Source organism: Mesoplodon mirus (genome assembly GCF_964341445.2).
Source record: "Mesoplodon mirus genome assembly, chromosome: 7".
Classification (NCBI taxonomy): Eukaryota; Metazoa; Chordata; class Mammalia; order Artiodactyla; family Ziphiidae; genus Mesoplodon; species Mesoplodon mirus.
The window spans coordinates 89,242,932-89,387,110 of record NC_138983.1 but is presented as its reverse complement, the minus strand read 5'-3'; the positions used below and the strand labels follow the sequence as shown (position 1 = coordinate 89,387,110).

General features: G+C 41.8%; 2 protein-coding genes, 1 long non-coding RNA gene and 1 pseudogene across 5 annotated transcripts; 3 read left to right on the top strand and 1 right to left on the bottom strand.

The window, feature by feature from the left end:
- Window positions 1-3,914: 3,914 nt before the first annotated feature.
- Window positions 3,915-8,264, top strand: LOC309807647 (UDP-N-acetylglucosamine--peptide N-acetylglucosaminyltransferase 110 kDa subunit-like). Its single transcript, XM_082627478.1, has 2 exons — window positions 3,915-7,488; window positions 8,219-8,264. The coding sequence occupies exon 1, from the start codon at window positions 4,107-4,109 to the stop codon at window positions 7,245-7,247; it is 3,141 nt and encodes a 1,046-aa protein (XP_082483604.1). The 5' UTR covers window positions 3,915-4,106; the 3' UTR covers window positions 7,248-7,488; window positions 8,219-8,264.
- Window positions 8,265-64,757: 56,493 nt separating this feature from the next.
- Window positions 64,758-121,488, top strand: LOC309807706. 2 transcript variants are annotated; one of them, XR_014294644.1, is made up of 3 exons: window positions 64,758-65,238; window positions 105,261-105,325; window positions 120,823-121,488. It is a non-coding gene; the product is annotated as an uncharacterized lncRNA (long non-coding RNA). The 2 variants fall into 2 exon arrangements; XR_014294645.1 differs by lacking the exon at window positions 120,823-121,488 and adding an exon at window positions 110,678-111,545.
- On the top strand, window positions 92,984-97,887 carry LOC309808041 (3-hydroxyisobutyrate dehydrogenase, mitochondrial-like; annotated as a pseudogene). The gene is made up of 2 exons: window positions 92,984-92,995; window positions 95,811-97,887. The product of its transcript is annotated as a 3-hydroxyisobutyrate dehydrogenase, mitochondrial-like (transcript).
- Window positions 121,489-122,504: 1,016 nt separating the features above from the next.
- On the bottom strand, window positions 122,505-127,156 carry LOC309808865 (speedy protein E4-like; the record flags this gene model as incomplete). Its single annotated transcript, XM_082629442.1, has 6 exons — window positions 122,505-122,924; window positions 123,085-123,253; window positions 124,782-124,867; window positions 125,352-125,410; window positions 126,306-126,527; window positions 127,048-127,156. The coding sequence occupies 6 exons, from the start codon at window positions 127,154-127,156 to the stop codon at window positions 122,664-122,666; spliced, it is 906 nt and encodes a 301-aa protein (XP_082485568.1). The 3' UTR covers window positions 122,505-122,663.
- Between the last annotated feature and the right edge of the window lie 17,023 nt (window positions 127,157-144,179).

Genomic DNA, 144,179 nt, shown 5'->3' with positions numbered 1-144,179 from the left:
CTTCTCAATATTGTTCCATCCTGAGTCTAAATTCCTGGCCTCAAGGTAATGTTAGATTTCTAGCTCCAGCCCCTATTTACATAAGGCCTATACTAAGGAACGGAACCCATAGACATCAGTCTGCTCTTATTTCTCTGGATTGAATTTCTCTGTTACTTTCTGAAACATGCAGGTGTTCCTTTCTTTCTTTTAATCTCAGCTATGTGCTTTTAACTTTTTCAAAATTGACCCAGAATTTACATGTGTCTCCAGTAAGAGTACATTAAATTGAGCTTAGTCTGCTCTTCTACTGGCATATTTGAGATCCAAATAATTTGCTACTTAAGTGGATTCAGTTACCTGTATATTTCAGGCACCTAAAACTCACCATGTTCCAAATTTCCCCCTTTATTGTTAGTAATTTTCTTGGGAATCTGGATAACATTAGATGGAATAAAGTTAGTGAGTGGCCCAGGATTGCCTGAAATTTTGTTTGTCAGAGTGGCCAGGGAAAGTTAAGCAAAGAAGACAACCAAATGAAAAGCAGAATCACATTATTATGGCTGAGACAAGATTCCACGCAGAGCTCTCTGTAGAACTGGGTTGGGTCATAACTTATGCCAGAGCTCTAGGTGGGGTTGACACCATCTCATGCCAAGCCCTCAGTTCTGGGCTAACGTCATCTCTGGTCCACTCTATGGAGTGGAAACTTTGGAGGAATGGCCAATGTGTTCTGCGGTGTAGGAAGAGGGAAATTGTGAACGTTCCTTTCTAAATTGTGGAGGAACTAACCACTGTAAATGTGCCTTGAACTATGGTGTTTAATTTGACCAGTCAGATCAATGACTTTCCCCTTGAATGAAATGCTGCTACGTATATGAGCAGAAAAACAAAACTGGTATAAGGAATAGATAGCTAGTGGGAAGCAGCCGCATAGCACAGGGAGATCAGCTCTGTGCTTTGTGACCACCTAGAGGGGTGAGATAGGGAGGGTGGGAGGGAGGGAGATGCAAGAGGGAAGAGATATGGGGACATATGTATATGTATCACTGATTTACTTTGTTATAAAGCAGAAACTAACACACCATTGTAAAGCAATTATACTCCAATAAAGATGTTAAAAAAAAAAACTAGTTTAAGGAGATGGAGAGACTGGGAGTCTTATTTTCCCAGCAATGAACTTTTCCTCGACCATGACCTTCCCTTTGAGTCTCCTAGACCTTGGGGATGATCGCAACCCCTTGGGTTGGGTGTTTGCAACCCCATCTTCACTAGAACCTCTATAGTTAACTTTGATTTTTCCCACTCCGTCTATCCATCCCATGTATGCAGTCAGACATTTGATCTTGGACTTTTACTGACAAAATATCCTTGAATATAACCATTTCTTTTCACTCCCACTGCTACTGCTTTTGTCACTGCCTTAACTAGGGCTTTATCTTTAAGTCCTTTATATAGATATAGAAATAAAATATACAAATAAATAAAATATAATATTAATTCTGATGATTTTAAAGTCTTTTCTTGATAAAGACTTTTCCTGATAAAGATACACAATATCTTATATAACTATTTTTGTATTATCTGTTCCTTTCTTAGAATTTTAGTCATATGATTCTATCTCTTGGTATGTCTAGAACTTTTTGATTGAATGCTGACTATTTTATTTGGCTTTTTAAATTTTTCTCAGTGGAAATGTTGTTTTACTTCAAAATATGTTACTCTACCTGGAAGTAGCAAATCTTCAAATTACAATTTTTTTAAATGCTTTCAAATATCAATACTATAGGTGTCACAAAATCTAGAAAAATGACATTTGAAAATTAACTACTGCCAGATGTGTCTCTATAAAACTTTTTCCCCACTCTTGTAGCTATATATTCTTTAACTGCCTCCTCATATGACAGTTTATGTGTTTTAGAAATAAAATTTTCAGAAATAAACTTTGTAGTTTATAGACATAGATTTCTTTTAACATGGTTGATTAGAGTTTGCTTTTAGTTATTAATAGTTTAGAAAAGTTTATTTCAGCGTCACAATTTATTATTGATAATGTCACATTAATTTTCATTGTTAACTTTGAGAAAACCTCTATGGATTACTTCCTCATAAATATTTACTATTATAAATGCATTACTGATTTCAGTACTGCTATAGGATTGTGCATTACAGGAATTCTGATAAAATACTCATTCACACCATTCCATTACACACATTATTGATGGGGTATATCCTTTTATTTATTTATTTATTTATTTATTTATTTTTGACTGTGTTGTGTCTTCGTCGCTGTGCGCAGGCTTTCTCTAGTTGCAGCGACTGGGGGATACTCTTTGTTGTGGTGTGCAGGCTTCTTATTGCGGTGGCTTCTCTTGTTGCAAAGCACGGGCTCTAGGCACGTGAGCTTCAGTAGTTGTGGCTCGCAGGCTCAGTAGTTGTGGCTCACGGGCTCTAGAGCGCAGGCTCCAGAGTTGTGGCACACGGTCTTAGTTGCTCCGCAGCATGTGGGATCTTCCCGGACCAGGGCTCGAACCCGTGTCCCCTGCATTGGCAGGTGGCTTCCTAACCACTGTGCCATCAGGGAAGCCCCTGGAGTATTTTTTTTGTTTGTTTTTTTGTTTTTGCAGTATGCTGGCCTCTCACTGTTGTGGCCTCTCCCCGTTGCGGGGCACAGGCTCCGGACATGCAGGATCAGTGGCCATGGCTCACGGGCCTAGCTGCTATGCGGCATTTGGGATCTTCCCGGACCGAGGCACAAACCCGTGTCCCCTGCATCGGCAGGTGGACTCTCAACCACTGCACCACCAGGGAAGCCCTGGAGTATATTCTTGACAGCAGGAAATTTCCGTTTTGACTAAGCATTGAAGAAAACTGAATCTTTGACTTATCTTTCACATGCCTGGTGATTCAAATAATTTTCCACAGAATAACTTCTGGTTTTATATTTTTCAGTTCTTTTTTTCTTCTTCAAATGCACATGCTTTGAGAGCTGTGAAGTGCAAGACATGGCTATACTGTAAGGTGGTTTTTGTCCTTACGCTTCTGTGTCTTGTGCTAGTTAAGTCAGTAGAGTAGTCAGTAAGAGTACTGGAAGTTATTCCTGTAATGGGATATTATACAGTCAGTTACATATGGTGGTGTCTGAAAATCACATAATAGCCTCACTTAAAACATGTCCTTAGCCAGATTTCAAAAAAGCCTGTGACCAATCCAATATGATCCAACATAGCGGACTATGATAGAAGGAAAATTGGCAAAGAAATAGACGCTGGTCTTACCTGATGGAAGTTAAAATATCTCACTTTTGACAATTTTGCAAAAACCTATAATTACATGAACTAATTTCTAGGGTTCTTCGTAGGACCTAAAAAGGAACCCATAGAGTTGTGGAACAACAATAGAAGCTACTGTGATGAGAAGCCCCGGCACCACAACAAAGAGTAGCCCCCACTCGCCGCAACTAGAGAAAGGCTGCACGCAGCACTGAAGACCCAATGCAGCCAAAATAAAAATAAATAAATAAAAATAAATAGATTTATCTTTTAAAAAGTAATACTCAGGTTTGAGTCATGAGAAATTTGATGAGGAGAAATTAGCTAATGTTTTCAGAACTTTTAAAATATCAAACTCAGTCTCTAAGATCTTAGCATTATATACAACATCGGTTACTTATTAGTGGTTTGGGAAGGCCAATTTAAAATTTTCTCATCTTACTGTATTGAAATTCATGGCCCTAATGTTTTCCACGTTGACTATATGAATGATGAAGAAAAGTCAATCATGTATTTCATTTCCAACTGGACAGAAAACAATATTTTAAAAAGTGTTTGGACTACTGACTTTTGATTTCTTCTAAGGCAAATGGATAGGTAATTTTTATTCCCTGATTAGGAGAAAAATGGTGGAAGAGGGCAGGGTTAAGAATTAAGATTTCAAGAGCATGAGAGGTAGATGGCCAACCAGAGTTCCTAAGGTTCGGTGCCTGTAACTGTTGCCGCCGCTTAAGCCTGCCAAAGCAGTGGTACGGCTGCTGCGCTCGTGTTTGCTCCCTCTAGAAACGTTCTTGCCAGTAGTGGCGGCAGCGGGACTCAATTACCCCCTTTTTTCACTCTCTCCAGAAGCTCCAGATGGCGTCTTCCGTGGGCAACGTGGCCGACAGCACAGAACCAACGAAACGTATGCTTTCCTTCCAAGGGTTAGCTGAGTTGGCACATCGAGAATATCAGGCAGGAGATTTTGAGACAGCTGAGAGACACTGCATGCAGCTCTGGAGACAAGAGCCAGGCAATACTGGTGTACTTTTATTACTTTCATCTATACACTTCCAGTGTCGAAGGCTGGACAGATCTGCCCACTTTAGTACTCTGGCAATTAAACAGAACCCTCTTCTGGCAGAAGCCTATTCGAATTTGGGGAATGTGTACAAGGAAAGAGGGCAGTTGCAGGAAGCAACTGAGCATTACCGGCATGCATTGCGTCTCAAACCAGATTTCATCGATGGTTATATTAACCTGGCAGCCGCATTGGTAGCAGCAGGCGACATGGAAGGGGCAGTACAAGCTTACGTGTCTGCTCTTCAGTACAATCCTTATTTGTACTGTGTTCGCAATGACCTGGGGAACCTGCTCAAAGCCCTGGGTGGCTTAGAAGAAGCCAAGGCATGTTATTTGAAAGCAATTGAGACGCAACCGAACTTTGCAGTAGCTTGGAGTAATCTTGGCTGTGTTTTCAATGCGCAAGGGGAGATTTGGCTTGCAATTCATCACTTTGAAAAGGCTGTCACCCTTGACCCCAATTTTCTGGATGCTTATATCAATTTAGGAAATGTCTTCAATGAGGCACGGATTTTTGACAGAGCTGTGGCAGCTTACCTTCGTGCCCTAAGCTTGAGTCCAAATCATGCAGTGGTACATGGCAACCTGGCTTGTGTATACCATGAGCAAGGCCTGATGGATCTGGCAATAGACACCTACAGGCGAGCTATTGACTTGCAACCACATTTCCCTGATGCTTACTGCAACCTAGGAAACGCTCTCAAAGAGAAGGGCAGTGTTGCTGAAGCAGAAGATTGTTATCATACAGCTCTCCGGCTGTGTCCCACCCATGCAGACTCTCTGAATAACCTAGCCAATATCAAAGGAGAACAGGGAAACAGTGAAGAGGCAGTTCGCTTGTATCGTAAAGCATTAGAGCTCTGCCCAGACTTTGCTGATGCCCATTCAAATTTAGCAAGTGTATTGAAGCAGCAGGGAAAACTGCATGAAGCTCTGATGCATTATAAGGAGGCTATTCGAATCAGTCCTACCTTTGCTGATGCCTACTGCAATATGGGAAACACCCTACGGGAGATGCAGGATGTTCAGGGAGCCTTGCAGTGTTATACTCATGCCGTTCAGATCAGCCCTGCATTTGCGGATGCCCACAGCAATCTGGCTTCCATTCACCACGATTCAGGGAATATTCCAGAAGCAATTGCTTCTTATCGCACTGTTCTGAAGCTTCAACCTGACTTTCCTGACGCTTATTGTAATTTGGCTCATTGCCTGCAGGTTGTCTGTGATTGGACAGACTATGATGAGCGAATGAAGAAGTTGGTCAGCATTGTGGCTGACCAGTTGGAGAAGAATAGGTTGCCTTCTGTGCAGCCTCATCATAGTATGCTCTATCCTCTTTCTCATGGCTTCAGGAAGGCTATTGCTGAGAGGCATGGGAACCTCTGCTTGGCTAATATAAGTGTCCTTCATAAACCACCGTATGAACATCCAAAAGACTTGAAGCTCAGTGATGGTCGACTGCGTGTAGGATACGTGAGTTCTGACTTTGGGAATCATCCTACTTCTCATCTTATGCAGTCTATTCCAGGCATGCACAATCCTGATACATTTGAGATATTCTGTTATGCCCTGAGCCCACATGATGGCACAAACTTCCGAGCGAAGGTGATGGCAGAAGCCAATCATTTCATTGATCTTTCTCAGATTCCATGCAATGGGAAAGCAGCTGATTGCATCCATCAAGATGGTATACACATCCTTGTAAATCTGAATGGTTATACCAGGGGTGCTCGAAATGAACTCTTTGCTCTCAGGCCAGCTCCTATTCAGGCAATGTGGCTGGGGTACCCTGGGACTAGTGGCGCGCTTTTCATGGATTATATCATCACTGATCAGGAAACTTCACCTGCTGAAGTTGCTGAGCAGTATTCTGAGAAACTGGCTTATATGCCCCATACTTTCTTTATTGGTGACCATGCTAATATGTTCCCTCACCTGAAGAAAAAAGCCGTCATCGATTTTAAGTCCAATGGGCACATTTATGACAATCGGATTGTGCTGAATGGCATCGACCTCCAAGCATTTCTTGATAGTCTATCAGATGTGCAAATAGTCAAGATGAAATGTCCTGATGGAGAAGACAACGCAGACAGCAGTAATACAACTCTTAATATGCCTGTCATTCCTATGAATACTGTTGCAGAAGCAGTTATTGAAATGATTAACAGAGGACAAATTCAGATTACAATGAATGGATTCAATATTAGCAATGGACTGGCAACTACCCTGATCAACACTAAGGCTGCCACTGGAGAGGAGGTTCCCCGTACCATTATTGTAACCACACGTTCTCAGTACGGGTTACCGGAAGATGCCATTGTGTACTGTAACTTTAATCAGTTATACAAAATTGACCCATCTACCTTGCAGGTGTGGGCAAATATTCTGAAGCGTGTTCCCAATAGTGTACTGTGGCTGTTGCGTTTTCCAGCAGCAGGAGAAGCTAATATTCAACAGTACGCACAAAATATGGGCCTTCGCCCGAACCGTCTCATTTTTTCCCCTGTTGCTCCTAAAGAGGAACATGTTCGGAGAGGCCAGCTGGCTGATGTCTGCTTGGACACTCCACTCTGTAATGGACACACCACAGGGATGGACGTCCTTTGGGCAGGGACCCCCATGGTGACTATGCCAGGAGAGACTCTTGCTTCCCGAGTTGCAGCTTCCCAGCTCACTTGTTTAGGCTGTCTTGAGCTGATTGCTAAAAATAGACAAGAATATGAAGAGATAGCTGTGAAACTGGGAACTGATGTAGAATACCTGAAGAAAATTCGTGGCAAAGTCTGGAAGCAGAGAACATCTAGCCCTCTGTTCAACACCAAACAATACACGATGGAACTAGAGTGGCTCTATCTACAGATGTGGGAGCATTATGCAGCTGGCAACAAGCCTGATCACATGATTAAGCCTGTTGAAGTCACTGAGTCGGCCTAAATAATGACTGTGTGCCCAGGAGAATTACCCCTGTAGCTGAGCCTCAGCCTTCTGGGGGCAAGGGAACTACTTTTTCAATATCATGTTGCAGATGGGTGACACACAATGATAAGAAATAGCACAGCCAGACTTGCTTCCTGCATGATCATGACAGGGAGAGACACAAGAGATGGGAAACTGCTGTTCCACAAGGAGATTCCATCGAATTTTGCCGCAGCCAGGTGTCTGGAAGGTCTGGAAGGTAAGTCTGGAAGGTCTGATCTCCCTTGGTCTTCCAGGGGATGGATGGTTAGTGTGGAAGGGAGATAGAGATTGCCCAGCCGTTTTGTGATTATCATGGATGGATTGAGTCTTCTGAATTAATTTTTTTCTTTCTATTTTGGGTATTGGAGCTTTTAAAAATGTTTGGTTTCAGGTATTTTTATTCATGTGAAGTGTATATGATTCTCTTGAGATCAGGTGTTAAGCTGAAATATTCCTTGTTTTAGTTTCTGAACTCTACAGATAAATGGGGACTTTGCTGGTGTAGTCTTTTTCTAGGTTTTATAAACCGCTTGAGCCTGTGTCAGTCATTTTAGTGTCTGACATAACGTTTGGAACTCTCAGTGCTTTGTTGGTTTGTAGATGATGGCTTCAATTCTTTTTCTGGTCCGTTTCCTTCTTCCCTTCCCCCCACTTTAAAAATTCTCCTGTAACTTGGCTAACAAAAACCAAGTCTGATTCAAAACCTCCCAGAGTGTTTCTCTTAAACACATCATCTGGTGCCAGATGAAGATTCTTAGGAGTGCTTATTAATTATGAAGGGCACAGTTGTGGTACTGTGACTGATGATAATAATAATGGATTTTTGGCCTAGAGTTTTGTCCTATTTCACCAGTGTTTTCCTGTTGACTGCCCCTCTATGCTGCTTCCAAAAGTGATAGTGTGTGATAAGATGTTTACTTTCATTTCTAAAGTTTGTTTTGTTTTAGGTGAGTCCTGTTCTTCCTTTTTCTTTCAGCAGAAATGAAATTCCAGGTAAGTATAAGTATTCAAATATTTGATCAGTAGTTCACAGTTATCTCCAGTACATTAAATAACTTTCATCAAAAAACATGTTATAGGGCCTCCCTGGTGGCGCAGTGGTTGAGAGTCCGCCTGCCGATGCAGGGGATACGGGTTCGTGCCCCGGTCTGGGAGGATCCCATATGCCGCGGAGCGGCTGGGCCCGTGAGCCATGGCCGCTGGGCCTGCGCATCCGGAGCCTGTGCTCCGCAATGGGGGAGGCCACAACAGTGAGAGGCCCGCATACCGCCAAAAGAAAAAAAAAAAAAAAAAAAAACAAAACATGTTATAGGTAAAAAGCTCTGAAGGACCAGCTATGTATATGATAATTATGTTTCAGGCCTTCTAGGGTATTATATATAATAACTTGTCTTCTGGTCGTGGTCTTGAAGTCTTTATGGATTCAGCCTCAGTAGTAGCGAACTGCACTGCTACTTGGTTTGGAGTACAAATTAGACTTTAACCCTCCTGGAGGTAGAGTTTTTGGTATTGAAAACCATAGGAATGAAATTATTGTATTTCAACAAAGGATCGAGGGCTTGAGGCTTAAACAAGCCAATATATGTGTGGGAAGCAGTCAGCCTTGAGAGCACCTTCGGACATGCCAGGCATGCCGCTGCTGCTTGAAGGGACTGTCCCTACTTGTTCCCCTCCTTGTTCCATTCCATGGGAGATAAATCACCAGGGCCCAGAAATCAGAAAGAAAGTAAAATGAGACAAGCAAAGCTGTCTCCCCCTGCACATGCAGGTTATTTTGGATGATTCTGGGTTTATGGGTTTTCTCCCAGGGAAGTTAACCTTGAGCCGAGACAGTCATTAGATAATGTAAACCACCGTCTGGCAACCTTCCCTTTTCTAGTCTATATAATCTGTACCTGTAGCATAATAAAACTTACCTTGCAACCATCAGTTGTCTTGGTCCTTCTGACCCCATTCGTTGGTGCTACTTCAGTTCCTTACCCCGTCCCTTCTGACCCTGGGCGGTGAAATCCTCTTTCTGAGGCTGGTCCATGGCAAGTGGCGCCCGAACAGGGACCTGAAGCGTGAAGGCAATTAAAAGGAAAAGAAAGTGCAGGTAAGAGAACCCTTATGCAAAATATGTGTGGCCACGAGTAAAAGTGAAACTAATAGAGGCATAAGGCAACAGTCAGAAGTAAAAGAAGATGGGGCAAAAGGGCTCAAAGGAGCGTGAATTATTTGCTCAGGTTTTACTTTCCATGCTTATAGCTCGGGGTAATAAAGTTTCTACCTCACAGTTGACTGAATTTTGGCAGCATATCCATGATGTATCTCCCTGGTTTCCTGATGGCGGCTCTGTGACACAGAAATCTGGCAGAAAGTTGGAGAAGATTTTAAAAATTATTATGAGTCTCGAGGGCCTACTCATACTGCTGTTGTTACATTTAGTTTGTGGAATCTGATAAAAATATGTTTAGGTTCTTCTCATGATAGTGTTGATTTGAATGTAAAGTCAGAAAAACATAAGCCTCTGACAGAAGACAAGACTGTATTATCAGCTACTGTGTCGCCACTTCCTAAACCAAAAGAGCTAATTAATTTAAATATTTCAGATGAAGAGGAACATTTTGACTTAACCGACGAGGCTTTTAAACATAAAAGAGAGAGAAAAAAAAAACATAAAAGAGAGAATCACCCTGAGGATGATTTTCTAATGGCTATGATAGATAAGTCAGTGAAAAAGCTGCAAATTAGTAAGGACTGTCTTCCTCAAAAATCTAAATCTGTAAAAATGCTCAGTCTCTTGCAACGTGCTGTATAAGCAGCAATAAAATGAGGAGAAGATCCTATTTTCTGTTGTCCTGTCATAGAAAGACCTGATCCTAATAATCCTCAACAGGCTATTAGGGAGCATCAGGCTCTTCTTTTTAAAGTTTTGAAAGATTTAAAATCTGCTTGTGCTCAGTATGGGCCCACTGCTCCTTTTACTACTGCTATGGTTGACACTATTGCAGGAGAAGCTCTTTCCCCCGCTGATTGGAAGTCTATTGCACGAGCTTGTTTAAATGGTGGAGATTATTTAATATGGAAGTTTGATTTTTATGAACGGGCTGCTGAACAAGCAGAAAAGAATGCTACCCATGATATTCCAGTGGATTATCATACGCTGATTGGGGAAGGACCATATATTTCTTTACAAGATCAATTAACTTATACCTTTGTTGCTTATCCTCAAATAAATCATTTGGCATTACAAGCCTGGAGGAAATTACCTTCTACACACAAAACTGAGGATCTTTCAAAAATGAGACAGGGACCTGATGAACCATATGCTGATTTTGTAGATAGATTGTTACAGGCGGTGGGGAGACTCATTGTGGAGATAGATTGTTACAGGCGGTGGGGAGACTCATTGTGGATGGACTCTCTGGTACAATTGTAGTTAAGCAACTTGCTTTTGAAAATGCTAATAATGCATGTCAGGCTGCGATTCGACCTTGGAGAAAACGGGGAACACTGGAGGATTATATTCGCCTTTGTGCAGACCTTGGGCCTGCTTATATACAGGGTGCTGCTAGGGCTGCAGCATTAACTAAAGTGGGGTTTAAAAACAATCAAAAGAGAACAAAGACTAGTTTTCAATGCGGAAAGGCAGGTCATTTTGCTGGAGAATGTGGATCTTTTCATTGTAACCCTGCTCCTTCCTTCCCTACTCAAAAACCTCCAGATGGTCCGAAAATCCCTGGTTTATGCCCTAAATGCAATAGGGGAAAACGTTGGGCACGAGATTGTCGCTCAGTGGCCCACAGGGATGGGACACCACTGTCGGGAAACTCCTCCCGGGGCCTTCCCCGGCCCCAACAAATAGTAGGGGCAACGTCTGTGTATCCTCCTCAAACTATCAATCAGACATTAACCAAAAACAAAAACATACAATATCTTCGCTCTCCAGAGCAACAGCAGGAAGCACAGGACTGGACCTCAGTACCTCCGCCCGATATGTATTAACTCCTGCAATGGGTCCTCAGGCCCTCTCTATGGGCATCTATGGACCTTTACCCAAGGGTTTGATTGGACTATTATTGGGAAGAAGTAGTGTCGCCATGAAAGGTTTAACTATTATGCCAGGACTCATAGACTCTGAGTACGAAGGAGAAATAAAAATCATGGCACAAACTATTAAAAATATAATAACGATTTCTCCTGGTGATAAAATTGCACAATTGCTACTTTTGCCCTTTGTACCTCATGGACAAATTTTACAACATCAAAAGAGAGAAACAAAGGCTTTTGGATCATCTAGTGCTGCCTACTGGATTCAGAAGATAGGGAAAGAATGTCCAGAAATGAAATGAGCCATGAATGGAAAGGTTTTTTCAGGTTGTTAGACACTGGAGCTGATGTCTCTGTTATGACGCAGATGCACTGGCCTAAACATTGGCCCGTTAGTCCTATTATTACAGAACTTCAAGGAATAGGACAGAGTTCTCCTATGCAAAGTAGTCAGTTATTATTATGGCAAGATAGTGAAGGCCATTCAGGATACTTCCAGCCTTATGTTTTGCCTGGGCTGCCTTTAAACCTCTTGGGCCAAGATATATTAAAGGAAATGGGAGTATTACTTTATAGTCCAAATTCTCATGTCTCTAATATGGTGTTGGATCAAGGATTTCTTCCCACAAAAGGGCTGGGAACAAATCAAAAAGGAACTGTCTATCCTATTGATGTGAAAATAAAAAGTGATAGACAAGGTTTGGGTTTTTCTTAGGGGCCTTGGATTCTCCTCCACTCACTGCTGGTCCAATTACTTGGCTGAGTGATGACCCTGTATGGGTGGACCAATGGCCCCTCACAAAGGAGAAATTAGAAGCTGCAGAACAATTAGTACTGGAACAATTAGGGCATTTAGAAATTTGCAATAGTCCTTGGAATACTCCTATTTTTATTATCAAGAAAAAGTCTGGAAAATAGAGGTTATTACAGGGTCTAAGAGCTGTTAATAAAACTATGCTAATAATGGGAGCTCTTCAACTAGGCCTACCCTCTCCAACAGCCATACCACACAATTATCATCTTTTAGTTATAGATTTAAAGAGTGTTTTTTCACTATTCCTTTGTTTCCTGAAGATAGAAAACATTTTGCTTTTAGCTTGCCTTCCTTAAATTTTAAGGAACCCATGAGGAGATTTCAATGGAAAGTATTGCCTCAGGGCATGGCAAATAGTCCTACATTATGACAAATATATGTGGCTCAGGCCTTAACTCCTGTGAGAAAAAGGTTTCCAACGTTATATCTCATACATTATATGGATGATATACTTTTAGCCACTGATAATATTTCTTGATTAGAGACTGCTTCCCAAGTTTTACAACAATCCTTACAATCATTTGGCCTGGTCATTGCCTCAGAAAAAATTCAAAGACAATCTCCATTTTTCTATTTGGGAAAATATATTGATAACTCTACCATTAGGCCTCAAAAACTGCAAATTCGAGTTGATAATTTAAAAACATTAAATGATTTTCAAAAATTACTTGGAGATATTAATTGGCTAAGGCCTTCCTTAGAACTTACTACTGCTCAGTTAGAGCCTTTATTTGATATTCTTAAAGGTGACTCAGATCCTTCTACTTCACGATCTATGACTCCAGAGGATTTCAAGCTTTCCAAATAGTTAATAGAGCTATCAGCTCTGCACAATTAACTCGAATACATACTCACCTGCCCATGTCTTTAGTTGTTTGTCCAACACCTCATGTGCCTACTGCCATCTTATGGCAAACTGTTGGAATTATTGAATGGATTCGTATGAAAACTACATCCTCTAAAGTTATTAACCCTTATTATGAACTTATTATTAAGTTAATAATGCAAGGTAGAACTAGATGCTTACAACTTATAGGTATAGAACCTTCTCAAATTATTATCCCTTATTCAGTTAGTCAACAAAATTGGCTTTTTCAACATAGTAATGAATGGGGTCTTGTTCTTGCAGGATTTTCAGGTACCTTGGAATGCCATTAGCCTGCTGATAAATTGATCCAATTCAGCAAACTTAACTCTTATATCTTTCCTTCTATAATTAGGCAACAGCCTATTCCTCATGTACCTTTGGTTTTTACAGACGGTTCTTCTTCAGGAGTGGCTACTGTAATCATTGACGACGGAACAAAACTCATTAAACAAACTTCCTTGACTTCAGCTCCACGTGTTGAACTGTATGCTGTCATTATGGCTTTTAAACATTTGCCTTCTATATCTTTTCATTTGTTTTCTGATAGTAAATATCTTATTAGCTTATTATTTCTTCTGGAGACTGCGACCAGAGGATATACTAATGACCCTGAATTATCATCATCTTTTCGTTTGCTTCAACAGCTTATTCGTTCCCACGATGGTCCTGTTGCAGCTCTGCATATCCGTGCTCATTCTAACTTGTCTGGTCCATTGTCTAAAATGAATGCGACTGCAGATGTTTTAACTCGATCTAAACGTGATCTTTATCCTGTGCATTTTCCTCCCAAAAATAAAGTTAAAGTTACTCTTCCTCCTCAATCTCTTTTCCCTAAAGCAGGACATATCCCAATTTACCGTCCTCCTCCTTTCCGTTCGTCATGCTGTCAAGAATGGCTAAGGTATTGCATTCATTATCTTCATACTGTTGATACTCATGGTCCATGTCCTGGACACCCTCATATTATGGTAAGTTATGATCAAACTGCTTCACGAGCAGCACAACAGTCACATGCTTTACACCATCAGTCGGCGGCTACATTACGCAAACAATTTTCCCTTCCTCGTGGAGCCGCCCGACAAATTGTTAAGCAATGCCCACAGTGCTTACCTCACCTTCCTGTTCCACATTATGGTGTTAATCCTCGTGGATTATTACCTAGTCATTTATGGCAAATGGATGTTACTCATATCCCGTCTTTTGGGAAATTACAGTTTGTTCATGTCACTATTGATACTTATTCTGGTTTCCTCTGTGCTACAGCACAGACCCGAGAAGCTACTAAACATGTTATCACTCATTTATTACACTGTTTTGCTTTCATGAACCTTCCCAAAATTATTAAAACAGATAATGGGCCCACTCACGCTAGTGTTGCTTTTGCAACATTTTGTAATTCATTACAAATTACCAATATTACAGGCATTCCATGTAACCCTCAAGGACAAGGTATTATACAATGCGCAAATAGACCTTTAAAGCTAACTATTGAAAAAATAAAAATGGGGGAATTATATAGAACAACACTACATAACCTTATAAATCATGCTCTGTTTATTTTAAATTTTCTCACTGTTGACAGGGGAAAGGTTGGTGGCTGAGCCAAGACTGGCCTTTCAATCTCTGGAGGTCCTCGGGAAAGATCCGCTAACCAGCACTTGGCGTGGTCCTGATCCTGTGTTGATTTGGGGACGTGGTCACGTGTGTATATTTCCCAGATCAGCTCCTGGACCTCTCTGGCTTCCTGAGCGCTTGCTTAGTCAAGCAAACAGATGGCTTGCCACAGCTCACAACTAGTTCAGAAGATGAAGAAGCTCTGCATCTCTCCTGAAAATTTGACAGTGTTGATTCAGCAAAAGAAGAAGAAGAGGAGACCACTTGCCAGGACGACTCAAAGGAGTGATGTTCCAACTTGGGGACAAATTAAACAATTGGTTTCACGAGCTCAAGAGTTAGTGAAACAACAGAATAATCCTGTTACACCTGTGACTTTATTTTTGGCTATGTTGGCAACCATTTCATGTGTTCCCTCTGTTAATGCAGCAACTTACTGGGCCTATGTACCTGATCCTCCACTATTAAAACCCATATCTTGGTCTGAAGCAGAGTTTCCTGTATTTTACAATGATACTGTTTATGGGCCTCTTATTGGGAATATAAAACAAATCAATATGTCTGTAAATTATACTAACTGGTTTAGTACCTATCCTGTCCGTCTTAGCCCATTGAATCTGGAAACTGGATGTGTAAAGGCTATTAGTTATGAGCATACAGATGTTTATGAGGGAACGGATCAATCAATTAGTTTTTCAGGCTCTCCAGGCATCCTTCGTTTTACAGGAACCAACATTACTCTTACATGCCCGGCTACCAGCCGACGAGAGGATCTTAAGGGTACCATCATTTGCTATAAAAATGGGCAACCTATTAATATTAGAGGTCGAATCTCATACACCTCACCGCTTAGGGATTCCGCTATTACTGTAGCCAAGGTTACAGGTGAAGATTCAGGAAATTATTTGTGTATGAAGCGTTTACTTGGAGGACAAGGGATACTTATGGCTGGACATATGGTTACTATTCTTAAGAGAAAATAAAAAGATCAATTTCCTCCTTTTATGACCATTAACTTTCCTGGATCCAATTTTGAATGTTGCAATGCATCTTGGAATAATAACCAAATATGGTGTACTATAGATTATACCAAGGGGTAAATTCTTATCTCTTCTATTCCCGTCATAGATAGGTTTATCGCATTTCAAAAGAACTGGGATATATGGAAACTAGCTCTAACTTATTCCAATACACCTGTTATAACTTGTGTTGCTCCTCCATATACATTTTTTTTTTTTTTTTTTTTGTGGTACGCAGGCCTCTCACTGCCGCGGCCTCTCCCGCTGCGGAGCACAGGCTCCGGACGTGCAGGCTCAGTGGCTATGGCTCACGGGCCCAGCCGCTCCGCGGCACGCGGGATCCTCCCAGACCGGGGCACGAACCCATGTCCCCTACATCGGCAGATGGACTCCCAACCACTGCGCCACCAGGGAAGCCCCATATACACTTTTGATTGGTTCTATTAACATTGGTAATTCTTCCAAAGGAGGATATACTATTAGCTGTGTTCATTGTATTTTTACAGTTGTATGTTCCCTTCTGCAGGGACACAATCTGTGCTTATACTAAAGCAACCCATATATGTTATGGCGCCTGTACATCGGAGAGAACCTTGGTATGAAGATACTGGAGTGCAGGCATGGGTGGAACTCTCTAAAGCCTTGCAGAGAAGGAGACGCTTTATTGAGTGGCTAATAGTAAGTTGACTTGCCTTGGCTGCTCTGTCTGCTACCGTGGCTACTGCCCGTCTTGCTCTTTCACAGAGTATTAATCATGCTCACTTTGCTGATCAATTATCTCAAAATACCAGTCTTGCTTTATCTTTACAAAGTCACATAGATTTACAGATGAATAACAAGTTAGATGAATTTAAAAACTCAATTTGGGGGATTGGAGATCAGATGGCAGCATTAAAATTGAGGATGCGTTTAGCTTGTCATGAAAAGTATACATGGATTTGTGTTACTCCTTACAAGTACAATGACTGTATTTGGGAATGGGAAAAAGTAAAAATGCATCTGCTGAGTGTTTGGTCAGATAATAATATTAGTCTTGATCTTAAGAAATTAAATGCTGAAATTCAGGATATACAAAATGCACATCTTGATGATATTTGGCAAGAAGATGTAATTAAAACTTTACTGGACCATTTAAAGTGGTTAAACCCTCAGTCGTGGATCACTGGAGGGTTGTCAGGATTTATTACCCTGGCCATAATTTGCCTATTATTGATAATAATCTTCTCATGTCTGTTTCGTATCCTCATGCAACAATATACTACTCTCGGCACTACGCTTCATGGAATTATTTTGCAGCAAAAATTAAAAAATAGAAAAGGGGGAACTGAGGGAAACAGTCAGCCTTGAGATCAGGCTACGGACATTCCAGGCATGCCGCCGCTGCTCGAAGGGACTGTCCCTACTTGTTCCCCTCCTTGTTCCATTCCATGGGAGATAAATCACCAGGGCCCAGAAATCAGAAAGAATGTAAAATGAGACAAGCAAAGCTGTCTCCCCCTGCACATGCAGGTTATTTTGGATGATTCTGGGCTTATGGGTTTTCTCCCAGGGAAGTTAACCTTGAGCCGAGACAGTCTATAGATAATGTAAACCACCATCTGGCAACCTTCCATTTCTAGTCTATATAATCTGCAACCGGAGCATAATAAAACTTGCCTTGCAACCATCAGTTGTCTTGGTCCTTCTGACCGCATTCGTCGGTGCTGCTTCGGTTCCTTACCCCGTCCCTCCTGACCCTGGGCGGTGAAGTCCTCTTTCTCCGGCTGCTCCGCGGCACACATGAATAGACGTTTGTGTCTTGCTGTCCTGCACACGTGCCGTCTAGTGACAGGTATTGTGTCTGCTGGTGGTGGTGTACATTCTGTCTTTCCGAAGCGCTGAGGCTGGGCACCTGTTCTGTAGTTGCAGCTGATGCCTGAAGGTATCCTAGCTGACAAATTATTGATGAATGAGAACTTGAATTTCTAAAGATTAGTACTGTTAACCAGAATCTGAGCAAGGAGTCTCAAATGTAATTCTTAGCCAGAATTACATGTTAATGAACCATTTAACAGTGTAAATCGAGGAACATCAGTGTAGGGATTTCTTTTCATTTATTTTTTACCTGTTTGAAATATCAGTTAAAGGTTGGCAGCTTGGTTGCAGACGAACGGTCGTTTGACGTTCACCAAACTACTTAATGTGGAATAGGATAACAGACTTCCAATGCCCTCAAGGCTGTGACCTTGCAGCCATTTTACACAGCACATCATCATCCTATAGGGATGAACATTTCCCTGGCCCGAAAAGTAGCCGCTCTGTTGAAGCTTTGCTTATTGGAACAGGCTTTTGTTTCCAGGTTACATGTCTGTGGAAGACTTAATTCTGAATAGAGATATAGATATTACTGGAAACTAATTGTTTTTCTATTATACTCTGCTTTATCAAAAAAGTAAAACATTTAAATTGTGCTACAAAAATTCAGATGTTGTCTTGCGATCTTTAAACAATAAATGAATGATTTGCCCTTAAAAAAAAGAATTAAGCAGTTAAGCTGTTGGTCCCACATCAGACAAATCATCCTTATACCTCCTGTCAATATTGTTAACAGAGACTGTTTTTTTATGAATCCTTATGATCCCGTGATTCTTTCTTTCACGTTTCAGGGCACAGCAGGTGAGAGAGTGGATTTGTTAAACTGGGTGGGTTTATCCTTCTTTTATGCGTTCATTCAATTTTATGTTCATTTACTTACTATACACATATGGCAATAGAAGCTGCTAAAGCAATCATTGCTATTGTGCAAAACAACAAGGCACAGAAGCAGATGTCTTATTTCCGAGATTTCTCCTCCCTGGATTATTGTGATTAAAGATACCTTCCCGCAGTTGCCTGGAGAGGACAAGGGGCTACTCGCTGGAGGTTTTTTAATGACTTGGAGAAAGGCTCAAATATGCCCCCATTATGGTAATCCACCCCAGGGGCAAACCACACAAGAATATTATGAAGTTATTTTATTTTTCTATCCTTGCAAAGGTAATACTCAGCTCATTAGAATATGAAAACCATACTGTCAAATTTCAAAATGACATGGATGAAGAAAAGCACCAAAGTGGCATCATATCATGTGTGTTATAGTTGTATTGACTCTATTAACTATGTTGTGTTAACAATGTATTGTATAACTATATATTGAAAAGGCAAAATGCTGTACCTTAGTTCAGAGAAAATAATTATGTTGGCAAACCCCAAACTGTACATTGTAGACGGGTCCTAGGAAAAGAAGATTTAATTCATAGTGGACAAGAGGTTAGCTTCTGTTTTCAGCCATGTGCTATTTCAAGAATTAAACATCATGAATAATACAGGATATAAGAGGAATAGTCTAAAGACGGAAAAGCACATTTTGATTAGGAAAGAGAATTTAAGGCTTAAGTCTTTATTTTTTTTAAGGAAAACTGCCTTATTACTATGAGATAAGAAAATTGTTTCCTTCTTTTCTTCCTTGCTTTCTTCTTCTTCTTCTTTTCTTTAACCTTTTTTACTTTGGATATTTGGATATTTGACCTCTAAGCTGAGATGACTGGAAATGCCTCCTCTGGGCACTACATGCTGACATCTCCTGATAAGAGGGAAGCTGCAAAGTGGAAGAATTGAAGGTCAGTTTGTTGATATTGGTCTCAAGCACATTGATGTACATTTGTGTATTGGGGAAGGGGAGTGAAGCTTGAGAGTGGGCCAGTGGGGAGGGGTAAATATTTTGTGATGCTGTCTACCTATGGGCTGATAAAGTTTACAGCTGCATTAGGAGGACAAGCATTACCATTCGCATGAAAAGTAGGGCAGACGTCAGTTGCAAAAGCTTCTAGCCATACACATATGTATAGGGAAATACATAAATGATACACCTTATTGCATTCACCCATTCACCCTCCCCTGTTCACGCTAATTGGAAATTTCTATCCATTTCAGAGAAGTAACACAACTATCAATCATTTTCCCTGGCACGAATCTTCCAGGAGGAAGAAAATGGAACACGCCTAGCAGCAGAGCTCACGCACTAGCCCATGTGTCTTAGATTTAATATCTGATCACTAGCTGGATTGAAACCAAGAGGTGGTTCACAAAGTTGCTGCATATTAGAATCACCTGGGGAACTCTGAGACCTCCCCGTGCCCAGGCTCCTCCCTAGACCTACTGAATCAAAATCTCTGGGGCTGGGACCCAGACACCCAAGTTTCTCTTAAAAGCTCTTTAGGGGAAGGGATATGGGAACAGATGTATATGTATAACTGATTCAGTTTGTTATAAAGCAGAAACTAATTTAAAAATATATTTAATACTAAAAAAAAAAAAAAAAAAAAGCTCTTTAGGTAATTCATACGAGCAGCAAAGCTTGAGAACCAGCCCAATAACGGGAACAAACGTATTTCACACAGATAAAGTGGGGCAATTCATATGTTAAAAGAACATGAATATATATATATATTTCTTTTTTTCTCTTTATTCTGTTTGTGTTTCAAATAGGCATTTTTTTTCCTTCTGCAAAAAGTGTTATTGTTTCCATTTGGTCCAAGGCTTGGGAGAAGGCTCCAGGGCGGTTACAAAGCTGCCTAGTGGCTGCAGAGCTGGGCTTCAGGCAGAAGCTCTGACGCCAGAGGGGCTCCTCAGAGGCCGCTGGACTTCAGAGACTCCTGTTTGTGCTCGAGCATGAGCCTTTCGAAAAGATACTCGCCCAGCACAGCCTGCGGACCAGCCAGCCTGCGGAGGTTGCTCAGGTGGTTGCCCATCTTCTTGATGAGTTTCAGCTGCTCGTCCAGGAAGCGGCTCTCCAGGAAGTCACAGAGGTGGGAGTCTGCGCGGGCAGGACCCGGGGCGCGCAGATCCGATAGTGCCTGGTTCAGGTTCTTCTCCCTAAGAATGGCGGCTTGCACAGTGTCCTGGGTTTTACCCCACTCATCTTGAGAAGGCTTCCGCGCATCCTGGAAGAGGGCGCGGCCGCAGCACTTGTTTTGCATTTTCAAGAGTCGCTGGGCGCCCTCACACTTCTCTTCAGCCAGTTGGCGAAAACTGTGGCCCCCATTGTCCAGAGTCCCACTGTTGCTGTGGAAATAGAAGCTTAGAGAGAGGTAAGTGTCCACAGATGCATGTTGAACAGGCGGTGGATGGCGGCCTCCACCTCGATGGAATAATTCTGACGAACCTGGGAACTCGTGGTTGATCAGTGATAAGGAGCTAAGCTCCAAAAACGGTGCTGGCCTGTCCTGGAGGCTGAGGATAGCTGAGTGGCTGATTCCAAAGGTTGCGGCAGGAAGAAATGTTGGAGGGTGGTCGGGGGCTGGAGCAAGGAGCGTCCCTGGGTCTGTTCATTCCAAACACCGTTGAAGCCAAAGACAGATCTGCAGGACTGCCGAGTGCACTGCCTCAAATAGGCTTTGATATAAATGAACAAGAAGTCCAAGCAAGGACAGAACTTACCCTTCCCCCCACCAAAATAGCTGGTGATACTAGAATCTAGATCTGGGAAGGGATTCTTCCATTACTTTAACATTCCAAGCCACTAGAGCAGTGGTTCTCAAAGTATGGTCACCTTGTAAGCAAGCAGTACCCTATGGGGCCTTCCTAGGACAGACCCATCCCCCATAGCCTCTGCTGTAGTTCCTCTCTGAAGTCCTCAGATAATAGTATCTCAGGCATATTTCTTGAGTTTTCAGATGCTAAAAACCACCACCCAATGGAAGAAATTAACTCTTTGATGATCATGAGCACACAGCCCCCAGACCTTCTGGCACCTAAGGATGGATAAAGTTACCTGCCCTGTGGCCTCAACATCAGCCAGTCAGATGATTGTGCACGAGCTGATCATATTCCCTGGGACGTCCCTCCCTCACGTGGCCTTTAAAAATGCTTTGCTGAAATCCTTTGGAGATTTCAGGGTTTTTGGAACACGAGCCACCCCTCTCCTTGCTCGATCCTGCAATAAACCTTTCTCTGCTCCAGACTGCAACCTTTCAGTTTGTTTGGCCCCACTGTGCTTCAGACACACGAACGTGCATTCGGTAACAACCTGACCAGCTTTACCAGCGTCCCCTGATAATGTGTCAGATATTCAAGTTTTAGGGCCCTGTCCCAGCCCTATGGAATGAGCAACTCTAGTGGGGCTCAGTGATCTCTGTTATAACTGGCCCTCCAGATGATTTTTATTCACCTTAAAGTTTGAAAATATCTGCATTGGCAGCTGCCAAAGCGTCCACCAGCAGGTGAAGGGGAGAGACGCCTGGAAAAGATAGGGAGTAGCCAAGGCAAGTACAGCAGCATTTGCCGTGGTGGTAATGGAGAATGCCTTTTCTCCACTGGTTGGCACAGACGAGTATCTGGGGGCAGTGGCAGGGTTATTTAGGATGCTTTACATTTCAATGTAGAGTGACCTCTGTCCTGGTTTGCCAGGGACTTGCCCTGTGTGAGCACTTAAAATCTCATCCTGGCATACCCCTTAGCCCTGGATTTGAAAAACTTAGGAAATCACATGAAATTTAGGGGAAACATGATCTAGGTTTTGGGCAAGTCACAAGTGCTCATTAAAGCTAAGCAAGTATGGACAACATCTAGCCTTCTTTACCCCTTTGCAGGAAGGTAAATCTGATTGGGTGAAAGAACTTATTGTTAAGAAATCTTTGTAGAAACATCCCCTTCTGCTTAGTCCGCTGGTTCTCACTTCTGGCTAGACAATGGCATCGTCTGAGGAGATTTTAAATGATTTTATTGGTTTAGGATGACCAACTGTTGGTGTGAGGGTTTTTAAAAAGTGCTTCAGATGATTCTAATGTGCAGCCAAATTTAGGTGCCACTGCTTAAGCTTTTGAACCGCTGCTACATATTTTCACCTCATCTTCCTATGAGAATATCCAACTGCCGTTGGTTTGTTTTTTTTTTTCTTTTTCTTTTTTTAACTGTCTTATTATAAGATTTACTGTCTTAAATAAGATTGAATGTACAGAAAATCCTGCTAGTCCATCTGGTATAGCTGGATCCTTAGAATAATATCGTTAAGATATATACCATTTAAGTATTGTGATTGGCCTTTTAAAAATTAACATATGCATTGAATTAGTACCATCTGTTTTGAAGCTGTCATGTTGGGTAGCTATACCTGTAATCTGCTGCCATTGCTAAATATCTGGACACCTCTTATTAGGAATTGCTTTTAAACATCTTTCGGGGTTAAAACCAAGATTGCTGTATTATTTGTACTGGGACCACAAAAACCTCACAAAGATCCCCCGCTGTACTTTCTACCCCCATGTCTAACCCTTGGCAACTTCTAATCTGTTCTCCATCTCCACAGTTTTGTTATTTTAAGAATAATATGTAAATATCATCATGAATTACTTCATCTTCGGAGATTAGCTTTTTAAAATTTTTCCCTCGGCATCATTCCCTTGAAGTTCATTTCAATTTTTGCACATATTAATAATTTGTTCCTTTTTGTTGCTCGGTAGTATTCTATCATAAGATTTTATCACAATTTGTTTCAACATTCATCCATTGAAAGACATTTGGGTAGTGGCCAGTTTTGGGCTGTTATAAATAAAACTGCTATGAACATTTATGTGTAAGTTTCTGTGGGAACTTAATGAAGTTTTTGTTTCTTTTGGATAAATGCTCAAGAGTACAATTACTGTGTTGTAGGGTGAATCTACTTTTAGGATTAAAAGAGACTGTCAAGCTGTTTCTCAGAGTGGCTAAACCATTTTATTTTCCCACCAGTGATGTGATATCATTTTTCTATGTACTCACCAGCATTTGATGTTGTCACTATACTTTAATTTTCGTTATTCTCTGATATCTCATTATGGTCTTAATTTGCATTTCCCTAATGGCTAATGATGTTGAGCATCTTTTCATGTGCTTCTTTGCCATGTGTATATTCTCTTCCATGAAATGTCTGTTCCTGTCTTCTGCCTATTTTCTAGTTGGGTTTTTTTAAGTTGTTTGGAGAGTTCTTTGTATATTATAGATACAAGTCATTTGTCTCATGTGGGATTTTCAAATATGTTTTCCCACTGTGTAATTTGAGTTTTCATCCACTTAAAATGATCTTCTATGAAGCATTTTTAACTCATTTTGATGAGATCCAATTTATCAATGTTTGCTTTTATTGATCATACTTTCGGTGTCAAGTCTAAGAATTATTCACGTAGTTCTAGATGCCAAAGATTTTCTCCTATTTTTTTTTTCTAAAAGTGTCCTGCTTTTACATTGAAGATTATGATCCACTTTGATTTAATTTTTGTGTAAGGTGTGGAGGTTTAGGTTAAGGTTCATTTTTTGTTTGTTTGTTTTTGTGGAGGGATGTCCAACTGTTTCAGTACCATTTTCTGAAAAGTCTGTTCTTCCTTGATAGCTTTCACACTGCTGTCAAAAACAAGTTAAATGTATTTATGTCAGTCTATTTCTGGGTTCTCTATTCCATTCCATTGATCTGTGTATCTAACCTCCATCATTACTGCAAAATCTTGAAATTGGGTAGATGAATTCCTCCCATTTTAATCTTCCTTTACAAATTGTTTTAGCTATTCTTCAGCCTCTTCTTACCATATAAATCTTAGAATAAGCTTGTCTATATCCACAAAAACCTTGAGGGCCTTTTAAGAGTAACTCTGTTAAGCCTCTTAACTTGGGGAGAATTGACATCTTTATTATGTTGTGTTTTCTAATCCATGAACAAGGTATGTCTCACTGTTTGGGACTTTTACATTTTTCTTCATCAGCATTTTGTAATTTTCAGTATAGAGGACCTATAAATGTCTTATTGGGCTTATATTTAAGTATTTATTTAGGTCAGTTGTAAATGGCATCACATATTTTTATTTAAGCTTCTACACATTTGTTATTAATATATAATTTGATAAAACTGTGTTGATTTGTACTCTAAAACATTTACAAACTAATATTATTTCTCAAGCTTTTTGTGGATTCCTTGGTATTTTCTCCATTTAGATTATCATCTCCCCTTCAGATACCTTTTTACTTTTCCTTATTTAATATAATAGTATATATTACTATTCAACATTCAGTAGGATATATTCCTTCCTATTCAACGTAGTAGGAATAGTCTTTTTATCTTTTAAATAAATGTTTTAAAAATTTAACTTTAAAATTTATGTATTTATTTATTTTTGCTTTATTTTCTTACTAGAACCTCCATTAATATATTTAATAAAAGTGGTGAGGGCAGATATCGGTGCCTTGTTTCTGATCTTACAGAGAAAGCATTCAGTCTTTCACAGTTAAATATAATGTCGGTATAGGTTGTTTATAGATCCTCTTGATGAGTTTCAGTATGTTCCTTTTCTATTCCTAGTTTGCTTGGGGGTTTTTTTCTTCTTTTTTAAAATTTTTTAATTTTATTATTATTTTTTACAACTTTATTGGAGTATAATTGCTTCACAATGGTGTGTTAGTTTCTGTTTTATAACAAAGTGAATCAGTTATACATATACATATGTTCCCATATCTCTTCCCTCTTGCGTCTCCCTCCCTCCCACCCTCCCTATCCCACCCCTCCAGGCAGTCACAAAGCACCGATCTGATCTCCCTGTGCTATGCGGCTGCTTCCCACTAGCTATCTACCTTATGTTTGGTAGTGTATATATGTCCATGCCTCTCTCGCGCTTTGTCACAGCTTACCCTTTCCCCTCCCCATATTCTCAAGTCCATTCTCAAGTAGGTCTGTGTCTTTATTCCTGTTTTACCCCTAGGTTCTTCATGACATATTTTTTCTTAGATTCCATATATATGTGTTAGCATACGGTATTTGTCTTTCTCTTTCTGACTTACTTCACTCTGTATGACAGACTCTAGGTCTATCCACCTCATTACAAATAGCTCAATTTTGTTTCTTTTTATGGCTGAGTAATATGTCATTGTATGTATGTGCCAAATCATGAATGGGATTGGATTTTGTCAAATGCTTTCTCTGCATTAATGGATAGGATCACATGACTTTTCCCCCTTAATCTATTGGATATGGTAGATTACAGTGTTTGATTTTCAAATATTTAACCAACTTTGCATAACTGGAATAAATACCACTTGGTCATGATATATTATTCTTTTTATATATTTCTGGATTTAATTTGCTAATATCTGGCTGAAGATCTTTACAGGCAATTTCATAAAACATATTGGTCTATAGTCTTCTTCTTTTTATACTATTCCTGTCTGGTTTTGGTATCAAGGTAATACTGGCTTCATAAAATTAATTAGGAACGGTTCCCTCTACTTCTATTTCTTATCAAATCATGTAAAATTGGTTTTCATTCTTTAAGTCTTGGGTAAAAGTGAAACATCTAAGCCTGCATATTTCTTTTGGGAGTTTTTATATGAAAAATCAGTGTTTCTAATGGTTACAGGAAAATTGAGATTATCTATTTCATCTTGGCTGAGTTTGGGTAGTTTTGGGTGTAGAAGAATTGGCCCATTTCATCTACATTTTTGAATTTAGAGTGTAGACTTGTTCATAATAACTTGTCCCTTATTAACCTGCAGGATATGTCATGGTATCCCTGGTTGCATATGTGATATCTGTGATTTATGCCATCTCTGTTTTTACCTTTATCAGTCTTGCTAGATCTTTATTGATTAAATTGTTTATTTCCAAGAACCAGCCTTTTGTTTCATTGATTCCTCCTTCCATTTTCCTGTTTTCAGTTTCATGGATTTTTGTTTCATCTTTATTATTTCCTTCTTTCTGCTTGTTTAGTGTTTTTTCCTCTTCCTTTTTTACTATTGTAATATAGAAAATGAGATTATTGCTTTGAAATATTTTATTTCCCAATTTAGTTCTATAAGCTTCCCTTTTAGCATTACTTTCACTTCATTCCACAAACTTTGATCTGTTATATCTCCATTTTCTTTTATTCTATGCATTAAAAATTTTTTCCTTGACGCTGTCTTTTTTACCCATGAGTTCTCTGGAGTTGTGATGTTTAGTTTTCATGTGATTGAAGATTCCCCTGTTGTCTTTCTGTTATTGATTTCTAGTCTGATTCCATTATGGCTAGAGAACATACTCTCTATGATTTTAATTCTTTTAAATCTGCTAATGTTTTTTTATCACCCAGTATATGGTATATGAGTGAATGTTCCACGGACACTTGAATATGTATTCTGCTCTTATTGAGTGTGTTCTTTAAATGTCAGTTATGTCCTGTTGATTGATGATGTTTTCAGCTCTTCCATATCCTTGCTGATTTTTCTGTCTGGTAGTTCTATAAATTACTGTGTTGACATCTCCAATAATAATTGTGGATTTAAAATTTTCTCCTTTTACTACCTTTTTCAGTGTTTGCTTCATGTATTTTGAAGTTCTGTTGTTTGGTGCACACACATTTCGTATCACTAGGTCATCTAGGTGGATTATTCCTGTTATCTTTATGTAATGACCCTGTTTGCCCCTAATAATTTCCTTTGCTCTGAAATCTACTTTATCTGATATTAATTTATCCATTCCTGCTTTTTCTGATTAATGTTCACATGATATATCATTTTCATCCTTTTACTCTGAACTACCTATATCATGATGTTTAAAGTAAGCTTCTTATAGACAGTATATACTTGGATCATGCTTGTGAGTTTTTTGTTTTTTTTTTTTTTTTGCGGTATTCGGGCCTCTCACTGCTGTGGCCTCCCCCGCTGCGGAGCACAGGCTCCGGACGCGCAGGCCCAGCGGCCATGGCTCACGGGCCCAGCCGCTCCGCGGCACACAGGATCCTCCCAGACCGGGGCACGAACCCGCATCCCCTGCATCGGCAGGCGGACTCCCAACCACTGCGCCACCAGGGAGGCCCTGCTTGTGAGTTTTTAATCTACTCTTCCAATCTCTGTCTTTGACTTGGTTACTTAGATCATTTACAGTGAATGTAATTATTGCTATGTTAAAGATTAGGTCTACCATTTTATTTTTTGTTTTGTCTTTTACCTTAGTTTCTCAATCTTGTGTTTCTCTTATTTTGCCTTCTTGTGGGTTACTTAAACATTTTTTAATAAGCCCATTTAAATTTATTTATTTATAATCATGTGTGTATACTGTGTGTATAGTTTTCTTAGTGGTTGCTTTTGGCATTACAGTATACATATGTAACTTATCATAGTCTACTGGAATCAGTGTTTTATGACTTCAAGTGAAGTTTCAAAATTTTACTTCCATTTAGGTTTCTTAATATTCCCCAGTTTTAAAGTATGATTTTCTGTAGTATTTCCTTTCTCTACATTGAGAACCACATCAGATGGTGTCCTAATTTTTGCTTTGACCATCATATAGTATTTAAGAAACTCATGAGACTAATGATAGTCTCTTCTATTTACCCCATTTGTTTTCACCCATTCCATTGTTCCCCTTTTCTTTCTGAAGTTCCCAGTGTTCTGTTTTTGTTTTTTTATGTTTTCATAAGTGTAGGTGATATCTGGTCTTTCCAGTGCCATTGGATATGAGTTTCAGGAAACCCTGAGCCTGGCTCACTTAATGCTGCTGAGTTGGAGGGTTTGTATATGTGGGGCCTGTTGGCTCAGCAGATGCTAGCCGATTACACTAATGTTGATGGGACTAGTGCCACAGGAGGATGGGTTCCCACTCAGGCTATGCTGCTGCTACAGTAGAGCAAGGGCCCCTCTACTCCAAGTGTGGGGCAATGACCTGCTGCTGTCACTGCTTTGTATTAGGCTGCTTTTCCTCAGGTGTGTGATGGGATCCCATGGAAGCTGCTGCTGTTGCTGTCAGTCACAATGTTAAATTCATTTCAGAAATACTGAAGTATAAATATATAGCCTGGCTCTTGTAGAACCTCTGTATTTGTTTTTTATTGCTTTCATACAAATTACCAAAAACTTAGTGACTCAAAACAAGGTAAATTTATTACCTTACAAGTCTGACATTGGTCTCAATTGAGTAAAGTAAAAGTGTTGGCAGGATCAACAGACGAATGGATAAAGATGTGGCACAGGGATTCCCTGGTGGCTCAGTGGTTGGGAGTCCGCCTGCTGATGCAGGGGACACGGGTCATGCCCCGCTGCAGGAAGATACCACATGCTGCGGAGTGGATGAGCCCATAATCCACGGCTGCTGAGCCGGCGCGTCCAGAGCCTGTGCTCCACAATGGGAGAGGCCGCAACAGTGAGAAGCCCATGTACCACACACACACACACAAAATGTGGCCCATATATACAATGGAATATTACTCAGAAATGAAATTGAGTTTTTTGTAGTGAGGTGGATTGACCTAGAGTCTGTCATACAGAGTGAAGTAAGTCAGAAAGGGAAAAACAAATACCATATGCTAACACATATATATGGAATATAAAAAAAAAGAAAAAATGGTTATGAAGAACCTAGGGGCGGGGCAGGAATAAAGATGCAGCCATAGAGAGTGGACTTGAGGACACAGGGAGGGGGAAGGGTTATCTGGGATGAAGTGAGAGTGGCATGGACATATATACACTACCAAATGTAAAATAGATAGCTAGTGGGAAGCAGCCACAAAGCACAGGGAGATCAGCTCTATGCTTTGTGTCCACCTAGAGGGGTGGGATAGGGAAGGGAGGGTGGTAGGGAGATGCAAGAGGGAGAGGATGTGGAGATATATGTATATGTATAGCTGATTGACTTTGTTATGAAGCAGAAACTAACACACCATTGTAAAGCAATTATACTCCAATATAGATGGTTAAAAAAGAAAAAAAAGTGTTGGCAGAGCTACATTGTTTTCTGGAGGCTCTTAGGGGTGTTTCTGTTCCCTGGACTTTATCTCCTGCCAGCAGTCACTTATAGTCTTTGACTCAGAGTCCCCTTTCTCCACCTACAAAACCCAAAATGTTGCATCGCTGTGATTCTGCTTCTATTAAGTCATCTCTATCTTTCTCTTTCTACAGTTGGGAATGGTTTTCTGCTTTTAAGGACTCATGCAATTAGATTTGTTCCATGAGGTAATCCAGGATAATCTTTCTATCTCAAGGTCTGTAACTTCAGTCATATCTGCAAAGTCCTCTTCACCATGTAAGGTAACATATTAATAGGTTCCAGGGATTAGGGTGAGGGCATTTTTAGGAGCCATTATGCTGCCTACCACACCCTTAACAAGTGACCTTGAGAAAATGACTGAGATTTTTAAAGCCTTACTTTCCTCAAACATAAAATGGAAAGAAAGATAACTAGTTAATATCATGAAAGTGAAACAGTATATATGAAATCAACTACTTCAGAAAATAAGATTTCTTCTTTTTCTTTTTGATTTACATGATTCTCAGAGTTCAGTTACTTGAAGAGTTACTTTTTTGTAAACAGAACTAAGGAATTTCAGGGTTCAGATGCTGTAAGATTGCCTGAATTATCTGAGTAACAATTAGCTAAGCACAGGTGTAAAGCATTTGATTTACTCCCTAGTATTCTTTATCTTCTCATCCCACTAAATGCATATCCCTTGTCTAGCTCCAGCCAGTAGAGTCAGAGCTTGTTTTCCTGTTTAACTAAAGTTCAATTTAAATTCTCTCTACATCTCCAGATTCTCAGCCCTGGTTGCATATTATATTCACTGGGGAGATTTCAAGAACTACTGATGTCCAATTTCTACCTATCATGGATATTTGAGGAGGGACCTGGAATGAAATACTCTAGCTTATGGCTTTGGGCACCAAATCATGTTACCTGTAGAAGGTATCTTCTAGGTATGAAAATAGTTCAGATAAGTCAAATTTCTCAGTAAAAGATGCCAAAACTATGGCTTAGGTGGTAAATTTTCCATGTCAATTTGTCTGGGCCACCATGCCCAGTTATTTGGTCAAATATTATTCTGGATATTTCTGTGATGGCGTTTTTGTGTTTTTTAAATTCTTTCTTTCTTTCCTTCTTTGTTTCTTTTTATTTTTGGCTGCGTTGGGTCTTCGTTGCTGCCCGTGGGCTTTCTCTATTTGCAGCAAGCGAGGGCTACTCTTCGTTGTGGTGCACGGTCTTCTCATTGCGGTGCCTTCTCTTGTTGCAGAGCATGGGCTCTAGGTGCACGTGCTCAGTAGCTGTGGTGCATGGGCTTAGTTGGTCCACGGCATGTGGGATCTTCCCAGACCAGGGCTCAAACCCATGTCCCCTGCATTTGCAGGCAGATCCTTAACCACTGTGCCACCAGGGTAGTCCCTGTGATGGTGTTTTTGGATGAAATTCATATTTAAATTGGTGGTGGACTTTGAGTAAAGCAGATTATCCTCCATAATATGGGTGGGCCTCGTCCAATCAGTTAAAGTTCTAATAAAACAAAGACTGACTTCCCTGTGGCAAAAAGGAATTCTGCCAGAAGACTTACAGAAATTGAACTGCAACTCTTCCTAGAGTCTCTAGACAGCCTAACCTGCAGATTATGAATTTACCAAGCCTCTATTATTGTGTGAGTGAACCAATTGTTTAAAATCTCTCTCTTTCTCTATCTTTATATAGATATGGATATGGATCTAGGTATCAATATTGATATCTAGATCTATATCTATCAATATATATGGGCACATTGTATACACCTGTTGTTGGTTCTGTTTTTCTGGAGAAACTTGACTAACATAGTGGCCCATATAAATAAAAGGATGAACCCAAGTTCACCCAGGTAGAAAGTAGTACAATGAGAACTGGAACTTAAGGCCTCATGACTCATTCAGCTGTGAACACTGACCCAGAACCGGGGTCCGCAAACTCTGGCCCACTGATCAGATCTCGCTTGACTCCTGGTTTTGCTTGAACACAGCCACACCCATTCCTTAAGGTATCGTGCATGGCTGTTTCTGTGCTACAGCAGCAGATAGGCAATTGCAACGGATACGTATGGTACACAAAATCCAAAATATTTACTCTCTGACCCTTTATAGAAAAGATCTGCTGACCCTTGCTCTAGGATGCCATCTGATTTCTGATAGCCCCGAGGAGAATAATTCATGCACATTGGGATAGATTGTTAATCTCATGTCCTCCTTATGTCAAAGATCTCTTAAATGCTCACCCTTGCAATAGCCAGCTTGGGGAGCACTGTCTGAGGATGCAGAAGTATTTCTTGTCAGATCTTTCCAATCCACACTGCTCCCTGACTATGGTTCTTAAAACCTATTTTTGAAAACAATTTTATTGGAGTGTAGTTGATTTACAGTGTTGTGTTAGTTTCAGGTGTACAGAAAAGTGAAACAGTTATACATATACATATACCCACTTTTTTTTTTTTTTTTTTTTTTTTTTGCGGCACGCGGGCCTCTCACTGTTGTGGCCTCTCGTGTTGTGGAGCACAGGCTCCGGACGCACAGGCTCGGTGGCCATGGCTCACGGGCCCAGCCGCTCCACGGCATGTGAGATCTTCCTGGACTGGGGCACAAACCCGTGTCCCCTGCATCGGCAGGCGGACTCTCAACCACTGCGCCACCACGGAAGCCCCACTTGTATTTTTTTTTAGAGTCGTTTCCAAATAGCCCATTACAGAGTATTGAGTGGAGTTCCCTGTGCTAATAAGAAGAGCAGGTTCTTATTAGTTATCTATTTTATGTAGAGTAGTGTGTATATTTCAGTCCCAATCTCCCATTTTAACCTCCCCTCCACAATCCCCTGGTAACCCTAAGTTTGTTTTCTACATCCGTGCCTCTACTTCTAAAACCTGTCTATTTTAACCAACTACCACTCATTGCTTACTGTCTCTGGCTTCATGTACTTGATAATAAATCTACTTCTTGTTCTATCCTGGATGACATGTCCCAAGGACTGAGATAATATCTTATGCTACATAACTTGTCCTTGATATTGTCTATCTTGGGGTCTTCATCTATGTCCCAAAGAAGACAGTCACACTCTGTCTTCTAGTACTACTAATAATACCACATTTTAGGGCATGAATTTGACCCAATGCACTGAACTATCCCTTTAGAAGCTGTATGCAACCTGTCACTGGGTTTTGGCACAGGGGTAGAACTCAGATTAGTGTTCCTATTTAAACAAATCTACTTGACCAGAAACCTTTTGTCTCACCATTTATTTTATTACACAAGTAACTTCTGTCTTTGCATCTATGATGTAAATATTTTTAATTTCCTAAATTATCTGAAAAATTATTTAGAGCTTCTGTTTCAGTAGGCATTGGAATTGCTGTGTTATGACTATTTCATTATTGTCTTTCCAAATGTTAAATCAGGCTTCAAGCTTTGGCCAAGAGTAGACAGGAAAGGGTTTAAAAAGAAATGAAGAGTGGGAAAGACTTCTGATGCAAGGGAGACATGATAAAGATTTGATTTTGAATCAGTAATTTATACTAAAGGTTTGATTTTGAATCAATAATTTATGTCATTGCAGAATAGCTCCCTGGTAAACTTCCACTCTCTGGTCATCATGAAGTCCAGAAATCAACAATCAACATGTGCAGTGCTCTTCTTCATTTTCTAAACACAAACCTAGATCTAGAGGAGAGGAGAAGTCATTTCATCACTCAGGCTCTGGACTTACGACTCCAAGTCCTGTCTTCTTTCAACCATACCTGCTAAGTTTCTGTCTAACTTCTTGAGCATGAGGTAATGGCTTCAGCTTTCATCCCCTTCCTCAGTATATAGCTTAGTGACTATGAGTAAGGGATCTAAAACTTGAGAACTTGGGTTCAAATCTTGACTCTCAAATTTACTTGTTGAGTACTCTTGAGCATGTTATCTGTTTTTGCCTCAGTTTTCTCATCTATAAAATAGAGATAACATTACTTCTCTCAGTGAGTTACTATGAGGGTTAAAAGAGAAAATTCATACAATGAAAGAATTTATCAGTTCTTGGAACACAATAAATACCAGAAAGAAATGTTAGCCATTATCAAGGGCCCCTCATTTTATGGATAATATAGATTAGTTTATATAGGTCTAATATTTACATATACATAAACATTTTGTACCTAGATGTGTGTATACGTTCTTCTTAGAAATTGAGCAGTCAACATTCACATCTAAAAGTATGTGCTCTGTGAAATGTAGATCTCCTGTGTATAGACACAGCGCTATATTATCTATTAGGTAATAGATATCTAACTGTGTTATCTAATAGATAACACAGTTATGTACTGCTACATAATTAAGAAGTCCAAACTTAGTGTTGAAACAAAAAAAAATGTTAATATGTGCCCAGATTCTGTGGGTCAGCAATTCAAACAGTACACAGAGGAGATGGCTTGTCTCTACTCCATGACTGATGTCTGAAACCTCAGCTCATGAGGATTGAAATGGCTGGGGCTGGAATCATCTAGATCATTTTAATTCCCATTTCTGGCCCTTGAGATGGGATGTCGTGAAGACTGGGCCCAACAAGGACTGTTGACTGGAGTGCCTATAGGTGGCTGCCCATGTGGCTTGGACTTCTCATAATGTGGTAGTTAGGATTCAAGGTAGAGTATCCCAAGAATGAGTGTCCAGGGTTCAAGCATTCCTTGAGAATCATGCAAAAGCTGCATGACCTTTTATGACCTAGTCTTAGATGTTACATAGCATCACTTTCATTATATCCTATTGCAGGCGTTGGAGACCTTTTTCCATAAAGTGTCAGACAGTCAATATTTTAGGCTTTACAAGCCATACAATCTCTTTTGCAACTACTTAACTCTGCTGCTGTGATGTGAAAACAGACACAAACAATACATATACTGAGGAACATGGCTGTGTTCCAATAAAGCTTCATTTATAAAAGCTGGTAGAGGACTAGATTTGGCCCACTAGCCATAATTTACTGACCCCTGCTCTATTGTTTGTTAGGATTTGGGAGCCAAAATGTTCCTCAGTATTTACTGCTTTGCTAGTCCATTTAAGAAAATGGACTATTGAAAAAATAGCTTCAGACACAATATGGCATTTTATGATTTAGCATAAAACCTGAGAAATATAGAGGTTATCTGAAGCCTGCAATGGTAAAGTTCCCTCTGCTATTGAAGTTATTGTCTTTAAACAAAGATTCTACATCAGTAATGCTATATATATATATATAGCATATATATATATATATATATATATATATATATATATATATATATTTGTGATATTCAGGTTAATTTCCTATTCTCTCTAAGGAAGTAATTGGTTGGTTGGTATGAGAGATGGTGTGGCTTCCAAAGGTGAAAAGTATTATTTTGTTGTAATTTCCGGTTACCTAAGGATGGGAGAGGCCCAGGACACTGCAGTCAGTATATTATGTGGAGCAGGTTATAATGTGGTTTATTCATGAACTTTTACATGTTTACTTTCTATGCAAGTTTGTGTGCTCCTTTTTGAGTTTTGGTAGATAAGTGTTTTGTAACTTTCAAATACTTGGAGTTATATAAATATATATAACTTTTATATATACATATTTTAACGTAGTAGTTAAAGCAGTGGAGAGTGTACTATAGTCTACCTAGGTTCAAATTCTGGCTTTACCCTATGACTTCCCTGTGGCTTCCTCTGCTCACCTATTAGAAAGGAGTATAATAAGACTGCTGTGGTGAGTTATATACTAAGTGCTATTTAAGCATTTGCTATAATGATTATGTATACTCGAAGGCAAGGAACTTGCCCCTTGATCGTGTCTGTATTCCTAGTGCTTAAGAATTCCTAGTGGGCTTCCCTGGTGGCGCAGTGGTTGAGAGTCCGCCTGCCGATGCAGGGGACGCGGGTTCGTGGCCCGGTCCGGGAGGATCCCACGTGCCGTGGAGCGGCTGGGCCCGTGAGCCATGGCTGCTGAGCCTGCGCGTCGGGAGCCTGTGCTCCGCAACGGGAGAGGCCACAACAGTGAGAGGCCCACATACCGCAAAAAAAAAAAAAAAAAAAAAAAAGAATTCCTAGTGCTTTCCTAGTGCATTGTCTTAGGATAGAGATAGCTCAGTATAGTTCTTCTCACTATAAAGTACTCTTATGTTGAAAGTCTTTGCTTGTGTACTAATAATCTATGACATATCTGCTGAGGACAAGGAAACAAATAGTTTTAAAACGGCAATGGATTACAAAAGATTGTATGATGTATTGCCTTTATTATGTAATTATAAAACTAACAAATGATCATGGTAGAAAATTTGAAAAACTCCTAGACAAAATAGAGATCAATAAAATTTGGAGTAACTTTCAGAATGTAGAGTTGTCCATGAATGTTAGTGCTTTCACATTTTCCGGGACTTTAAGTAGACTCTGCTTCTTAAGAGTCTATTCATGATATCTTATTTTAATGATGTTTTCATCATGGGGACACACACACACACAGAAATCTGCTAAAAAAAAAAAAAAGAAAGACATGTAAATCACTGATGTTTCAGATAGCCACATGAAATAAAGTGAGAAAGGTCACCAAGCTGAAAGAATGTGCAGTAGCATCTCCTTAATTGCTTACAGAATTCTGATAATTACCTCTTTGTGGATAAAGTAATTAATGGGGAATCTAATTCAAGAAAAATGTATGAACTTCAAGCCGTCTCGAAACCAAGTATTTCTTTCCACAGGAGGTTACTTTCCACGGCCGTGCTTCCTTATTACCTGACAGGGAAAGAGTATTGTATGGCAAAGGATCTTCCTGAAGGAGGGTGCTTCCCACACTGATTGTCATAAATGACTTCGGAATTACTGTTGCTGTATTACCAAAATCTTAAACTAGGATATTTTGGACAAATGTGGTCCTTAGTTAATTTTTAGAGCCACAAACTGTCAGATGGCTCTGCAATAGCAATTGTCTGGCTATTCTTCAGGGTGATCACAATATGGTAATGACCTTGAGGTATCACTAAAAAGCAGGAAGGTGGAAGTCTTCCTTTGGTTCCAGAGTGAAATGTGAGTTGGAGTTGGAGTTGGAAAAGAGGCCGACAACCAAGTGATAGAGAAGGAAATGTGAGGTCATTAGTGAAAAACCAGGTTTAAGTTAAGGTGAAGAGGCATGAGGAAATGGTCAGCTGTTACAGTATTACAAAGATCATCAAGAAGCAAATCCATGAATGTGGTTTGTATTGCAATCTGCTGAAAAAGAGACAAATATCCTAGCCTGGGCTTCATGAAGATTATATTTTATTGATTCTGATAATAGATTATTGTTGAAAAGGGCCTCCTATAAATTATAACCATGCAAAGGCAGCAAGATAATTTTTTTCTTTATGTATGTGTTTCTCATTCCTACTCACTTGTCACTTAGGGGAAGAGAAAATCACAAAAAACAAAAATGTCAAATCTCAGCTATTCATTTTCAAAATATTTTTTCCAAATTCCAATGGAGGCAATAGGTTAACTGTTAAGAGTTGTAAGGCTCAAAAAGCTAGATTTTTACAACGTGTAGCCAAAGTTTATTCCATAAATAATAGCTTTGGAAAGAATATGTGATGATGCAAAGTTGGAAAAAGCTGGTTTTTCTTCTGTAAATGACTTCACCATGTTGGGAGAAGAGGCAGAGAAGAAATCAAAGTAATAAAACATGGGGTGAGTTTTTCTGATACGGGACTCTAGTGCTTTAAAATAGACTAGATAATCCTAGGGATAATCTGAGGTCGAACAGACCAATGCCTCATTTCCAATCTGGTACCCTGGAAGAAAACAGTGTATTTCCTTTGAGGTCTTGAGAGGTTTTTCTTCTGCTTTGTTTTGGTTTTGGCTCATTTTGTAATCAACCTTATTAAGGTATCATTTACATACAATAAAATGCAGACATTTTTAGTCAACAGTTCAGTGACTTTTAATTAATGTATACATTTGTATAACTACCACCCCCATAAAGATCGATAACAATTCTAAAACCCTAGAAAGTTTCCTCCTAGGCTTTTGCAAAAGTATCCCCATCTCCCAACCCAAGGCAACCACAGATCTGTTTTTTATCATTAGAGATGAATTTTGCCCAGTTTAGAATTTCATGTAAGTTGAATAATACAGTAGGTGCCCTTTTTTTTTTTTTTTTTTTTTTTTTTTTGGTGGTACGCGGGCCTCTCACTGTTGTGGCCTCTCCCATTGTGGAGCACAGGCTCTGGACGCACAGGCTCAGAGGCTGTGGCTCATGGGCCCAGCCGCTCCGCGGCATGTGGGATCCTCCCGGACCGGGGCATGAACCCGTGTCCGCTGCATCGGCAGGCGGACTCTCAACCACTGCGCCACCAGGGAAGCCCCAGTAGGTGCCCTTTTGATCTGGCTTCACTTGCTCAGCATACGGTTTTTGAGAGTCATTCATGTTGGGATGTTTTAAACCAGGACTTTAGCCTGGGTGGCGATGTTGTCTGAAGGCACCTATAGGTACATCTGAGTCTCTGGCATTGTCACTGTCTGTTCTTGGCTTAGTATTTTCAACTTTACTAAGAAGCACAAGGTTGAAGTAAGGAAGACCATTGTCAGTATAATGGAGGTGAAGTGGGTTCTGTTATATAATCTTCTCAGCATAAATTGACCTGCTTGGAATCATCGTGTTGATAATCGACAAAGATACTCTTCCTCCAAAAACTCTGATACTATAAAACTTCTAAAGGACGCTGTCCTAGGACTCTTTTAGTTTTCAGTTTTGGGGAAATATTTCCGGAAAATTCAGATGCTCACAATCTGAAAGAAGCAGTTATTCACCTGAAGGCTAGCTCTGCTAAAGTTGAGTTGTCCGACCTTTACATGCTGATAGAACCCAAATAGCCTTGCAAAACAATGCTCTCTTATTGCACATGAGCATATAGATTGTTTAAGTTGGACGTGTATATGCAATAGAGTGAAAAAAACAAAGAATCTTTGAGTTTTCCTTGCTGGGTTTTTTTTATTTTTTCATTTAAGTTTCTATAGCATATGCTAATAGTTTAGGGTAACCTCAGGTTAGTTTTTGGTCCACTCTTTATGTAAATGTTGAAGTACTCCATACCCACCTTTTTTCTACCTTCCTTCTTTTCTTCCATCTTTCCTTTCTAACTTCTTATAATCCATTCTACTTAATCCTGCATTTGTTGAGGTGGCAATTACCGTAGGAAAATTGAAAGCAGTGTGAAATTTTGCTGTTCAGAATGCATGTTGACCAAATTCTATATTGAGAAAAGGTGTGAATTTACCCACAGTAACCCTTTCTCAGCGTCTCTGAATAAAGGCCATAGAAACTGGGCTATATATAATATCCTGACAGGTATGTAGAATTCATAGCAATTGCCCTCAAAGAGCTTACCTAGCGTAGATGCATATGAATGTATTTAATGATTGCTTTATTGGCAGCTGTGCCAACATACACAGTCTATTTTGTTTTATATCATTATCATTACCTGCTGTTTACCACTGTATACATTGCTAATGGTGTGGTTTCTATGGCTTGTGAATTTCATGGCCAAATAATATGTAATTTATGGCACACTTTATTGTAGAAGATGGAGACTCCATAAATTTTCGTGTGCTCTTTGCCCCTTTGGAATGTATTACGCTGAGATCAGGCAAAGTAATAAATTTATTTCAAATGTGCGTGATAGCTAAACATCAATTAGGACTGATGGGCAATATTTCACCTTCCAGCAACAGAACAGTTTTTAAAGACTAAGCCATTGAATGTGGAGTTCCTGAACATGGGACTCAGTTCACTGGGATCCCTTCTTAGAAAAATAAAGGAAAACTTGAATTGGATATGTGTGGCTTATTCAAGTAGTAACTAATCAGCTACATCTTTTTGAACTTAATTTGTCACAATCGTCTGGTATTTTATTAACTCTCTTGCCCTTCTTCCCCTGACTCTCACGAGAATGGATCATGAGTATCTTAAAACATACTAAGTCGTCTTCCATCCCTGTTAATCTAACTACAAAAGGACACTTTCCTTATCCAGTGTAACTTACTGTCTTTTAGAGTAGCTGTGGTTTTAATTCTCTACAAAATGAAAACCAGCAAAGAGAAACATTTTCAAGGAGCCAGCACATTGTAGAGCTTTAGGAAGAAGACTTTAGAATTAAGGGCAACTATATCATTTTATAGCTAAAGCACCTGAGGCCTAATGTAGGAAGGTAACCATCGAGGTCAGGGAAAGGGGTTGAAGATCAGGTTTCAAGCTGAGAAAGAGTCTACAGGGACTCAATCTGAGCAGGTCAAAAACGGAAATGAAACCACGAATGTTCTGGGAAGGCTGGCATCTGGCCTCAAGTGTGGGATTCAGACAAGGAGTGGGCCCGGGGGGAACTGAGCTTCTGCAGTAGGCAGAGAAGTCCACCTCATCTCCGGAAAGTGCCACTGACATCAGGGAGTTGAGGGGAAAGAGCAGTGAATTCCAGTCCACCTGAGAAAGGAGGCCAATCAGATTAACTCTGAATTTAGGCTTATTTCAGATACTTCTTGAGAAAGAACTTGGACAAGAGCAAGTCCCGCACAGCCTCTTTAAATCCATGCCCAGTGTTTTCTGGTGGAGCTGCTTAAACCCTCCAAGTGACTCCAGTATTTTAATTTCACTCTATATTTAATTCTGACAGTTCTATGATTGATTATTTAATGGGCAAATAAGTAGGGTCACAAAAGAGTATGAATGTATTTGACAGGATGAGGATGGGCAGAGTGGAACAGTCTGGAATAGGACACCAATAAAAAGGGATCTTGGTAAATAAGAAGGTCTATTAGAAATGGAGAGGAATTCTCAAGGAAATTAGTGCCTGGCACCACGCCCTTCTCTCTGCATGTTTAGAAGCTAGTTTCTAATTTTATTTTCATAGGAGATGTCCCTGTGATGAATTGTCTTTTACCTCCACACTACTTATCACATGGAAATATTGTGAAGTTTGTGTGAGAGAAAGTATTAGAATTTGTCTTGGAAGCAGCTATAAACATTTCCTGGCACAATCTAGGGTAGAAGGAAAAGGAAAGGAAGGTGGAAACAAAGGAGAAAGAAAGCTAATGCTGCTGGAGTCTCTCGCTGGGATTTGTGGTATCTCTTTTTGAAAGTAAGTACAGAAAGTCAGAACTTGACTGATTGTTTCTTGATCACGGTTTGTTTTCATTTTTGTTTTCTTGCTCTCTCATCAGTTATTCCAGCCAGTGATATGTCATTTTCAGTTTCAGTAAGCATGCCTGTCTTGTTTCCATTTGCATTATTCATGCAAACGTTGATTGAACTGATGACCCCGAGTTATCACGGAAACATTAGATACACCAGTGGATACATTTCTTAATTTTAGAAAAAAATTACCGAGTGAAGGTTAAAATAACTCCTCTTAAATTTGTCATTTAAAAAAAACTTCTCCTAACATACAATACCTCATTGCCTAATAATGCCAGATAAATGAAGAATTCCTATGTATTCATGAGTGCAGGCTAGTCTGTCTATTTTTGGGCAGGTATGGCCGAGGGTAACGGCCTGGTTTGCTGGCCATGTCCTGTCTCCTAGAAAGCTGTAGTTTCTGTTGTCTTTAAGTTGGTCCATTGGATATCAGAGGTGAATTTATAAAACTATACTTCCCTTTCCACTTACTTTGTTTTGTTTTGTTTTGTTTTGTTTTACTAGAAGTATAGTTGATTGACAATGTTGTGTTTCAGGTGTACAGCCAAGTGATTCAGATATATATATTTCTTTTTCAGATCCTTTTCCATTATAGGTTATTACAAGGCATTGAATATAGTTGCCTGTGCTATACAGTAGGACCTTGTAGTTTATCTACTTTATATATAGTATACACTTACTTTGTGTGATCTAGGCTGGTCAGACCACATGATTATTTTCACTTTTGATATAATTTTTTCAGGTCCAACCTCAAATCTTTGATAAGAAGATATTTTAAAAGAAGTTTAGCATTTGCATGCTCTAAATCCAACAGTAGTTATTAGAGATATGGTTTTCCACTAGGTATTCCTCTCTTTTTTGTTCTTGGCCAACCAATTGAAAATTAGCTTTTATTTTCTGGTTGGTTTGCTAGATGTTTATGACTATAATAGAAGTCTTAAATTTTGTCTCATATCTTAAAACACAATCTGAATTAGCAATGGATATTGTGCTATACATAGGGGCTGTGATATAAATATAGTTTCTAACTTCAAAAACATATAACCTGGAAGGGAACACAGACACATGTGCAGCAATTATGGCAACTGCATTTATTTACTAAGTGAAATAGTACTGAGATGGATAAAGTGCTAGCAAGCCTTGAACAGCCAAATCAGCTTCAAAAATAGATGTGCAGTTCTTTAAAAATATTTTTAACATTTTTCCAGCTACATGTAGAATATAACAGCATAAAAACGGTATGGGTTTTATTTTAAGTAATTAAGCATTTTGACATCGTCATAATGAAATTAAATCCAGAAGGTTTCTCTCCATGATCTCTTGAAATGGTCCTTGATCATCCACAATATTTCCCATCATCACAAAGGTGATAGCAAGGGCAGGGAACTCCAACATTATTAAAGTTTCATAAAGCAAAGTCAATTTTAAGAATATAATGTCCCCAAACTGATAAAGGTCTTGACAGATAATTTCAAGGGAAGCATAAATTATTTTCTGTTTGTCAGAGGGCAAAAATATTTAGATTGAGTTAATGAATGGTAGAGTTTTTGAGTGGAGAGTATCCTTAAAATATTATGTAGATCTGTACTGTCAACAGATGCTAGCTTGTGACATTATTTATATGTAAACACATTTAAAAATAAGATTAAAAATTCAGTTCCTCAGTTGCATTTGCCATATTTCAAAGATGTTTATTAGCTCCATGTAGCTATTGAATACTGCTTTGCATAGTACAGATATAGAATATTTTCATTATCACCCAAAATTCTATTGAGCAATACTAAAATTATACCCAGATAGTCACAGAGAAGGCAACCAAGTCTCAAGGAAATAATCTAACTTCCCCAAGGTCACACAGCTATGTTTTTAAAGAAAAACAAAATGCCACAAAGGAAATAGTAACAGAGGCATTAAAGAAACCCAGTAAGTTTCTGGAGCAGTCAAAGTAGGGTTTAAAAGTGCATACTTAGCTGTTAGCAGGGTTGAAGCTCTTGATGGTTGGTAAGATCTACCTGCCTGAATTTGGACATTAGCATTTTATGCAATGAATTAAAAGCAAAAAATCATTTCAACGTGTGGCTGCCAGCTCCATATTTTTAGCCACTGCCATGCTTCCAGATTATGTTTATCACTTTCATATACAGGGCACCACTATGAAATGTGATGGTTTATCTGACCCCAGAGAAATCAAGAGATCTTGTGGGGGCTATGGCTATATTTGAAAAGGCTGATTTTTAAATGCATCATGCAGACTGGCCCTGTTTTAAAAGGGATTCCTGCCATCAATAATCAAAATGTAAACTCTCTTCTCACCTTGCAAAAGTCAAAGATAGTCCCTGCATCTTTATTATTTCATTGAAATCCAAATAGTATTTTTCCATTCCCTAACTTGTTTTCCTCACAGTGTGATCAACTATTGCCAAGGACAGAAAGGTTAGATTTATCAATCAAAGTTTGCTAAAGGCCCCCTAGGTAATTGAACGCTCAGGAGAAACAATCCTCATGTATTCTTTTTCTGTTGTTTCAATAGCTTTGTTTCAGTATGTTTGGTTCTGTAGCAGAGGTTCTGTGACGTGCTTATCTTCCTCAGAGGTCCAGAAAGCCTGCGAGTCTGTGGGTAAAGAAGGGTAAGGAGAGAGAGGGAAGGAGGATAGAGAGCGGCTCAGGGCTGAGATAAGGACAGTGTTCTACAGCCTCCTGGGGTGAGGCTGGGGTGCACAGACACCCACAACTAATCTAGACAGAAACTGAATAATCAAGGGGATGACCACTGTGAAGTCATGTGGTCACCTCTCCCTCTAGAAATAAACATTGCCCTCAGTAAGTCTCCTCCCACCCCAGAAGAGCATTAAGAAGGTCTGGAGAGGGGGATTATTGGCAGAAATGGAAAAAGCAGATTGAAGGGATTAGCCTGGAGCACAGAGACCAAGAAACCCAAGCCAGTAGGTGGAAGGTAGACTTTTCATGGAAGTCTCCAGGCCCAAGTCAAGTTCTGGGACCACCAAGTACAAGTCAAATAGTGCTCATTTAACCCCTTTGGGCCCCCATGGGAGTGGAGGAAGACTGGACAGAGAGGGAGAAGGGGCCAATGAAGGTACAGTATTTACTATGGGATTTAACTCCTGAAAGGCCTCCCAGTAGCTTCAGGTCTGCTCAAGAATCCTTCATGTCCTGCTGGTTTGCAGTGAGTGGCTCACAGCTTCAAGGCCTCCTCTGCCAGATAGAGAACTATTTCAACCATCCTGCCTCTATTTTGGACTGTAGCAATGCAGACAGGAAACCTGACCCCATTTTCAGGTTCTAAAGAGAAATTCTAAGTACCTGAAAGACTGAGGAACATGGTGGCTTTTATTTAAGATGGGGAGCTAGAGAGCACATACCTGGACTTGGGCCTGCAGCAGCACCAAATTGCACCAAGAGTTCCCTTTAGTTTCTCTCGCATCTCTGTTTCTCCTTTTCTCTCTGCTGGATTAGCCACGGGGACTCCAAGTTCTTCATTGTGTGGTCCTGGTACCAAGATTCTCCTGGGAATTATAAAGCTATTCACCTTCTGCACCGAGCACTTCTTATTTTTTCCCCAGCAACGTTAAGTCATCCTTAAGAGGAGTCAGGTGCTAGCTCTTAAATATATTTTAGTCATCCCTTTGTACATTAAGTGCTCTCTCTTGGAGACTGCTCCTGACGTGGCGTTCACCGTGCTCTCAGCTGGCCTCCTGAAGTTCTGCCCTGCCTTCCCCACCAGGTACAGTTCAGGAGCTGCCTACCTCAGGGTGATAGGTTATCTTCTAGTTGCTTTATTCCTGTCCCTTTTACATTTAGAGAATCTAATTTGAATACATAAACTTCTCTGTGACCACAGCTTTATTTGCAACCCACAGGTTTTTTTATGGCATATTTTCATTATCATTCAATTAATAAAATTCTAATTCCCATTGCGACTTTATCTTTGACCTACATAATGATCAGAAGTATGTTTTTAATATCCAACTATTTGGTAAAATATTGGTTATATATTTTTAAATTTCTTGCTTATTCGGAGTCTTGTTTTATAACTGGAATATAGTCAATTTTATAAATGTGCCATGTGCACCTAAAAATTTCGGCGTAATATACATATTCCATCATTGTTGGTGCAGTGTTTTATGTAAATGTAGGCCAAAGTTTTTAATGATGGTATTCAGATCTTCTCTAATCTGCTCATTTGTTCTTGTGGTTCTACGTTACTGATCTAGGTAATTTAGGTTTTTCTATTTCTACTTAGATTTTTGGAATTTCCCTTCATCTATTGCATTGAAGTTTAGATTTATAATATAGCCCTTGTAAAGTAACAGTGGGTTTTATTATCCTGCCTTATCACCAGTGATACTTTTTGCTTTCAAATCTATGTTAACATTAAAAAATCTTCTTCAATTTTACTTATTGTTGTTAGGACATCATTTTTGAATCCTTTAATTTTCAATCTGACTCTTGTCTCTTGTAGGTGGCATAGAATTCGGTTTTTTGTTTGTTTCAATAATCCTTGTCCTTTAATTTGAGTATTTACAGTTAATGTATTTTCTTATAGACCGTTTACTCCTCGTTTACTATTTGTCCCACCTTGTTATGTTCTTTTTGCTCTTCTTTCTTCCTTTTAGATTTCTTCAAATTCCATTTTCCCTTGTATTAGCTTGTTATTTTTACATAAGTAGCAGTTACACATGTACCATGACTTATTAGCTCTTTTACTGCTTCTCAAGCAATGCTGAGATCTTAAATTTCTTTTACTACTTTTCCTCTTCCATTTGTTTTAATGCATTCTAATTTTTGATATATTTTATTATTACTCTTTTGTGCAGTTAGATTTTATTTAGGTTTATCCACTTATTTATCCTTTCTGTTATACATAATTCTTTATAAAGTCCTTATTTTCATCTGTGATAAGCTTCCTTCTGCCTGCGGGTATCCCTTTATAATTTAATTCAGTCAGTTCTGATGAGAACATATTTTCTAAATTTTGTTTGTCTGCAAATTTCCTTATTTCATCTTTCCTTCCAAACAACATTTTCTCTGCCTCTAGAATTCCCAGTGGGCAGTTCTTTTCTTTAGCACTTAAAAATGTTATTCCATTATTTTCTAGTATCCAGTTTCATTGAGAAGAAAGCTGTAATCTTAATCCTATTGTTCCTTTGAAAGTAATCTCTCTTTCCTTGGGCTGCTTTTAAGATGTCATGATTTTCTTTACCATTCATGAATTGTACTGTGGTGATCTTAGGTGTGCTTTTCTTTGTATTTGTTCTTGTTGCATTCTTTAGTGCTTATTGAATTTATGGCTCCACATATTCTTTTTAGTTTTAGAGAACTCTCAGCTGTTAATATTTCTGAAATATTGTTTTCATCCCAATCTCTCTCTCCTTTTTTCTTTGGACTCCAGTTTACACATATGATAAAAATGTTTACTGTGGCCCATATGTCTCAAATGCGCTTTTGTGTACTTTTTATTCTTTTCGTTTCCCATGTTTTAGTGTTAATATTGTTACTGTGCTATCTTCCAGTTCACTTACCTCTCTTTACCTGTGTCCAATCCACTACCGAATTTTAAATTTCGTATAATTTTTAATTCTATCAGTTCAACTTCAATCAGTTTATAGTTTCTAGTTGTCAAGTTAAGTTCTCCACCTTGTCATCTATTTTCTTGATCTTGATAATATTTACCAAAATATGTATGAACTTTAATGTTTAGGTCATCTATGATTCTGATTCTGTTTTGTTTTTTATTCTAATTCTCCTTTTCTTGGTAGTCTTGGTGGTTCTTCAGTGAATACGAGACTTGGGATATGACAAGTTGTAGGGAACCTGAATGACGTTACAGTTGCCCTTTGAACAACCTGGGTTTGAACTGCACAGATCCACTTATACATGGATTGTTTTTCAATAAGTAATACAGTACTACATGATCTGTGGTTGGTTGAATCCTCAGATTCAGAACCACAGATAAGAAGGGCCGACCATAAAGTTATATGTGGATTTTTGACTGTACAGGGAGTCAGCATCTCTAACCCCTACCTTGTTCAAGGGTCAACTGTATTTTCTTGAGGAGAGAATTTCCTATTCTTAGGTAGGGAGCAGAGGGGAAGATCACCTCAGTCACTGGACCAACTTCATACTCATTTTCCTTCTTTATAAGGTTCAGTGTAGATGTTGCATCAACCTTCCTAACACACAGACACACACACACACACACACACACAGAGACACACACACAGACACACACACACACATATGTAGAGACTTTCAATGTCCTAATTCATATCATTCGTTTTCCATTGGGCCACCAATCTTTCATAGGTTCTGAACCCCAATTTTGTCTCTTCAGCATTATGAGCCAACTAAGTCTTTGCTTTGACTTCAGTTAGCTTTTGTTTGACTTCTTAGCATCTTGCCTTATCTACCTATTATACATGGAAAATACTGCAAGGGAACACTGTTGCTGAATCCAGCTCTGTTCTCTGAATCTTTACTCTCTCTGTGAGTTTGGTCCTTAAAATTCTAGCTGCCTTGTTATTTCTCAATTCCAACTCTGGTTTCCTTAGTCCTATGACATTGTCCTAAGATCTACTGGCTTTTCTATCTCTTAGGAGCCACATTTGGTTTCTCAGACTTTTGCTCTTCATCAGTAGTTTCTAAATGACTGGGCTAGAAAAGCATGTGCAGAATATTGTTCTCACTTCAGTGAGTTTCTTTCTCTATTTTACTTTTCTAGGTCATGGCTACCTCAGTAGCTTTCTAACGCTCACAGTCCAATGTTGCTTATGATTTATTTGGCCTTTCTAGTACGTTTCCCTAAGGTAAACTGATATAGTTGGAAACAGAAGTTTGTACCCACCATTTAAACAATTCTGTTTTGTCTTTCTATGAATTCTCTTTTTGTCCCATCTTCTGTCACTTTTTCCTACCCAAAATTCCCATTCTCACAGATAGATTATTTTAAGATTAAAAATTAAGATTTTTAATTTTATTTTTAATTTTTAATTATTTTAATTTTTAATCTTATTTTAAGATTAAAAATTAAGGTAATATAATTTTGGAAGGAATTAATTTTGCTTTGAACAAGAACACAGATTGGTGAATGGAATACGGAAGGTTCCTTAAGAGCTTTCTCATCTCTAAGAGTAGTATCCAACCATCGGTACCATTATAAGTTTGTCAACTATGGAACAAAGCAGTCTTTATAAAATCAGCATTATTCAATAATCTCAAAAACTTCTTCACTTTCCTGCTCATGCCACGAATTTCCAAATGTTCAATAGGAGCAGAGAATCATGGGATGGGACGTGGAGAAATGGCCTGTCTTAGTAACTATAAATATTGGAAGAATGAAATTACAAATAAAGAGGGTTTTCTATGAATATATTTGAAGTGTTTGTTCCTAAAGAACTTCTAGAATAAGACTCAGAAGTTTAACATAGAAACACCTCTTGATAAGTATGAAACTCAGTAAAATTTATCTCATCATAGTTTTTTCTTTTGTGTTATGTGATTGTCAGAGTCACACAAAACTGTGTTTTTCTGGACTTCACAGATCTTCTTATTTTTACTGTGGGATCAGTGACCCTACATTTTTGAAACGTGGTAAAATTGTTAAAATTGGAACATTTCCCCAGAATCCAGGGCATATGACTCACATTTCTGTAGAAGGCAATATTATATTTCTGTCTAGTTCTGGGGTAAACATTTTCATACCTGCCAATCCAATTTGACTAATGTATCATTTTTACAGTGCATTAGTGTAAATTAAATGGTAAATTCAGTCAAACAGTCATTTCATACATCAAAAAGGAAAATCAGTCAACACAACTGTCTGACTGAAATGAATGAAGAAAACAATTCAAGGCAAACAACTGTCCCAGTAGACTTGTATAAATACAGTAGTGGTGTCATGTGCAGAATTAATCTTCCCTCACTCTTAACTGGAGAACACTCTGCCAGCCAATTCAGTCACTCAAATGATACTGAATTACAATATTCCAGTTTCATTTACTCTCAGTTACTGGTGACTGCCCTTCCTTCTCCTTCATCTGTCCATCAGTGGAGAATGTCAGAGCAGGAGAATAGTAATATTGGCCTATTGTAATGTACTGTCTTGAATTCTACAGCTTCAAAATTCTTAGGCTAACTCAATGATCTTAAAGAGTCTGGTGCAGAAAGGATATGTGAATTAAATCGCAGACCACTGGCTGACCCTTGCAGCACTAACACCCCTTATTCCTGGTTCTAATATATCACAGAATACTCAAGAGGAAGGTTTTGAGTGGTCAGCATAAATATGGCTCCAAAGCAGGCACATGGAAAAGAAATGTTGTCATCTCTGATCCCCTTTAAAGTTGACTTGTCTTTTACTCATAAACCAGATTCAGTGTGAATTCTGTTCTGCTAAAGGTTAGAGAATCTGTTGGAGGAGTGTGGCCAATTCTTTTGAATTTTTTTACTCTCTAACTTTTTGTTTTTTTTAACATCTTCATTGGAGTATAATTGCTTTACAATGCTGTGTTAGTTTCTGCTTTATAACAAAGTGAATCAGCTATACATATACATATATCCCCATATCTCCTCCCTCTTGTATCTCCCTCCCACCCTCCCTACCCCACCCCTCTAGGTGGTCACAAAGCACCAAGCTGATCTCCCTGTGCTATGCGGCTGCTTCCCACTGGTATCTATTTTACATTTGGGAGTGTATATATGTCCAAGCGACTCTGTTACTTCATACCAGCTTACCCTTTCCCCTCCCCGTGTCCTCAAGTCCATTGTCTATGTCTGCGTCTTTATTCCGGTCCTGCCCCTAGGTTCTTCAGAACAATTTTTTTTTTTAGATTCCATATATCTGTGTTAGCATACGATATTTGTTTTTCTCCTTCTGACTTACTTCACTCTGTATGACAGTCTCTAGGTCCATCCACCTCACTGCAAATAACTCAATTTCATTTCTTTTTATGGCTGAGTAATATTCCATTGTATATATGTGCCACATCTTTATCATTCATCTGTCGATGGACACTTAGGTTGTTTCCATGTCCTGGCGATTGTAAATACTGCCGCAATGAACATGGTGGTACATGTCTCTTCTAATTACGTTTTTTTAAGGGTATATGCCCAGTAGTGGGATTGCTGGGTCGGACAGTAGTTCTATTTTTAGTTTTTTAGGGAACCTCCATACTGTACTCCATAGTGGCTGTATCAATGTACATTCCCACCAACAGTGCAAGAGGGTTCCCTTTTCTCCACAGCCTCTCCAGCATTTATTGTTTGTAGATTTTTTGATGATGGCCATTCTGACTGGTCACACAAAGAACTTTGGCATGGTGTTCATCATCTAGCTTATCCTAACATGCAGACATTTATGAGAGTAAAGTCAGGTCTTTGCCAGAGTGGGTTGCTTATTTGGGCAACTGGGTCCAATCAAGAAGGACAAATGTAGGCTGCCAGAGTAAATAAGGAGAGGAAAAACAAAAAGAACGAGACATATCATTCATCAGTGATTTTCCCCCCAATATTCTTAGCCTCCACCTATCTCCATCTTACTGGTAACACAGGAACTAGACTGAACTATCAGGTAAAAGGTCTCTACAGAAACTGAGGTAATATAGAAAATAAAATAATAAAATATAAAATTGTAAATTTTCTTCCTAAGGATAATTGAGATGATACTTCAATAATAACATAAGATCAGGGGAAGTCTAAAGAAATTTTAGAAAACTTGGATAAAGTAAGAAAACCTCTGTTCACCAGCATCCGAATGTTTGAGAGACACCAAGACATGTGGGCCAAGTTCTGGAGAGAAGGGAAACACAGATGCAAGCTTGACATTTGGTGCAGCTTTTCTCCTTGGGGCATTTGCTGATTCAACTCATACAGCCTAGGAGCTGAAAAGCCAAGGAGTTCAAAAGACTGTAACCACAGAAGCCAAACGGCAAGAGCTCAAGCTAAAAGCAACAACTAATGGAATGACAAGCTACACATATCCTTAGTTTCACAGGGCTGGGGGAACCATTACATTTAAAGCCTAACAAATACAAGGGTAGTTGGGAATAGGGAGAATACAAACTTTCACATGGTAATCCCAAAGGGCAACACCCATAGAGGAAGGACAAGACAGAAATAGAGCACCCTTCACACAGACTGAAAAACAGCTTTGAATGAGCTCAAACTGAGAATGGACTAAGGTTTCCAGTCCCTATAGTAACTGTGTGCCATGGGCAAAAGGAAATCTTTTCAAGAGAACAATAACAACATCCAGAATGTGGAGGTATCTTTATAGTTTCCTAAAATAAGTTAAGCCCAATTTTAATATACAAAATAATTGGACATACCAGGAAAAAGACTAAATGACCAAAAGCTCAAAAAAAAAATAAAAGAAAGAAAGAAAAAAAGACAATATAAATGGACAAGGAGGACTAGTAGGCTTTGGTTAAAAAACAAAACAACTATGATTAAACAAAGAAAATAGACACACCGCAAATATGCATATGAAAAGATGCTACACATTCCATGTCATCAGGGAATTTTAAATTAGAACAATAATGAGATACCACTGCACACCTATTCAAATGGCTAAAATCCAAATACTGAAATACCAAAGTTGTTGACAATGCAGAACAACTGAAATTCTCATTTGCTGCTAGCAGGATACTTGGCAGTTTCTTACAAAACGAAACATACTTTTACCATACAGTGATCTAGTAATCATGCTCTTTGGTATTTACCCATAGGAACTGAAAAGTTATGTCTGCATAAAACCTGCACATGGATATTTATAACAGTTTCTTCCATAATTGCCAAAACTTGAAATCAACCAAATGTTTTTCAGTAGGGGAATGGATAAACAAACTATGGTATATCGGTACAAAGGAATAGCATTGAGCAATAAAGAGAAAAGGCTATGAAGCCATGAAAAGACATGGAAGAAGCTTAAATGCATATTGCTAAGTGAAAAAAAAGCCAATCTTCAAAGGCTACATGCATATTATATGATTGCAGCTATATGAACTTTAGGAAAAGGCCAAAGTGTGGAGACAGTCAAAAGATCAGTGGTTGCCAGAGGTTGTGGGGAGGGAGAAAAGGATGGGTGAAGCACGGAATTTTAAAGGCAAAGAAACTCCTGTGTATGGTTCTGTAATGGTGGATACAGGTTATTGCACATTTGTCAAAAAATCATATAATGTACAAAACAAAGAATGAAGTTTAAAGTAAGCCATGGACATTAGTTAGTAATAATGTATCAATATGGGTTCAGTAACTATAACAAATGTATTACGCTAATGTAAGATGTTAATAATATGGGAAACTGGGTAGAGAGGTAAGGAGGTATGAGAACTCTGTCCTTTCTGCTTAATTTTTCTGTAAACCAGAAACTGCTCCAAAATAGTCTGTTAATTGAAAAATCAAATCTAGACCTGCATACAAAACTTCCACATATATCCAACCACAGCAGCATTATTCATAAGAGCCCCAAAGTGGAAATAACCCAAATGGCCATTTACTGTGAATGGATAAATGAAACATAGTAATATCCACACCATGGAATATTATTCAGCCATAAAAAGACATCAAGTACTGATGCATGCTACAACATGGATGAACCTTGAAAACATGCTAAGTAATTGTATGATTCCATTTGTATGCAATGTCCAGTCTAGACAAATCTGTAGAGACAAAGTATATTAGTGGCTGCCTAGGGTTTGGAGAAATGGGGGAGTGAGTGACCTATAATAGATTCTTTTTCTTTTGGGGGGTGGATGAAAGTTCTAAAATTGATTGTGGTGGTAGATGCATAACACATTAAATTGTACACTTTAAATAATGTGGAAAGTAAATTATATCTCAATGAAACTATTATTATTATTTTTTTTTTTTTTTTCCGTACGCGGGCCTCTCACTGTTGTGGCCTCTCCCGTTGCGGAGCACAGGCTCCGGATGCGCAGGCTCAGCGGCCATGGCTCACGGGCCCAGCCGCTCCGCGGCATATGGGATCCTCCCAGACCGGGGCACGAACCCGTATCCCCTGCATCGGCAGGCGGACTCTCAACCACTGCGCCACCAGGGAGGCCCGAAACTATTATTTAAAATTATGATTTATGTATTAAGAAAAGGACAACATGTACAATTTAAGCAAAAATGATCTGTGAAATGCAACCAAAAGAAACTTCTAGAATTAAAAAAGCTGAAATTAAGCACTCAGAAGATCGGTTGAACAGTACCTTAGTCAAACAAAAGAAAGGAATACAAATGTCAATTAAAAAATAACTACACAAAAATTTGGAGGGAAAATGATGGAAAACAGAGAAGTAAGTACTTAAGACATATAGAGTATATGTGAAACACTGTGTCTAGCCAGCCCCAAGTCACACAGCCTAGGGAGGAGACACACAGCCTACCTGAATCACAAGGACTTCTCCAAAGTAAAAATGAGGTTCTGATGCCAGAAGTGGAAGGAATGAATTACAAAGAAAAAGAACAATGGTAAACTATAATGTAGATATACATCGGTAAATACATAGGTTCCCTGGGGTTGTGATCTGGTACAACAATAAAAAAAAAAGATAAGACTCATAGTAGAGGCTGCTAGATTCTGCTGAGGAAAATGTTCAGGGAGGGAAGAGTTGATTTATTTCATTATTTTTTTAGAGTCCACATATAAGTGACATCATGCACTATTTGTCTTTGTCTTATTTCACTTAGCATAGTGTCCTCCAGTTTTATCCATGTTGACTTAAATGATAGGATTTTCTTCTTTTCTAAGGTTGAATAATATTCTATTGTATATATACACCATATTTCCTTTATCCATTAATCTACTATGGACACTTAGGTTGTTTCCATACCTTGGCTCTTGTGCATAATGCTACAATGAACATGGGAGTACAGATATCTCTTCAAATCATGATGATGTTTCCTTTGGATATATACTCAGAAGTGGGAGTGAGGAGGAACTTATGACACAAATCGACCATGTGTAAAAGATGTTGTAGGAATGAAAAAGTCTGAACACCTAGGAAGAGTGTGGAGTATTTGGAAAGGTCATTGTTCCAGGTCATACATAGTTTAGAATTATGACATTTCAGTGAGCCTGTGTGCATGAAGGCTTGCTTATATTTTGGGATTTGAATACAGTGCAAAGAAGTGTTGCTAAATTTTCGATCAACATCAAAAAAAGGGTGGAAATGTTTTTTCTTTGATTATGAAACTACAGGAGAGGCAAGCCTAGAATTCTAGGCCCACTAGAATTTTCCCTGATGATAGTGCTAATTTAGGAGAAGAAGAAGGATCCAAGGCTACAGAACAATTTTGAAAGCAAAATAAGACTGCTGAGTCTTCACCCAGTGTATGAGATTAAGTTTTAATGGCATATGATGAAGTGGCCTTGACACAGCCGGCAGAACTCGTTGAGTTGTTGAAAATGGCTCTTGAAGCTACAGGAAATGGACAGTAGACATAGAAAAAGAACAAGGTAAATCCCAAAGAGTGGAAGGACAAAATTAATCAAGAGAAAAGTCAAAAATAGAGAAGAAAAGCAGTAAACTTGACAAATAAAACCAAAAGCTTGTTCTTTAGAAAGACCAATAAAATAAGCAATATTTGGCAAATATGATAGAGATGGGACTAGCTATAAAACAGTGAATTTTTTTTAATTACAAAAGAATACTATGGTAGCTTTATACCAACACATTTGAAAATCTGGACAAAATGGCTGATTATTGATTAGTTACATGCAGCCATTATTTACAACTGTTTTGAGTAGAGAATACAAGAAGCTTTATGAAAATAGAAAATATAATCAAAGATATACACCTTAGAAAGACATGAGTTATTTTCCAATGTATATAAAAAATTAGAAGAGTCCTAATACAAAAATCAGATATGGGGCTTCCCTGGTGGTGCAGTGGTTGAGAGTCCGCCTTCTGATGTAGGGGACACGGGTTCGTGCCCCGGTCCGGGAAGATCCCACATGCCATGGAGTGGCTAGGCCCGTGAGCCATGGCCACTGAGCCTGCGCGTCCGGAGCCTGTGATCCGCAACGGGAGAGGCCACAACAGTGAGAGGCCCGTGTACCGCAAAAAAAAAAAAAAAAACTGAGTGACAACTTAAATGATATATGGAATATTTTGCTGACTTACAAGAACATGCAGAATTAAGTATGACCCAGTTGAAATGTTAATTTTATTTTAATGTGTATGTTGGGGTGGAGTCTTCAAGGTGCCAGAAGACAAGCATTCACCCATCCTGTTTGGAACTGCAGCACACAGACACCTTCAGTTACCAGTTCTGTTCATTCCACAGAATCACCTTGAGAAAACATACTGTTTTTTATGGACCTGGTATATATCTTAATTAGTTTGAAGAATTTCCCAAATACCTGTTAATATGTAGTTCTCCAATTCCAATCTTGCCACATCCTGTACCAGTGACATAGCACATAGGAGTTTTATTTCTCTTTCTTTCTCTGGGTTGTTCAGAACCCAACGAAAGAACAATGGAATGTCATCAAAGAGATCAGCGTTCTTGACTCAGATTTACCATAAAATAATAGTGTCCTCTTGGGAAAATTATAGTTATTCTAGGCCCCTTTTCCTTTTCTTTCCTTTGACAGAGCTGCACTAGATGACCCCAAGGAACACTGCACTCTTTGCAGTCGTAGCTTAGATGTTACTGGTTTTTCTGAAACAAATGAGGACAATGACACGTGAAACTGTGCAGCATCTGTGTAACTATGTGTTCTTAGAGTTGCCTCCATTTTACAGGTGATAAGATGGCTGAGCACAGAAGTAGATGTCTTGACCAGAGGTTCCAGAGTAGACGGAACTGAACCTCAAGTTTCCTTCTTTCCTGAAGCTCACTTAGCCAAAACATAGGCTTCTGAATATTAAGCTGTAAAGCATATTATCAGTGTGCTTTAAAAGAAGTGGTTCTTCTAGGATTTCCAATTAATAGCAGGAGGTTTTGAAATTCTTCAAAGATCATCTAATTTTGTGAGATTTACAGCTCTATTTTCCTGTCAAGCAAGTTGTATTAGTGCCAATCATCTGAGCTTCCGGATGCTTCTCTGAACCTCTTGAAGTTTTCTTCTTGCTATCTGAAATTCATGCCAGATAAGCCTTTTTCTAGAGCGTATATACAGACGTGTGTATTTTTATACAGAAAAGCGATGCAGTGAGTGAGGACGGGGGTTAAGCCCTCATTCTCAGAGTGGTATTGAGCTCCTGGTGAAATATAATCATCATTTCCTCAGAATCGAAAAGCAGTTATCTCTAGTTTTCAATCCCATTAACTATTTATACATTTATGTATGATACATGTATTTATTGTACCTACTAGGTGTGTTCTCTTTGGGAAGTACAAAGCTCTTTGAGACATAGGTTGTTCATTTTTTTGTTTTCCCACAAATACTGCGACCTTTTGAGCAGGAAGGTCTATATTTTAGTAACATCTAGAACCAGCAGTTAACAAGGTGTCTAAGATGTAGTCAATAAATATGAAATACATAAATGAACACATTTTTAAGGAAGGGCCAGGACATGAACAAATAGAAATTTTTCATTTTCAGTCACAAAGCAACCAGAGACATAAAAATGATACAGACAACAAGTGCTGTGGTCATTCAAAGAAGGCGTAGAATAGATACAGCAAGGATCTCCTCTATGGCACAGGGAACTCTACTCAATATATTGTAATAACTTATAAGGGAAAAGAATGTGAAAAAGGAATCACTGTGCTGTACACCTGAAAGTAACACAACATTTTAAATCAACTATACTTAAATTAAAAAACAAACAAACAGACAACAACAACAAAAACCCAAAGAGGTCTTAGAAGTTTTTATGAGATTCCATAAGAGAAGCCATATGAGGATGGGAGAGACGGCTTTTGAATCAATTCAGAGGAGAAGTCACAGAGAAACTTGTCTTTGACCTGAACTTGCGTTTCCATTAAGATTGCAACGCAGGGATATTACAGATGAAGGTAATCACATAAACTTACTATACTGAAACTTGCAGAGGTTATGAGTGTTGTTCAAGATCCCAAAGCAAGTACATTGTGGAATCAGAATTTTAAGTGAGGCCTAATGAACTAAAAACAAACAAACAAAAGAACAAGCCCTTTCTGTGATACCATGTTGCCTTTGAAGTCGTTCTATTGGTGGGTTGGTAGAAACTGGTTCCAGTGTTTCTGGCAGAAATGACTAGCTCTGTCCCCCAACTGTCCCCCGCCCCCGAGTTGATCCTCAAAGTTTCCTTTAGAATGGACTTGCTAAAATGCAGACCTGCAAGTATTCATGACGCCTGTGTCCAATCATTTCTCCTGCCATTGCCTACTTCACTTCTGGATTATATGAACAATTCACTGTCTTCTCTTATGCTTTTCCCTCCTCCAAGAATTCCTTTCTCCCTATGGAGCACCTGGGAAACCCACTTCAGTTTTCAAACCTCAGTTTACATATTATGTCTTTTGTGCAGTCTTCTTTTGAGTGTTGTGATCACACGCTCCTTTTTGCTACCCTTGCACTTCTGCATGCCTGATTGCTGCACTCGCTACACTGTATTATAATTGTATTTTTTACATATCTCTGTCTTCTCCTGGGCAACATTCCTTGGGGCCAGGGACTACCTTTTTTCATCTATTGATGTTGCCTTAGCGTGTTACTTGTTGTGAAGTAGTTAGTTATAAAAATGAGATTTGATTAAATTGAAAATCGTTATGTACATATTAGTTATTATCATTTACAGATATAACAGGAAAAAATATTAATGTTGGTGCTGAAAGTTCACTGCTAGTAAATGGTGGTGGTACTTGACTTCACATATTATTTTCCCCACTATTTTATATCTTTCTACCTGACATGTCTTCTTTATTTCCATCTATGTTTCTTTATTACTACACCAAGAAAAACAGGGATAAGGGTAGGGCTAGGCCATACTTGGCTGGAATAGTAAACAAATTGTGTGGGGTTTTGGTGAGAAAATCCTGAAGCATACAGGTCTGCATCTTCCCTTTGCTGCATGTGGAGAGTTCTGCTTCTAAAGACTTTTATTAGCAACTAATCAAGATGGGTGTTTTGGGTTTTTTTTGTGTGTGTGTGGTACGTGGGCCTCTCACTGTTGTGGCCTCTCCCGTTGCGGAGCACAGGCTCCGGACGTGCAGGCTTAGCAACCATGGCTCACGGGCCCAGCCGCTCCAAGGCATGTGGGATCTTCCCGGACCACTGCACCACCAGAGAAGCCCAATCAAGACGCCTTTGCACAAGGCTCCTGATAAGCTTTTGGTATACTAAGAGTAAATCAGTTAACGTAGCTTCTGATTTCTTTTACATTGTCAATGTGGATGATCATTTTTTACTGCTGGGGGTGGTGGTGGTGGGGAGTGAGGGAGTGTTCCTTTCCTGCTCCTGATGTTTCAGTCCTGTCAAGAGAGCTCGTAGGGTCCTATCAGCGCTGCTTCTTTACTGACTCTGTCCCAGGGTGATCAAGTGACTTATATAGAAAGCTTGAAAAGAATTAAGCGTGCATGCTTGCCTTGACTAATTCTGTTCTCTCCCTTGAGAGTGTGAGTGAGTGTCTTCTGTTTCTCTCATTCTGTGTATTACTAGTTAGTAAATCTGCCCCATTCTGGGGTTCAGTTATGTGATCATTTCATTCAAACTGGATTCTCAAGCCAGGGTTATCAACAGTAACAGGAATATTCGGCCCTCCATCTTTTCTCTTATTTTCTAATTTATGCCAAACCAAATGGAATTAAGGCATTGTAGCTGCTGAAAGGTAATTAAAAGACCCTAACATTTGGTGCATTACTTGGGAACACTGAGAAATAAAAAGAAAGGAGCAGACATTTTGGAGAGGAAAATGCCCACATGGAAAATACTTTGGTACTGCCAAGGAAGGTATTCCAGTGCCTTGGTCTTTAATGTATGGTGGGATGTTGGGACCTTTGACTGTTTGAAAATATTTAAGTTTGTGCAGTAAACTGCTGAAGCCTAGAAAAGGTTTAAGACATGCTGTATTATTCTCCCGTGCTTATTGTAACATACTACCACAAACTTGGATGCTTAACACAATAGAAATTTACTATCTCACAGTTGTAGAGTCCAGAAGTCTGATATCAAGGTGTCAGCAAGGCTGCTCTCCCTACAGATGCTTTAGGGGAGATTCTATCCCTTGCCTCTTTCAGCTTCTGGTGGTTGCCAGCTTCCTTGGCTTGAGGCCACATCACTCAGTTTTTGTCTCTGTCTTCACATCACCCCCTTTCTGTGTCTGTATCTTCTCTTTTGTCTGTCTCACATGTCCCTCTGCCCTTCTTGTATAATAAGGACAATTGTCATCCTATTTAGGACCCATCCAGATAATATAGGATGGAAATCCCATGTCAAGATCCTTAATGACATTTACAAAAACATTTTTTTTCAAATGAAGTAACCGTCAAGGATGAGGACATGGATATATCCTTCTGGGGGCCACCATCCAACCCACACTACCAGCCATAAGATACTTTGATTTTGGCTGATGGCTGCAGCTTATGGTGTGGGAAAGTGGCTGTTTCTTTCGAGCCACTTAAGTAAAGGTCTTACATAAAGAAAAGGGGCATTAGGGAGTTGCAGGTGACTGAGCAATACCTGGAGTGGAATGAATAAGGCACCTGGAGGGTCTTTAGTATACCTGGCACTTGACTTGAGAGTGTGCAGGAGTTTACAGGGCAGAAACGTCTCAGGCAGCTGTCCATCAGCCAGCTGCTGCAATAGCAGCCACAGCCAACTGTACCCTTCAGGTCCAGTTTTTCCCAAGCAGGCTTGACTGAGACAAAGACTCAATTGTAAGGAAAACATGTTTTATAGAACTTGTCGGCATTGACACATATGGTCTACCGTAGGCTCAAGTGACTCCCCTTACATGTGGACCCAAGCTGACACTGGATTTGTCGATTATGTTGGAGAAAGAAATGTTCTCTTCAAGGCAGCTGCCTTTGGTCTAGGCAGTTCCATAGCAGAAGGCAGTGAAAATGGCCATGGCGGCATAGGACTGTCTAATCTACGCCTCAGAACTGGAGGTGTCATGTCACTAGACAGAACCCATAATTAGTTCAGTACTGCAGTATGAACCACAAGGTCATCAAACAGGAAGGATAGCTCAAGAGTCCACGTGTGATAGATGCTCAGGGCTGTGCACTGCACATGGCAAATTCATGGTGACAAATCAACATCAGGCTAAAAGATTCCTCCTGGTTCGAAGTTCGCAGGTCAGAAATTTCAAAGAAATGGCATAGACTAATGGACATTCTAGTGAGGCTAAAACCAAAGAGACTTTCTCTTTCTCTCAAATGCCATTGAGTTTCTGCTATGTTCTTTGGTCAAATTCTGTACTGGATTCTGGGAACAAAAATGTGCCTAGTTTCACTCTTCTAGGAGTGGGGGATTGGCTTGCTTTTGAGATTGTTTTTAAATTTTGGGGATAGTGCTGTAAAATCAAATTGTATCGTAGTAACTCTTCAGACTCAGCATGGTTCATGAGAGGCTTGATAAACTGATAAAACAGCCAAGGCCCTGAGAGACCCAAACCCGTATCAGTCTGTTCTCTGTGTCTGTGAGTCTGTTTTTGTTTCGTAGACAAGTTCATTTGTGCCGTATTTTAGATTTCACATATAAGTGAGATCATATATTTGTCTTTCTCTTCTGACTTACTTCACTTAGTATGATAATCTCTAGTCCATCCACGACGTTGCTGCAAATAGCGTTATTTCATTCTTTTTATGGCTGAATAATATTCCATGGTATATATGTACCACATCTTCTTTATCCATTCATCCATCAGTGGACATTTAGGTAGCTTCCATGTCTTGGCTATTGTAAATAGTGCTGCAGTGAACATTGGGGTGCATGTATCTTTTCTTTCTTTCTTTCTTTCTTTCTTTTTCTTTCTTTCTCTCTTTCTTTTTTTCTTGTCACAAGGCATGTGGGATATTAGTTCCCTGGCCAGAGATGGAACCCCTGCTCCCTGCACTGGAAGCATGGAGTCTTAACCACTGGACCACTAGGGAAATCCCAGGGTTGTATGTATATTTTTGAATTAGAGTTTTCTCCGGGTCAATGCCCAGGAGTGGAATTTCAGGACCCTATGGCAGCTGTATCTGTTCTCTGCACGTCTCACATCAACCACCTGCACTCCAATCCTTGCTCTCAACGTCATCTTCAGGGAACCCAACCTGTGACCGGGACCTTGACAAGAAGAAATGGCTCAGGGAAAAGCTACCTGCACAGGGAGGAGATAGAGGCCATCGACCCTGGGGTGTGGCGGGGAGAGTGGGCACAGAGATTTGTCATTTCACCCCCGATACTCAGCCCTCCTGGCTGCCCCACTCTAGGTCACCTCGGGATACAGAGGTGACCCGGTTAGAGTCCCTGCCTGTGCAGGAATCTAGGGGCACCAGCGAGTCTGAATAATATTAGTGCAGGGTCTCCCCCACGGCACTGGGGTTATTTGGGGCGGGTCATCCTCTGCTGGGGGCCCCTCCTGGGCACTGTGTGGGGTTCAGTAGCATCCCTGGCCCCACCCATTTGATTCCAGGGGCCTCTCCACCCCAGTAGTGACCACCACAGATTTTCCCAGACATCACCAAAAAACTGGGGGAGGCGGGGGCAGGATGGCCCTGGGTGAGGACAGCTGTGTTGAAGCAACCAGCCTGGCCCAGGGCAAGGTCTGCCCCAATCCCGTCAGAGGCTGCATTTAGAACTGCCCCTTCCCTCTCCCACCTCCCCTGCCCTGCAGTGGTCTCCGAGACATCATCCCCATGTAATCCATCACACCTTCTCAGTTTACTGTCCCCAGCACCTAGAGGAGTGTCTGATGTGTAGTAGATGCTTCATAAATACTTGCTGAATAAAGGAGTTGAATAAAGGGATGAGTGGATGAATGAATGAAGGTTACCATGGAAGGAGGGGGGAGATTCCCTTTCTGGCTCTCGGGGGTTGGGAGATCAAGTGAGAGATCCGTGCTAAATAGGCTGACCAGCCTTCTGGGGTTCCCCGGGAATGAGGGTTTCCCCACAGTTCCAGCGCTCAAACCTGAGCGGTCCTGGGCAAACTGGGGGTGGGTGTTGGTCACCCTATGTAAACAGTAACAATTCCAACTGCAATAGCAATGGCCAAGGACCTCTAGGGTCTTACTGACCAGGCAGAGTTCTTTACCTGGCGGGGAAAGTGACACAGGAGGGAGGGAGGAGTCTAAGGAAGAACATCCCACACGACAATGTGTGCCAATGGCCCTGGGCCCAAGGTCACACCTGACCAGGGCTTGCTTTTTTTTTTTCTAGTTTACTTTTTCCCACATGGGTATGCAATTGTCCAAATGCCATTTATTGAAAGCTCCTTAATTTCCCCACTTTCTGTCATATCAGGTTCTCGTATATCTCCTTCTGGACCTTTATTCTATACCATAGAGCTTTTCGTCCCATCCTTGCACCACTAGGGATGTTTCATCACTCTAACGTTATTTTTTATTCATTTATTTTTTTGGCCGTGCCGTGCAGCATGTGGGATTTTATTTCCCTGACCAGGGATTGAACCCGCGCCCCCTGCAGTGGAAACTCGGAGTCTTAATCGCTGGACCTCCAGGGAAGTCCCCAGGGCTTGCTCTGACATCCATCGAATGGTGGCGGGTGGACTCGGGGAGCAGCTGTCTGTGAGCCATCCTGTGTAGAAATGCAGGGTGGAGGGCAGGACAGCTGGAGTGGGAGGGGAAGAAGCAGAGGAGGGAGGGAGGGAGGGCGGGCGAGAGACAGACAGAGAGTTTCCGGAGACAATAGCTCTGGCCATGTCCTAGGGCATGAAAGCTGAAAATAGCTCCTAGTGCCCTGAGCCTTGGAGCCACAGCCTGTGAGCCAGGGTGACTGGCTCTCCTCCCTGGTGTGTGTGTGTGTGGGTAGCTCTGGGCTTCTCAGGCTGGGAATGGGATGCACGGAGCAGGGACGGAGTAGGGACACTTCTCTCTGGGACCTCGCGAGCCATCCTTAGCTCACAAAGCTGAGCCACTCCTGGCCCTACGAGTGGGGGGCTTATCCTCCCTGTCCCCTGGATCACACTGCCTCACACACAACTTCCCCATGTGTGCTCCCAGCAGCCAAGAGAATCTGTTTTTAAAAGATTTGGGGGAGGGGGGTAAACATACAAACAAGAGCAGAATGGATACTTTTTCAGAATGGGAATGGCTCTGTGTAACCCCACCCCCAGGGAAACCACAGTCCTGACCTCTAACACCCTTGACGAGTCAGCCTTGGTCTGGGCTTGCGGACCCATGGAAGCTTCCTCATCCCCTCTTTCAGACCCTGTCTCTCCCTCAGCATCTTTGTGAGAAGCACCTGGGGAAGTGGAACTGCTAGGCTGTACTGCTGCTAGAACTCCACCTGGGCTCCACCAGGCTCCAGCCCCCCGCCCTGTGCACCTCTCTGACCCTGAGGCACCTCAATTGGTAGGAGCGGCATCACCTTCCCTCCCGGGACTTGTGACACTTAAGGGAGACACCGAAAAGACAAGCGTTTGGCTCCCTGGCTGGCAAAGAGCAGGTGCTCAATTGTTATAAGTGTCCGTATCAGTGAGGCTTCTCCAGACAAACAGAATCCATAGGGTGTATGTGTGTATATACACACACACACATACATATGTACACGCATACAAAAATATACAGCTGTGTATATATGCAGTATGCATACAGACATATACACATATAGTATATGCAATACACACATACATATATACACACATATGTAAAATGCATCGTTTGTATATATACAGTATGTATACACACATACAATACACATATACATATACACTATACATACACACATATAAAATGCATAGTTTGTATATATACAGTATGTACACATGCATATAACATATGCAATAGACACACCTAGTACATATATATCATACATATATACACACATACAAAGATATTTAGATGTGTATATATACAGTATACATACATATATAATATATGCAATACACGTACATACATATAGACACATATATACACCTACATATAAAAGCATGTAGCATAAAAATATATATGTACTGTACATATAAATTCATCATATATATACATATATATCATATATATAAGATATATACACATACATATACACAATGTATACACACACATACACACCTATATGTAAATATGCGCATGTACATACACATATAAATACATATGCAAGTGTGTCTATATATAGTATATACGTATATACATATAATACCTATGCAACATATACACATACAGGTATACAACACATATACACACCTATATATAAATATACACTGTATACATACATACGTACAGCGTACATCTACTGTATATATACACACACCCATATATCAATATATGGGTGTGTGTATATATACAGCATGTTCACATTTATAATATGTATACTATATATATACACATACATACATGTATACAATATATACACACAAATATATAGGCTTGTATGTATACTGTATATAGTACTTACACATATAATACAAACGCACGCACATATAAACATGTGTATACATATATATAATATGTATACACACATATACAAATTAATAGGCTTGTATATATTCAGTATTTTTACATATATAGTTTTGTTTTAAGGAGTTGACTCATGTGACTGTGAGGCAGGCAAGTCCGGGCAGGACTCTGGGCTGGAGACACAGGGAAAAGCTGATGTCCCAAGGCCACTGGAGGAACAGTTCCCTCTTTCTAGGGAACCTCATTTTTCTCTCCAGTCCTTCAACTGATGGACGAGGCCCACCCACGCCGCGGCATTGACAGTATCCTTTACGCAAAGTGGACCAATTTCAGTGTTAATCTCTTCTGAAAAATACCTTCCTGGCCACATCTGGAATAATGTTTGTGGTTGCCGGGGCCCCACGCAGTGTGCACATGAGATTAACCATCCCCGTGGCGATGATGACACTTTATTTTCTCCCTTGACCATTGTCTCTACTATTCCAATTAAAATGGCAGTGCCATGAGGGCAGGGCATTTCCTTTTTTGCCAGTACTGAGCGTCCGCGGTCTGGTGCCTAGCATAGGCTAAATACACGGCATTTTTGTGAACAGAAGCCGGGATTCCAGCTGTCATATTTAATGAGGAATTATAGTCTTCTTATTGGGGGGGAGGGGGGGGGTGTCACGGTACGTCAAGGGCGGGAGTCGAACCCGCCACCCCAGGCCCCGAGGGGTCTCCTCGGGTCCCCACTTCGGGCCGGTGGGTGTGGCTGGGGGCAGCCGAAGACGTGCGTGCGTGCGTGCGTGAGAGCGGGCGTGTCCACAGGGTGGGCCGCGCGCGCCGCGAGTGGTTCGGCCCGGTCCCCGGCTCATTGTGCTCACCTCACGCAGGCCTGAGTTCGCAGCAGCGCTGGAGGCCCGGGGCCTGTGACCACAAAGAGGGAGCCGGGGGCCGGACAGGAGCGCGGCGGAGGCGGCTGAGGCCCAGGCCGGGCCCCCTCCCCTCACTGCCCGCCTGCCTGTTTGCTCCGCCCCCGCCGGCGGCGCCGCGCCCCTCCCCCAACCGGCAGACTAGCACGGTGCGGGGGCGGCGCGCGAAGACATGGGGGAGAAGCTGGAGCTGAGGCTGGAATCGCTCGTGGGGGCCGAGCCCGCCGTCTGCCCGTGGCCGCTGCCGTTCTACGTAAGTGCCACCCGTCCCCTCCTCCCGGACCCCCGCCCCTCTTCCCCCACGGCGGGCGCTGAGCCCACCGAGAAACGGAGCCACTCGAGTCGCCAGACCTTCTTTGGAGCCCCCCTTCCCGCCCCGCCGTGGTTCTCCGCGGCCTTTTCCAGCCCCCGCGCGCAGGGTGGGCAGAGGGGAGCCGGCGCCGGCCGGGGGCGCAGACTCGGCCGCGGGGACCCCGCGCTTCTGAGGGGCGCCCGAGCCGGTCTGCGGTTGGCTCTGCAGGGCTGGGGACCCCGGTCTCCCCGGGCCTGGACTGCCGGCGGGCTTGCCCTTCTGTACTTTAGGATTTGACATGTAGGGTTTCTTTTGCCTGGTAGTTTATTCTTAGCGCTGTCAACGTGCTTAGGTTTTTTGTTTCTTTTTTTTGAGGGCACCCTTTCCTCCCTCTCTCCAGTTTTTTGTGTTTCTGTTTTGTTTTGTTTTAGTTAGGCATTTTGTCCCTCTGATCTTGAGTGGGTGGGCTGGCAGGACACTTGGAGAGGAGGCGTGCTGTCCTGATCTTGAGTGGCCTTTGGAAAATGACACGCCAAAGGGAAATTTACACACAAGTCCGGTGATTGCAGAAATGCAGGGTGTCCGGCCAGGTGGGCGCCCGGCCTCTCGTCCCCTGTGGCGGCGTGGTGCGCGTGTACCTTGTCTCCGGGTTTACGCTTGGGCCCCGCAGCCCACCTTCCGGAGGGAAAGCGCAGCGGGCGGCTTGGGCCGGCGCCTTTGGGGCGCCCTTTCGTGCGCTCAGCTTGCGGGAGACCGGCCTCCAGGCGACCCGGCGGGGAAGCCCGCGCGACCCGCGCGTGTGTGTCAGTTTTGTGGAAAGTGTGTCGCGGCCGGGGTCGGGACGCTGGGACCGCCTGGAGCCGATGTTGACTCCGAGCCCCGGTTCTCCGCAGTTATCTGAGGTCCGAGGGTTTCCAGCCCTCCACTGCGCACTGGCGCTTTCTATTTTTGCCCTTCCTGTGCCTGGAGGCGCGGCTGAGCCTGGGCTCTGGCTTTTCCGGTTGGGTAACTCCAGGCGGCCCGGGTGGGCGGCCTGAGCAGCAGTGGGCCGGGCGGGGAGACATGCCAGGGGAGGGAAACTGAAAGTGGGGAGAACCTTCAGAACTCCAGCTGATCCACTTGCCTCGCCTCCCCGCCCCTCTTACTGCACTTGTCATGCCGGGGATGGCTGGCCGGCACATTTTTCAAAATGTACGAATTTGTGTGTCCTTAGTAGCCGTGAAGCATAGTTCACTTGTAGTGCACAGTTGTAGGAGTTTTGATCGCCATCAGGCGGCAGAGCAATCCTGTCATCCCATTTGCTGCCCTTTGGCGCCAGGGTGCCTCTAGCCTCTTGGCCACTAATCTCCTCTCCGTCCCTAAGGTTTTGGCTTTTCCAGAAAGTCAGATAAACGGAACAACAGCATGTAGCTTTTTGATTCTGGCTGCTTTGGCTCAGCAAAACCTATGCGAGATTCCTCCCGGGTTTGTTTTTTTTGCTGTTGTTTTAAATATTTATTTAGGTAGTTATTTACTTGGCTGTGCTGGGTCTTGTTGCGGCACATGGGATCTTCATTGCCGCGTGCAGTATGTTTTAGTTGCGGCGTGGAGGATCTAGTTCCCTGAGCAGGGATGGACCCCGGGCCCCTTGCATTGGGAGTGTGGAGTCTTAGCCACTGGACCACCAGGGAAGTCCGTCATCCCTGTTGTTGCGGGTATGAGAAGCCACTCCTTTTTCTGGCTGTGTTGTATTCCATTTTCCGTTTGTCCATTCGCGTGCGGGTGGCAGGACTTGTGGGATGTTTCCAGTTTTGAGGGGATCAGGAATAAAGCTGCTGTAAACATCCCAGGGCAGGTTTCCATGTGAACTTGGGTTTTTACCTCACTTGAGAAAATACTCAGGAGTGGGACTGGGGTCTGTGCTAAGTGTATGTTTAACACCCCTTCTGCATCTTAGAAATTGGTATTTTTGAATATTGGAAGAGTTTAGAAATCCACTGTGACCCAGCACCCAGGCACTTGAAACGAAGTTGAAAGTTCATCTGGAGATGGTCACGTTGTCGCCGTCACTGTCTTTTCTTCGAGGCAGAGCAAGGCCACAGATGTGTAACCCTTGTAAGGAAGGCCTCGTGTGTCCAGGCCGTGGCAGGACCTGGCTTTCTAGTGGTGGGCGGTTCTGCAGTGGAGAGAGTCGTTCCCTTGCTGGCCAGACCTCGCTTGGCAGGGTGCGGGGTGTGCTGCCTGCCTGGCCGGGCGCTCTTTCTGCCGGTCAGCAGCCGTTCCTGGTGTGTCTGTCCTACTACCAGGCAGGCGGTCAGGGGCCCTAGTGACGTGCTCAGCGAGCCGCAGCCTTCCTAAAGCTTTGCGGGTAATGTCTGCTACCCTCCCATTTCCCTGCTGAGGAATTTTGCTTTCTCATGGGAAGTGAGGGGCCAGTACTTTATAAGAGTTCATATTTTGTGATGACTCGATGCTGAATACATTAAGAAAATGGGCTCCTTCCAGAAGCTTAACTTCTCAGAAGGTCAGATTTCGCATGTGACTGCACGTTTGAAATGAGTGAGCTTGTTTGTTCATGGATTCATTCATTCTGCAAGCACCTCCTGGATATTTACAGTGAGTGTTCCAGGGGGCGCAGAGGACAGTAGACAGTATTCTTTTTTTTTTTTTGATTTTTGAATTTTATTTTATTTTTTTATACAGCATGTTCTTATTAGTCATCAATTTTATACACATCAGTGTATACACGTCAATCCGAGTCGCCCAGTTCAGCACACCACCATCCCCACCCCCCACGGCTTTCCTCCCTTGGTGTCCATATGTTTGTTCTCTACATCCGTGTCTCAACTTCTGCCCTGCAAACTGGTTCATCTGTTTGAGACAGCTTTGTACTTCCCGCTTCCAGGGGCTCTTGTGTGGGCGCTGCGAAGCGGGGTTTTAGATGGTGCAAGGTGGAGGGTGGGCACTAGAACCGGTGCCCAGTGTCCGGGTGTGCGTGCGCTAGATGGGGCGTGCGGCCTAGGACTCCTGCCGGCTCGGTGACCCCGGCCGAGTGCTCTAAGGCTTCTAGGTCTCAGTGTTCTCATCTGTAGCATGGGCTGAACAGGACTCACTCTCTCTGGAGGTTACAAGGTCGAACTGTGTTAATGCTTGTAGACCCTACAATGTAGAACACTTAGGACAGTTTGGAGCATCGTTAATTGTTCCATAGATATTACCTGGTCTGTTGAACGACTTTGCCTGGTACACGCCAAAGCGATTAGGAAATTGGTATATCCCAGCTTTATTTCCTTTCCATTAAAACAGGGCTCAGGAAAAAAAAATCTGTTTTTCAGTAGTCGTATCATATAGTGGAAAGAGCACTGGTGTGAAGGCAGCTTAGGGTTTGAATTCCAGGGCTTATGCTGTCTGTGGCCTGGGCAGGTTACTTTTGAACTGCAATCCCCACACTTGTAAAATGACATTAATAACCACTCTTTCTGTGGGTTCTTAGAATTAATTAAGCAGGTTATGTGTGTAAAGTATCCCGGCACTTGAATGAGTTGTCAGAACCAAGGGCTGCTGGAGACGATGCTTCTGCCCTAGGTAATCTTCCCTTCTACTGGGCGGCAGGTAAACACAAGCACAGTAGTCAGTGCTCTGGAAGAAGTGAGTTCTGGTGCTATAGAGCACAGAATCTCTTTTTTCTTTAATTTAATTTTTATTTTATATTGGAGGATAGTTGATGTACAATATTGTGTTAGTTTCAGGCGTACAGTAAAGGGATTCCGTTATACATATATCCATTCCTTTTCAGATTCTTTTCCCGCACAGTTTGTTCCAGGCTATGGAGTAGAGTTCCCTGTGCTGTGCAGTAGGTCCTTGTTGATGATCTATTTGATATAGAGTCGTGTGTCTATGTTAACGCCAAAGTCCTAATGTATCCCTCCCCCCCACCTTTCCCCTTTGCAGAGCACAGAATCTTGGAAGGGAAAGTTCAGGGTAGGCTTCTTGGAGGAGGTGCCATCCTTTCTAAGGATATGTAGAAGCTCCTGGGGTGGCAGGAGGGAGCAGTGTGTGTCAAAGTTTGAGAAATATAAGAAAATATGGCAAAACTAAGGTATAGGACTGGAACTCAGGGTTTGGGAAAGAAATGAGAGTTGATACTGGAAACTTAGTGGGGCCCAAGAGAAGGGGGCCTTGTTTGTCCTGTCAGAAGTTTAGATGTTTATCCTGAAGGCTGTGGGAAACCCTGAAGAACAGTGAGATGGACTTCTGGTTTAGAGACTTACTCGGACCTCCATGTGCAAGGCACTTGATTGGGTGCAAGGTGAATTGTAATCTAAGGTTCCCACTTAAGTTATAAAAGGTTGGACTGGATTTTGCAGATCTGAGAGAGAATGGGTGGGGCCTGGTGACCAGTTAGAAAAGGGAGGGCAGCAAGCGTGGGTGACAGTTTACAGCTGCATCTTTTTGAGAGATACAGAGCACAGTAGGAAGGTATTGGGGGTGGGAAGAGGATCTTACTTCATCTTCAGTGCTTTAGAGGGGCCTGGTAGACAGGTCTGGGCCCAAGGTTCAGATCTGTGCTTTTGCGGAGGAGAGGTGTTTGAAGGCATGGGAGAGACTTAGGTTACCCACAAGAAGATCCAAAGAATCATAGGTCTGAGGGCTTTTTAAGTGGGTATACTGAGGAAGTTTATAAGCTGAAAGAAAGCAGCCAGCAGAGAAAGGGTGTGAGGATCTAGGAGAGGAAATGATTGTTCATTTGTTTTCAAAAAGCTGAATACTTATCGTGTGCCTGGCCCTTTTCTAGGATCTGGGGTTCTCACCATGTGTTACCTCTTCTGCAAGGACAGTTCAACTCATCCCCTGGTGAAGAGAAGTCAGATTATTCTTTGCATCCCATTCAGGTGTAGGAACTGTTCTGTACCTCTGAAGGGACTTTACTTAACCAGAGTAATAAGTTAGAAATCATAAGAAATTAGAGCTGGAAGGGACCTTAAAAGCCACTGTACTTAATTTTGCCTAATATTTTACATTGAATGTAAGAAAAATTTATTGTAGAGCCCATTCTCTTCAGAATTCCTTCACTGAACTTTCTTTATGACTTTCATCCAGTGGGTCTAGCTTGTAAATTTTGGCCTCCTCCTAAATTTGCTTCTTCATCCACATTACATTTTGCCCCGACTATGGCAGAAACTCCTGGGTGGTTTCGCGGCCCCTGGTCTCAGTTCCTCTAAGTTCATCTGCCTACTCGGGTTGAGTGATCTTCTAACATGACAAGATATGCCTAAAATAATGCTGCTAATGGCTTGCCCACACAGAGTTAGTGCATACTAGCCGCCCAGCGTGTGCTCTGCACAGAGGCCTGTAATCTGAACTGTGCTTTGCCAAGCCTCCTGGGGCTCTTTGGCCCTGAGGAAGGGGAGCTTTTTGTGATCACTCCCTTTATCTAATTGGTCCTTCAGCTGCGGGGCGCCTTTTTCTAATCAGCGGAGGCACCCTTACTCAGCCAGTGGTAGCCCCAGGCCTCATCACCTGTGGGATACAAGCCATGCTCTCTCCCAGGCTTGCTTGGGCCAACATCTCTATTTTTATTTCTGTCTCTTCTCACACTTGGACCCCTGGTCTTTAGTCATCCCCACCTGCAGTATTTACAGTGCCCAGCAGGTGTCAGGCTTGAGTGTCTTTGCACAGGTGCTCCCTGTGCAGTTAATGTACCTCCTACTCCACCTCTGCATAGCCTCATCTTTCCAGACTGTACTTCAGGGTTATCATGAAGCCGTCACTTAGATATAACTTTTGGCCTCCATAGGCACTTCTGTGCTTTATCTCATGTGATTGAAATTTTGACTTTATAGATCTGCCTCCTTAATGAGGCTTTAAGGACAGGAGTCATTTCTAATCCTTAGCACAGAGCAGATGCTTTTTAACGGTGATAAAATGTATGGTTTAAATGACTCTTTTTACAATAATTTTGCTTTAGCTTCTGATAGAAATAAAGTTTCCAGATGTTGTGTTCCTGCAATAAGAAATAAAGATGTGACCTTCCAGTTGTGTAAAGCCCATCAATGCTGTGTAAGTGCATCGGGTGCGCTAAGGAACGTGGAGCCAAGTGGGCTAGTTGTGTGAGAGAGAGACTTCACTATGTTAACAAACGTGAGCCTTCATTGTGTCCTGCCAACATTTGATAGTTGCTTTTGGGCAAACTAAAGCAATAAAATTTTAAACTGTTCCTCCCCATTAAAGGGATTGAATATTTGGCCACTTTGGTGCACCTGTGTCTTGTGAATTGTCCAATTGGAGATGGAGGTTTAGAAAGTGAGTTTCAGTCTTGTTTAAGTCTCTTCCCATCAGACTGGTCTCGTGATTTCCTACACACCATGTTACTTCCTGTCTACCTTTCCTTGGTGTTGTTCATGCCTGGATTGTCTCCTGTACCTGCTCAAACCTTGGTCCATTCTCATTTGTACCATGGAAGTTTGTCATGCCGGATACTGTCAGAACTAATTTTACTTAAGTTTGTGTTAAGGTGCAAAGCACCCGTTTTGTATATTATCTGTTTTTTGTTTTTGTTTATATTTTTATGGTTTCTCTTCAAGAAATATTATGAGTAGGGAAATAACAAGATGTAAAGAGCAAAAAAGTCATCATTCTCTTTTAAGTTGTTAGAACATCTACCTGCAATCATAATGCACTGTGGTATGTGTTAAAATAGGAAATATGTGTCATGTCCCGTAGGAGCAGGAAAGTCAGTGGTGTTAGTGAGGGTGTGTCATGGAAGTAATCACTAAGCAGGTGACTGCTGGTTGGGGTCCTGAAACATTAGTGTGTGTTCCCTGTGTCCAGTAGTGGTCTGGAGAGGTCAGGAAGCGTGCCTTTCAATTTGAGGGAACAGAGGGTTTGAGGTCCTCTCTGTTCTATTGCTCTAGTATAGTATACTGCATAGCAGCTCGTAAAATACTGTGTTTATAGTTGATATTTAAATCGCTGATTGATCATCAAGATTGGGATGTATCATTGGAAATGAAAATAGGAAGAGTCTTATGCTCTTTAGGTTTTTCCTTTTTTTCCGATGTCTCAGAAGGCTCTTTGATGGGGGACTTTTTATTCTCCCATACAATTCCATGAATACTTATACCCTGGCACTTATTTTAATGGCATTTTCAATTTATAAATGTCTCTGAAACACATACTGTAAACTATTTGAGGGTAATGACCATGGCCGTTGATGGCACATCTTAAATGTGCATCGTGTTAATGTTTGAGTGTCAGGTGGTCTACCATCAGTGCTTCCTTCTTTCACCCAGTTTTCTTCCTCATTTCCTTCTCCAAATTTGTCTCATTTTTCTACTCTCCCTTTTGCTTCTCTATTCTTGCTTTCTCTTTCCCATTGCATGTGTCATTCTTCTTCTTCTTCTTCTTCTCCTTCTGACTTCATTATTATGGCCAACCAAAACCTTTTCCAGGATTGTCTCTATCTTCCTTTCCTCTTCATTGCCATCCACAAACTCTTAGAGAATATTCTTGCTTGACTCCCTTACTTCCTAGCATACCCATGTACTTCCTGATCACTTTAGAACATTGAAAAGGGTTGGAATTTTTAAAAATAGGTAATTATAATCAGTCTTCTTTCACCTCTGGCATAAGACTCTTCTTCCTCAATCTGACCATTCTTAAATCTAGAAGTACTCCAGCTCATTGGTCTCCCTTACCCCCATGTTTAGGCCAAAGAACTTGTGAAACCTTAGTCCTGTTTAATACTTGCATTTATCAAAACATAAGAGGGCTAATTCTGCCTAAGGGCACCAAAGAAGAATAAAGATGCCACAAATAAATGTTTAGTCCAGATTTATAATGGACTCTTAAGTGCCTAGTTGAGTGCTAACCGTTAACTCACTTGAACACCAGGGAGGTCATGACACAAACTAACATGTTAATTGTAAAGACACTTCACTTCACCATTCCTCAATGTAGCTGATAAACTGCATCCAGTTAGCTTAAATAACATGAATGATGAATTTCCCTGTGTATATAAATTGGGAGTTTCTAAAGTTTTCTTTTTCCCTTTGTACAACTACTGACTGGCACCTCGCTTGGTCAGTGCAATAGGAAATGATGACTAAGAAACACATTGTCGGGGCTTCCCTGGTGGCGCAGTGGTTGGGAGTCTGCCTGCTAATGCAGGGGACACGGGTTCGAGCCCTGGTCTGGGGGGATCCCACATGCCGCGGAGCAGCTGGGCCTAGTGAGCCATGGCCGCTGAGCCTGTGCATCCGGAGCCTGTGCTCCACAACGAGAGAGGCCGCGGCAGTGAGAGGCCCGCGCGCTGCGATGAAGAGTGGCCCCCGCTTGCCGCAGCTAGAGAAAGCCCTCGCACAGAAATGAAGACCCAACACAGCCAAAAATAAATAAATTAATTAATAAAAGAAACACATTGTCTCAATATCAGTGGACATAATGTCCTAGTAGTCTATAAAAATCTCAAAATTCTTAATCTAAAAGGTAGATTATATGCCAATCTTATATCCTTTTCCTTTGTTAATATAAGTATCCAATCTATGAAGGTCTCAGTTTCCTTACTTAGAATAGGAGGTGGATAGATTTGCTAATATCTAGGGACCTTTCCAATTTTAATATTCCCTAGTTATAAGGGCTGAGCCAAATACAATGGCTCCCTTAATCATTAACCTCACTCATGATGAAAGTTATCAGCAAGTTCTACTTGTAAGAGATCAAACATTCATATCCATGTATATTGTAGCACATTGACTTTTACAGAACTCAAAGTAACACAACATAGTTCCATTCATAGACTTAAGGTCACTGTGGTATACTTTACAATTTTTCTTTTCCCTAGGAAGGAAATGTAGATCCCTAGGAAGGGATTTCTTTCTCTGCCTTTCAGTAATGTAAGCCTTTTATTATCTCTTGGATCCTAAAAATGGGTAGGGTTTTGGCAGGTGGAGCTTAGGACAGACATTCCAGGTGACAGGGACAACAGGAGAAAGGGCAGAAGGAAGAATGGATTTTCAGAAAGACTTGATATCTTACACGATGAGAGCAGCGTTTCACAATCTCTGTCCTGCAGAACACTGGTTTTAGATGATGTTAATGTAGTTACAAGACAGAAGCATTTGGGAAGAACTGTACTCTACATCCCGACATGAAATTCAAGTTTCACTTTGTTTCATTACATACTCTGAAAAGTTTTGGAGGAAGGAATTGATTTATTTTTGTTTAATTCAGTCTTACTCACAGTTACTTGACAAACCTATATTCAGCTGATGGGACTGTATTTTGTGAAAGGCCAATCGGAGAAATGGTGAGATGGAGCTTAGGATATTTCTTTGTTGGGACAGGCATGTGATTATTCTTCTTATAATTCTTTACTGTTTGTCGTAACAATTGTTACTTTGCAGGAGTCAGTTTTTTTTTTTTTTTACATCTTTATTGGAGTATAATTGCTTTACAGTGTTGTGTTAGTTTCTGCTGTGTAACAAAGTGAATCAGCTATATGCATACATATATCCCCAGGATTCAGTTTTAAGCCCTCTGTTTTTATCTGAGTTATTGGGACTCTTAGAAAGCTCAACAATCCTGGAGTCTTCATCTCTGATGTAGTTTCCAGAAGCTCCTGGCACTTACCACTATTTCCTCTTGATTCTTTTCCTCCGACTTCAGACTTCTTACGATTATGAGCTGATGGTTTTCTCAGCCTCTAGTGTCAAAACCAGCTACCTCACTCATCTTCATTGTCTCAGTTACAAGGTGCAATATTTCCCATGTTTATATGTGTCAAAATAGAAGTCAGGGATTGATACATAGCATATGCGTAATAAAAATTGTATTTCTTTTTTTTCTTTGTTCGAAGGTATCCAAACACTGGCCAAGTTCTTAAATTGAAAGTAGAGTGATCTAACTTATTCAGCTCATCCAACCATCAATATTGAATATTTGTCTTTTTTCTTACACATATTTCTTGTATTCCAATTGTGACATTCTAGAGCACAGTGAGTACATTTATAACTTATTACTGCATTACTACCTTGGCTATTCCTTGACCAAAATTTACTTCACACAACTGACAGCCTAATTAACCTACTAGAGTTTTTTTTTAATGTACGCATATATTAAAAAAACTCTAGTAGGTTAACTGCATTGCTAATAACTGAATTTTTACATCTCTATGCACCCATGTATCCAACACCAGATCAAGATATTATAAAATATTTCTAACACCCTACACGGTTCTCTGTTACTTCTTTCTGTTCCATACTCTCCCAGGGCAACACGTAAGCTGACCTCTATCACCATATATGACATACGTGGAAACACACAGTGTGTATTCTTTGGTATCTGGCCTCTGGTTACATATCATTATATCAGTAGTTTATTCTTTTATTGTGTTTTCCTGATTTTTTTAAACCTAGACATTCATACAGTGTCAAAGTACCACTGAGTTCTTCATATTATTATGCTGACCTCCATCTTCAGGGGCTTTCTACAGTCTTCCGTGTGTCTTTGCACCTACTTTCTCTTCCGTCTAATTATGTTTCATTTAACCAACCTCAGCCAGCCTTCCCCCATATTCCCCAACACGTAGCAGTCCTGTGTTCAGCCAGTTTTGTCCCCTATTCCAGAAGCCCTTTGTGCCATTCCTGACACTGTGCCTGTTCCTTGCCCGGAAGGCCTGTTCCCTACCCTCTATATACTTGTTCAAGACTCAGTTTAAATGCTACCTGTTCTGAGAAGTCTTCTCAGAAGAAGCCAGTACTTTTTGGAATCCTTCTTTAATGAAATCCCATAGCAAGTGTAATCTGTCCTCCCTGATCTGGTAATTAATTATCCATTGTTCCTATCATATAGTGTTTGTTTTCCTTGTGTGCTGTTATTATTTCTTGAAGCAGATTACAGTGACTTGAACCAGGAACTGGGTCATTTTCCTCTTCATTTTAGTGCAAGTTTCTGTGATATGAAGTTAAACTCTTTTTCCCTCACTTCCCATTCACCCTCAGCAGTTGTTAAACATGAAGTACAAGTGAAACTTATTGGTTAACAGGTTTTTGTGGTCCTTGGTTCCGGTCCCTAGGTCTAAGCTGCACTTCTGTAGTGCTGATTTGACTGATTTCTTATTGTCACATAACTCAGGCATTAACTAAATCCTTACAAATTTAGATACATATAAGATAGTATTAAAAAAACCCAGTGGATATCAAAAGTTTTGGCCTGGAGGAGAGTGTTGTATGAGTCCTAGTTTGGTGGGGCTCACACTTAATGATCGAGCCTTCCAATATTCCACTGTAAGTAAGAAAGAGTTATGCAAATATATGGTTAATATTTAACAGTGTTGATAAAAAAGAGAAGAGAGAAAGGGACGACAGATACTTTGAGGGCCTTTTGGAATTCATGAACAATTATGATTGGATGGGGAAAAAGAAGAACCGAGGGCTAACCTCCCACAAGTGAAGTCAGGAAAGAGAGAAGGGCTCATCTGGTATGCAGGTAGAGAGGTTTGACCTACAGAATCTTAGAAAACCTCAACAATCTGAGCAGCGTTGGCAAGAGGCAAACTAAAGGGCTAACAAAAGTCTGCAAAAGTCTCACACAAAGAACTCTGGCATGGTGTTCATCATCTAGCTAATCCTAACATGCAGACATTCATGAGAGTAAAGTCACGTCTTTACCAGAGTGGGTTTCTTATTTGGGCAACTGGGTCAAATGAAGAAAGGCAGGTGTAGGCTGCCAGAGTAATAAATAAGGAGAGGAAAAACAAAAAGAACGAGACATATCATTCATCAGTGATTTCCCCCCAGTATTCTTAGTCTCCACCTTATCTCCATCTTACTGCTAACACAGGAACTAGACCGAACAGTGAGGTAAAAGGTCTCTACAGAAACTGAGGTAATATAGAAAATAAAAAAATAAAACATAAAATTGTCAATTTTCTTCCTAGGGGTAATTGAGATGATAGTTCAATAATAACATAAGATCAGGTGAAGTCTAAAGAAATTTTAGAAAAGCTGGATAAAGTAAGAAAACATCTGTTCGCTGCCATCTGAATGTTAGAGAGACACCAAGACGTGGGCCAAGTTGTGGAGAGAAGGGAAACACATACACAAGCTTGACATTGGGTGCAGCTTTTCTCCTTTGGGCATTTGCTGATTCAAATCTTACAGCCTACGAACTGAAAAGCCAAGGAGTTCAAAAGACTCTAACCACAGAAGCCAATGGGCAACAGCTCAGGCTAAAGGCAACAACTAGTGGAATGACAAGCTAAGTGTATCTTTAGTCTCACAGGGCTGTGGGAACCATTACATTTAAAGCCTAACAAATACAAGGGTAGTTGGGAATAGGGAGAATCCAAACTTTCACATGGTAATCCCAAAGGGCAACACCCGTAGAGGAAGGACAAGACAGGAATAGACCAACCTTCACACAGACTGAAAAACGGCTTTGAATGAGCTCAAACTGAGAATGGACTAAGGTTACCAGTCCCTATAGTAACTGTCTGTCATGGGCCAAAGTAAATCTTTTCAAGAGAAAGATAACAACATCCAGAATGTGGAGGTATCTTTATAGTTTCCTAAAATAAGTTAAGCCCAGTTTTAGTATAAAAAATAATTGGACATAACCAGGAAAAAGACTAAATGATCAAAAGTTCAAAAAAAGAAAGAAAGAAAAAAGACAACATAAATAGACATAGGAGGACAAGAGTTAGCAGGCCTTGGTTAAAAAAAAACAACAACAAAACTACTATGGTTAAACAAAGAAAATAGACACATGGCAAATAAGCATATGAAAAGATGCTACACATTCCATGTCATCAGTGAATTTTGAATTAGAACGATAATGAGATACCACTACACACCTATTTAAATGGCTAAAATCCCCAAACTGAAATACCGAAGTTGGTGGTGATGCAGAACAATTGGAATTCTCACTTGTGGCTAGCGGGATACTTGGCAGTTTCTTACAAAATAAACGTACTTTTACCATACAGTGATCTAGTAATCCTGCTCTTTGGTATTTACCCATAGGAACTGAAAAGTTATGAAAGTAAGAGCCTTTACAGTGAGAAAATTCTATGATTCTATGGTTTTTCAACTCATTAATTTGTGTAGTTCATCCATTTTACTCATTGTATACACTTAAGTATATTGTTCCTTGAAATGGCCATTCAAAGTTGTTTCCTGCGCCACACACTATGAATGTTAGGGTTGGTCCTGTGTAAATCTTACCCCATTGATTTAGTATTATCCCTAAACAAGCAACTTTCTTCCATAAGGAAACAAAAAAGAGGTTCAGAAATGTCCAAACTAAGTTTTTATAAAACTGTGTTATCAAATCTTATTTATCAAAAAACTTCAAACATAGCAGTATGAGTTCCCATATACCCTTTACTCAGCTTCCCCAAATGTTAACATTTTCTATTACTAGAGTATAATTATTGAAAGCAGAAAGTTTACATTGTCACAATGCTACTAATGATTTATAGACTCGTATTCAAATATTGCCTATTGTCTTGTGGTCCAGATTCAAATCTAGGATCCCTTATTGCATTTGCTTGTCATATCTCCCCATTCTTCTCTAATCTAGGATAGTTCCTCAGTCTTTTTTTGTCTGTTATGACCTTGAACTAAAGGAAAATCTTAGCCAGTCATTTTGTAGAATTTTTCTCAGATAGGGTTTGTTTGATATTTTCTCATGGTTAGACTGAGGATATGTATTTCTTGACAAGAACACTTCAGGAGAGATATTATGCCATTTTCAGTACATATTAGAGGTACAAACAAATCTGTATGTCTCACTACTGGGGATGCTAACTTTGATGACTTAGTTCTAATGATAGCTGCAAAATCACTATTTTTCCCTTTGTAATTATTTGAGATTGTTCAAATATTCTGCTTCTTGTTTAATTTTCCCATACTAATTTTAGCATCCCTCAATAATTTTTGACTCCACCCATTACTGTGGTGTTTGATGATTGTTCATTTTCTATTCCCATCATTCCCTCTACATTTATTAACTATAATTTGAGTATAAGAAAGAGCTGTTCTTCTCCTTCATTTATGTATTTATCTGGTTATTTGTTCATATATATACATACATCAGTATGAACTTGTGGATAATTATTTTATTCTACGGGTTAAAATTTATTACTATCATTAATAGTTTTGTTTCTCAAAGTGTTCCATATTTGGTCACTGGTACTCCTTCCAGCTGTCTCCTATATTTTTCCTACATGGCCATACAATTTTTGGAGTAATATCTCACTTTCTGACACCACAAAATGCTCCAGACCCATCTTTTACTTTCCTCTGTCTCAGCCTTGAATCAGTCATTTCTCCATGGAGTTCTTGTTCCTTGCATTAATAATGGTATTCAGAAACCAGAATCTTGGTATGAGGTGGATTTATCACTATCCAAGCTACCTCATTGTGTTTTCATCAGAGAGAGCTAAAAATATATATACGAATACATAAAAATATACAAGTATCTCTATTTTCATATTATCTATCTGGGTGTGTATGTATATACACACACGTGTGCACGCACACACATTATCATCTGTCTATCTACATATATATATAACTTCAAATTGATATATGAATTCACATTGATACCTTGATTCCAATGCAACAGCACAGGGTTTGTTCTAGCCTCCCTTACCCTTTCCTTATTTGTCACTCTTTAACAATTAGAAACCTGGTTCTCATTATTTGCAGTCTATTCATTTGCTCAATTCTGGAATACACATAAAATATTTAAAAATCATTAACCTGTACACGTGTGAAAAATAAATTTACTAACAAGTTCAGTATTTGTGTACATTTCTTTTTGTCTTGTAGCTTTTCAGTATATATTGTGCATGGTTAATTACAGTATATTAAAATACTGTTTTCCAAAGTTACTTAGGTTAGCTCTTTCCCACCTCCTTCAGTGTGTTTTTTTTTCTTCTGCAGTGTGAGAAAATCTAGTACTTTGTGTTCAACTCAGACTACCAAACCAGAAGTTCTAGCAGAAAAGGTGATAATCCATATGTGCAGTAAGATCCCCAGGTGATTCTTTTCATTGGAGAAATATGAGGAACACTGCTTGACGTCTCTACAACTAAGATATCTAAAATGAAACTTCAATTATTCCTTCTTCCAAACTTTTCCATCCTGCAAATCTTTTCTTCCTCAGTGAATGGTGCCATGATTCACACAAAAAGTAACTCCATGCAAAAACCTGGGAATGATCCTCAGTTCCTTCCTTTTCTTCACTTTCTGCATAGACTGCATCATTAGGTCCTCTGGAATCTCATCTCTTTCTCTCTCATCACTTATATAATGTTTCTCTTCATCTTCATTGCCACCATCTTAGCCACTACCATTTCTCCTTTGCTCTACTTGAACAGCCTAGTATCTACACAACTATCTTTTCATTTAATTGCTTTCTCTTGCATCTAAGATAAAGTCAAAATCCTTAGCCTTATAGATTCTGGCCTTGCCTTTTCTTGTAAGTTGTATTTTCATACTTACAAGTACAGGCACACTCACACACACACACACGTATAGTTGGTATTGTTAGTTTAGGTTTTGTTTGCCCTCCCATCCTAGCATGAGAAAATTAAGAAACAAAGTCAAACCAAAGAAAAACTTTAAAAATAAATTTGAATAATATCCTTTCCCTCCAGAACATTTCTCTAAAGCAGTATTATCATTAATGGCAGTACAGACCAGAATTTTTTCCCTTAGACATAAAGGCATGGTGAAGAAGTCTCATTAAAAACTGGAATCTAAGCTTTCAATGTCAAATTCTGTCTCTAATCTTCTGCAGTAAGCCATAATGATTAAAGTATAGGAATCTGAATCAGAGGTCTGGTTTAGTATAATCTTTTTTGTAATAAGCTTTGTACCTTAGACAAGTCATTTATCTCTCCATTCCTTAATTTCTTCATTTATAAACGGAGATGTTAAGAGTATTGATATTCAAGGCTAATGAAAAAAGAATGCATCTAAGTACTGTATCAAACACTTTAAAAAGTAACCCGTTCAGGTTCTCTGCCCATTTTTAAATTGGAATATCTGGGGGTCTTTGATATTAAATTGTATGATTTCTTTAGATAATTTGGATATTAACTCCTTATCAGATATATCATTTGAAAAAATCTTTCATTCAGTAAGTTACCTTTTCATTTTGTGATGGTTTTCTCCTCTCTGCAAAAGCTTTTCAGTTTGATATAATGACACTTGTTTAATTTTACTTCTGTTGGCCATGCCTGAGGAGATAGACCCCCAAAAAATATTGCTAAGATCGATGTCAATGTATTTTTCCTAGGGGTTTTATGGTTTCAGGTCTTCAATGTGAGTCTTTAATCCATTTTAAGTTTCTTTTTATATATGGTATAAGGAAATAATTCAGTTTCACTCTTTTGCAAGTAGTTGTCCAATTTTCCTAACACCATTTATTGTCTTTATTTCATTGTATGTTCTTGCCTCCTTTGTTGTAGATTAATTGATCACATAACTGTGGGTTCATTTCTGGGCTCTCTATTCTATACCACTGACCTATGTGTCTGTTGTTATGCTAATACCATACTGTTTTGATTACTATAGCTTTGTAGTATAGTCTGAGATCAGTGCATGTCATACCCCCAGCTTTGTTTTTCTTTCTCAATATAGCTTTGGTTATTGGAGGTTTTTTGTTTGTTTGGATGATTCTATACAAATTTTAGGATTATTTGTTCTAATTCTGTGAAAAATGCCATTGGTATTTTGATAGGGGTTACATTGCTTTGGGAATACATACAAATGACCAAAAGACACATGAAAAGATGCTCAATATCACTCATCATCTGGGAAATGCAAATCAAAACCACAGTGAGATATCACCTTACACCTGTCAGAATGGCCATCATCCAAAAGGGAACCCTTGTGCACTGTTAGTGGGAATGTAAATTGGTGCAGCCCCTATGGAAAACAGTACAGAGGTTCCCCCAAATGTTAAAAATAGAATTACCATATGATCCAACAATTCAACTTCTGAGTATCTATCCAAAGAAAACAAAGACACTAATAAGAAAGGATGTATGCACCCCTCTGTTCATTGGAGCATTACTTATACTAGCCAAGATATGGAAGAAACCAGTGTCCATAAATAGATGAGTGGATAAAGAAGATGTGGTGTATATATACACACGTATATAATGAAACAGTACTTAGTCCTAAAAAAGAATGAAATATCTTCACTTGCAGCAACATGGATTGACCTAGAGTACTAGGTATGCTAAGTGAAATGAGTCAGACGGAGAAGAACAAGTACTGTATGATTTCACTTACAGGTGAAATCTAAAAACTAAAAGAAAACAAAAGAGAAACAAACTTGTAGATACAGAGAACAAACTGGTGATTACTAGAGGGGAAGGGGGATGGGGACTGAGAGAAATAGGTGAGGGGATTAAGTGGTACAAATTTCCAGTTATAAAATAAATGTCTTGGGGATGCAATCTACCGCGTAAGGAATATAGTCAATAATACTGTAATAATTTTGTATGGTGATATATGGTTACTAGACTTATCATGGTGACCAATTCAAATGTATTTAGATGTTGGATCACTATGTTGAACACTTGAAACTAACATAATATTGTATGTCAACTCTACTTCAATAAAAAAGTGACCAGTTAACATTAATTGGTATTATAATTACATTTTCTCTTCATAAAGGCACATTTTATTGATTTTTTCATTATAAAGTATAAAAGTACCTTTTATTTTCAAGATGAGTTCTAAGATTACTTGTTAATGTTAATATGGTAACTTAAAATACGTCTAGATATAATTTAATTTTAATTGCCTAACACAAATATGTCTGATAGTCACCATTATGAGTTCAAACCTTTTAGTAAAGATGTCAGAGGAGTCACCAAAACATTTTTGTTTATTGCCTCTCATTGAACCCTAAATGCTAACAAGACTTTTTGTTGGAATGAGGGATCAACATTTTATACTCTTTAAGAACTAATGCCATAGCTGTTTTATTTTTATAAATAAAGCTCTTTCCGTTTACTTTGTAGTGTACAATTTTTGAATGGCCCAGAAAGAGAAAAATTATTCTTTGGGCTGACAAAAATGATAAAGAGGCTCATTGCTGATGAAGGGAAGAAGACAAAGAAGAATAGAGAAAGAAAGATTAGTTCCTCTTTCAAAAGGGGGGCAAGATACTAGAGGTTTCTGCAGGGAAACTGAAGCACACCTTTCTTTCTGAGATTTGAAAGGAAGAGATGCCCTACATTTAAATATCTAGAGTATATCTTCCATTTAAAAATGAACCTAGCTAATCATCCAGTGAGGAAGAAAAGAGTAAAATAGCCTTTGATCAAGTCTTTTCTGTGGTGTTAAATGCAACGAATTATAATGAATATCACATATCTAATGAGTTCAAGAATTCCCCTTGGAAGAATTGGTCTGTCCTTTACAAAAAAGAGAGTTCAAGTGAGTTATTTGCATTTGGTAGGGAAGCTCTACTGTCTAAATCATACTCATTTAAAGGTGAAGTTCAGGGCTTCCCTGGTGGCGCAGTGGTTGAGAGTCCGCCTGCCGATGCAGAGGACACGGGTTCGTGCCCCGGTTTGGGAAGATCCCACATGCCGCGGAGCGGCTAGACCCGTGAGCCATGGCCGCTGAGCCTGCGTGTCCGGAGCCTGTGCTCTGCAACGGGAGAGGCCAGAACAGTGAGAGGCCCGCGTATCGAAAAAAAAAAAGGTCCAGTTCAAAGTCTGCCATAATTTGTTATTATATATGTAATTTTTGAATGTAATATACAGTTATATATGTATATAACATCAACAAGAAAGTGACCCACTTTAGAGTCAAGAAAATATATAGGTGAAGTGTAAAAGGGTTGGAATAGATATACCACAACAGTAACAACAAAACAAAACAAGACAACAACAAAAAAACTGGAGTGGCTAAGAAAATATCAGAAAAAAATATTTTAAGATGAAAATTTTTACTAGAGACAAAGATATTTTAAAATGATAAAAGGATTATACCATCTAGAATGTATAATAATTATAAACTTATATGCACCTAACAACAGAACTTCCAAATACAATGAAGCAAAATCGACACAACGGAAAAGAGAAACAGACAGTTCTACAATAATAGTTGGATACTTTAATACCTTTCTTTCAATAGCAGAACAGACAGAAAATCAACAAGAAAATTAAAAAAACTTGAACAACATTATCAATCAACTAGACCTAACAGCCATCTATAAAACATTCCACCCAACAGCATCAGAATATACATTCTTTTCAAATGCACGTGGATATACTATATGCTAGGCCATAAAACAAATTTCAGTACATTTTAAAGGATATAAACAATACAAAGAGTGCTCTCAGATGACAACAGAATGCAATAAGAAATCGTTAACAGAAAGAAATTTGTTGAAAATCACAAATGGAAATTATACAGTATATTCCTAAATAATTCATGGGTCAAGTAAGAACTCATAAGGGGAATTAGAAATACTTTGAGATGAATTAAAATGAAAGTATAACATATTACTACTTGATTGGTCGCACATAGTCTTTTGAAAAGCAGAGGGGTTAGACAAAGAGATCTAAATTAATTAAAAAATCATTTATTATTCTGGGAATAAAAAGAACTGGGCTTAGTCTCAGTTTTGCCTTTCTTTATCTTTGTGTCTGTTGATCATCTTGGAATAGTCATTACATAGTCAGAATACAGTTGCCATCTCAGGAATCAAATACTGTTATCTCTAGGGCTACCATAACAAGATACCACAAACTTGTTAGCTTAAAAGAACAGAAATTTATTTTATCACAGCTCTAGAGTCCAGAAGATCAAACTCAGAGTGTTGAGAGGGCCATGTTCTTTCTGACACCTCAAGGGGAGGATGCTTCTTTGTCTTAACCAGATTCTGGTGGTGGCCATCAATCACTGGTGTTGGCATTTTTTGATTTGCAGCTGCATCACTCTGGTCTCTTCCACTGTTGTCACATGGAATTGTCTCTGTGTGTTTCTGTCTCTGGAAACAATTGAAATAGAAATTTCTATTTTAAAAAAACAAACTGTTGATTACTATGCTCTATTTAGATAGTTCCTCTAACCCACCCACCTCCATTTCCCCATATGTATTTGAGAAGGAAAGAGGAACTCCTGTGAGCTATCATTTTGGAAAAAATCAATGATACAGTGTTTTACTAGAGATGCCTCTTATCTAAAATATTTGAATTAAATATAAAATCTGGGGAAATTATCACCCAGTTTCCCTCTTCTAGAGGCATGATCTAAATGATAGGCAGCAGAATATTTTATAGCCATGAGGTTTGCTGACATTATTGATTTGATCCAGAATCTGTATTTTCTCTCTAAAGAAAACAGTATTCTCTCTTTCCTTTCTTTAATTTATAATGTTGATGTCTTAAGATTATTGTCAGAGAGGATGCTTGTAGTTCAAATGATTTGGCTGTATTTCACCAGTATTATTACAAGCTAGTCAAACAATGGCTGGGCTCCAGTATAGACCTCGGTCCCTTTGTTCCACTGGGATACGGATGTGAAAGCCACTGTTTCCTTATATTCCAAAGACCAAATAAATAAAACAAATAAATAAACACAAAAAAACAAGTAAATGAAACTATCTTAAAACCAACTCTCTTTTCTTCCTCATCCATGTTAATTCTCTTCTACCTAAAATTACTTCCTGGAAGTGATTTTTATGTTTCTTAGAGCCTCTTTATGTATATATCCACACTAATGCATATAAAACTGTTCCTTGTAGATCTTTTACTTTTTCCATTTGAAGAATTATTTTCACATGTCATATAGAGTTTATCCATTGTCCTAGATATGCATTTTTCCTGTGTATTTGAGCATCATAGGAAGATAAATTCTACTCTTGAAAATGTTAACTGGTGACTGAGACACAGAAAGCTATTCTTCTTACCATTTTTCAATAGTGAGTAGTAGATTCTGTAGGGGTGGAATTTTAAGATGTAAGTATACTGTTTTTCTACACTCCAATTACGTTCCCCTTATCATAGAATATTGACCAGTGAAGTGTGCTGCTGACTTTTCAGAATCCATGTACATACAATCCATTAAGTTATTAGATATAACGTTGGTCAGAAAAGCATACTGTGAAATGTTGCTTTTATTTAAACTCCCACTATTTTCACTCCATGGTTTCAAGATTTGACTTCTTTATTGCCCTCTGGTAGTGGGCTCTGTGAACTGCATATTTACGGGTCTGGAGCACATATCTTCCCGGAGGTATTCAACTCCTCAGGTACAAGCTAAAGAGTAGATGATAAGAAGCATTCATATTTATTAAAACTAATTAAGAATATCAGTAGCCTGACTGTTGTTTCTAAAAATATAAAATATTTATCCTTCTGTTGTCAAACAACCATATTTCATGAAAAGAAGTATAAATCCTTTTTTGCTTGCAATGAAAGAACAATAATTGAAGGTATTCTTCATTTTGACCAAATACCTTCTCTGAAAATATAAGTTAAAATAGGAGTTGAACTTTGCAAAATATTCTTTAGTAAATAAAACTCCACATATAATTTCAAATTATCATTGAATTTTACCTTAAATTTAAATATCTATATTGACTTAAATGGTGTCCTCTGTAATTTCGGATGATTCCCTCCTTTATATCTTCTTCCTCTCTTCAACAAATAAAATACATATGAATGCCTAACATGAGGTAGGGTATTCTCTGTGAAATAATGATGTTGGTATACTTGATTTTGACTTAGCAGAGGGATTGAGCCTCTGTGTTGGTGAATTCTCCCCAGATGGTGCGTGGGGAGAGGGTCAGGCATGTCTCTGTGCTCCTGAAGTTTTCTCTGTGAAACTGTCAACCTCCAATATCAGAAATAACTTCCTTCGTCAGAAGGGATTTTCAGACATTAAAAGTTTTCTCTTAAAGTGCAAGTATTTTTAAAATCTGTAAAATATAGGGCATTATACATTTTCTTTAGTTACTACAAGCTGAATTTTAACTGAGAAGACTGGGGACTCCATGTATGTGTACACGCATGCATGCGTGCATGTTTGTGTGTTACACATGTGTGTGTGTGTGTAGGTCTACTGAGGATACAGAACGTATTCTGCACATGACAGAGCAGTGGTATATCAGAAGGGAAAAGAGTATAAAGGACCAGCTTCACCTGCTTAATTTGTCCCCTGACCTGGTGTCTTCTTATTTTCCACAATCCTTTGCTGATCTGTATACTAAATACCCAGGGTTCCTGGGTACCCCCAGGTACCTCTGTAAGTTTTACAAGCCTATCAATATCCCATGTACAGTGGATGGAACCTGGACTTTTTGCCCATATAGTTTTCCTTTCCCTCAGAGTTTTCGTCTGAGCTATGTCATGGGGTAGGTAGTGTTGTGAAAATTTGTGCTCACTTGTTAAATAGAAACTACTCATTTAACTGTTTAAACAAATAAACAGTATCTTGAGTCAATTGCACGGCACCTCCAGTCTCCACAAAGCAGAGTTACTTTGGGACAGGAAGTTCTTTTAGTTTCCCCTTAAATCAAAATACAAAGTTATTGAGCAATTCTAGGACCAACGCTATAGTTGCAAACTTGGGAAGAGATCACAGGATTCTGTAATTGTTTGCTTACCCCCTTACTGGGACAGCAAATAGCTCAATAGTTCTTTTTTTTTTTTTTTTTTTTTTTTGCAGTATGCGGGCCCCTCCCGTTGCGGAGCACAGGCTCCATACATGCAGGCCCAGCAGCAACGGCTCACTGGCCCAGCCACTCCGTGGCATGCGGGATCCTCCCGGACCGGGGCACGAACCCGCGTTCCCTGCATAGGCAGGCGGACTCTCAACCACTGCGCCACCAGGGAAGCCCAGCTCAGTAGTTCTTATACTGAAGTCAAAAGGAAGAATAATACCGGAACAAAGTCTGCAGTTAAAGTCTGCGTCTTATTTTTATTTTCTCTTGGCACATAGTAGGTAACCGTTAAATGTTCTCTTGATAAATATTAAAAACACACAAGATACTTCATATACTAGGGGTCATAAAATTTCAACTTTTCTTTTGGTGTAGGGGTTGATGATGAAAAGTTTGGAAACTTCTGGTCCATGTTAATGTTCCTGCTTTGAGAACTGCAGGGCGCAGCTTTTAGATGGAAAAGGTTGCCAAGAGGACCAGAAGTAGAATAAAGGCATTTATGTAATTCTTCCTTATAATTTCATTTATTGGTTTTCAGCATCTAACTTTGAAAAGTTGCCTGAGGCTGCCTAGGGTCTGCAATAAGGATCACAGCTGTGCTGTCCTACCCCCTCCCCACACGTGGGAACAGAGCCTCCCCAGCAGTGCTCATAGAGCCCCATGGCTTTCTGCCCACCTCGGTACTGCTCAAGGCAGTGGCTTTTTTCTACCAGCCTCGCCCTTCTCCATTTGAATCTTTTTCTTCTTTCCAGTTTTATTGAGATGTAATTGACATGTAACACTGTATAAGTTTAAGGTGTACAACATCATAATTTGATACATGTATATATTGCAAAATGATTACCACAGTAAGGTTAGTTAACACATCCATGACCTTACACAATTAATTACCTTTTGTGTGTGTGTGTGTGTGTGTGTGTGTGATGAGAACATGTAAGATCTACTATCTCAGAAACTTTTGAGTATGCAATAGAGTGAGGTTAACTATAGTCACCATGCTGTACATCAGACTCCCAGGATTTATTCATCTTACAACTGGAAGGTTATACCCTTTGACCAACAACTCCCCATTTCCTCCACTCCCCAGCCCTTGACGGCCACCATTCTACTCGGTTTCTGTGAGAGCAGCGTTTTTAGATTACACGTAAAAGTGAGATTATGCAGTGTTTGTCTTTCTCTCTCTGACGTATTTCACTTAGCATGATTCCCTCAAGGTTCATCCAAGTTGTTGCAAGTGGCAAGATTCCCTTATTTTTTAAGGCTGAATAACATTCCATTCTACATATGTGCCATATTTTCTTTATTCATTTGTCTGTCAATGGACACTATAGAAACAGAAACTCACTCAGTTCCTACAAGTGTCCAAGGTAACAATAGACAAAATATGGATGTTGGTGGGTGTAAATCCAGGCAGTAGGTTAGACTACATCCCACAGGCAGGAAGGCCACTATTTTAGGAGGAGCTGCTTTGAATATGAATCAAATAATAATTGATTTATATATCACCAGTTCAGAACTAACTCATCTGTTTTAGACACCTCACCATAGATATGAAATGAGAATGAGTGGAAAAAGAGGCTTCTGAAGGCAAACAGTCATAAAACCCATTATTATTCTGTAAAAAGGAGACTATACAGTCTTAGCTTTAGAACCTCAAATCAAACAAAGACATGTAGCAGCCTCAGTAGGATATAATCACAACAGAAAAAATACAAGCAGAAGGCAGAGGAAAAAGAAGTGCCATTTGGTATGGGAATAACTAGCTCTGTATGTCTCAAAAGCCTCCTATAAACATGTCTGGGTGTCAATATAGTGTAATAATTAATATCCATAAACCCTGAGTCTTAAGAAAAAAGAACTGTATCTTTTGCTTTCTTTTAGAAAGGGACAGAAAGGTAACTATATTTGCTTTAATAAATACAGAGACTTAGTGCACTTAAATATTTGATCAAATAATTAAAAAAATGTTTCTTACAGCATACATCATTTTCTTTTTTTTTTTTTTTTTTTGGCGGTACGCGGGCCTCTCACTGTTGTGGCCTCTCCCGTTGCAGAGCACAGGCTCCGGACGCGCAGGCTCAGCGGCCATGGCTCACGGGCCCAGCCGCTCCGCGGCATGTGGGATCTTCCCGGACCGGGGCACGAACCCGCGTCCTCTGCATCGGCAGGCGGACTCTCAACCACTGCGCCACCAGGGAAGCCCCATCATTTTCTGATGAAACGGGTAAAATAAGGTTCTAGGGTGTGAGGCAGGCATGAGGTATTATACACATTTTCTTTTCTGTCCTTTTGTAGCTGAATATCCTTTTCCAGGCCTAAAGAAGTAGTAAAATTATGGATCTAAGATTGAATAAAAGGTTTCATAGACATATTTTACATATATGCCATTAGATTTCCACAGAGTTATTTCAGGCTGCTGACAGGCTGCTTGCTTGAGCTGAGACCCCTCTAAACAAAGCCCAGGAAGAAACTAACAACTGTGAAAGCCAACTTATTTCTTCTGTGAGTAACTTGGCTGCAGAGCAGACTAATTACCCCTTTAACCACACTGTTTGAACTCATTGTACTTATCTGGGAATCACTATTCTGAAAGTAGAGAAGGGGACTAGGGAAGTTAAAAGAGACAAAAGGTGTAAATATGGTCTCTTTGCAGAATCTCAAAGGTCAGGCAACAGGCTTATTTCTGATGGTTTTAAAAAGAGAAGCTGAGCTGTGGTTTAAAGGTCCACTTTGGAATTCAAATTCTACCTCAGGTGCAGCCTGAATGCTAGTCTCCACCTGGAGTGAATCACTGAAGGATCATTTCTCAGCACATAGTCAGTGTTTGTTAAATTTTCATATTATTTTATCCCAGTGAATAATACTGATGAGGGATTTTGAAACTATTAAATTCCGCCAAAGGACTTGATTTTGTAATGATACCAAACCTTGGAAAATAAAGGAAGTAGAGATTGGTGAATCCTTGACAAATTATTAGAGGTATAACTGATTGTTTCATAAGGAAAGATAGGGAATGGATCATTTAGGAACCTGAATGAATACTTTGAATCTCATCTATTTCTGTTAAAACTACAGGTCAGTTGAGCTCAAAAATTGTGGGTATAAAAATTGTGTTTTTTGGTAATAAAATTTGTTTTAACCCTTCTCTGAATTATGCATTTAAACGTTGACCAATTCACAAGTAACTGTTTACAGTCGATGGATTGGCAAGTGGCTTTGGGGTCATTCATTTTATAGCCTGGGATTTCCAGTGTTATCTTTATCTTCCCGTGTATACTCTATTTCATACATTTTATTAGCAGCAGTAGTAGAAATGGTAGCAGCAGTATCGTTATTATTTAGTTAGAGTAGAATTGTTTCTGTAACTTCTCACGGTCAGACGTATACTAAGCAACACACATTTTGAAAGCACTGGTGTTGGAGTAAATTCGATGTTGATGAGACTAGTCACTGCCCTTAAAGGAGCTTGTCTTCTAGTTGGAAAGATGTGACATATACAATAATCTGAGGCAGTAAGTAAATACATGGGTCTGAGGGCAGAAGATCCTGAAGGAAGCAAGCTGCAAAGAACTCATTTTGAATCCTGGCATTAATATTGGCAGATCTCCTCACACCTTTTTAGGACAGTTATAGACAAAGCAAGTAGGACTGGAGAATACACTACAATGGCCAAAATAAGATTTAATGTCACTTCAGCCTAGGGGATTCTTTCTAGGCTTTGAGCATATGATAATTTAAATGCCACCTAAATAGTAAACTTACTTTAATGCTGACAATGTAGAAAAGATATTTTGCTGCAAAAGTATACACAGTAGTAACAAGTGGATTTTGGAAGGAACTAATATTTTGCCTTATACTGATACTACACTATTGCCCTAGACCTAGCAGCAGCCTTTACTCTTTGTTGTTTTCTTCTAAGACTAAAGAGTTTCTTTATTTTCTTCCACCAACAGATCTCAGAGCAATCTGAGTGCACTGGCCAGTTGGGACACAATTATCATTAGAATTCTTGGCTAGAGAAGAAAGCTCCTAATTTAAGAATGGCTTTTTGCCTTCTGAGAGCTCAGAAGAGCAAATTGCAAGCCATCTACATTTATAAAACATGTTTTAGTATGGAAAATTTCAAACATCTACAGAAGTAAAAAGAAAGAAGTAGAAACTTCCATCAATTGTTCTCATCAAATGTCAATTTCAGGCCAATACATTTTCTCTACACCCTCTCTGAATACTACCGCCATAATCCCCAGCAATTTTAAAGCAAATCCCAGATTTCTTTTTCTCAGTGAAAACGTCAGTATACATATTTCTAAAATGCAGGAACTGCCCTTTTTAAGCTCAACTATGTCATTATCACACATCCGCAAATAATAATAATTCCTTAATATCAACAAATAGCCAGTCAGTTCATGTTTCCTTGATTGTCCTATAAATGTATTTTTATTTTAATAACCATTATTTATTTGATTGCTGATCCAAACACAATTTCTTTTAAAGTATAGGTTTAAAAGAACTCAATTTGTTCATTTTTCTTGCAAGTATTTGTCATTGAATTCAAAGCATTCATCCAGTAGGGTTCCCAACTGTCTGGATTATGCTGATTGCATCCCCTTTATGCTTATATATTTATCATGCTCCTTTGGCCCATGTATTTACTGTCAGTTGGTAGATAGATCTAGAGCACTGACATAATTCAGGTGTGATTTTTTGTCAAGTTTACTTCATAGATAATATTGATGAATTCCAAAAGGAACTATAAAGTGTCTGTCTTACTGTGATGTTGCAGCCATTAATGATCAATGTCTAGATCCATTAATTTCTTAAGGGTACCAAATGGTGATATTCTACTAATTAGATTATTATTCATTTACTAGCTAGAAGATTATTTCATCAACTACTTGGTTGCCCTGAGTTACAGTTTAATTAGGAAAGGAAGAATAAATGTTTCTTTTATTTTATTTACCAGTTTTACAAAAAAAAGAAAAAACAGGAGAGAGAAAGGTTGACTGCAAAGTAGCTTCCAAAGATGACTAATGAGGTATTTTCTTTCTTTGTTGTTGTTTTCAGTGAGGTTGTTATAAATATCGATGCAGAGATTGTCCCCTCTTAGGCTCACGGATCCTGTTCAAGTTGGCTCCTGAGTCCTTTGCACACAACCACAGCAGTCTTTGAAGTCTTCCCAGCTCTCTTGTACGACAAGGTGTAACAGGAACATCTAATTCGTTTCTTATGCTGGATTTGAAATCAGCTATTTCTCCAAGGAGGCATTATCCACTGTGTTTATTCAAACTTGTGTTCCTTCTAGTTTAACCTTCTCTCGAGACATGTTTTTTTTTAAACAAATTACTTACTGAATTTTTTCACCTTTTCAAATCTTGCTGTTCTCCAATCACTTCATTTCTGATTTTTTCTAATTTCTTTTATGTTTTTCTTAAAACCAGTTTCTATTCCTTTTAAAATTTCTTTTACTTTTTCCGCAATATCAGGCAATAAATTTCATTTGTTCTGTGGACGTGTCTTTCTGTCACGTTTTCAGGATTTGCTGGAACTTTCTTTTCACCCTCTTATTTCTTTTTTTTTCTCACTGATTTTCTACAGGATGTGAGTGGAATACTCTTCTGTCACTCATTTTTAAATGAAATAAGTTTCCACTTTAGGAGGGAATCATAGATCAGAATATAATTTCTAGCTTCAGAACTCCAGGGCTCACTATCTTCTATTATTTTCACAACATAATTTTTAAAAATGACCTTAAAATTTCTCAAATCTTCCTCCTCGGCCCTCCTCTGCCCATTTACCCAGGGCTCCTCTTTCTTTTCCTTGTTGAGTATGGGGGTTTGTTCTGGAATGGTGCTTTGGTTTGATAGGTGTCAAGGTTTCACAGACCCCAGAACACTTGGCATCCTCAGAACATTTCAAGGTTCTTGCACTCAGCTGCAAAGTGGAGCCTGCAAGCCGGTTTCTGTCGCTGTTCTCAGTGAGTTTTTCAATCTCAGTGAGTTCTTGAACCATAGTAACCTTTGGCTCTCCTGAAAGAGAGAGAGAGTCCTTCCCTTGTCTTCCTCCCACACACCTTGGGATACACATATGTAGGTCTTTTTCCTGTTGTTGATTTGTTCCTACCTGGCTATATGTTGCAGTTAATGTGGACACCTTGTTGTAGATGTTGTCTGTGGGTTTTTGATCTTGCTATTCTAGATGCTTTTCTTTCTTCTTTGTGGGGGTGGGGGCTTGTGTATTTAGGGGAGGGGTGGCATATTCAGGGATAAAAATCTTCTCTGTAGCCACCATCATTTCCCCAGAATCCTCTGCCATTAATATTTAAAAGAAAATCATAGGAATCATTATCCGGATCCTTAGGATAATCATTACATTGTATCTGTCTTTTTTCCAGGCTTCAAGCTGCCTGTGGCTTCCCACGTTAGTATACTGACATGACTGGGCAATGCCTAATTTGACAGGTTCTTTCTGTACTACCTTCCTCCTAATCATGACAGCCTTGTACGCTATATGTAGTCTTCTTTACTGATAGGGAATTTAGAAAATACAGGAAGCCATGGGTTTAATAGCTGAAAGTGGAATTAATGTATTATTTTTCTCAGGTAAAATATCATAAGACTCCTTAGGCCCAAGTTGTAAAATGAAATCGCAAATTTCCTGGAATCATTTTGCAAACGTGAATGCCCACATAAAGTACACTAGGACTTGAATCCAAGGAATAACACATTTTTAGAGCCTCCAGATTTATAAACTTAGTACAAGTCTGCATTACTTCTTAAGGCAACTGGAGAAAATAATTTTGTGATCAAATAAATATTGATTTTATTAACATAGTTATTTTAAAAGTTTATAAAGCTTTTAAAAAATGTTAAGGCTCTGTCAGCGTCATCAGTTGTTATTTCTTTTCTAGAATCTTGGATAAAGGAACAGTCGTTTGAGGGGAAACATGGTATAAAATGGGAAGATAATCTAACAGTGAAGATAGTTATATCTCTTCCTGTGTGATGAACTACTCCTAAGCTTGGTGGTTTAAAACAGCAGGCACTTTATCTCGTCACAATTTGTGAATCAGCAGAATGGGCTGGGATCCCCTGGGTGGATCTATCTTGCTTTCACCTGAGGTGACTACTGAGGCTGCCATCATCTGGTTGCTGGACTGGGGCTGGTTGCTTTCACATGTCTGGCCATTGATGCTGGCTGTGGCCTGGGCCTATTCTCCACTAGGTTAGCCAGGCTTCCTAACATGTCAGGTTTCCATGAGGACAAGCCCTAAAGCACGAGTACTCTCCAAGCTTCAGCTCTTGATATGCCGTTGGGCCAAAGCAAGTCATGTGACCAAACCCAGGTCAAGGTGGAACAAAACTACACAGGGTGAGAAAACGGGGGGGAGGGGCATTTTCACTGGGGGTCAGTAGTCTAACAAACTGCTGCAATGACTATATAAAGAAAAGCCCCCCGGAGGACAACTGGCAAAAAATAAATGTGTGCGGGGTGGGGTGGGGGTTTGGCATGCGGGGGCAAAGGCAGTAAACAGGGACTACCAAAATCTGAAGATTCTGGAATTTTTGGAAAATCCACTGGGATTAAAGGAGTTACACAACCATGTTCTGACACCAGAAGAAAGGTCCCAGTTGAGCATCAGGGAAGTCTAGCGCTCTTCCTCCATCGCATCAATTTCCACATTTCTTTGACTCAGCATATTTGTAGAATGAATCATGACTTTCTATACATTTTTAGTTCAGTTTTTCAAAGAAATAGTGACCTCGCTTCTATCTGCTGTGCCACAAAAATGCCGTCGAAAAAAATTCCTTCTGTTAAATCGCTCACTAGGTGAAATTGTATGTGTAACCTAGTACCAAAGAGGTATTAAGAATCGCCACAGCCGAGCCGGCCCTCCGCACCACGCACCCTATAGCAGCCAGTGGGTGAGCCGGGAGTCGAGGAGGTCACCGTGGGAAGGAGGGGCGCGGGCAACGTGTCAGCCTCCTTCCGTCTCCGTGGAGCCACCTCCTGCCTCTGGTACAGGGAGTCGTCCACAGCAGCCGTCGGTGGCCAGCCTTGCAGCGCTGTGTTCTAGGTCAGTAGCTTCCAAGACTCCAGTTGGATTCATTGGAGTAGGCAACGTGGGGAATCCAATGGCAAAAGAGCTCTTGAAACATGGCTAGCCACTCACTATTGCTGATGTGTTCCCTGATGCATGCAAAGAGCTGCTAGATGCAAGTGGACCCGGTAGTGTCTTCTGCAGCGGATGTAGCCGAAAAAGGTGACAGAATTATTACAGTGCATCAATGCGCTAGAAGCTTATACTGAAGCAAATGGAATTCAAAAAAAAGTGAAGAAAGACTATTAATAGATTCCAGTACTGTTGATCCTATGGTTTTGAGAGAATTGGCCAAAGAAGTTGAGAAAATGGGAGCAGTTTTCTCGGATGCCCCTGTTTCTGGTGGTGTGGGAACAGCTCGGTCTGGCAACCTCACATTTAGGATGGGAGGGGTTGAGCTGCTGTGGTGCAGGGGCTCCCATGTGGTGCATCGTGGAGCTGTTGGGACTGGCCAGGCTTCGTAGATCTGCAAACACTTGCTGTTAGGTATTAGTAGGATTGGAACTGCTGAAGCTATGAATCTGGGACTCAGGTTAGGGCTTGACCCAAAACTCTTGGCTAAAATCTTAAATACGAGCTTAGGACGATGTTGCTCAAGTGACACTTAAAATCCTGTACCTGGGGTGATGGATGGAGTTCACCTGGCTAATTACTATCAGGGTGGATTTGGAGCAACACTCATGGCTAAGGATCTGGGATTAGCATGAGGCTCTGCTACCAGCACGAAGAGCCCAATCCTTCTGGGCAGTCAAGCCCATCAGATCTGCAGGGATGTTGTGCGTGAAGGGCTACTCTAAAAAAGACTTCTCATTCGTGGTCCAGTTTTTGCAAGAGGAGGAGACATTCTGAGTTTGCCCTCTGGCTGTGAACACTGAAACATTGAAACCAAACTGTGTCTTGGAGCCCCTTATGGCTCACTCCACAGGAAAATGGGCTTAATCAAAGGTCAACTGTCTGCTTTTGAGTGTCTAGGTCAGGGGTCCCCAACCCCTTGGCCTCGGACGGGTACCAGTCCACAGCCTCTTAGGAACTGGTCTGCACAGCAGGAGGTGAGTCGCAAGCAAGCCAGCTATAAGCTTCATCTGCCGCTCCCTATGGCTCACATTACCGCCTGAACCCCACACACCCCGCCTCCCCTCCCTGGAAAAATTTGCTTCCAGGAAACCGGTCCCTGGTTCCAAAAAGGTTAGGGACCTCTGGTCTAGGTCACAATAGATCCTGGGATTTTTCACCCATTTTAAACTGCTTATTCTTTTTATCTATTTAACAAACATATCATCTGTAATTTTTTTTTCTGCAAGCCACTGATGGTAACTGCTAGCTAGCTAGCTGATTGGCCTTTTTCAAAAGTTTGATTCCTGAGCATCTTCAGCTAAAACGCTGCCTACTTCACTCAGGATATTATTTACTCCACTTTACAAATAAAACTAAAATTGTTTTCAACAGGATAAAATCTATCCTCGAGGAAAGAAAAGAAATTGGTGTGAGAAAAGGTATTAGAGAAAGGGGAAGTATAGTGAATTACTACCTGTGTGCCTCAGAAAATTTGTCCTGTTATCCCAGTGGTGATATTCTTGCATTGAGATTACTGGTTTATTTTCTAGGAGTTGTTAAAGCAAGAGAACTCCTTGCTGCACGTTATGTAATTTGGACTCTTACAATTATCTTGGTGTGCCCCTCTTGTAACAACTTCCCATACTCAGCAAACTGTTTTTTTCATATTTTTGCTTCCTTGTACATTTTTACTGCATATTTTTTACTTCAAAAGAATGACATCTTTAGAACTGTTTCAGAGCCAGCGATGATACGTGCTTTAGATAATTATTACACTATGCTAAATATAACCATATTCTTTTGAATTCCAATAAATTTCTATGCTGATAAAAAAAGAGAGGCACATTTCATTAATGTTTAAATAGTATCCTTCCTCCTCTAAAACTTAAAATAGGATTCAGTCTGATTCCTAAAGGGTTATTTTCTTCAACAACAAGAGCTGACTTAGGCCATTTCTTGGCAGTGGAATCTGAGCGTAGAGGTCTCTGTCTCACTGCCCTTTGATTCTCACTCACGGTATCCTGGGTGAATGTAATGGATGGGCGTGCCCTTATGACTTAGCCCACCGCTACTGCTCCTGATGAGGGTTAGTGGTGTGGGCCACTTTAAATCTTGCCCAGCAAAGTGCTGACATCTGGGGTTTCCTATCAAGTTTACCAGATATTCCACAGTAATTTCATAATTTACACAACATAAAAACACTGATCTTGAGCTTAGGAAAGCATTTCATTTAAACAGATACAGAACACTACTCTACAAAATGGTTTAAAATTTGTGAGCAATTACATTAAATAAACTCTAATATAAATTAATCTAATACAAGTAAACTAATAGTTGCAAAGCTACTGGTCGCTTCAGAAGCGGTGGCTACGGATAACTTCAAAGTTGTTTCCTCAGTGCATTAAGAGGCGAAACTATTTGCTGTCAACTTCTTCTTGGGGAAGCTTTTTTCCTTAGTTTGATGCTGATTCGCGTTATGAATGTATAGGAACCATTACTGGTTCTTCCTTTCCATATTCAGTGCACCATTATACTTCTATCCTCTTAAGATCTGGATATCTGTTACTGCTACTGTTGGCTGGAGCCTGGCAGGAGGAAAGCTATCAAGAAAAAAGGTCAACAAGTGTTCAAGAGTTTTAGCATACTACTGAGACTTTTTATCTACCATAATCATAAGAAATAATAATTAAAATTACAGCCTGGTCAGTGAGACCTTGAATAAATTGTGGAAGCATCCATGTTTCCTACAGTTTCAGGGGATGGATATTTCCTGTTATTAACTCTATATCCTCTTCAACTGGAACAGAGAGACCTTTCTCTGTTGAAGCAGTTTTGTCTTTTTCCTGGGCATTTTTAGTTTTCTCTTATGAGAGACTTGTAAAGCTTACCTACACAAACGTACACATACACGTATAAAGCAAAGAAGGGATAGAGTAGTCTTGAGAGGACACTGTTTTGTAGCAGGCACACAAGACAGAGGTAATACTCCCTGATTGCATTTGCCTCCCTAGCCCCATCTCCTTTGTGGAAAGCATCAGCATTCTGAGTGGTCTCTGCACCCCACTAACTGGACGGAACACTGCATTGGCATTCTTAGGGAGCATTGATGGTCCCTACGGAAACTGGTTAGAGCTTGTGCAGCCACAGTGCACAGGAAAGAATCAAATATACTTCATATAACATGCTTACTCTGTTTTGCTTAATTAGCACTTACTCCCTGTAAAAGGCTGATTTCTGCTTTGACAGGGAGTAATCGAACTCTGTATTCACCCAAACCATAAAATTAAAGTTAACATACCTCAGCTTTTCATCCTACTGGAAGAAATGTATGAAATCTAAAGTTATTTTTTAATTGCTGCTGTTTAGAATGCCTGAGGCCCATTTGCTGAACTTGTTAAAGAGCAGTGTTAATGAGGGTATTTTTCGTTTCTTTCTTTTCCGACCACAGCATGAATTCTCAGCCCAAAGTGTGCCCTGTTTCCCACAATAGAGACGGGGAAAAGTGAGAGTCTCTCACCACAAAGCATGAGACAACTACAAATACTTTTCTCCCAGAGTTAACATTGATGACAGTCTTTGTGGAAAAGGACTTCCTCTTTTTGCGGGAATACAGTAGAAATGCAAGTTATATTCTCCATAATTTCACTACTGGAAAAATAATTTCATAGTCCGTATATATATACGTGTATATATATATATATATATATATATATATATATATACACACACACACACGCATATATATATATATATATTTTTTTTTTTTTTTTTTTGCGGTACGCGTGCCTGTCACTGCTGTGGCACTTCCTGTTGCAGAGCACAGGCTCCGCACGCGCAGGCTCAGCGGCCCTGGCTCACAGGCCCAGCCGCTCCGTGGCATGTGGGATCTTCCTGGACTGGGGCACGAACCCGTGTCCCCTGCATCGGCAGGCAGACTCTCAACCACTGCGCCACCAGGGCAGCCCCATAGTCCATATTTTTTATTGGTCTTCTTAAAAACATATACAGTGTTTACAATAAGGAGTAAAAGAGAAGATTTTCAATGCGATATTTCAAGGAGCATTTTGTAAAGGCGGGATCCAGTCCCAACTTTGGAAAATTAACACACACCTATGAGATCAAAGAGTCACCTGCAAAAAATTTTATTATGTTTTTCTTTCATACTAGTTTCCTAAAGGTGCATTGTTACTTCTTGGTAATGTAATAGTCAGAAATGACTATATGGTGGCCATTTGAGGAAGAAGTAGCTCTTACATAAGTGTCTAGTGACCTTATCTCTTTTGATACAATACCTCTTGGTTTCAGAGGCTTGCACAGATTTCCTCTAAATGAATAAACTTAGTAAGATGTTTCTAACTATCAATCTAAAAGTAGATTTAGAAATCTACTTCTGAAGCAGTTTTGTTAAGTAATTATTGGTCAGTTCTCTTTCTGATTGGTACTTCTTTCTGCAAAACAAATCCCTGTACTTAGAACAATGAATACCACCATCCCTGGCTCCTTGATTATTACACAGTGATGTTTCTTGAGAAAAAAGCTTACCCTTTTTTGGGGGAAACTTCAGTCCATGAAGTAAAACTTCATTAAAACTACATCTGCTTCTAATGCCAGTGTGATGCAGATCAGTATCCCCCTTCTTTTGACTTTCCAGGCTGTGTGAAGAGAATGGTATGGTTTGGTTTAGGAAGGGTTGTAGCTTAAGAGGATTGCATTATGTTTCTGTGTCACTTTGGGGGGTTTTATTTCAATATTATATCCTGTTCTGTAAAAACACCATAGTCATTCTCTTACTTATTATTAAATAATTAAACGCTGCCCTTTGTTTACTTTCCCCTTGTGATCAGAAGACTCCTCTCCACTCTAGGCCTTGATCTGAGTTCCAATTCATCAGCTTGTAGTAGCTACGCTTCTGGTTTCTTTTTTTTTTTTTTTTTTTTTTTTGCTGTATGCGGGCCTCTCACTGTTGTGGCCTCTCCCGTTGCGGAGCGCAGGCTCAGCGGCCATGGCTCACATGCCTTGCCGCTCCACGGCATGTGGGATCTTCCCGGACCGGGGCACGAACCCGTGTCCCCTGCATCAGCAGGCGGACTCTCAACCACTGCGCCACCAGGGAAGCCCTACACTTCTGGTTTCTGAAGTCAGTCAGATATGGGTCCCATTTCTGTCTTCATCAGTTATAATTTATTCTCTGATATATGCATACCAGAGCTGGCAGTGACAAACATTTTGCTTCTCCTTATAGGGTTCTGTGCATTTTAATAGAGGATCACAATATTTTAAGCAGAGCTGGGATGGGGTGGAAAGAAAGAGCAGGAAAACATGCTTTTAGGAAGGTCTGAAATACAAATCACATGGAGGTAACTGCTTGAGAGAAAACCACCCCTACCTGAGTATTGTCAATAAAGTAGCACAGGGAGGCAAACGAATCAATTGTTCACTAAAAATGTTTTTCTTTAGAAGAATAAAATTCACAAGAAAGCCTCATTGCAAATAAAATATATTTGTTTTCCTAAAGGAAGATATTTGAAAAGTCGTAGTAAATACCTGCTTTGACCTTCTGTGTCCCTAGTGTTCTATCTCCACTAAGTTTTATGAACACTACATAGAGGAGGAGCCTGAGTCTCAAAGACCATAAGTAAGAGATGGATTCCAGAGCCTTTGCAAGGTCCATTATGCCCCATGACTTCCCATTGCTTGTGCTGTTCATCCAGATAGGTGCTTAGGATACCAGAATGAATACATCTCTTTCGAGAGGTTTTTAACAGACATTAGATACTAAACAAGTACAACACCTAACAAATAGAACAGAATGCTTTATTTAAAGCAGAAACAGAATAAATGCTCACCTAGTATCGTTTAAATCCCCTTTAAATTATTTTTTGAATGAACATGTTTATATTTGAGGGTATTTTCTTATTTTTTCCTAGTTCCCTTTACTTGCACCTCCTTTATTTTTCTCTTTTCCCAACTGAAACGTTTATGGTTTCAAAAGTAATTACTTCTTGAAGAAAGTTTTCGTGTATACTAAGTGCTACCTAATGGAAGCCATAAGCATAGAGTCTGCTAGCATTTAGAGTGGTATAATACATAGCCAGGTTGAATCAAGTGGGAGAGAAGGTTAATCATTCTTTTAAACTGGCAGTGTTGCCGGAGGAGGATTGATATGCTTTTTGAATCTCTTATGTCCTGTAAGTCCCCTTGATCACAATCACTATGTTAATGGTTGAGGTTTTGAATTAGAGGTGTCTCCTGGGCTCAGCTGGGCCAAGTCCCTTCATCTCTCTGGCCATATTAGGTGATAGTTTTCTCATTTCAATACACGATCTATGTTAGAGGGAGTGTTGACTATACCAGACTTTCAACGTGAGCACCCAGAAAGTGGAAGAATCTCTCTATTGGTGATTAATCATAACTCTTTGCATTGTGAATATAGTCCTTCCCTTAGGTAAGGCAGGAACACCATGAAAAATAGAAAGTTCTCGGGTGTCTGTGGAAGCTGGAGTGCTCTCGACCTGTCAGCTCACTGGCAGAGCAGGCTTCGTCCGGACACTAGAGAACAAAATGTGAAATTGGCACCAGCCAGCCTCTCCATTGCACAGGATATCCCTATTTAAATTTGACAACCAGGATATTTTACAATTTGAAATTCTTGTCATCTGGTTTTCTTTAGTTTTTTCTTTGGGTTGAAAAGACTGAGAAGCTTGTTAAAAAATCTGGAATTCTGATGGTGAGGCTTAACCAGATGTATTGAGTCATCAATCAGCAAACATTGACCAACGCTTACCATTCCCCCAGTTACTATACTAAGGACCCAGACACGTCTCAGGTAGTGGCCTTGCTCATTCACTGTATTTACAGTACTTTTTTCTAAATGTAACCAGAGCTCAGGTAAAGACAAGACATTGATTTGAGTCTGAAGTAAACAAAGCTGACTGGTCTGATCCCTTCAGTTTCCAGAATTATTTTGTTTCAGGTAGTAATTTTCCCAGACCAATAGAACAAAGTTCTATCATCTATTTATTTAATATTTTATCACAATAGTCCTTGCCCCTTTGACCTCTAGTGAGGAAACTTGCATAAGAAACTGAAATATGCTTAGGTTCTATGGGTAAGTGCAGATAATGATATGAATGAAATTGAAAATGAAAGCCAAAGGTGGAAAAGGCAGTTCTGAATAGTTGAAGTAAGACAGAGGTATTTGAAAAATCAAGTAGAAAAGATACCATAAGGAATGGAGAGCTTCTGGAAGTTTTCTAATAGGTGAGGGGTTGGTACATCTTTTTTTTTTTTTTTTTTTCTTAATAACATGTCTGGCAGTTGTATGCCAGAGAAAGTTATAAGGGGGTTGACTATATGCATGAAGTCCAGTGAGAACACTGTTTCTGTAGGCCACTGACGATGTTCTGAGTGTACATTCTATAGTACTAGAAATTAAGTTAGGAAACAAAGGGTAATCTGATGTCATTTTAAATGAAATTTCACAAATGATTAGAGCTAAAAGGTGTCTTTTTTCACTCAGCCAACACGTTGAGCACGTACTATGGGGCAAACACTGTGCTTATGGGTAAGAGATAAAAGAAAAAGGCCAGAGGAACTCAAAAGAGAGTGTGAGAGATGCATGAACAACTCATTACAATCGAATAGGGATAGGCTATTAAATAAATAGATCATAAAAATATAAATTTGTAAAACAGAACTTGGAGTCAGTAACCCTTCTAGGGGATATTAAAGAGAATGCCAACAATGAGGGGTCTTGGAATTAGGTTTTGAACGTCAGTAGGAATGTTCCACGTGGAGAGAAGGTCGGGGCATACCAGGCAGAAGGAACATCCTGGACTTGAGAACCAACACAATGTATGTAAGTGACTGTAAATGAGATTCTTTTTGACTAGAGCATAGGGTATAAGTTGCCAAATGGTAGAAAATAGAGTATAAAAGTTAGGCTGGAATGAAAGTATAAAGTGTCATAATTCTTATGATGAAAGATAGGTGTTTTCTACAAAATGGGTTACTTATAAATATTTTAAAAATAGAGACCCCGGAGAGAGGAGCACGCCCGAGGAGCAGCCCCCGGACCGGAGCCTCGGGAGCCCGGGGCTGGTGAGTGAGTCCCGACGGGGTAGGTGTTGCGTCTGCAGGCCTGCAGGCGGTTGTGGAGCCTGCGGCCCTTGGAGAGCAGGGCTTGCGAGACCGCGGCTTGGAGAGCGGGGCTTGGCTTTGCCCGCCCCAGGGCCCGCGGTAGAGCCACCGGGAGGGTTTGACTGCTTCCTGGAGGTGGAGGGGCTGGGCTGGAGGACAGGGCTGGCTGCTCCGGATGGGGCTCCCCTGGGACTTGTGAGCTCCGGGTGTCCTGGTGGAGCAGGGTCCACAGGCTCGGCCGGGACGTGCCGCGTCCTCCCCTCCGTCCAACCCCGATCCTCCTCCTCCTCCCGCTCCTGTCGCCGTCTGGGCATCTCGCACGTGTGTCTCAAGGCGCGTCAGCACCTTGGTTGTCTAATGTAAGCGTCCGCCGCCCCCCTGGGTTGTGCCCTGTGGAGTCGCCCAGTGTAATCGGTGCAGGATGAGTCTGCAGGGCTTCTGTCCTGCTGCCTCGGGTGAGGAAGGAAGCGATGGGGCCTGAGGAGGGAGATGACTTGTCCTAGACCCTCACCGGGTGTGCACGTGGGGTCGCTCACAGGACTCCAAACTCCTAGGGCAGGTGTTCTGTTCACTTAAAGTCAGCTTTAATAAAAGATGTTTTTGAGCGTCGCACTTAAGTTTGTAAAGTTTGTACAAATCATTGCAAGACAAGCGCACCTGAGTGTGTCCCTTTATTCTGGGTATCCTGTGGATGTTCTGATCTAAGTTGTTAACAGACTGAGAAGAGGTAAACTATAAGCGTTTTTAAATTTCATATTTAATGACGGAGGTTTATTTTAATAGGATTCAGTGTACACTCACTATGGAAAAATAAAGTATCCCCTCAGGTACCAGAGTCACGTGGGAGCTACAGACCTGAGGGTGGTTGCTCCCTCCTTATTCTCACAGGCCCTTCTGAAGGTGAAAGGACGGGTCTCCCACAGGTGTCTCTTGTGGAGCGCGGGGCGGGTGCTCGTGCACCCCGAGCCGCTTCAGTTGTAGCTTCACTGCCTGCGTTTTCCTTCTCCAGGTCCGCCTCCACTGTCACAGTCCTGCACGTTGTTCGAAGAGCAGCGGAAAATGAATCAGCCTCTGGTGAGTTTTGCTGTTTATGTGTTTACCTGCTGCTGTTCTTTTGTGATAACACCTTGGGAGGCGAATAGTTCAAAAGTTAAAATGGGAAAGTAGGAGTAGGTAAAAGATGTGGTTAGACAAAGCATAGAGGAGCAGGTCAGTACCAAGTGTTTCTGGCAAGTTCTACGTGTAGATCCCAGGATCCTCTTAGAGCCACAGTACAAGCCTCGTGTTCTTGACATTTGTGGCAAAACACCATCCCTTGCTTGACTTACATTGTTCTGCCGAAGCACTTTTGTTCTCGAGCGTTAAAAGGTTTCCTTGAGGATCCCGCTGTAGGCCGCGAGCCTTCCTGAGTGACAGCCCCTAACGTGTTGACGTTGGTGCCTTCCTTGTACTTCCTGTAAGCTGAGAGCGTGCTGTCCAGGGAGCACTCAGTGCATATAACTTGTCTGTTTGGTAGAACACCGTTGTCACATAGGTACATTGTTTCCAGTGCTCAGTTGAGGGATGCAATGAGGATCATCTGGAAGAACAGCCTTGTCACCCTTCCAGTAAATTTCCCTCTTTGTCTCTTACAATCTCAGAGGGTCGCGTTACACACCATGCAGTGAGGTCTCTGGCAAAGATTCTTGTTTCCCAGCTGAATTGTATCGTGCAGCCTGCGGTCTTGGTTCTGCCCCTTCATGGAACCTGATCCGGTTGAGGTGACCTGGCATCCAGCATACAAAGCAGTGGAGATTTGCCAGTCGTCACCTCAGACCACTGTCGCCTTGCCATCTGCAGAGTCTGCTCTGTTGGTTTCTGTGACAGATCTCTCCTTGCTGTCTTCCTGACTGATTCTTTCTTCCGCCCTCTTTGTGTGTTGTCTTTTCCCCCTTGGTTCATGACTCTTCAACCTGTCTGATCTCACCCTCTGGTGCTTTTCACCTCCAACTCTGTCAGTTCTCCCACCTGGACCAGATAGATGCCTCTGTCCAGCCACTTGCCAGCATCTCTATGGAGTTTGTCCAAAGGGCACCTCGAATTACTAGATCCAGTAGATCCAGAAATGATTATTTACAGCTCCCCTGCCCCTTGCCTTGTCCTGTTGTCTCTGGTGGCTCATCGTTGCATCATCCAGCCTGTCACCTGCCCAGAAAAATGAGTTCATTGTAAAGTCCTTCTCCATCCTCTGTTACCACGTTGTGGTGTGAGGCTTGTTAATGTCGTCTTCTGAATGGTTTTTATTCGTTCTCCTTCATCCCATACTTGCTACCATTAAAACAGCTTATCTGTTCATTCCTGTAGTTACAGAAACTTTTTTTCTGTGCCGCTACCTCTTTCGTCCAGCAGCTCAAGTGTATTCTCCACGCTGAGTATTTCTCCTAAAATATTAATCACAGCGTTTTGTCTGCATGTGGGAAGCACTTTAGAGGTTTCCTGGGTGACTGGACAAACGAGGTTGCCGTTCCGCGGAGCCATTAACCATCGAGCCCAGCACTGGGGGGAGGTCGTAACTCGCCGATGATGCGTTTGGATGGATCTGTGGGGTAAAATCCTGATCGGAGAGGCTTAGGAGAGAGGAGTGGGAGAACTGGGTTTGTTCTGGTCCCAGCTTTTTCAAGACATTTTGCTGTGACGGGGAAAATAGAAACTGGACAGTAGCTGGGGTAGGAGCTGAGTTCCGGGGAGGATGTTGTGTTGTGTTGTGTTGTGATGGGAGAAATAACAGCGGGAATGATCCAGTAGATGCGTGTGGGGGAGGGGAGAGCTGCTGCCCGTGGTCCTGGAGTGGGGAGGGGATGGCAGAGCTGGGTTGCAGGTGGGGAAGCCCTCCGATGGCTTCTCTGTCCTCAGGGAAGCAGCTCCTCAGCTGAGGGTGAGGGTGAGGTTGGGGGTTTGAGGGGAGAGCAGAGCTCGGGGGCCCAGCTCCGTCGTGACCATCAGCACACACAGTGGGTCCAGCTGGGAAGACTGCACTTGCCTCCCTGCCTGAAAAGCCGTCTCCTTTCTTAAATGTGGGAGTAATTACTCTCTGGGGAGCCTGTGTAATTACATGGGTGCTTCTCAGCTCCAAGCGAATTGAGTGCCAGTTCTGGCCACGGACATTTTCTTCTCTGCTGATGGAAGGGTCCCCAGAGGAAGTGTCCTGCTTGCCTGGCTCTTGGCCTCGAGGACCCTTCACACCATCTAGTGTTGTGTCTTTTATCTTTGACATAAGCATCAAATGTCTTCAGTTTCTGCATGTGATCTTAAGACGCAATTCCCTGCTTCCAGGAGCTTCTGTTCTCCTCGGGAAAGGCACTTCACAGACGTAATTACAGGAGAGGACGGGAATCCTGCCCGTCGATACGTAGGGAACTCCAGAGTGCTGACAAAGCAGAGCCTGCTTTTATTTATTTATTTATTCGTTCATGTTAATTTTTTATTTGTTTACTATTTAACTTATTCAGTTTCAGCTGCGTTGGGTCTCTGTTGCTGCGCGCGGGCTTTGTTCTCTAGTTGCGGCGAGCGGGCGCTACTCTTCGTGGCGGTGCGCGGGCTTCTCATTGTGGTGGCTTCTCTTATTGCGGAGCATGGCTTCTAGGCATGTGGGCTTCAGTAGTTGCGGGTCCCGGGCTCAGTAGTTGTGGTGCGCAGGCTCTAGAGTGCAGGCTCAGTAGTTGTGGCGCATGAGCTTAGTTGCTCCGCAGCACGTGGGATCTTCCCGGACCAGGGTTCCAACTCGTGTGCCCACTATTGGCAGGTGGATTCTTAACCAGTGTGCCACCAGGGAAGTCCGAGAGCCTGGTTTGAAATGCATTGTCAGAGCACGTGGCTCAGTGACTCGGGGAAGGGGGACGGCCCTGAAGTGACCAGGACTTGGGTAGCTGCAGAGGTTGGCGAGGCTCTCAGAGCAGCGTGAGGTGGACTGGATGAGGCTCCTGAGGTGCTGGTAAGGACCTCCTTCCTTAGGATGTGGGCCTCCCGTCAGGAAGAGCGGGACGTGAAGGCAGGCAGACCCTGAGTTTGACTAAAGAGCCTCCCCTCTGTGCTGGTTTTGGTTTCTTCCTGTGGAGAAACTGAAACCTTGTAATTGGAACACTGAGTCATCTGATCAAAAGATGTCATGTGTAGAGACTGTGGACGGCATGAAACGCGGGGTGGGGTGCAGTGGGTGAAGTCAGGGGGACTCTGGGCTCCAGCGCGATGCCCGACAGGAAGGGGCGAGGCCGCGGCGTGTTCCCGCTCATCCTAGGCCCCGGTAAGCAGTATGGACGTTCCCTTGGGGTTTTTCTGAATCGTGAATGAGGTTGAGAGTATTTTCACGTGCTTAGAAGCCGTTTCTTCTTTTTAATTGGTAGACAGTCTTTAGAGCAGTTTTAGGGCTATAGGAGAACCAGAATCGAGCAGACCGCACTTTCCTATACCCGTCCCTCTGGGTTCCCTCCCTTGGTAACACCTCTGGCCTGTGTGGCGCGTCATCTCAGTGATGGCTCGGCACTGACACCTAATTCTCCCCTGGAGTCTGTAGTTTATATCAAGGCTCACTCTCTGTGTCCTACTGTTCAGGTTTGGACAGGTGTGATGACCTGCAGCCACCACTGCAGTGCCACCCAGAACCATTTCACTGCCCGAAACATCCCTGGGGGCCACCTTCCCTACCAGTGCCCCCAAGCCCCCGACAGCTGCTGGTCTTGTTACTGTCTGTGTTTTTTTTTGCCCTTTTGAGAATGTCACGTAGTTGGAGTCCTTCATTCTGTGGTCTTTTCAGACTGGTGTCTTTCTGTTTTTATATGAAGGGCCTGTTCATGTCCACTGCCCGTCTTCCTGCCCCAATACTGTCTTGTTTTGTTTTGTTTTGTTCTGTTTTGTTTTCCTTGTCTTATTGGCTTTCAGAGTCGTCTTAAATGTTTCTAAATTTTTCCAGTTGGGGTCCTGTTAGTAAACATTGTTTTCCAAGGTTTATTGTCATTTTCCTGTATTTTCCAGCATTGCTATATAATTCATTACTTTTTTTTACTTTGAGAGGTTGAATACCATGCATTTCAAAAGCTTCTCAAAATCAGCACATTTGTGTGGATAAGATTCCTAGTTGAAGAGCACCCTCCTTGGTCAGTACTGGGGTGCAGCTTCTTTGTGGGGGGAGGAATGCATCGGTCTCGTGGTTCCCTTTCTGTTGGGTCTCAGTTCCCCTTTCTGGTTGTGGGCACTGCATCAGCCACTCTCCTGGGATAGGCCAGGCAGGTGGGGTCCTCACTTCCTGGCTCCAGAAGTTGTGTGTGTGTGAGAACACCTTTGTTTTTCCCTGAGGAGCAAGAGGACTCTTTTGGTTGGGGAGCGGCATCCTAGGACTGCGGCCCTTGGGCCCCCAGTGTTCTGTGTCATTTGGGCCCCAGCCATGTGTGGGAGATCTCTGACACAGGGATGCAGCTGTTAAAGTCCTCTTGGGGTTGTGTCATTTACAATCCTCTGAGGAGTACTCCTTTTCTTTAATGAAATTCCAGTGCTTAAGCTTTCTAGCCACTCATGAAAGGAATCTCAGAAAGGAAAGGAGACCGGTCTTCTCTGCCCCCAAGCAGGGGAGTGAGCCGACACTGTTAACCTAACAGTGAGAAAGTGGCTTGTGGGAAATGTGTAACCAGTTCTGAGTTCTGTGATTACAAGGCTGTCTGTGGAATCTTACTGTACCAAGGGGTCTTTTAAGACACATACATCATGGGTTGTTCCCTTGTGTTTTGAAACTAACCTAAAACCCCTAAATATTTGCAGTTCTGATTGCTTTCTTAATTTGTTATCCAGGTTTCCCGAAATCCATTTTCTTAAAGTTTAAAGTGCAAGAATGGGCCTCCCTGGTGGCGCAGTGGTTGAGAGTCCGCCTGCCGATGCAGGGGATACGGGTTCGTGCCCCGGTCTGGGAGGATCCCATATGCCGCGGAGCGGCTGGGCCCGTGAGCCATGGCCGCTGGGCCTGCGCGTCCGGAGCCTGTGCTCCGCAACGGGGGAGGCCACAACAGTGAGAGGCCCGCATACCGCAAAAAAAAAAAAAAAAAGTGCAAGAAGAGTGCAATTTTCTCATCTTCCTTTTACATAAAAGTGAATGTGGTCAAGCCGCTTAACCCATCACCAGATAGAAAATCATCTGGAACATTCACATTAATGCTCTTTTCAAGCAGGAACAGTGCGTATATTTTTATGCCCATTACCAGTGAAAACTATAATGTTTTCTTATTGTGCTGTTTTTTTCGCATCAGGCAAAATGACAAGCAATTAGAAAAGCCCCACAAATCACACATTTTGTGAAATTACAAATGCAAAACCGGAAAGTAGAATAAGGTGCGCGTGATTCTACTTAGGCATTAAAATTAGAGTAGTTCATGGTCTGATCCCTCACTCTCTTGCATTTGGTAGTAACTTTCAGTGTGTGAACGAGTGGGCCCCCAGTCTTCATCCGGGCAGCCACAGATGTGACCAGTGACACCTGAATGGAATATGCTCAGAGCTTCTGGAAGACTTGCTGTCGATTTCTGAGCCAGGCTTCTCGAGGCTGAGCCGAGGCAGTTCTGCACAGACGCTTGTCTGCCTTGGGCGGCAACCAACTCTTTCCCCCGGCCCCCCTCATCCCCCCACCTCGTGTGTCCTGTCAGCAGCTGGGCACCCTCAGCCTTCCCAGGCCAGCAAAGCCTGGGTCCCGGACATCTCTGCATCTGGAGCTGGGGGTCAGGTGACCTGGCATCTCAGGGGACCTTGCTAACAGAACCCATCCTGCCTCTTCGATTGTTCCACATAAAGAACTTTGATTTGCAGTCAATGTCAGGAGTTTGTTGCCATCTGAAACGGCCTCTGAGCTTGGCATGGTCTTTTCCTTAACCTCCTCCACACCATTCCTTAGTTACACTGTGGCACGTGGGGTCTCAGTGTCCTGACCAGGGATTGAACCCAGGTACCCTGCATTGTAAGGCAGATTCTTTAACCCTGGACCACCAGGGAAGTCCCTACCCTTATGTTTTAACAGTTTTGGAGGTCTTCACAGAGATCTTGGATGGATTCACCTAACATCACCAGGTAAACTTCGTTTCAAAAGTAGTGCACCTCATTCCTCAAAACTTTTAAAGTAGAACTATTATAAGATCCAGAAATTCCACTTCTGTGTATTTTTTGGGAAGAAAACAAAAACACTAGTTCAGAAAGACACATGCACCCCTATGTTCATTGAGCATTATTTATAATAGCCAGTGTATAGCAGCAACCTAAGTGTCCATCCATAGATGAATGGATAAAGAAGATGTGTCATATATACATATATATTTATATGTCTACGTATATATATATATATACACATATATATATGTATATGTATATATATGTATAACTGTACACACACACACAATGGACTATTAGCCAGAAAAAAAGAAAAGAAGAAGAAGAATGAGGGGCTTCCCTGTGGATGCAGTGGTTAAGAATCCGCCTGCCAGTGCAGGGAAAATAGGTTCAAGCCCTGGTCCGGGAAGATCCCACATGCCACGGAGCAGCTAAGCCCGTGTGCCACAACTATTGAGCCACGCTCTAGAGCCTGTGAGCCACAACTACTGAACCCATGTACCACAGCTACTGAAGCCCACTCACCTAGAGCCCATGCTCTGCAACAAGCTAAGCCACCGCAATTAGAAGCCCATGCACCGCAAGGAAGAGAAATCCCCGCTCGCCGCAACTAGAAAAGAGGCTGCATGCAGCAACAAAAACCCAATGCAGCCAAAAGTAAAATAAATAAATATTTAAAAATTAAAAAAAAATGAAATCTTGCCATTTTGTGGCAACGTGGATGGAGCTAGAGTGTATTATGCTAAGTGCAATATGTCAGACAGAGAAAGACAAATACCGTATGATCTCATTTGTATGTGGACTCTAAAAAACAAAACAAATGAACTAATGTCACTAAACAGAAACAGACTCATAGATACAGAGAACAAACAGGTGGTTGCCAGAAGAGGGTAGGTGGTTGAGTGAAATAGGTGAGGGAGATTAAGAGGAACAGATAAGCAGTTAGAAAATAAATGAGTCATGGGAATGAACTATACAGCATGGGCAATACAGTCAATAGCATTATAACTTTGTACGGTGACGGATGGTAACTAGACCATAACTAGAGTTAATCTTGGTGATCATTTTCTAATGTACAGAAATATTGATATTATGCACCTGGAACTAACATAGTGTTGTAGGTCAGTTACACTTGAATTAAACTTTTTTAATTCAAACGAAAACAATAGTGTGCCTCGTTAACTAGAGATGCTTAGTCATACAGCAGTTCTCTAGAACGTATTCATCCTGTGTAACTGTAACTTTATACCCGTTGAACAACTCCCCATTCTCTCCTCCCCCACCCCTGACAATTTTTGGGTGACTCTTTTAGATACCTCACCTCATGTAAGTGGAAACACACAGTTTTGTCCTTCTGTGACTGACTTATTTCACCTATCATAATGTGTTCTGTTTATATCCCCGTTGTCACAACTGGTAGGATTTCCTTCTAATAGGAAAGTCTGAATAATATCCTATGTATATACCCCATTTTCTTTATCCATTTCTCTGTGGATGAAAATTTGCATTTTTTTCCTACCTTGGCTCTGGTGAATAATGCTGTAATGACTATAGAGGTGCATGTATCTCTTCTAGATATTGATTTCCTTTTCTTTGAATATACAGGCTATATTATATTGTATTATATTCTATTACATTATATTCTATTACAGTTATTGTGCCTCCCGGATCTTGTGTTTTTCACAAATTGAAGGTTTGCGGCAACTCTTTGTTGAGCAAGTCTGTTGGCACTGTATTTCCAACAGTAGTTGCTCACTTCTTGTCTTTGGGTCATATTTTAGTAATTCTCACACTATTTCAAACCCTCCATCAGCAAAAAGGTTACTACTCGCCGAAGGCTCAGATGATGGTTAGCATTTTTTAGCAGTAAAGTATTTTTAATTTTCTTTTTGTTTCGGCTGTGCTGCACACCACATCACGTGGGATCTCAGTTCCCCGACCAGGGATCAAACCTGCGCCCCCTGTAGGAAGGCGGATTCTTAACCACTGGACCACCAGGGAAGTCCCTAAAGTATTTTGTTTTAACATCTTTATTGGAGTATAATTGCTTTACAGCGTTGTGTTACTTTCTGCTGTATAACAAAGTGAATCAGTTGTATGTATACCTGTATCCCCATATCCCCTCCATCTTGCGTCTCCCTCCCACCCTCCCTTTCCCACCCCTCTAGGTGGACACAGAGCACTGAGCTGATCTCCCTGTGCTATGCGGCTGCTTCCCACTAGCTATCGGTTTTACATTTGGTAGTGTACATGTGTCCATGCCACTGTCTCGCTTCGTCCCAGCTTACCCTTCCCCCTCCCCGTGTCCTCAAGTGAATTCTCTATGTCTGCGTCTTTATTCCTGTCCTGCCACTAGGTTCATCAGAACCACTTTTTTTTTCCTTTGGTTTCCATCTCGCTTCGTCCCAGCTTACCCTTCCCCCTCCCCGTGTCCTCAAGTGCATTCTCTACGTCTGCATCTCTATTCCTGTCCTGCCACTAGGTTCATCAGAACCACTTTTTTTCCTTTGGATTCCATAAATATGTGTTAGCATACGGTATTTGTTTATCTTTTTCTGAGTTACTTCAGTCTGTTTCACAGACTCTAGGTCCATCCACCTCACTACAAATCGTTCAATTTCGTTTGTTTTTATGGCTCAGTCAAATTCCATGGTATATATGTGCCCCATCTTCTTTATCCATTCATCTGTCAGTGGACGCTTAAGTTGCTTCCATGTCCTGGCTATTGTAAATAGTGCTACAGCGAACATTGTGGTACGTGTCTCTTTTTGAATTATGGACTTCTCAGCGTATATGCCCAGGAGTGGCATTGCTGGATCATATGGTAGTTCTATTGTTAGTTGGGTTTTTTTTGTATAAATTTATGTATTTTTATCTATTCATTATTTTTGGCTGTGTTGGGTCTTTGTTGCTGTACGCGGGCTTTCTCTAATTGCAGCGAGCAGGTGCTTCAGTGTTGTGGTGCGCGGGCTTCTCATTGCGGTGGCTTCTCTTGTTGTGGAGCGCGGGCTCTAGGCATGCGGGCTTCAGTAGTTGTGGCATGCGGGCTCAGTGGGTGTGTCTCGCGGGCTCTAGAGTGCAGACTCAGTAGTTGTGGCACACGGGCTTAGTTGCCCTGCGGCATGTGGGATCTTCCCGGACCAGGGCTCGAACCCATGTCCCATGCATTGGGAGGAGGATTGTTAAACACTGCACCACCAGGGAAGCCCTATTTTCAGTTTTTTAAGGAACCTCCATACTGTTCTCCGTAGTGGCTGTATCAATGTACATTCCCACCCACAGTGCAGGGGGAGGGTTCCCTTTTCTCCACACCCTCTCCAGCATTTATTGTTTGTAGATTTTTTGGTGATGGCCATGCTGAGTGGTGTGAGCTGATACCTCACCGTAGTTGTGATTTGCCTTTCTCTAATGGTTAGTGTCGTTGAGCATCCTTTCATGTGTTTGTTGGCAATCTTATATCTTCTTTGGAGAAATGTCCATTTAGGTCTTGTGTCCACTTTTGGATTGAGTTGTTTGTTTTTTTGATATTGAGCTGCGTGAGCCGCTTGTATATTTTGGAGATTAATCCTTTGTCAGTTGCTTCATTTACAACTATTTTCTCCCACTCTGAGAGTTGTTTTTTTGTCTTGTTTATGGTTTCCTTTCCTGTGGAAAAGCTTTTAAGTTTGAATAGGTCCCATTTGTTTATTTTTGTTTTTATTTCCATTTCTGTAGGGGGTGGGTCAAAAAGGATCTTGCTGTGATTTATGTCATAGAGTGTTCTGCCTGTGTTTTCCTCTATGAGTTAGACAGTGTCTGGCCTTACCTTTAGGTCTTCAATCCATTTTGAGTTTATTTTTGTGTTATGGTGTTAGGTAGTGTTCTCATTTCATTCTTTTACAGGTAGCTGTCCAGTTTTCCCAGCGCCACTTATTGAAGAGGCTGTCTTTTCTCCATTGTATATTCTTGCCTCCTTCATCAAAGCTAAGGTGACCATATGTGCGTGGGCTTATCTCTGGGCTTTCTATCCTGTTCCATTGATCTATATTTCTCTTCCCCAAAGTATATTTCAATAAAGGTATGTACATTGTTTGTTTAGACACAAGGCTGTCGCACACTTAACAGACTACAGTATAGTGTAAACAGAAGCTTTTCATGCATGGGTACACCAGAAATTTCATGTGACTCGCTTTATGGCGGTATTGGCTTCATTGCAGTGTTCTGGAACTGAAGCTGCAGTGTCTCTGAGCTGGGCCTGTACACCCAGAAGTGGGATTGCTGGATCATATGGAAATTTTATTTAAAAGATTTTGAGAAAACTCCATACTGTTTTCCACAGTGCCTGCACAATGTTACATTCCTGCGTACAATATGCAAGGGTTACGATTTCTCTACCACCTTGACAACTCTTATCTTTAAAAAAAAATAAAAAATTGTAGGCATTCTAACAGATGTGAGGTAGTATCTCATGATGATTTTGATTTGCATTTCCCAGATGATTAGTGACGTTGAGCACCTTTTCATGTACCTGGTGCTGTGTTCCGTCTTTCTAACACACATACACACACACAGAGGGATAGAAGGAATCTTTTGGAAGTGATGAGTATATTACCGTGATGGTGGTGATGGTATCACAGGTGTGTGCATATGTCCAAACTCATCAAGTTATATACATTAAACATGGGCTAGATTTTGTATATCAGTTCTACGTAAATAAAGCTGTAAAAGCCCAGCAACAAGTGGTGTATTTCATGAGCCAGTGAAGCCCAGGTACATCTTGTCTCCTCTCCCAGGGGTGAACCCAAGCAGCCTTTGAACTTGGCTCACTTTCTGTTTCTTTAGTTTCCCCTTCTATTACTTTTGTGTTTCTCCTTTGTTTTCAGATTCCAGCGAAGTGGTTCCCCATTGGTGGCAGCAGTGGTTCTGAGTTTGGCTCTGTCGTTTGAAGACTTGATGGTCTCTAAAGGGATGAAGTTTCTACAGAACTGATCTCAGTTAGGTGAGAGGTAACAGAGGATCTAGTTTGTTAGTCTTTTCTTAGTCTTTTCTGTTTGTCTATTTGTCTACTTTGACAAGCTCAAATCAACGAAGAATCTCTTGCCCAATGGGATGAGAACGGCTCTTTAATATCTAGACTGGTGAGTGTTTATTCCTGACTCAAGTCTAAGACTTAAAACTGCAGGTAAAAGTTCCATTTCTCTGTATGTCTGTGTGTCTGTAATTCAAAAAGGTCTTTACCTCTGACAGTGCGAGTATGTAATGTTTTCCTACTTCTGGATCTATTAAAGTAGATTGTAGAGTCTGTTAAATTAAAGGGTTTCTGTCCTGATTGGCTTACAAAGATACAAATGTGCTTATAAAAATTATATATCCCTAAAATTCTCAGAGAGAAAGGAATTAGAACTTCTAATACTTTAAATGTGCTAGAAAAATATTCTTATTGAAATCAAGTCAGGGAATTCCCCAGCGGTCCAGTGGTTAGGACTCGGTGCTTTCACTGCCAGGGTCCAGGTTCAGTCCCTGGTCAGGAACCTAAGATCCAGCAAAGCCCCTCGGTGCAGCCAAAAAAAAAAAATCAACTCAGAAATTTAAAGACTTCAAGTTTACATAATTTAGGTAAATCTTTGACACATGAAGCTAGTTTAATATTTTTGGTTTAATAAAAAGTTATTCGTATCTTATTTATCAGTATTAGGCATACATTTAAAACAATTCTACTTGGGTGTGTTCTTCCTAAATTTATATAGGTGTGCCCATCAACTAAGCTCATATTACTTCTACTTAATGTTTAAGGTTATGAAAAATGTAAGTTTGTGTTTAACCACATTTAGTTTTTATTCTGACAAACTTTCTTTCAACAGTAACTATGTTTTCTACTGTGTTAGCTTGTCGATAAATTCCCAGATCTTCAGTTTATGTAAACCCTTGAACTGATACTAAATTGTGTTACTTACTGGATAATCATTGGATACCGAGGTCATTTGTAAGCAAGACAGAAACCTGAGGCATTGATTACTAAGCATAATCTCAAGTTATATGCTCTTGCTGCATATGTTTACTTGTTACCTAGAGGCTCTGTCTGTGGGTGAGTTAATGAATGTGTTTGTCTCTGCCACTTGAATAAGTTGTGTAAGGGATGTTTGTGGCTGTGTAAAGTTGTGTTATGTGTGTTCATGAGCTCTGCTAGCCTGAAATGCTGATGTGTGATGGGCAGTTGTCTATCATTCACTCCTAGTTTTCTTTGTGAAATGGAAGTAACTTTGGTTCAAAGTTAGTATTAATATACTATGAATGAGACTTGACCCATAGTGATGTTATCGGCTGGAACAGAACTCAGGTTCAGCTGCTCATCGCTCAGAAGTCAGTGTTCCAGAGACAAGGGTTGGTGGAAGAAGAAAGATGCTTTATTCAGGAAGCTGGCAACCTGGGAAGATGGTGGGCTAGTGTCCCCAATACCATCTCCCAGTTGCCAGTGAGAGGGAAAAGGGGTTGATAGGGAAAAGACGGGAAGTCTCTGGGCTGTGCCGGTGGGGGCTACATGCGGAGTAGCACAGTCAGCTCTGACCATCCTCTTGAAATTGGTCATGCAGCGGTGTGGTCAGTGTCATGTTGATTGTTTCAGGCACAGTTAATCTTCAATTCCAGTGTTGGTTTGTTCCCATTTCCTTGAGGCCAGTTTCTGGAATTGTGTAAGCCATCGGTTCAGGTCTGCTCAAGATGGAGCAGCTTGTGTCATAGCTCCAGTCTGGTCATCATACAGTTAGCTTTCTCCTCTTGTAGTGGTTTTAGTATCTGCAAAACAAGTTAGGAGTGTGTGTCTGACACTGTTACTTATGTCCTTCGGGAGGAACTAAAGATTCTGTGACTGCTGTTGTCCTAATCAGTCCCAACTGCTTGAACCTGTTCTTTGGTGACTCAGGGGAGGCCTGAGAGACTGCAGCTATTTTACAAACAAGAGGCAGGGGACATGGAAGGGCCCTGCATGGTCCTGCTTGGTTCCAGCAACCGAGAGGTACAACTTTGTATGCAAGATAATGCGATGTAGTTTTGTTTATTAACAGGAACAAAAATAGTTTGGTCCTAAAGTAAAATGACTGATTGTTCCAGCACCAGAAAGAGGATAGTGAAGGACACAACCTGAATGAGTATAGAAAGTTGTAGGAGACGGGTAGAAAGGGAATTTTATTTGTCTGAGCCGAAGGCAGCTCAGTTTTGATGTTTATTCCAGAGATTTTCAAAAAAGAGCTTATGGTTCTCTTAGTAGCAAATATTATATTGATGCAAAGCTGGAGTTTGGTTTTCTCTCTGTACAAATGATAAATTTTTTTCATGGAGTATTGGTCTCTTTAATAAGTGGTTGGAAAAGTTGTTCTCTAAATCTGCCTAAACAGCAGAGATTCTGTATCTCACTGGAAGAGGTTTCTGCACCTAGTTCTGAATTCATCCGGCCTTATTATTTTTTTGAAAATGAATGCACAGGGACTTCCCTGGTGGCTCCTTGGTGAAGAATCCGCCCGCCAGTGCAGGGCACACTGGTTCAAGCCCTGGTCCGGGAAGATCCCACGTGCTTTTAGAAACTAGAGCACGGAAAGACTAAGGTCACGTGAAATTTGAAACGCTAAATATTGTCATAGTGTTAAGCAGTTTGAAGATTGTTGGAAGAAATTATTTGTCATTCATTCAAGCAATAAACATTTGATGAATACTTGCAAAACATAAAAAACCTCTAGAGCCCGTGAGCCACAACTACTGGAATCGACGTGCCTAGATCCCATGCTCCGGAACAAGAGAAGCCACCGCATGGAGACGCCGACGCACCCCAATGAAGAGTCGCCCCCGCTCCACTGCAACTAGAGAAAGCCCACGTGCAACAAGGAAGACCCAACGCAGACAAAAATAAATAAATATATAAATAAATGTATTGGGGGAAAAAAAGAAAGAAAATAAATGCACAACAAAAATTTCTGCATTTCTGAGAAAGTTAAGCTTCCTTAAAACTGTGTTCCTTTTGGTCTGGTTTTTTTTTTTTTTAAAGTCTACTGTCAGGAACTCCCTGGCACTTCAGCGGTTAGGATTCTGCGCTTCCACTGCTAGAGGCCTGTTTTCGATCCCTGATCAGGGAACTAAGATCCTGCAAGCTGCGTGGAGAGGCCGAAAAAACAGCCAAGACAAAATAATCATCTCTTGGCTGTTAAACAAAGTCAAGGACTTTTAGTTCCTCCTCAAGGGCTATTGGGTAATATTCTGAGCCACGTCCTTGGAGCTGTTTGGCAGAGACTGAAACCCCCAGCAGGTGGAAGAAGTTAACTGCATGTTGCCCACAAGCACGTAGACCCCAGACCAGTTGGAACCAGAAGGCTGATGATGTTGAGTCCGCGTTACCTCACCACTGACCAATCAGAAGAATGACCGTGAGCTGATCACGCACCCTGTAACCCTCTCTTCAACATGTAGCCCCTTTCTCTTTTCCCTGTATAGTCCTCAAGCAAAACTTCAGGAGGGGAGAGTTGGTTCTTCGGGACATGAGTCCACCTCTCTTCTGGACTGCCGGCTTCCTCAATAAAGCTATCTTTCCTTTTACCCAAGAGTTGTCTCTCAGTATTGGAGTCCTGAATGATGCAAGACCTGCCTCATCTTCTGTAGTTTTCTCTACATGAAAAATAATTGAGGACTGTTTTTCAGAGTTAAGAAATGTGGTTGGATAATCACAACGCCATTAAGCAACACCTCGTTGGACAGCAAAGAGGCGAAGCCGACTGGTAATGACCACACACATCCTGACTGTGAGAAGACTTTCATCTTTATTGTAGTTCCCCAAAAGCTGCATCGCACGGTACTCTTGAACAATCTAAAATAACATACAAACATGCTGAGGCAAGCTAAAAAATTAGGACTGAATTCCCACAATTCAATAATGAGAACTAAAAAAATACAAATTTATGCTTACAAGAATTGGGAGGAAATACCCACTATGCCATAAGTAGAATGGAAATATGATGTAATAGATAAAATCAACAATCTCTCTTGAAAATGTGAGTAAAATTGTATATATGTGTAAATATACAACAGCTACAGTTCTCATCACAAAAGTTTGTAGTAATAAGATGTTTCAAAATGAAGACTATTTCAAAACTATTTAAAATAAATATATAAATATAAAATATAAAAATACAATAATTTTATAGGTGACATTTTCAAAATAAGCCAGTGAAACTTAAGTCATGACCCTATGGCTGTAATTATATATATATATATATTTTTTTCTAATTATATATTTTAATGTTATTCCCTCCTATTCTGAGCCGCTACACTCCACCTTCAAATGCTTCTAGACTGGGGCAAACAAGTGTATAAAAAATGGTACCTCCAATGTTTGTCTCAGGGGAGATGGAAATGAAATGATCTGAAAATTGAGGTGGTGCCTTCCAAAAGGGTGGAATCTGAATAAACCCTGTTTTCTTATTGTCCTGCCACAGACTCCTAGAAGCACGCCCCGCTCCTAGGAGTATAACACGAAAACTGGCCTCCGCTCGTTCTAGAAGATGCTGGCTTCTTCTCGATGATCTGCACAAGAGGCTTCTCCCTTCCTTCTTCACGGCTGTCGTCAGTGTCTGGATTGACCTCTTGTTGAACATCCTCATCTCTCCTGGGCTCTGTGATCTGGAAGTAAGAGAAGGAGCAAGGATGTCAGATTTCAAAGTGGCAACTGTCCAGATATAAAGGTTTTCACATTCTTAGTCAATTCTAACCAGAATTGAGACTCATTTATGATTGGAGTTTTATCTCACATTCTCCATTCTGAACCCCAGTCCTGAACCATTCATTGTTTTCAAGTGCGATTCTTGGACTTTGGTGACCCTGACTCCAAAAACTACTGAATGCACCCAAGATCAGGCCCAGTAATCTGCTTTATAGCCCAGACTCCAGGTGATTCTGCTCAGGGAGCTGGCATTTGGAGAATGCTGCTTTAGTCTTAACTCACCTTGGTCCTTTGGCACCACTTAAATTCTGAACTTGGAAGCACACTACAGACATCACTGACAAGTCAACATCGTGGACCAGGAGACCTGAGGCCGGATCCCTAACCCTAACCCTGCATCCTAATGTCTATGTTATTATTAAGTTTTCATTTATTTACTTATTTTCTTTCTTTTATTTTTGGCTGCATTGGGTCTCTGTTGCTGCGTGTGGGCTTTCTCTAGTTGTGGTGAGCGAGGACTACTCTCCGTTGCTTCTCCTGACGGCTTCTCTTGTTGCGGAGCACAGGCTCTAGGCGCACAGGCTGAGTAGTTGCGACTTGCGGGCTCTAGAACGCAGGCTCAGTAGTTGTGGCTCGTGAGCTCTAGAATGCAGGCGCAGTAGTTGTGGCGCACGGGCGTAGTTGCTCCGCGGCATGTGGGGTCTTCCCGGACCAGCGCTCAAACCTGTGTGCCCTGCATTGGCAGGCGGTTTCTTAACCACTGTGCCAACAGGGAAGTCCCTGGATCCTAATGTTTAAATAATACTCAGCCCTAAACTTGGTTAGTGTTATGTGCTGAATGTTTGTGTCCCCCAAAATTCTTATGTTGAAATCTTAAAATCTTAACCCCTAAGATGCTGGTATTAGGAGGTGGGGTCTTTGGGAGGTTATTAGGTCATGGGGTAGAGCCCTCATGAATGAGATTATTGCCCTTGTAAAAGAGACCGTGCTGTGTTGTTTCTAAGCAACGCGGTCTGTAGTAGGGCAGGTTGAATGGACTAAGACAGCTAGTTTGCAAGACTTAAACCAAATGTTTGCTCAATCCTCTGCCCACATCTAGAACTCTAATGTGTCAATTGTAATAAGCCATGCTGAAGATGGCATTCCTTAACCTTCAGTCGTTGTGATAAACCCCCTTGACCATAAACGTGAGAGGGAAAAGGTGAATTGTACTAGAGGAATCATTGGTCCAGAAGTGGTGAGTCAGGGGGAATAAAGAGTCACAGGTGATCTGGCCATAGGCAATTTGAAAGTAAATTTGGATGAATATAAAGCTAGTCATAATTCATCTTTTCTTATTGAACGTGTGGGCTGTTCTATCTAATATCCTGTTTGTAGACATTTACTTTGTTGTAGATAAATGCTAGAACCCATAACCCTGAGGGATGTAAGGCCAAAAATGAATGAAAAAGAGAAACACAGTATATGGAAAAGAATCACCATCTCGTCAAAGCTGTTATTTGGACCCAATTGCTTTGGGTGAAATAACTTCAGTGAGACCCATGCGTCTGGGACAAACTGGTTTCCCCGAGGTCTGGTGCCCACGGGCCTCGCGGTGCTGGTGTCTGTGTGTGGCTGTCAGTCCGTGGCTGGCGCAGAGTCGGCATGTGGCTGTGTGCCTGGCTGGCCCCCTTCACAGCGTGAGAGGTGATGTGGGTCCAGCAGTGGGATTCCTCCTATTTCCTCAGTAGACAACACATCATTCCACCCGCACCTTTGCGCACGCAGACCTACCTTTGCACAGGCCGATGACCTCAGGCCTGCGTGGTCCTGGGGCCTCTGGGGCAAGAGGGCGCGATCTCTTCCCCACACCCAGAGCTCTGGATCAAAAGCCTGGATCTGGAAAGACAAACAGCCCCTGGCAATGAGGATGCCGCTGCCTCCCGTTGCCCCGCCTCCGGTTCTTTCTCGTCTGTCCCCAAGTCCCAAACCGAGTCCCCCATGATCCCCACCTCCTCTCCGTCCCTCCCCCTCCCCGAGACCACCACAGCCCACCCACCTGCTCGCACTCTTCCCGAGTGACCCATGTCTTCCAGCCCATGGAACGGATGAACTGGGAACGCAGTTTGTGGAACAAGGCATGCTGGGAGCTGTTCTTTCCATAGAGGAACGAAACGATGGCCTGCTTGGGGGCCTGGTTGTTCTCTTCCATGTCGCTGGCCACATAGCTGGGGAAAGACATGAGGTCGCTGTCATCAGGACAGGAAGGGCCTCCACTTGAGATCAGCTTCCCAGAAAAGAGGCAGGCTGAGCATCCTCACACGACCCACCCAGCCCTGCCCAGCGTCACCGGGAGCCGCCCAGTCATCAAGGAGCCACTTCCAGGCAGGACCTTCGGAAGGGTGCCTCTCACACCTTGATGATGAGGACACGATCCAACCCCCCCCCCGTTCCCTTCAACTTGTTTTATGTGCACACACCTCTCTTCCTATGTTGTAGGTACATGTACAGTTCCTGAGGGCAGGAGCTGATCTGATCTGTTTCTGCATTCATCCCTCTCCTAGCAAATGACACATTTAGGGCTTTGTTCATATTGATGCATGAATTCAACAGCCTTTTGTGAATCTCTGTTCCCACCACCTCATATTCCCCAGCATGTAGGGTGTACTTTATAAGGTTTGTTAGATGAATGAATGAATGAATGAATGAATGAATGAACATTTTATCTCATGGCCAAATGCAATACTGATTACCTAGAAGTCTCACAATAACAAACATTTGCCCAATGAAAAGAATTGTGCTGAGTGTTTTGGGAATGCATTGACATTTTGACGAGACCTGCCTTCCACATGGTGTCTAGTCTAGTGGGACCGGGGAAGGGGAAGGGGGGAGATAAGAAATGACTATAATGCAAAGCATCACATTATAATACAATTTGAACTAAAGTGCCTCTGGGATGCAGAAGTTAGGGAGATCGGGCATCGTGAAGGTTTTGGTGTTTGAACCCACTTTAAGGATAGGGTCGTTTTCTTCAGATAAATGTATGGCAAAGATACCTGGATAGAAAGCTCAATAGAAACTTAGAGGGCAGGGTATTTGGAAGGAGCAGTGAAACACAGGAGTAAAGTATCAGGACGGTGTGCTGGAGATTGCAGAGAGAGTTAAATCCTAACGCAGAACTCTGGCCTTGACTTGACATGTCATTAGCCAATGAAATTGTGTGAAGCGGTCAGACCTGTGTTTTGGAAGGATGTTCAGGCAAATAGAGCCAACTGGCTTGGGAGACTTGGAAGAAACATCAGTGGGGAGCATTTGACACCAAATCCGCGCTATGTGATACGGGCCCCAATTGTGGCATTTGTCGTGGGAATGCAGAAACGGAAGATAATCACACTTGGTGCTGATGTGGGAAGACCCGAGACCGGAGAATTCGAACCGGAAACGTCTCAAGTCTGTTACTCGGGGGCAGGATGGTGTCAGTTCTTTCTTCCTCTCCTCTTAGGAAAGTTTTGCGTTTTGCTTTGTTTCTTTCAGTGTTTTAATTGACATTAGGGTAGTTTGTTTTGACAGTGAATGCTATAAAAAACAGAACATGGTTTGAAAAAGAAACCACGGTACCGTAATCCTGTCATTTTCACACCTAGAGTCAGTACAAAGGGGTTTAAAAAAATAGATGAAAGGTCAGAGCCCCACGTCTCTCCCTCTGCCCTCCCAGGGTGTTGAATATTGATGGCGGGGATGGAGCAAGGTACTCACAGAGCTATGAAGAAATGGATTCTCTGGAATTGCCAGGAGAGGAGCCCGGCCCGGCTGACATACGCTATCACCATCGACAGGAGATACTGATGGAAAGAGGGGAAAAAACGTAGGAGAGAGGTCACATCCTGGAAGAGGAGAAAGAGTGGGAGGGAGAAGGGAGCAGGGGACGAGGAATGGGTGGTGCCACTTGGAGGAGAGACCCCCGTGTAGGGTGAGCCTGATTATTTGGGGAAGGGGAGAGGACAGAAGGTCAGAGTTGGCGGCGCTCCAAGGATGGGAGGCTTTGGGATTGAGGGCGTGGACTTAGGGCCGCGGGCACAGGACGGTGTTCGATGAACCAGAGCCAAGGCGAGTCCCCAGGAGCTGAGAGGAGAGGGGACTTAGGCAGCAACCACCAAAGGGGCACTCCTGGGGCTCAGATCCCAGAGGGGACCTCGAGGCCCCTGGAGGGAAGTGTTGACAAGGCATGAGGTTAGGAGGGGAGTGGAAACGTGGGTGTAGAAAGCACCCAGCGCGCCCACCTAGAACAGGCGCTGGAGCAGGAATCCATCTCAGTGGGTGACTTACCTTGTCAGATACTTCCAGGTTTTTGTCCCAGGCGAGGAATTTCTTAACGACGGGATCCTCTGTGAAAAAAGGGCAGATGTTGCCAGTGGGAACAGGGCTGTCGTGGGAGCATTCCAGAGCCAAGAGGGTGAACCGCGCCCCCCTGGGGAAATGCCAAGATGTGGCCCAGGGTGAAGCTGACGGAAAGAGGGGAGGGAAGACCATTCACTGTGGGAGGAAAGGGGGTGACTCCCCTTCTGGGGAGGCCGAGTGACAGGGAGTGATGCCCCTTCATCATGCATTCACGTACCTGCAGAGGGCATCAAGATACTCTCAGCCAATGTCTCAATTGACAGTCATGTCAGGGGGTGAAGATGGCTTGTCAGCCCCTCCTCCCCCCACCCCGAACATGCCAGTAAGATTCAAAAGGCCAGTGAGAGCTAGAGTCTCGGATACAGTTGAAACCAAGCGAACCTAATCCTGTATCATTTCTAAATCTAACCTAGTCTTGTATCATTTCTAAGTCTAACCTCATCCTGTATCTTTTATGTGTCCCCCGTATCCTTTATCCGTAGACAGTCCGCCAGGGACGGAGAGCGCACCAAGTAGCAGGGAATTCTTTTCCACTGGGAAAGTGTAGTCATGGGAAGTTTTGGTTTGTTTGTTTTTCAAGTATAGGGTTGGAGGTTGCTGGGCAGGGCGGTGGGTCCTTACCAAGCATCCACTTGAAGACCTTGTGGTGCTCAGGCAGCACTGAAGACACCCGCTGTCGCTTCAGCTTCATCTTGAGCCCACTGAACGACTCCACGACCCAGGTGTCGGCCTCGTGGTGCTCAGGCAGCACTGAAGACACCCGCTGTCGCTTCAGCTTCATCTTGAGCCCACTGAACGACTCCACGACCCAGGTGTCGGCCTCGTGGTGCTCAGGCAGCACTGAAGACACCCGCTGTCGCTTCAGCTTCATCTTGAGCCCACTGAACGACTCCACGACCCAGGTGTCGGCCTCGTGGTGCTCAGGCAGCACTGAAGACACCCGCTGTCGCTTCAGCTTCATCTTGAGCCCACTCAGCGACTCCACGACCCAGGTGTCCTGGGCCTCAGCGGCCGTGTTGCCCTCCACCTCCGCTCTGAACGCCACTGACCTCCTCCTCTTACAGCCGGGGCGCTGAGGCGGGGGGCTGCAACCAGCCCAGGGAGCTGACGAAGGAGAAGAGACTACAGTATGACGCTCTCGTCTTGGGAATTCAGCCACTGGTGACCACCCAACCCCACCCCGACTCCGCCTCCCCCCCCCGAAGCACCCCCGTGCTTTCCAGTCTCACAGACCGCTGACCTTGCCCCAAGTCATCTTTCCATCTTTCTCTGTCCATATCTACCTATCCCTCCCCTGACTCTTTTTGTCATTTGTCCAGCTTCCCGTTCTCGAAACTCTTTCTCATGGTAGATAATTTCTCCCACCAGGAATAAAAAAAAAGAACCCTCCCCTTGTTTCCTCTCTCCTCTTCTCTCATCCTTGGATCTCATCTCCTAACCCTGTTTCTTGCTCCCCAGGTGTTCCGTGTCCCCAGCTCCTGTGCTCTCCTCCCTCAATCCCTGGCTTTCTGAATGTCTCCTTTCTTTCATAGGCACCTTATGCAGGTGCTCCTTCCTGACCTCTGTACCCTTTCCTCCTTACTGGTCAAATCTCTGAAATTCCTTCTCATGCCAGCCCCCTCACCTGACGGTCCTGGGCTTTCTTCATAGACAGTCAACTCCAGGGGGTACCCTGAAGAGCTGGACTGGGAGTTCAGCTCCTCAGCCTGGGAAGTCGGTTGACGATTGTCCATGATGTCTCCCAGACTCTTCCCTTCCTCGAAGCCTAGACTCTGCTTTGTCCCAACTCTTCTTCTGGACTTGGGCTAAACACAAGTGGTCGTCCCTTCTCCAAGCTGCGGGGCAACTGTCAGTGGAGAGAAGCTCCGGCGAGATTCTGTTGTCTACTACTGCTGCCAAGCACCAAGGAGTCTGGTCCATCCAATCGGGAAGGTCGGAAGCCTCTGATGTCATCATCGGAGTTTGAAGGAAAACAGTTTGAAGGAAAACACAAGTAACTGTCAGACCTATGCGTGCACTTGTCCCAGAGATCAGGGGTAAATGGTATCTCCTGCCACTGACCCAACCTCTGCCCGTCCTCCAAAACCCCCTTCAAGGTATCCGGACCCCTCTTTTTTTTTTTTGTCATAAATGGCAACATTTTATTCTGTTTTTTTTTCTTCATCTTTATTTTTTATTTTTTTTTTGCTTTATAACAAATTTAATCAGTTATACATATACATATGTTCCCATATCCCCTCCCTTTTGCATCTCCCTCCCACCCTCCCTATCCCACTCCTCCAGGCGGTCCCAAAGCACCGAGCTGATCTCCCTGTGCTATGCGGCTGCTTCCCACTAGCTATCTACCTTACGTTTGGTAGTGTATATATGTCCATGCCGCTCTTTCACTTTGTCACAGCTTAGCCATCCACCTCCCCATATCTTCAAGTCCATTCTCTAGTAGGTCTGTGTCTTTATTCCTGTCTTACCCCTATGTTCTTCATGACATTTTTTTCCCTTAAATTCCATATATATGTGTCAGCATACAGTATTTGTCTTTCTCTTTCTGACTTACTTCACTCTGTATGACAGGCTCTAGGTCCATCCACCTCATTACAAATAGCTCAATTTCGTTTCTTTTTATGGCTGAGTAATATTCCATTGTATATATGTGCCACATCTTCTTTACCCATTCATCCGATGATGGACACTTAGGTTGTTTCCATCTCCGGGCTATTGTAAATAGGGCTGCTATGAACATTTTGGTACATGTCTCTTTTTGAATTATGGTTTTCTCAGGGTATATGCCTAGTAGTGGGATTGCTGGGTCATATGGTAGTTCTATTTGTAGGTTTTTAAGGAACCTCCATACCATTCTCCATAGTGGCTATACCAATTCACATTCCCACCAGCAGTGCAAGAGTGTTCCCTTTTTTCCACACCCTCTCCAGCATTTATTGTTTCTAGATTTTTTGATGATGGCCATTCTGACTGGTGTGAGATGATATCTCATTATAGTTTTGATTTGCATTTCTCTACTGAGTAAAGATGTTGAGCATCCTTTCATGTGTTTGTTGGCAGTCTGTATATCTTCTGTGGAGAAATGTCTATTTAGGTCTTCTGCCCATTTTTGGATTGGGTTGTTTGTTTTTTTGTTATTGAGCTGCATGAGCTGCTTATAAATATTGGAGATTAATCCTTTGTCCGTTGCTTCATTTGCAAATATTTTCTCCCATTCTGAGGGTTGTCTTTTGGTCTTGTTTATGGTTTCCTTTGCTGTGCAAAAGCTTTTAAGTTTCATTAGGTCCCATTTGTTTATTTTCGTTTTGATTTCAATTTCTCTAGGAGGTGGGTCCAAAAGGATCTTGCTGTGATTTATGTCATAGAGTGTTCTGCCTATGTTTTCCTCTAAGAGTTTGATAGTTTCTGGCCTTACATTTAGGTCTTTAATCCATTTTGAGCTTATTTTTGTGTATGGTGTTAGGGAGTGATCGAATCTCATACTTTTACATGTCCCTATCCAGTTTTCCCAGCACCACTTATTGAAGAGACTGTCCTTTCTCCACTGTACATTCCTGCCTTCTTTATCAAAGATAAGGTGAGCATATGTGCGTGGGTTTATCTCTGGGCTTTCTATCCTGTTCCATTGATCTATCTTTCTGTTTTTGTGCCAGTACCATACTGTCTTGATTACTGTAGCTTTGTAGTATAGTCTGAAGTCAGGGAGCCTGATTCCTCCAGCTCCATTTTTCATTCTCAAGATTGCTTTGGCTATTCGGGGTCTTTTGTGTTTCCATACAAATTGTGAAATTTTTTGTTCTAGTTCTGTGAAAAATGCCAGTGGTAGTTTGATAGGGATTGCATTGAATCTGTAGATTGCTTTGGGTAGTAGAGTCATTTTCACAATGTTGATTCTTCCAATCCAAGAACATGGTACATCTCTCCATCTATTTGTATCATCTTTAATTTCTTTCATCAGTGTCTTATAATTTTCTGCATACAGGTCTTTTGTCTCCTTAGGTAGGTTTATTCCTAGATATTTTATTCTTTTTGTTGCAATGGTAAATGGGAGTGTTTCCTTGATTTCACTTTCAGATTTTTCATCATTAGTATATAGGAATGCCAGAGATTTCTTTGCATTAATTTTGTATCCTGCAACTTTACCAAATTCATTGATTAGCTCTAGTAGTTTTCTGGTAGCAGCTGTAGGATTCTCTATGTATAGTATCATGTCATCTGCAAACAGTGACAGCTTTACTTCTTCTTTTCCGATTTGGATTCCTTTTATTTCCTTTTCTTCTCTGATTGCTGTGGCTAAAACTTCCAAAACTATGTTGAATAAGAGTGGTGAGAGTGGGCAACCTTGTCTTGTTCCTGATCTTAGTGGAAATGGTTTCAGTTTTTCACCATTGAGGACGATGCTGGCTGTGGGTTTGTCATATATGGCCTTTATTATGTTGAGGAAAGTTCCCTCTATGCCTACTTTCTGCAGGGTTTTTATCATAAATGGGTGTTGAATTTTGTCGAAAGCTTTCTCTGCATCTATTGAGATGATCATATGGTTTTTCTCCTTCAATTTGTTAATATGGTGTATCACGTTGATTGATTTGCGTATATTGAAGAATCCTTGCATTCCTGGAATAAACCCCACTTGATCATGGTGTAAGATCCTTTTAATGTGCTGTTGGATTCTGTTTGCTAGTATTTTGTTGAGGATTTTTGCATCTATGTTCATCAGTGATATTGGCCTGTAGTTTTCTTTCTTTGTGACATCCTTGTCTGGTTTTGGTATCAAGGTGATGGTGGCCTCGTAGAATGAGTTTGGGAGTGTTCCTCCCTCTGCTATATTTTGGAAGAGTTTGAGAAGGATAGGTGTTAGCTCTTCTCTAAATGCTTGATAGAATTCGCCTGTGAAGCCATCTGGTCCTGGGCTTTTGTTTGTTGGAAGATTTTTAATCACAGTTTCAATTTCAGTGCTTGTGATTGGTCTGTTCATATTTTCTATTTCTTCCTGATTCAGTCTTGGCAGGTTGTGCATTTCTAAGAATTTGTCCATTTCTTCCAGGTTGTCCATTTTATGGGCATAGAGTTGCTTGTAGTAATCTCTCATGATCTTTTGTATTTCTGCAGTGTCAGTTGTTACTTCTCCTTTTTCATTTCTAATTCTATTGATTTGAGTCTTCTCCCTTTTTTTCTTGATGAGTCTGGCTAATGGTTTATCAATTTTGTTTATCTTCTCAAAGAACCAGCTTTTAGTTTTATTGATCTTTGCTATCGTTTCCTTCATTTCTTTTTCATTTATTTCTGATCTGATTTTTATGATTTCTTTCCTTCTGCTAACTTTGGGATGTTTTTGTTCTTCTTTCTCTAATTGCTTTAGGTGCAAGGTTAGGTTGTTTATTCGAGATGTTTCCTGTTTCTTAAGGTGGGATTGTATTGCTATAAACTTCCCTCTTAGAACTGCTTTTGCTGCATCCCATAGGTTTTGGGTCGTCGTGTCTCCATTGTCATTTGTTTCTAGGTATTTTTTAATTTCCTCTTTGATTTCTTTAGTGATCACTTTGTTATTGAGTAGTGTATTGTTTAGCCTACATGTGTTTGTATTTTTTTACAGCTCTTTTCCTGTAATTGATGTCTAGTTTCATAGCATTGTGGTCGGAAAAGATACTTGATACAATTTCAATTCAAACAAAATTTTTTTTTTTTTCTTTTTGCGGTATGCGGGCCTCTCACTGTTGTGGCCTCTCCCGTTGCGGAGCACAGGCTCCGGATGCGCAGGCCCAGCGGCCATGGCTCACGGGCCCAGCCGCTCCGCGGCATATGGGATCCTCCCAGACCGGGGCACGAACCCGTATCCCCTGCATCGGCAGGCGGACTCTCAACCACCGCGCCACCAGGGAGGCCCCAAACAAAATTTTTTTTAGCTAAGTAGTATTCCATTGTATATATATATATCACATCTTCCTTACCCATTCATCTCTTAATAAACACTTAGCTTGCTTCCATATGTTGTCAATTGTAAATAATGCTGCCATGAACATTAGGGTGCATATATCTTTTCAAATTAATGTTTTTTGGTTTTATTTTTTTCGATATATATCCAGGAATGAAAATGCTGTGTCATATGGTAGTTCTAATTTTTTTTACAAGTTTATTGGAGTACAATTGATTCACAATGGCATATTAGTTTCTGCTTTATAACAAAGCAAATCAGTTATACATATACACCTGTTCCCATATCCCCTCCCTCTTGTGTCTCCCTCCCTCCCACTCTGGACCCCGCTTTACCGCTTCCCAGCAGGTGCACTGTCCTCTCCCTGCTGGACTCTCCCTCTCCCTCCCATTCCTCTTCCATGGCCTGGTGGGAGAGTGGGGAGAGGGACAAGGAAACTTAGGGGAAGCAGCAACGTTTCAGCCTTATAAGAGTGAGATAATGGCTTCCGTGGTGGTGCAGTGGTTGAGAGTCCACCTGCCGATGCAGGGGACACGGGTTGGTACCCCGGTTCGGGAAGATCCCACATGCCGCGGAGTGGCTGGGCCCGTGAGCCATGGCCGCTGAGCCTGCGCGTCTGGAGCCTGTGCTCCACAACGGGAGAGGCCACAACCGTGAGAGGCCCGCGTACCCCCCCCCCAAAAAATAAATAAAGAGTGAGATAAGTATGTAAAAAAAGATCCCAGGTACATCGACTCACTGGATTAAAAAGTTACGTTAAAACACGCAATTTGGCAGAGCTCTTCGGCTTAATGTTTACTGACACTGCGTTCAGAATTCTGTACTGGGGGAGTACACGTCCGCTCCCCTCAGGCACCTTTGAGTCCAAGAGCCATTTGGAGAAGCTAAAATCATAGAAAACTACAGGTGCTCACGCACCCTTCAAAGGGTGTCTACAAACACACACACACACACACACACACACACACACAGGGCACCTTTGGATGTCACAAAGTCCATAGATTGTCCAAAGCCTGCCCCTTGATTCCAGTTAAGAAGTTCTAGTCTAGTTATCAAAATCTTGAGAATGTGGTATCACTGTTGACCCAGAGATTTCACTACCTGAATAAAAATGTCACATGTACAAAATACTAAATGGAAAAAACTCCAGTTCAACACAGATTATTTTTCTGAATAAAAATGTCACATGCGCAAAAAGACTAAATGGAAAAATTTCCAATTCCAGACAGGTTATTTTTCTATGAGGGTAGGAAGTATATGGTAGCCGAGATGCAGAGAAGAAAATAGCCAACTCAGGGTCATGCAGTGTCACTGGAAGCTTCTTCTGAACCTCCCAACTCGTACTTCCACTCCTCCCCTTGGGGTCTGAGTCTTGCTTTTTTTCTTGGGTTTCCCTGGTGGCACAGTGGTCAAGAATCCGCCTGCCGATGCAGGGGACACAGGTTCGAGCCCTGGTCCAGGAAGATCCCACATACCGTGGAGCACCTAACGCCCGTGCGCCACAACTACTGAGCCTGCAAGCCATAACCCCTCAGCCCGCGAGCCACAACTACTGAGCCCACGTGCCTAGGGCCCATGCTCTGCCGCAAAGAGAAGCCACCTCAATGAGAAGCCTGCACACCGCACCGAAGAGTACCCCCCGCTCGCTGCGACTAGAGAAAGCCTGCGCCCAGCAACGAAGACCCAACGCAGCTGAAAATAAGTAAAACAAAAATCTTAAGGAAAAAAAAAAGAAATCTCATTGTTGTGCAACCATCCTGACCATCCATCTCCAGAATGTTTTCATCCTGTCCAAGTGAAACTCTGTCCCCATTAAACACTGACTCCCCATCCCCCTCCCAGCCCCTGACACCCACCACTCCACTTTCTTTCTCTATGAATTTGACCCGTCTGGGGACCTCACAGAAGTGGAATCATGTAACATTTGTCCATTTGTATCTGACTTATCCACTTAGCTTAATGTCTTCGCGTGTCATCTGTGTGGTAGCCTGTGTCAAAATTTCCTTCCTAGACCCCAAAGCCAGTGTGGACAGTACACAGTGAGTGAGAAGGAAATAAAACCGTGGGTCTAAAGAAGTTCAGATGTTTGCCAAGTGCAGTGTGAAAGCAGTGAATGAGAGGTGTCCTGATCCAGTTTGCACTGAAAGGGGAACAATTGATTTTGGCTGCTGCATAAATGGATGGGGTGGGGATTCAGTAAGAGTGGAAGTCGGGAGACCCAGATAAGGTTAGGAATTTGACGTGGTAGTCCAGGAAGACGATGTCTGAGAAGATGGAGAGAAGTAAACAGGTTCTCTATATTTGGAGGGAGAATCAGCAGGGCTCATCGGGGGATCAGATTGCGGGGAGGTAGCGGGGCGCTATTCTGTTTACTCTGTGTGCACGTGTGTGCTTATGCCTCTACTGCTGAGACTTAATTGTTTCTACAAAGAAACACTAACCTTTCCTCTTAAAAGTGGAATTGTTAAATTTTCACTGTTCATACAAAGAAATGTCAATCTTTGAAAAATACATAAATGGTCTTTGTATCAATTAGAAACTTTTCTTCCTGTTTGTGGGTGAATAATATCTGTTGTGTGAATATACACACTACATTTTCTTGATCCATTCATCTGTCAGTGAACACTTGGTTTGTTTCCACATTTTGGCTCTGAATCTTGCTTTTGAATTATTGTTTGGACTTTGATGAGAAGTATCTGTGTTGTTCAGGATGTGCCCAGAGGTTTATTCTGTCTTCTGATCACTTCCATATTTCTAATTAGCCCAAGCAATGCATACGTAGAGTCAAATCAGTTCATCCAAGGTGCAGGGACTGAGTGTCTCTTTCGTTTGCACTCGTGGACTTTCTGAGATGTTCTGGGTCTCAGAGGCTGTGCAAAGAGTGCCTGAGGTCCTCCAGAGCTGCCACAGCCTGGCTCTCCTCAGGGTCTGCACTGCTGGGAAAAGCACTGCTGCTTGAGGACCTGTGTCCCTCTGCTGTAGACGTTGCATTGTTAGGAGGCAAATGAATTCAGATTTGCGTTCATCATGCTTTCAACCATCACAGCTGATTGGGTCCTTGTATAACAAAACAGAAGTTCACTCTCCCTCTTGGCTAACAGGCTTTCAAATATTAGAAGGTTGGTATTCTGTCCCCATGAAAATTTCTCTTGTGTACTGTGAAATACCCTGATTGCTTTATCTAGTCTTCAGATCTGGATTTGCATAATCCCACCCCACCGCACCTTGTCCAAATGTGCTACAGTCGGGTGGGACCCATCTTAAGATGTGTTGGTATGTTGTCCAAAAATGGCATAAACAGCCCAGATTGAATGTGATGTTGTAAGTGAGCAGGACCTTGTGGGGCCTTCCTGGGACGGATTCTCCCCATGTCTTCTGCCTGCTTCTTGTCTTTAGAAAATTTTAGCCTCCTAGCCTTCCGTGAGTTGGAAACAAACAATTTAATCAGAGAAGGGAGAAAGTGCCAAAAGCAAGGAAAAGAGTCCCAAAAGACCAAATAATACTAGTGTAGCCGTTAAACAAAGTCAAGGACCTTTAGTTCCTCCTCAAGGGCTGTAGATACTGTTCTGAGCCACGTCCTTGGAGCTGTTTTGCAGAGACTGAAGCCCCCAGCAGGGGGGAGGAAGGTAACTGCATGCTGCCCACAAGCACGTAGACCCCAGACCAGCTGGAACCAGCCGGTTGATGATGTTGACCTCAGATTACCTCACCACCAACCAATCGGAAGAATGTCCACAAGCTGACCACACACCCCTCAAGCTCCTCTCCCTCACCCCACTCGTTTGTAATTCACTTTAAACATTTTTTAAATTTTATATTGGGAGTATAGTTGATTTACAGTGTTGTGTTAGTTTCCGGTGTACAGCAAAGTGATTCAGTTATATGGACACAGATATCTATTTTTTTTCAGATTGTTTTCCCATTTAGGTTATTACCGAATTTTGCTTTTTTTTCGTGGTGCTGTGTGGCTTGTAGGATCTCAGTTCCCTGACCAGGGATTGAACCCGGGCCACGGCCGTGAAAGACCAGAATCCTAACCTCTGGGCCACCAGGGAACTCCCTAGGTTAATACAGAATATTGAGTAGAGATCCCTGTGCTCTACAGGAGGTCCTTGTTGATTTCCTGTTTTATATATAGTTGTGTGCATATGTTAGCCCCAACCTCCTGATCTATCCCTCTCCCCCACCTTTTCCCTTTGGTAAACCTAAGTTTTTTTTCTATGTCTGTGAGTCTGTTTCTGTTTTGTTAAGAAGTTCATTCATATCACTGTTTTAGATTCCACATAGGAGTGATAGCATATGGTATTTGTCTTTGTCTGACATCCTTCACTTAGTATGATAATCTCTAGGTCCATCCATGTTGCTGCACATGGCATAATCTCATTCTTTTTTATGGCTGAGTAGTATTCCATCACACATATGTACCACATCTTCCCTATCCGTCCCTCTGTCGATGGACATTTAAGTTGCTTCCATGTCTTGGCTATTGTAAATCGTACTGCTATACATATTGGGGTGCATGTGTCTTCTTGAATTATGGTTTTCTCTGGGTATATGCCCAGGAGTGGGATTGCTGGGTCCTACGGTAGCTCTAGCTTTAGTGTTTTGAGGAACCTCCACACTGTTCTGCACAGCGGCAGCACCAGTGTACATTCCCACCAACAGCCTCACCCCATCTGTAAACACCTTTCCCTGAAAGCCACTGGGGAGTGGGGGCCTTTTGAGCCCTAGATACCTGGACCCCTTGCTTGTTGCCCTGCCATAAACGTGGCACTTTCCTTCACCGTGACCCATGTCAGTAGATTGGCTTTAGTGCGTGCGGGCGAGTGGACCCAAGTTTGGTTCAGTAACAGCGTGTTTGGAGATAAGCAAAACTATCACCTCTCCTCCTCTCTTTTCCTCCTGTGGATGCAGTTTAATATAACAACGGCTGTAGCTCTCGTGCAGAAATATCAGTAGGGTGAAGCAGAAGTGCTTTGTCAATACAATCCTTTGGGCATGAGAGTCACGTGGAGAAAATATTCCAACACAGATGCCTGGACCCAGCCTCACAGATTCTAATTCCACAGCACTGAGCCAGGGCCTAATTTTAACCTTCTCAATTGACATGCTTCTGATTTGGAAATGACTGGGTGGGATGTGCCACCCAGGCTGGTGCAGTAGGGGGTCTTCAAGGCGTCATTGAATGCAATAAGCAGGAGGGAGGTGAACCGTGACCTGGATTTCAACCAGGCAGCCTCTGGCAGGGCTGTGGCCGGGCCATGGGTCCACAGCTGAGCGGACGTCTGTGTCAGCCTGCAGTCCTCCTGCCAGCGGGTCCGTGACAAGCCCTCCAGCGGCCTGGTGCTGCTGCGGATGAGCAGCCCTGGGATCGGAGTTCAGCCCAGGCACCTACGTGGTACATACATAGTGCATGTGCTTGTGAGGAAACCGCCCTCTCCACCAGGAAGCCTGGAGCACATCCTCCCGTACAGCCCTCAGAGGGGACCAACCCTGCTGACACCTTGATCTCAGACTTGCAGCCTGCGTAAATGTCGGACAGTGCATTTGTGTTGCTTAAGCCCGCCAGTGTGTCGTATTTTGTGACGCAGCCCAAGTAAACTGCTACGACCTGTATTTTGAATAAGAAGGAATTCACATGAGACGGTCACTTTCCTGCTTCCCCTGCCTTTATTTTTTTTATTTTTATTTGTAAAAAATTATTTATCTCTCTTAGGCTGCATCGTGTCTAATTGCAGCACGCGGGCTTAATTGCCCCGTGGCGTGTGGGATCTTAGCTCCCGGACCAGTGTTCCCAGGCTTTGAACCCACGTACCCTGTATTAGAAGGCAGATTCTTTACCACTGGAACACCAGGGAAGTCCCTCCCCTGCCTTTAAATTAAGACATGTCGCTGAGCTTCAAAGAAGAGCCTGTCCTTTTCTGTTAGATTACAAACTTGAGTTTTCTTCTTAAACATTGCGTTTCCTGGTTGTGGTAGATGTGTTAGTGTTGAAAAAAATGGTTGAGAGACTTTAAGAGGAAAATGATTTTACAAATCCTGAAGATGGGTGCCAGTTATCTTGATAAAATTGGTATGTTAAGAGACCCAAAATAAACAGGAGAAAACACAGGCAACTACTTAGGAAATGCAGGATGGGAAACGCTTCTTCAAGTACAGTGTCCAAGCTGATGAAAAGTATGAAGTGAAAGTGAAAGATTTGAACACAAAATATCTTTTTAAGTGTCTGTATAACAGAATGTGAGAGTAAAAAATTAAGTTAAAAAGATAAAGAACAGGGATTGACAGATACACACTTTTATATGTAAAATAGATAAACAGTAAGGACCTACTGTATAGCCTAGGGAACTATGTTCAATATCTTGTAATAACCCATAATGGAAAAAAGAACCTGAAAAAGAATACGTATATTCTTACATAAATACATGTAACTGAGTCACTTTGCTGTACACCTGAAATATTGTAAATGAAGTATACTTCAATAAAAATAGATAAGTGACAAAGTAGGGAAAATATCTGTATTTAATAGAAATGCAGATACAAAAAGAGAAAGCTTTATATTGTAAATCTCCATATATATGAAGAGATCTTAATGAAAGCAAACTAAAAGGTGGCCATTGCTGCTTCTGGTCAGGGTGAAATCGCAGGGTCCAGGTTTACCCTCCTAGCTTCAACAACTTTAAAAAGGGGGAAATGTATGAAATGACAGTTTTTCGCCTTTTGGAGAGAGGGGTGAGTCGTGAGAGACATCAGCTCACTGCTGGACATCCTGTTCATTGGGATGACTCCGTACTTATTATTCCCTTTTTTAGAGCATTTCCTCAAGACAACTTGTAATAGAAAGACTTGCAGAGAGTGTCCAGGGCAGGGGGCTGGGGAGCCCAGCATGTCTCTGGGCTGAAGGGATAGAGTGAGGTGTGGAGGTGGGCACAGCAGCTGGGGTTCACAGGCCACCCCAGTCTTCTGCTGAGACACGGTCAGTGCACGTGGGTGAGGTGAGAACTGGAGGCCTGGTGGCGTGCTCATGGGCGCACTGCCCTTCCAAGGCGCTTCTCAGCAAGGTACTCCGTGTAGCTGATGTCCTTACGTGGTGAACTTGGAAAATGCGAGAAATGCGCCCTGGAGGTTTGCCAGGCTCAGGCTCAGAGGAGGTGTGGTCGCTGTCATTCCCACACAAGCAGCATTTCATCGGTGAGAATTCAGGCAGAGGCCACAGTCAGCAGCAGCAAGAACTGGAAAAGACCATTCGTGGCTCTAAGCAGCCACTTCCAAGAGCAGTTTTGGGGAAGCACACATTTTGTGCAGGATTCATTTAATGTGGCAGTTCAGCTGGGGAAATCAGGAATGGGTTAGGTGCTTATTCATTTGCATGAATCATCACTTCTTATTTCCGTTTTTAGAGGATTTCCTCAAGACGCTTGTAATAGAAATACTTCCTCTGTCCCTTTCGTAAGTATCTAAATCTTTTAAAAAGCTAAATCAGTCTCTTGCCAGCATTACAACCCAGGAATGTTTATGTTAAGGACCTGAGAGCTATCTTCTTTATCTCTCTGTCACCAGGGGAGTTTAGGCTAGGTGTTAGGCACTTTCCTCTGAGCTATAAGTACGTGCTTGTCCTAGAGATAGGAGAAGTTGTCTTTCTCCTTTGGATAAAGGGTATTAACTAGCATGGACAACCACCGAGATGACCAGGTGAATTTAGGATGTACTCTGAAAGAATGTATGCCATTTTTATGGTGGTGTCAAGTCTATTCCCATGAGGCAAGTTCCCGTTTATCTTGAGAACCTGTATGCAACAGATTTTATCTGCTGAGCTATAAAAAAAAAAAGGTGAGGTTGATTTCATTTGCACAAACATTAGTGGTTCACCTGTGGGTGCACAGCACAGTCTGGTTTAATGGTTATTCAACAGTAAAACCGTTTTCTTTATCTCTACATTTGTGGAGAGGATTTTCTCGGTTGGCGAGAGATTTTATTTTTATTTTTATTTTGTGTGTTCGTTAATTAATTAATTAATGAGACTGTGCTGCGCAGCATGCGGGATCTTAGTTCCCCAACCAGGAATCAAACACGTGCCCCCTGCAGTGGAAACTAGGAGTCTTCACCACTGGACCACCAGGGAAGTCCCTGGAGATTTTATTTTTAACTTTTCCCCTAGCAGCTTTTAAGGAACAGTTGGCCAAGAACACAGTTATATTATTTCACCCCCAGTGATAAATAGTGATAAATCATTACCCTTCTGATTCCATTTTTGAAAAATGATATTTTTACCTAACATAAACAGTATCCTCTTTAAGAGGTAAGATCCCAGGTATCTGTTTTCTGTTTTCGGTTTGTGTGTACGTTCTGATTTTCGTACAGCTTTTAATGCGTTGGTTGTGTAATCTAAACAGCTACAGTTTCTATTTTCTTTTCCTTCCGTGGGCAATATTAGTTTGTGTCATGGCTGGGCATTTATTGTATTCTAGGATTTGAATGAAAGTTGTAGCGTTTCAGTTAAGCGAACATGATACCCTCCTTCCCCTCTCCTGGTGGTGGGGGAATCTCAGATGTAACCCGAAATGTCCCAGGGCCGGGAAGGGACCAGGGACCCTGGAGACCATCACACAGCCCCCACTTGAGGCTACACCTTTCCTTGATCCCTAACAGGAGTGAAGACAAATGGGCAATGGAGTCCCTGGTCCAGGCGGCACACCCTCGCAGCACAGCAGCACTTGAGCGCCAGATGAGATGGAGACATTTCATACGTTCACTATCTTGACGGCACGGAGACTTCTGGGAGGCTTCTGGAGTCCGGGTACTTGTCCCGCGCTCCTGGCGGGCTTTGGCAGGCGGACTTCGGGTGTCCGCCTGCGCAGGTGCGCCTCCTGATTTGTGCGTGTTGGCGCACGCGCACCGTCGCCGCCCCGCCCTCGCTTGCTGTGCGTGCCCAGGTCGTCGCTGTCCGTCGTTCCCCGTCTTGGCCTCTTGCGGGCGAGCATTTCGGGGCCTGCGGGGCGGTACGCTGTCCGGGCCGGCCGGCAGCCCGCGGGAGCGGGCTGTGCGGGCGAGGGTTCGCGTGGGCCGGGCGGAGGCTGGAACTGTGACCTCCGAGCTCGAGCCGCGGAGCCTGCGTTTGGGCCGGAGTGGCCGGGCGGCCGGCGGCGGTGCAGTGCCCGACCATGTGCAGCGCGGGGCCAAGCGAGGTCCCGGGAGGGACGTGGGCCCAGAGCCGGCTCCTCTGGCCCAGTGGTCTCGGGAGGCGGAGCGGAGGGACGCCGAGAGAGGAGCGTGCCCGAGGAGCAGCCCCCGGACCGGAGCCTCGGGAGCCCGGGGCCGGTGAGCGAGTCCCGACGGGGTAGGTGTTGCGTCTGCAGGCCTGTAGTTGGTTGTGGAGCCTGCGGCCCTTGAAGAGCAGGGCTTGGGGTAGCCCGTCCCGGGCCCCGCGGTAGAGCCACCTGGAGGGTTTGACCGCTTCCCGGAGGTGGAGGGGCCGGGCTGGAGGACAGGGCCTGCTGCTCCTGATGGGGCTCCCCTGGGACTTGTGAGCTCCGGGTGTCCTGGTGGAGCAGGGTCCACAGGCTCGGCCGGGACTTGCCGCGTCCTCCCCTCCGTCCAACCCCGATCCTCCTCGTCCTCCCCCTCCTGTCGCCGTCTCGGCATCTCGCACGTGTGTCTCAAGGCGCGTCAGCACCTTGGTTGTCTACTGTAAGCGTCCGCCGCCCCCCTGGGTTGTGCCCTGTGGAGTCGCCCAGTGTAATCGGTGCAGGACGAGTCTGCAGGGCTTCTGTCCTGCCGCCTCGGGTGAGGAAGGAAGCGATGGGGCCTGAGAAGGGAGATGACTTGTCCTGGATCCTCACCGGGTGTGCACGTGGGGTCGCTCACAGGACTCCAAACTCCTAGGGCAGGTGTTCTGTTCACTTAAAGTCAGCTTTAATAAAAGATGTTTTTGAGCGTCGCACTTAAGTTTGTAAAGTTTGTACAAATCATTGCAAGACTGAAACGGACCTGAGTGTGTCCCTTTATTCTGGGTATCCTGTGGATGTTCTGATCTAAGTTGTTAACAGACTGAGAAGAGGTAAACTATAAGCGTTTTTAAATTTCATATTTAATGACGGAGGTTTATTTTAATAGGATTCAATGTACACTCGCTACGGAAAAATAAAGTATTCCCTCAGGTACCAGAGTCACGTGGGAGTTATAGACCTGAGGGTGGTTGCTCCCTCCTTATTCTCACAGACCCTTCTGAAGGTGAAAGGACGGGTCTCCCACAGGTGTCTCTTGTGGAGCGCGGGGCGGGTGGTCGTGCACCCCGAGCCGCTTCAGTCGTAGCTTCACTGCCTGCGTTTTCCTTCTCCAGGTCCGCCTCCACTGTCACAGTCCTGCACGTTGTTCCAAGAGCAGCAGAAAATGAATCAGCCTCTGGTGAGTTTTGCTGTTTATGTGTTTACCTGCTGCTGTTCTTTTGTGATAACACCTTGGGAGGCGAATAGTTCAAAAGTTAAAATGGGAAAGTAGGAGTAGGTAAAAGATGTGGTTAGACAAAGCGTAGAGGAGCAGGTCAGTACCAAGTGTTTCTGGCAAGTTCTACGTGTAGATCCCAGGATCCTCTTAGAGCCACAGTACAAGCCTCGTGTTCTTGACATTTGTGGCAAAACACCATCCCTTGCTTGACTTACATTGTCCTGCCGAAGCACTTTTGTTCTCGAGCGTTAAAAGGTTTCCTTGAGGATCCCGCTGTAGGCCGCGAGCCTTCCTGAGTGACAGCCCCTAACGTGTTCACATTGGTGCCTTCCTTGTGCTTCCTGTAAGCCGAGAGCGTGCTGTCCAGGGAGCACTCAGTGCATATAACTTGTCTGTTCAGTAGAACACCGTTGTCACATAGGTACATTGTTTCCAGTGCTCAGTCGAGGGATGCAATGAGGATCATCTGGAAGAACAGCCTTGTCACCCTTCCAGTAAATTGCGCTCTTTGTCTCTTACAATCTCAGAGGGTCGCGCTACACACCATGCAGTGAGGTCTCTGGCAAAGATTCTTGTTTCCCAGCTGAATTGTATCGTGCAGCCTGTGGTCTTGGTTCTGCCCCTCCACGGAACCTGATCCAGTTGAGGTGACCTGGCATCCAGCATACAAAGCAGTGGAGATTTGCCAGTCGTCACCTCAGACCACTGTCGCCTTGCCATCTGCAGAGTCTGCTCTGTTGGTTTCTGTGACAGATCTCTCCTTGCTGTCTTCCTGACTGATTCTTTCTTCCGCCCTCTTTGTGTGTTGTCTTTTCCCCCTTGGTTCATGACTCTTCAACCTGTCTGATCTCACCCTCTGGTGCTTTTCACCTCCAACTCTGTCAGTTCTCCCACCTGGACCAGATAGATGCCTCTGTCCAGCCACTTGCCAGCATCTCTATGGAGTTTGTCCAAAGGGCACCTCGGATTACTAGATCCAGTAGATCCAGAAACGATTATTTACAGCTCCCCTGCCCCTTGCCTTGTCCTGTTGTCCCTGGCGGCTCATCGTTGCATCATCCAGCCTGTCACCTGCCCAGAAAAATGAGTTCATTGTAAAGTCCTTCTCCATCCTCTGTTACCACGTTGTGGTGTGAGGCTTGTTAATGTCGTCTTCTGAATGGTTTTTATTCGTTCTCCTTCATTCCATACTTGCTACCATTAAAACAGCTTATCTGTTCATTTCTGTAGTTACAGAAACTTTTCTTCTGTGCCGCTACCTCTTTCGTCCAGCAGCTCAAGTGTATTCTCCACGCTGAGTATTTCTCCTAAAATATTAATCACAGCGTTTTGTCTGCATGTGGGAAGCACTTTAGAGGTTCCCTGGGTGACTGGACAAACGAGGTTGCCGTTCCGCGGAGCCATTAACCATCGAGCCCAGCACTGGGGGGAGGTCGTAACTCGCCGATGATGCGTTTGGATGGATCTGTGGGGTAAAATCCTGATCGGAGAGGCTTAGGAGAGAGGAGTGGGAGAACTGGGTTTGTTCTGGTCCCAACTTTTTCAAGACATTTTGCTGTGACGGGGAAAATAGAAACTGGACAGTAGCTGGGGTAGGAGCTGAGGTCCGGGGAGGATGTTGTGTTGTGTTGTGTTGTGTTGTGATGGGAGAAATAACAGTGGGAATGATCCAGTAGATGCGTGTGGGGGAGGGGAGAGCTGCTGCCCGTGGTCCTGGAGTGGGGAGGGGATGGCAGAGCAGGGTTGCAGGTGGGGAAGCCCTCCGATGACTTCTCTGTCCTCAGGGAAGCAGCTCCTCAGCTGAGGGTGAGGGTGAGGTTGGGGGTTTGAGGGGAGAGCAGAGCTCGGGGGCCCAGCTCCGTCGTGACCATCAGCACACAGTGCGTCCAGCTGGGAAGACTGCACTTGCCTCCCTGCCTGAAAAGCCGTCTCCTTTCTTAAATGTGGGAGTAATTACTCTTTGGGGAGCCTGTGTAATTACATGGGTGCTTCTCAGCTCCAAGCAAATTGAGTGCCAGTTCTGGCCACGGACATTTTCTTCTCTGCTGATGGAAGGGTCCCCAGAGGAAGTGTCCTGCTTGCCTGGCTCTTGGCCTCGAGGACCCTTCACACCATCTAGTGTTGTGTCTTTTATCTTTGACATAAACATCAAATGTCTTCAGTTTCTGCATGTGATCTTAAGAAGCAATTCTCTGCTTCCAGGAGCTTCTGTGCTCCTCGGGAAAGGCACTTCACAGACCTAATTAGGGGAGAGGACGGGAATCCTGCCCGTCGATACGTAGGGAACTCCAGAGTGCTGACAAAGCAGAGCCTGCTTTTATTTATTTATTTATTCATTCATTTTAATTTTTTATTTGTTTACTATTTAACTTATTCAGTTT

Bases quoted from the DNA above. Each gene is read 5' to 3' on its own strand.
- LOC309807647 (XM_082627478.1), top strand. From the start codon at position 4,107: ATGGCGTCTTCCGTGGGCAACGTGGCCGACAGCACAGAACCAACGAAA.